The sequence below is a fragment of the Microtus pennsylvanicus genome, chromosome 19, assembly GCF_037038515.1.
Source record: "Microtus pennsylvanicus isolate mMicPen1 chromosome 19, mMicPen1.hap1, whole genome shotgun sequence".
Classification (NCBI taxonomy): Eukaryota; Metazoa; Chordata; class Mammalia; order Rodentia; family Cricetidae; genus Microtus; species Microtus pennsylvanicus.
Window position 1 is genome coordinate 32,587,704 of NC_134597.1, and position 144,179 is coordinate 32,731,882.

General features: G+C 43.1%; 1 protein-coding gene, 1 long non-coding RNA gene and 1 other non-coding gene across 3 annotated transcripts; 1 reads left to right on the forward strand and 2 right to left on the reverse strand.

The window, feature by feature from the left end:
* Positions 1-492: 492 nt before the first annotated feature.
* Kdm7a (lysine demethylase 7A) lies at positions 493-65,388 on the reverse strand. The gene is made up of 20 exons (XM_075953865.1): positions 65,049-65,388; positions 43,166-43,251; positions 35,667-35,784; positions 33,469-33,629; positions 31,128-31,269; positions 30,592-30,778; positions 29,331-29,493; positions 25,869-25,956; positions 24,265-24,371; positions 19,118-19,209; positions 16,035-16,124; positions 14,437-14,646; positions 12,641-12,753; positions 12,302-12,453; positions 11,053-11,150; positions 10,436-10,584; positions 10,095-10,303; positions 8,688-8,773; positions 7,535-7,808; positions 493-6,839 (listed from the first exon to the last, which is right to left on the reverse strand). The coding sequence occupies exons 1-20, from the start codon at positions 65,240-65,242 to the stop codon at positions 6,745-6,747; spliced, it is 2,814 nt and encodes a 937-aa protein (XP_075809980.1). The 5' UTR covers positions 65,243-65,388; the 3' UTR covers positions 493-6,744.
* A 709-nt stretch (positions 65,389-66,097) lies between these two features.
* LOC142838134 (uncharacterized) lies at positions 66,098-81,786 on the forward strand. Its single transcript, XR_012908513.1, has 3 exons — positions 66,098-66,454; positions 71,531-71,731; positions 81,716-81,786. It is a non-coding gene; the product is annotated as an uncharacterized LOC142838134 (long non-coding RNA).
* Positions 81,787-129,057: 47,271 nt separating this feature from the next.
* LOC142838534 (U6 spliceosomal RNA) lies at positions 129,058-129,167 on the reverse strand. The gene has a single exon (XR_012908588.1). It is a non-coding gene; the product is annotated as a U6 spliceosomal RNA (small nuclear RNA).
* Positions 129,168-144,179: the final 15,012 nt, after the last annotated feature.

The following is a 144,179-nucleotide window of genomic DNA, read 5'->3' on the forward strand; positions in this document are numbered from 1 at the left end:
TGCCCAAGGATCAGAAAAGTAAAACAGCCATACTGGCCTGCCTTACAGACCAGGTTGCAATGACACACACCTTTAATCCTAGTTTGCCGTAGAAAGCAGGCAGTAGTGGTGCACACCCTTAATCCCAGAGCTACAAAGAATTATAGAGGGACAAGACAGCTCCCAACACAGTCTCATTCTGAGATTCCTGGAAGCAGGATCGCCATTTTGGACTGAGGTAGGGGTAAGAGCCAGTGTCTGGCTGCTGCTTTTCTGACCTTCAGGTTGAACCCCAATTTCTGTCTGAGTTTTTATGGACTGTGCTTCCCACTCACATCTGTCTCCACTCTGCCGTCTCATCTTAACAACCACTCGAGTCTTTCTTCACTCTTCCCCAGCAATACCTCTGTTAAGACATCAGTTTTCATATTTAGATCCTCAGAAATAGTAAGAACATAACAGTTTTCCACATTCTAGTACTTGAGATTCAGAAAAAGGAACAGAAAGTCAGAATTGGATATAGAATTCAGATTTTTTTCTTTCAGAGACACATTTTATACAACTTTCAACATTTATACTTTTAAACAAAATGAGCAAAAAATACACTGAGTGCTAAAAAAACAAAACAGAAGTAATACAATTTTAATTTCAATATTTAAAAATACACAAATTAGGAAGTAAGAATTCTAAGTACAACTTTAAGCAAGTCACTTGTCTTCCCCTATAATAATATAAGCTACTTAAAGACTTACAAATTCAGAGTAAAACAGAAACAAAATAAATACTGTACACTTTCCCTGCCTGCAGGCAAAAGATGGGAAATACTGTTCTGAATAAAAACAAATGCTCTTAAAGCTTCGGCATCCCACTCCCAGCCACACCCCATTCCATTGCCACACAGTGTGTTTCTGTAGCCAAAGGACACACGCACACACTGACTGCCTACACACAAAGGAGACACTACTCTGCACACAGCCCAAACAAGAAGACTAACAGTCACCAGGGACCATGGACATAAAAACCAATAAGTCAAGTCAGGCTAGCAAAACATTACTACAAAACTAGTAAGTACCATAGCCAACAATTGTCCTGTTTTCAAATTTCACAGAGTTAAAACCCCTAAAACCAATACTACCCCTCCCCATTGCCACCCTCCAACACCCTAAAAGAAAACTTGCTGAAACACTGGTAAAGTTAGATGCTTCACAATAAATGTGAAAATTCATACTATATAATCTCTTAAAATGAACCTTTTCATCCTTTCCACAGCGTGAAACTGTTATGGCTTAATTATATTAAAAGTAGAAAAGTCTTTCCCAGAGGAAATACAGTCTGCAAAGATGCACATGCATTTCCTATCAGTGCTATGTCATACTTAACAACTGCATGACTTGCCTGTGTAGTCAAGAGCTGTTTGTGGAAAAACTGAGGTTACAGCATTTGATTCAGTCTAACCATAAACTGTAAGGCCCTTAGTTTGGTTTAGGATTCTTTTGCAAGATAAAATAACCTTGGGGTTCACTTAGCAAGTTACACCTCAGGTCCCTGACTATATTGTGTAAGTATATGCATGCTTTGTGAAAATGTTACTTATGAATCTTAAGAGGAAAAAAGTTATTATAGGCAAGGAATCAACTCTACAGTTAATGTTGGCATTTCTTATCAAACAAAATCCACCAAAGAAATATAAGCATATGTCTTGGTTATTTTATTCCTGCAAAATAGTATATTTTCTAGCACTTATGATAATTGTTTTGGTAAAAAATATGGAGGGAAAATAGCTGATTATTGTGAATAGAAACAAAAAATACTATTGAAGACAAACCTATTCTGATTAAGTTACACTTATGACTGCTTTCTGTAATGAAAAAAAAGTGAATCTAGAGTATCTTGCATAGGTAAACTACTTGGAGGTCAAGGGCTACGTGGTAGCCAGGGTTTCATTAATGAATAGTGCAGAGCAGGTAAAGTTGTTGGAAGAATCATTGGATAAATCTTTAAACAAAAAGTCTAATGTCACAGTTAAGACAAAGCCTTAAGAAACTAGAAGGGCACCAAGGGTGATGGGGGAATCTAAGGGCTTCCTTCTCCAGTGAGTGTTGTTTGCTTCTCCCCAGTAAAGAGGGGAGACTTACTACAGAAGAATAAAACCGTGGTAGTGAAGATATGCCAGCTGCTTTGGAAATACACATTTGCTTTTTAAAAATCTTTTAAAAATGTTTATATAAAGGGTATCAAATATTTGTTTCACTTATGGCATGAAAGCAAAATAAGGGAAGGATTAGCAGTAAGGCTAGAGAATGAAGGTCAATTATGCTGAACAGCAATTTAGGGAGTATACTAATTATTGTTTCTGTCTAGCTCCAAGAACACATATGCACAGCAGCTACAGAACAACCCAAACCAGGGTCTGTGTAAAGTAGCAGAAATCTGCAGGCAAATCTCTGTCCTATCTCAGTTATATTGGTCACCATCAATGACTAGCTTTCCCTAGACAAAAGATACGATGCTTAATTTTTTGAGATTGCATTAAATAAAAGTCGAGGGTACCAGTAACAGTCTGAAGGCTGTAGCTCCTCTTGTTCTCTTTGTGGTGCTAGGGATAAAACCCAGGGCCTTTTACATATGAAAGGCAAGACCTTCTCTCTTACATAGGAAGCAATTAGTTTAATACATAATCGGAAACGAGAATTTTTGAAACAGATTTGCATTTCTTATTTCTCCATGTGAAAACTGAAAATGCACACTTGCTATGATCCTTCTTTCTAACAGCAGTATACTAGGCCATACCATGATTCCTACCAGCTCTCGGGGAAGTGTCTCACCATTGCAGAGCATCTTCTGAAGCAAGCCAACACTCATTGTTGTTGAACACATCCAGCTGAGCCACCTTTCTACACTACTCTCTAGGCTATTAGCACCTAACCCAGAGTTGTCTTGGCAGAGTTCTTTTTCCTAGTCACCTTATGTTTTCCCTAGTCCCATGGATAGCTGCTAACTTATTTTAAATTCATCACCTTTTTTATCGTTTGTACCTGAAGGGTTTGCCAAATCTGGAGAACAGTACCATACTAATTCCTCCTTGAGAAAACCCTAAAGCTAGCTTTTCTGTTGTGCTAGGTAATCATCACTGACTTTGATGAAAGCGCTCACTTCAAGCGTAAAATCTGATTCTAATTCAGCACCTTGTTAGGAATTTTTCGGGTTTTTAGGTAGCATGCTCTGGGCATATATTAGATATCAAGTAAATATAATGAACAGAAGCAGTTTTCATTTACAGATTTCTCTAAAGATGCACCCATCAGCAGTTGTAACTCATTAACTAACTGATGTAATAGCTGAAGAATGTTGGTCTTCACTGAGTATCATTAAGCATTTTTATCCAAACTTACAAATAAGAAAACTAGGACTTAGAAATAAAATTCAGGGTTGCTCGGTAGACATAAATGGCAGAATACAGACCGAAATGCAGGTCTTTCGATTCCTTCCAAGCTACACCATACCCTTACATTACCAACAAAAATAACTAACTTGTGGAATTTTTCTTAAATGTTAAAGAACAGAGACCATTTTTTAAAAACACTTCCACTTCTATAGTGGAACATCTCAGTTGAAACTAATGAAGTTAAACTGTTTTGCTCTGTTCTCCTTACAAATGGGTCATCTTCTGCTTAGGTCTGCTTAGAAGTGAAAACTGCTGCTGACGTGCTGGAGAAGACACTCCTTCACAGGCAGACAAAAACAAACTGATTCCTCTACAGTGCTAACTAGGTCTGGGCACACAGTAGATGTCTCATAAATACCTACTGATCTCATTTGAATAAATACAGTAAAATACATTTAAAAAGGAATTAACTAGGATTAGTAACACAGAGAATAGTATTCAACTAGTATTTAAGTATTAAGCTAAGTATTTGACTAGCCATAGAGATGAACTTACCTCCTCTGAGTTTGTGGTTTCAGTAGATGGTTCATTTTTATGTGCTTCAAAAATGAACTGTATTTATGAATTTCAATGTATTCCAAAGATCCTGAACTACTAAGCTGCCAGTTTTGTATTCTTAATCATTTACCAGTATTGGAGAGCATAATATTATATAATATTGTGAATTACAGTACAGTAGATTCCAGGTTAAGGGTCACTTAGTTGAATTAAAACAGGATCACTACTGCTATTAAAGCTGCACATATTAGATCATTAGTTCTCAATTTTACACACTTGGCTTATAAGTAACTAAACGCTATCACTGCTGTCTTCTTACTTAAGCTGTGATATACTGCTTATAGATGAGACTACCTATTACCATAGAGCCCAGATCCCAGCAGTAATCACACTTCAAGTCCTGCCATTTCTATGAGATAAAAGGACACATCACAGTTGGGGAACTATAGAAGAGGTTTCACTAGAAAAGTCACTGGCTGTGTGGCTGAAATTTTTCAACTCAGAAAAAGATATATGGATTCTTTATTAGAGACTTGCTAAAAGTTTTGTGATTTAGTCAGTTATGGGTTTTAAATGATCAAAAATGAATTCACAGTACTGTTATTTAAAAATTTGAAATAGTGGCAACCCAAAATTAGTGTTTTATTAGCCTAAAGACCCAGAGTGGATACTGGCCACAATTTTAATTCATAAAAATAAATTGTTTTAATTTTTATGATCAAAAAATAGTTAAAATACTTAAGAGTTGTAAAAAAAATTCCAACCCATTATAACTGGAAAAAGAAATCATCCTTTTTATTTCTTACCCCAAATAAAAAATGTATGCCCTAACAATAAAACAGAAAACAAAGATATTACAGTGATATACTGTGAGAAGGCGAGGGACCAGTCAATCCAGAGTTTGGTATCTTGAGAACAACCTCAGCTGGACTGCATTCTCCTCTCTACTAGTTATGGCATAGTGCAGGCAGGGGCTAGGGAGGCTCCTACAGATACTAACAATTTCATAAAAATCCTTCTTCCTGACACCCAAAATAAGAGCGAAACTTTTGTCCAGACAATCTGGAACAAAAAGATCAACTCATAACTTCTTTATCCCATGAAATATTGTAAAAGACAGAGTAAGAAATATTTCTCTTTGGAAATATATGCTTCGAATGCAACTATGAAAGATAATGGTACATAATTCTTTCCTTACAACTTAATGCTTAGTGCAGAAGGAAATGTCTAGCTACCTTGCTGAGTGAAAAAGACAAATCCATTATACAGCCATACTTCTCCATAAAAATAAATCTCACATTATTTGCCTATATTGTCTTTATAGGAATTTGTAAAATACGATACTATCAGACCCCCAGTATTAATTTATCTTTATACCACGAGGGAAAATAGGGAGACTAAAAACTATTACAAGCAACTGAAAACTTGCACTTAGTAAAAGTTGTACATAAAAGAGATAAATGATTATTTTAACTAAAATTCAACCAGACACTTAAACCTCCATATGCTACTAGCCAAGACAGATGGAAGAAACTGCAAAAAGCACCCATTTTTCTCCAAATCTGTATTGAAATAATTCTTCAGAAAATTAAAAAGTAAAACACACATACACACACACCCCATTCCAACATGCTTGCTTCTATACAACTTAATATAGTATAATCTTATTGTATTACGGCTTTTATGCAGATTTGAACATCCTAAATCAAATTATATTTCTAAAAAATTATGTCTAGTTAATAAAAGCATGGGAAGATATAACCTGTGTTAGATGTTGGCTCTTCCAACACCAGCAGTATGAAGAAGGCCCTCTGTAATTATAAAGGTTTTTGGAAAAACTACGAACATGACATTTTAACCAAACTTATACTTTCCCCATAGGAAAAAGATATTAAAGCTGTTCTCTTTGGGACCCAGATATCATCAGGAGAAATGAAAATGAAACAAGCCTGTTTCTTTACATGTAGAAGAAAACCACAATGTCAAAAGAAACGAGAAATGGGGACTCTTTTATGTGGTTCTTAAATATTGGCTATGAAGGTGTTTCCCTGCAAAGAGAAGAGTCTTGGGTCATCTCAATATGTTGCGGGGGAGGGTGCAGTGGGTAGGTGGGGGGTGTAAGGGAATCAACCTGGATAACAGTATGCACCTTGGATGTTAGCAAAAGCGAAGCTAATAGCTTATAAAAAACACATGAAATATATAAAATAAAATGATTTCATATACATCTTAATTTAAAATAATTAATGCATCAAATCCCTGTTTAAGACTTTAACCTGAATATCAAATTTAAGAGTCCAGACTAGCTACTGTTACTGTGGCTCTTCCCACACGTAACACACACACTATCAAAAATAATTTAAAAACCTTCACATTCTTAAATCTAAATTAGTGAGATATTTCTCCAGAAATCTTCCAAATAAATAGCTTTAAAAAAGAAAGAATTTAAAAGCTGTTAACTTTAAAAAAAAAAATCTGTTAAATAAATTATTGATAATTCTTTATCCTACTACTGAAAATAAATCAAGACACTACCAACAACAAACTTAAATTCAAGCCCTGACAAGAGACCCCTTTCCAGTTCAAGGCCTCTTTTTAAGGTTCTACCCTCCTTCTTCCTCTCCCGACCAGGTCCAAAGGGTTATTGCTGAGTGGGTGTGGCACAGTGAAGATGCAGCATCAGGTCCATTCTGTTCTTCAGGCAGTATTCTTACTGTACACACAAGCTGCTCCAGGCAGGGGACGGTGGACGGTGGAAACGCCAGGCTTCCACATCCCAAGACTGGCCTCCAGAAGGAAGAGTGACTGCAAGAGCAGCTTTGTCACACAAAGAAACGTGCATGGCCATTTCTGTTCAATTTAAGGATTTTCCCAAGACGTTGTTTGGCTGTTGCCATTCCTTTTTTTGGACGTTTACCTATAAAACACCAGCAACAATGTTAATACTCTCAAAAAGTATGTTTGGCATATAATACCTGGAAGACTTAAAAGGGAGTGCTTCACAGAAGTTTGTTGCATGTTCCAAAAGTAGTCACATCTCTGGACTTCATATCTTAAAAATCTTTCCATGCTGGGTGGTGGTAGTGTACACCTTTCTTGGGAGGCAGAGGCCAGTGGACTGTGAGTTCAAAGAAACCCTATCTCACAAAAAATCAAACAAACAAACAAAACCTTCCATATTATCACACAAAATAGAAAGGCATTGTCCTCCTAAACTATGCTTCAGCAACAAAGCACACTACAACTTAATGCATTCCCCAGGAACCACTGCCCTTCTGTGCCTCAGGTCATGCTCTCTCCTGTTTTCATAGCTATTTCTTCTGTCGCTTGTCTCTTAACTCAGCCTAGTAAACCCATTCTTTTTAAGGCCCTACTTCCTCCTGAGCCTCAGAAAGCCACTGCTGTCCCCTAAGATTGGCTTAAGTATCCTCTCATTGTTACTATAGTAGCTCATGCCCACTGCTATTATGCTACTGTTCATAATGGAAGAGATGATGAGTATACAGCAGCAATTCTCAACCCTTGGGTCACAACCCCTTTGGGAGTCAAACGGCCCTTTCACCTTTATACACAGTCACAAAGATACCTAACCTGCTAATGTACAAAAGTTACCTTTTGTTGCCTGGTTGCTGATAGGTGGTGGGTTTGATGCAGGTCTCTTGGTGGGGTGAAGGGGCACTGAAAAAGAAGTTTCACCAATAGGCCTTTCTGGACTTAGACTGCCATTAGCTATTTGGCATGGCCCTGAAACCAAGCTGGGATTCAGCATGTACTTTCCATTTTGAATGCTTGAGTTACTGCTGTCCACACAATGCCTGCTTTGTGCCTTCTGACTGATTTCTGAAGAGATTTCCTTTTTGATGTATTTCTGGCTTCTACTTAAGTCCTAAAGAAGGAGAGAAAGGAATGTAGTTACATTTTTCAAGTTTCAGATAAATGAGGTATTTTGCTCTTTGCATTACCAAGATCAATAAAGATGAGGAAATGAATTACTCAATTTTGTTTTTTTTCCTTCTATATTATGTTTCATAGATATAAAGAGAGTGTGTGTGTGTGTGCACACATGTGCAATGCCTGTCCATACATCAGGATGCTTGTGTGGGGGCCAGAGAACAACTTGTGGGAATTGTTTCTCTCCTTCCATCATTGTGGGTACCAGGTATCAAGGTCAGCCCATCAGTCTCAGTGGCAAGTGCTCTTAATCAGTGCTTGACAGTACCTACCCTTCATGGTGGTCAGCTCAGTCCATAAGAGACTTAAAGGTTTGGAAGATTAGTTCTTACTTATTACTTGAGTTTTGAAGTTCATTAGGTCAAGATCAAACAAGAAGTTCTGCCTTCTATCCCAGAATTGGGAGGAAAACTGAAACAGAAGCAATGAACCCACAGTTTCCTTGGCTCATCATGGTTCTCAATGCAGTGTGCTATCTTTTAGAGTTCTCTTTCCACCATGTAGGTCCCAGGAATACACAAGCCATTAGGCCTACTAGCAGGCACCTTGAGCAGCTGAACCTTCTTGCTGGCTCCCATTTCAAACACAGCTAGTATAGGTTCATCTCTACTATCTTTGCTAGAAAAATTCCAATATCCAGGCCTAAAATAATTAGGCCAATTTGTAAGGATTTCCTTAAGTCCTGAAATTAACTGAGGTCATGAGTGACATCAAAAGAGAAAGGAACTGAACAGACACATGAAGTTTTACACAGAAAGCAAAAACAATATTGAACATCCTAAATCTCTTCTTTATATTTCCATTTGAAAAATACCTGAGGATTAAATCTGGAAGTCCTATCAAACTGTTTAGTCCAGGAAGAAGTCCTCAAATCTTGATCTGCAGTCTTGTCATGGTATCCTAGAAAGTAGTTTAGATTAAGTTATCTTTGCACAAACTTATCTTAAAACTAACCCAGTACTCACAACTGAAAGCAAATGTATGCTGACATTTCATTTATATATTAACTATTTATTCACATACCTTTTCTTTTACTAGACTCCTTAAAACAAACAAAAATCCCACAGTTAGCAACTCTCAACCAAACTTGCTATTTCTTTCAATTTTCTTCAAACTGTCTTTATATGACAGGCTTTGTGCTAGATGCTAGAAGACCTACAGTCAAGCACTATGGCCATATATTGTTGATGTGATGCAAACCAAATGCAATACACGTCTCTAAAATGACATATTTTCCATCAGGACAATGGTATATATTTCCCTGTATTAAGGGACCAAACAGATTATAGGAAGGCAAAATGGAGCAGAGAATGGCAGGCAAACACAGATTTAAATTTGAGTTCTTCCAAATACCAATGCAACTTTAGACAAGCTATTAAGGCATTCCAAAGTTCAGTTTGCTCTTATACACTATGCAAAGATTTGGGGATCAAGTGATCCTGGGTTCAAATTCCAACAGATTTGAATAATACCTGTGTGAAGTGTGTAAAATTAAATTAACCTTATCAAATCATATTTCCTTTTCATATAAAATGGAGGTCAAGGTCCTGGTGCATAGATGACCCTATTTATTTGGGACTGAACACAATTGCTACATGTCCTTTTCTCAATCCTAAGATTTTGGGGAAATAATGTTTTTCTCTCTGAAAGCACAGGGGAGAAACACTAGGTGGCATTACTGACACGCTGTTTCTGTTACTTCCTTTTCAAAGAGTCTGAGAAAGCAGTCTCAGCCAGTAAGAAACTATGCAAAACTCATTTCTCTTCTCCTAAAAGGAAAATGGACTGATTCTGCAGACCAATTAGAACATTTCCACTCTGGGAGCTCTTACAGTTGGTGACAGGAAAACAAGACTATCTTTGCAAGAAGACAGAAGTACGCCTGTGGACACAATTCTCAGCCCCGTGTTGTTTACATTTTTAGTTTTAACATTTGAATTACATTTTAATTGATTGTTGTGTGGAGGTCAGGCAACAACTTGTAGGAACTGTTTCTCTCTTTCGACTATGTGTCCTGGGGATTGGCAGCAAGCCCACTGAGGCACCTTGCTGACCCACATTTTGAGTGCTTATGCTTGCATCTTACATGACTATATAAAAAAGCATTTCTTAATGGTAAACAGCCCTTATTCATATAATCTCTAACCTCAACTAGGATCAAAGCACTATTAAACTGGGAGTCATATATTACTTTTTAGAGACTGATATTTGTGTTTCTTACCAAATTCTACCGGTTTATCACAGCGATACAGCTGCCTAAGCTCAGGGTTACTGCTGTGGCAGCTGCTGGGATCCTGGAGAGAGTTCTTCTCACCGCTGCAGTCTGTGCTTTGTATCTGCCTCTGTAAACACGTGGAGTAGTGCAACCCTGCCATAGACAGCATGCCCTGAATAGCTTCTTCCTCTGTGCTCGTCGAGGTAGGACATTCCCTAAGGAGCAGGTGATCCAAAACATAACAGTGTATTTCTTCTGATTAAATATTCAGTAAAACATAAAACTAAAGGTGTTTTCACAGCATTTACATCACAATACAAAACAATTACTACCATCCACAAGCCTACCTTTTAAATGGAATTTCATTTCTAGATGGCTTCTGGCCCTTTTGAAGGAGGTTCCTCACTATATTGGATTCCTCCTTAAAGTTTGATGTTATTTCATGTTTCTTTTCATCACCTGAACTTTCAGAATCTTCAGTGGCAAAATTAATTTTCTGAAATAATAAATCATTAAATGGAAACAAAGCTAAAAAGAAATTGACCAAGACTGTACAAACTAATTGAAATTTATGTTTAGAAGTTAGAATATGAATTATAAAATTACTTCTTTGTTTCACATCAAAACCTAAAACTTTCTAGTAACTATAGTAACTTACTAACGGAATACAAAATACACAGTTACACATTTTAAGGTAAAATAAAATATAACCTGTGAGAACATAAACCACACAAGAGCTCAGTGTAAGCAGATGAATCTCTGCCTCCACCCTTACCAGAACCCAACAAAAATTGCTTATGAATGTGACCGGGCACATGATGGTGTATACACACAGTAAGACTATGGGAGACTATGTGCTGCATAGCCCAGAGATAAGCTTTGGGAAATCTGTTATCAACCTTCTTCTACATGGGTGTTCAACATCCCACCAAATGACACATAAAGCTTGGGGTTCTGAGCATACCAGTGCAGTGCAATCAGGTCCAGAGTCTTCTGAATCAGAAACATCAGAATATTCTGATGTTCTATTCCTGAGTTCTGATTTCACACTTGTAAAAATTCCTGAAGAAGAATTTGTAAAGAAAAGAAAGGACAAGAATCAGTCGTTCAAACTTTGGGGCAAGGAGAAAAGATGATCTCTAAAGTCCACCCAGTTTCAAGATGTCTTTCCATCTCCCACAGTATCTCCCCTTTCTCACTGCTTTTCTTTTCCCATCTTTTCCTCTCTAACTGACCAAGATATACACTGATTGAAGTATATCCTTAAAATATCTGTGATATTTCTTTCCAGGAAAAATAAAAAAAAAGCTTTAAAACTAAAATGAACTACAAGCTGCTTCTGACTTTCCCTTGGTTTTCTTTAGAGAACAAAAAGGCATCTCTCAAAGCTCACTGCATTCACGGACTGTGGGTTCAAGTAGTTTATAATCTGGGCCTTTCTCTTCCACAATACTGCTGCATAGCAACTGTCCCATCAGTTCTCAGTGATACACTGTCTTGCCCTGACATGTGAACAAAGACAGTTACCAACCACAGAGGACCAGACTTATTGGGAACTAGTGGAAACAGATATTCAAAATGAATTCAATAGTATTCATTATGCAGAACACTCGTTAAAAAATACTGTTTTTAATTACTTTTTAAACAAAAAGGTATATGCTGTTCTTGAAAACTGTCTGGGAATTAAGATTTACTCAAAGAAAAACTTCAAGGAGAAGATGATATTACTACAGTGTCTAATATTCCTATTATCACTTCACTTGATGATAACCAATTAACATATCAGTAGGAGCTGCCTGTCAACAGTCAATCAAATAGCACCACACTACTTGGATTCCCACTAGCTGCAGATCACCCAACCAGATGTCTCTTAATTATGAGAACCAAAGACATGTTAGCAAAAGCCATATGTGAAATGAAGTTAAACTTGAAACTCACTTTGGGGAGTAGAAGCCATAAAGTATATGAGCTTTTTAAAGACAGGGAAGCTATCTGGGTCTTGCTGACCATCACATACTCCTTCACTGGTAATCTGCCCCTGACTACCACACCTTATTTGGCATTCATATTCAGCACTTTGATGATCGATGACCTATTTAAAAATACTTCAGATTTTCCAACAGTGTTATGAATGCAAATGTTTTCAATCCTACAACAATTCAAACACCAGTGAGTTGCCCATTATCACATTAGTGGAAGAATGAAAAACATACTGTTTAGTGGTTTTGGAGATCCTTCACTTTCTGCCCCCTCTCTTCCTGAGCTCTCTGTCTTTATGTTTGCCTTCTTTGTTGGTCTCTTGTCTTCTTCATTTTCACTATCTGCTGTATAAAGACTCCGATCTGCAAACAGCTGTCTCTCATCTCTATACCATAGAAGGAAAAATTGCATCAGAAATAGCATAAGGCTCTGTGTTCCCTTCCCCTCCATTCATTCAGACACAGTAGAGAATTGAGACCCTTTCACCTAATACAATTGGCTGTCCAATAATGTAGAGTGATTAAGTGAGATTCACTAAAAATTAATCTGGTAGTTTGATCTACTTTACGTACTTAATTATTCTTCCATTTGTAAGCAGTAATCGTAGATCATTCTCTTTTGCTCTCCATTCAGGTACTGTAGAAGATGGCTGGAGATGTTTGTTGAATTTTCCATTCAGTATGTCCTTAAAAGTACAAAGCACAACTGATTTACTCTCCACCTTCAGAAAGTCCTGACCAACTGAAAAGACTGCATACTGCTCCTCCTTCTATGGTCTTGCCTTGTAGAGGGATGGGCAGCCGTCTAGATTTGGAGAGATCTCAATGACCCAGAGTCTAGAGTTCCTCATTCCAACACATACAAATTGCTTATCTTTCAGTAGAACCATTAGCAATAAAATAATTTTCTAATATAAGACGTAAAATCTGCATACAGAAAATCCAAACACAGGCCTTTCTTACTGGAATCAAATGGCTTTAGGCCAAGTATCACTTTTTTCTTGATGAAGCCCAGCTGTGGGGCTCTCTCACTCACCCTAACCTGGACTGTCTACTTCCACAAGGCACAAGAGCCATCATTTATTAAAAGACATGATAGGAGCTGTTTTCTTTTTAACATGTAAAAGATTCTCTTTGAGATCTTCTTCTCCTCATTAATAGAACTTATTATAAGCTTTTCAAAATAACTATGGGTTATTTTGTATCTCAAAACAGCATAATAGTATCAAATATAAGAACATATAAAATTATAATGACTATGTAACTTCTTTTAGTATTTTAAAGTCAGCAATAGCTCTATTTTATATTACCTATGTCAATCCATAAGATATAAAATTAAGGGTGATATAGATTTTATCACAAACTCAGTAGCTTGATTTATTGAGGTGCCACTACCCCACACTCTTCCTGATTTTGTCCAGTACACCAGGACTTCAACTTAAATAGATTTATTCTTTGTTTTTTTTTTTATTGCACTATACATTTTTCTCTGCTCCCCCCTCCCCCCCTCCCCTTCTACCCTTTCCTGTGACCCCCACGCCAATTTTGATAGTTGGACTGGTTCTATCGGCTCTGTGTTTGTCCAACTTACTGTACTGCCTGGCAATACTAATTCAAAGCTGTGTTTTCACTTGATTTCCTTTTTTTTTTTTTTTCTTTTTTTGAGACAGGGTTTCTCTGCAGCTTTGGAGCCTGATCTGGAACTAGCTCTTGTAGACCAGTCTGGCCTCGAACTTGAGTGCTGGGATTAAAGGCGTGCGCCACCACTGCTAGGCCTTCATTTGACTTCTTTTATTAGTTAAGTATAAATTCAAACATCAACACCTGGAAGGCACTAAGCAAAGTAGCCAGCCTCTACTTCCTTGCTACCCTTGTTCTGGGCCCCCCAAAATACTTAGCATTGGAAACATGTATTTTGTTGCTCCAGTTTGTTTGAGAAAGGGTTTCACTGCGTAGCCTTAACTTGCAGTAATCCCCTTGCCTCAGATTCCCAAATGCTAGGATTATAGGAATGGGCCATCATGCCCAGCCTTAAATTATATCATTTTAATCTATGTCTCTATCTTCTAACTTAAATTTTGATAAAACCTACATGGGGGTAGGGACTCAAGTTTGTTTGCTCTGGCATCTTTTTCAGAAGCCAGAAAAATAAGATATTTGGATAAATGCTTTTTAATTTTATTTATTGAATAATGAACATGTCAGCAAATGAATGAACTCTAGGTATCTTAACACCACACCACTGACTAGAAAAACGAGACTCATGGCCTCCCACAGACAAATATTAGCCTCTATAAATGCACAGTAGAAACTAGCCGAATTGCTGTATGTACTATCCAAACACTTTTTGGATCCTGATATATACTTGCCTCCTCCCACGGACACATCTCTAATCTTCTGAGGACTTCCCTTGTATGGAGCTCAAGGATATCTAGGTTAGAAGGAGTTCTGACATGATGATCTCGAAGTTTCCTCATCTTTCGCCGGGAGTGATATGGTGAAGATGCTTCATTTGAAGGCCGTGAAACTGGACACACAGTAGGAATTCCCTGAGATTTAATTGGTTTGCCATTTTCTTCCTATAAAAATCAAATTCAGAGTACGTTTTATGGCAAGGCTCCTGTACATATACCTAACTAAGCAATTAACCATAAAAATACTTAAACAAACACATCCTATTCAATCATTTAAGAGGAAGTTAAATCAAGTCCTCAGCTTTCCTGAGCTTTTTATTCCCTTCTCCTTCATATACTTTGTGAACAATACATTTCCTTATTTTATCTGAAGATTTGGGGTGAGGGGAGCTGATTCAGCTTCCCAAGTGCTAAGATTACAAGCATGTACCACACCACCACACTAAACTTTCATCTTAAATTTGTAATATTAAATTGGAGTTGACATTTTCAGAAATGATACTTGTGTTACTAAACTATCAATTTGGTTTTACTGTGCATGAAACACATATATGCACATATATGTCACAGATAATAGGTCATATATTTTATATATATTTGATAAGACTTTTGATAGAAAACTCATTTACATGCCATTACTATCACAAAAATAAATTTTTGCTACATCTGAAAATACATGAAATAGTCTATCCATTGACAGTAAAACCCAGCATAGTGATCTTCCTTAGAGGTTTAGAGATTTTAGTTCAGTAGTAGAGGGAACTTGCCTAACAAGCACAAGGCCCTGGTTCAGTCCCTGGTACCAAGAACAAAAAGACATGATTGATATTTCTTAGATGTATACTACTTTCCATTCTTGACATCCTGTTGTGCACCTAGCCTGTTACTGCTGAATCATGTCTCCAGCTCCTCTTCCCTTTCTACAGTCCTAATGTAAGATTAGGATTTATGTAAATTAATAAGTGTAAATGTAAATTACCTAATATAATCTACCAGGTGGCCTCCATTCCACCGGTAAATTTCCTCTTATTTCAAACTAAACACTAAACAAGCAAGTTAGTTTCCAGAAGAACTATTTTAATGAAAACCCCCGTTTTTCTATACTGACATCAGCTCTTAAAAATGAAAACATTTCACCTCATATATGGGCTTTCATCAAAGGCACTGACTTCTCAAATTGCTCCAGTATTTTTGGTCAAGGGAGTCCCTGATATTCTTTCGAACCCAGCCTCACTCCCCTTACTGTTTTATCCCTTCCTCTAACTACTTCACTTACAGTCATCTCCAGGTAAACATCATACTGTGACTTTTGCTTTAATTTTTGGAGGAACTTAGGGAATTTACAGTAACTGGAACTATTGCTTTGCTATTTTATTATGCAACACTTTATATTTTTCTGTAAGACATTAGAAGCCTATAATCTGTAACGCTAACTCAGCTCATTGTATTCTTTCACCAGTGTGAAAGTGCTTTCAATATTTACAGCATGGTGACAGATCCATGTGCCTCTCAAGGCAGATAGCAAGCAGACACATTTAATGATAACTTCTTACCTCTATTGCTCGAATTACTTTAGAAAGTTCCTTAATAAGATGTCCAGGTCTAACATTGTCTGGAATTTCAAAGGCATGTTCAGATACAAGCTGTATTTGGAGTAATAAAGATAAGAAAACCAAAGTCACTTATTAAAATTTAAAGCCCAACTTATTCCATAAAGTTCTCTATATTTTAAAGACCTGCTGATAATGTTAAGCCATTCTCAAGAGTTTATGTACTTGGTAGATGGTCACCTAAGAAGATCCACATATCAAATAAAATCCTCTTATTTGTCTCACAGTGAATCTTATTTTATAATGCATTCTACACCTCAAATCCCACTGTGATCCTAAGTACAACTATTAATAAAGAAATTAAGCCTAACATTTAATTCAAAATGCATAAGGATTTTTGTAGGGAACATTGGGCATTAAGTAATCCCTGTTTTTCATGGAAAGTATACTTTGAATAAATTTGAGTTAAAAGTTTAACAGTCAAAAGCAAATGAAAAAAATACCATTAACAGGAACAAGAAATAAATTAGTAAGTGAGCATATCTACTAACTACAAACTAGTACTATTATTTTTATGTCTATTTACAAATTATTTCTCTCCGTATCTAAGGACATTTGATATTTAGACACAAACTAGTTTCATTTTTGCTTTATTACTGAATTGTTTTTAGTATAACTTGCAGAAATTAGTTAGCAACAATAACGTGCAATAGTGTTAATTCTGTATTCTGATACTGTTAAGTGAACTTGGTAAGCACGAACTTACCCTCATTATCAGGGTGACATGGATACTTCAAGCTGGATATTCCTCATCTGAGATACTTAGGATTAGTCATGTTTTAGATATGGGGGAACTTCAGATTTCAGATTGGAGATGCTCAACCTTTTACAGGTTATGATGAGTATTGCCATCATAACTGAGACACTGACCTTATGTAATATATCCACAATGAAACAGCTTACTACTAGCAGAGATGAGATTTGATTCTGAATATCTGACTCCAGAACCCAAAATTTTAACCAGTATACTGAACTGCCTCTTATCTTTGAACAAAATTACTAAAAATGTAGAAATGTTTTGAAACACACTTTACTTACAATGCCTAATAATACTTGTAATAAAAACTAACTATGTAAAGAAATCATGTAAGATGTTTTTAGGATCAATTCTAATCTAGGGCTATTAAAACCAAAATCCCAAGCAAGATACAGGGATTTTATTTTCAAAACGTTCTCAAGGCAATGCTAACACACATCTGAAGCACCCATCCAAAGCCTCTACCAGGAGACAAAGACACACAATTTCTACAGTTTACATTCAATCATGCTACACAGCTGTTAACTTGCTTATGCTTTTCCTCCTCACACACATGATAAAATCTGACAGTGGAAGGCATGTTTTTAACTTTCCTTTATGTTTCTATGGCACCTTGCCCTAATGGATTTGTAGCACTAATCCTAAATTAAAATCCTAAAAATGAAATTTCCTGGAGTATAGGCTAGTACTTATTGTTTCCCAGTATTTCCTTTTAAAAATGTATATTATTATTATTATTATTATTGAGAGAGAGAGAGAGAGAGAGAGAGAGAGAGAGAGAGAGAGAGAGAGAGAGAGACAGACAGACAGACAGACAGACAGACAGACAGAGACAGGGACATGAACTTTGTGGAGTTTCCTTTGACCTTTACATTGGTCCCCTGTTCTCAGGCTTACACAGAAGGTGCTTTATAGACATTAAGTTTCTCATTGGCTCTCCTCATTTCCCTTAACAGCAAGAATTTTTTTTTTTTTTTTTTTTTTTTTTTTTTTTGGTTTTTCGAGACAGGGTTTCTCTGTGGCTTTGGAGCCTGTCCTGGAACTAGCTCTGTAGACCAGGCTGGTCTCGAACTCACAGAGATCCGCCTGCCTCTGCCTCCCGAGTGCTGGGATTAAAGGCGTGCGCCACCACCGCCCGGCCAAGAATTTTATTTTAAATGGATAGCAAGCAAATCTGGAAATCACCAGCACATATATTTATCAATCATATTATTTAAGATCATGTGTGAAGCTCCATTGAGTTGAAATAAGAGTTCAAAAGCTTAGTGAAGAAAACATACATACATTATACACATTAGTTTTAAGCCTAAGTACGTAAGAACATGCTACAGAAGCAGAAGGGAAGTAAAAGTAAACACTTAACTCCAAATGCAGATTTGGATGAACTCTCAGAAAAAGCCTGGGATAACTGAAAACTATTCTTGCCCCTTCCTTTCTTTCATTGTTTTATAAACCTACTAGTGGCAAAGAGCAGGACTTTTTATCCTAGCCTCACAAGTTCTTACTGTGCAACAATCCTTTTCTACACTATGGATATGAATATGTCAGCTAATAAAAAAGTAATTGGGCAGGAAGTTAGGCAGGAAAGTCAAACTGAGAAAGATGGGAAGAATAAGGGCAGTCAAGAGAGACACCAGCTAGCTGCTGAGCAAGCAGGACATGTAAAAATGAGGTAACAAACCATGATAACCCTAACCATAAGTCACGTGGCAAAGCACAGATAGAAATATGGGTTAACTTTAAACGTAACAGTTAGTTAGCCTGAGCTATCAGCCAAACGTTTATGATTCATATTCAGCCTCTGAGTCAGTTATTTGGGACTGGGTGGTCAGGACAGGAAACGTCCGTCTCCAAGTGCTCTTGGGAAAGTTACTTAAATGGGGACACCGCAGCACCCAGACCTCACACAGCAACTCTAAAAGACTAAATGAGGTCACACATGTAAAGACAAAGCACAGTGCTTGACATGCTAAGAGCTCAACCTGGCTTGCTACTCTATCAGCCTGCTTGTTTCTTAGACTCATAAATATACTTGCATTTTGCTTTTTCAAAAATAAAGAAAACCAAAGCTCTTTATTCTCTAACCAGAATCAATACATCTGTGTATAGTATGACAGAGAGTACAAACTGTATATAAAATACAATTTCATTCCTTTTACAACTAGCATGTGAATGCTGCCCACAATAAAAGGACCATTTTCATGATTGCCACAAAAAAAAAAAAAACCAACCAACCAACAAACAAACAAACCCAGCAAAAACAACTTACTTCTTTTTTCATCCATACTTTTAAAGCAGTATGCAGTGCTTTCACTCCCTGTACTAAGTAGGTTTGAGGCTGGAACCCATCTTCTTTCAGTTCTGTTGGGATGAAGCAAGGGAGGGAAGGAAATGTCCTAAAGTTTATAAAAGGATATTTCGAGTATGAAACTTAACAGTACCCAAAACAAGACAGGAAATAATCAATTTAAAAGGCAAGAAAGAAAAAGAAATTGAACTACATTAAATGTAATGACACTAAATGCTTTTTTAAACAAATAAAAATACAGAAAAGTTTAAAATAAAACAGTATGAAAACGATGTTAAGTTTTGAAAATAAAGTTGAGATAGCTATAGTAATATGTCATCATTAATAAAGCATCATTTCAACACGTTCAAAAATTCAATTCACATTTAAAATTAAAATAGGAAAACATTTAAAATTTCAAGCCTGAAATATAAAAAAAAGAAAAAACAACAAAATACAATAAGCAATTTCACAATTACAGTCAGATATTTCTAACAAAAATAGTAAACATAGAGTAGACTGAAAAAATAGGTAGTCAGATAATTCAATTCAAGCAATATAAAATTTGGTTAAATAGTCATAAATAGGATACTGCACCTAGAAATTGCAAAGTGCACATTTTTTTCAGACATACTCATTACATTTACAAAAATCATCTGCACTGCAGGGACCATAACGAGGCCTCAACAAATCCCAATGATCTTAATCACTTAGATGCTCAAAAGTGCAATTAAGCTAGAAATCAACACCAAAGATAACAGCAACAGGTAACAAATGATTAGGAATTTTAAATTACAGGCGCTAAGAAACATATAAACTAAAAAAAATTTTAAAAATCGTTGGGGCCAGAGAGATAGCCTAGCAGTTAAGTGCACTTGTTACTCTTACAGGACTGGGGTTCAATTCTCAGTACCACATCAGATGACTCAGAACTACCTCTAACTCCAGCAACAAGGGATCTGATGCCCTTTTCTGGCTTCTGAAGACACATGTGTGCATATACACACATTCAGACATAAAGACACACATGTATGGCAGACCCACACCCTTCCCACACCAAAATAAGTAGATAAAACATAATTTTAAAGGCCCATAAGGATAGTATCAGTTTGAAATTATATGAAATTTACAAATAGATGGGTGATGAAACTAAAGAAAAGGATTATTGCAGAAGTGAAGACAGTAGTTAACTACAGAAGAGGAGGCAGATGGAACTTAATTATACTGTAGGGGTGGTACCAAGATTTTCTTGGATGAATGTCTATGATGATGGCCAACATATATACATCTATGTACCTAGTTTAAAGAAGGCTGTTACTCAGGTAATTGCTACTCAAGTTAAAAAAAAAAACTTAATTGATGCTTTGAAAAATGCCTGCTTAGCTGGACAGTGGTGGCGCATGCCTTTAATCCCAGCACTTGGGAGACAGAGTCAGACAGATCTCTCTGAATTTAAGGACAGTCTGGTTTATAGAGCTAATTCCAGGACAGTTACAGTGACACAGAGAAATCCTGCATCAAAAATCAAAACAATCAAACAAACAAAAAAAATCCTGTTTCAGGACTGAGATTGTAGCTTAGTGGTAGAACATTTGCCTCGTACACAAGGTCCTGGGTTTGTCCCTACCACTACTATTAGGCTGAGCCATATGGAGTTGCCATTGCCAGTATTTGACCATACTGAAATATGGAAACAACTTTACATGACTCCACCGTGGGAATAATATTATAAAATAGTATGCTATATTTATAAAAGCACTAAAATGCAAAGTACCTAGGAATAAATCTATCAAGATATGCAAGTGCAAAGTTTACAAAACTTCAAAAGACATTAAAGAAGACAAGACTCAGACGCTCCATGATCATTCTTCAGTAAACTCAGTGGTGATCAGGTGTGGTGATACATGCTTTTAATTCCAGCACTGGGAAGGCAGAGTCAAGCTAATCTCTTGAGTTTGAGCCAGCCTAGTCTACACAGTGAGTTCTGGGTCAGACTCACCCTGTCTAAAAAAGTAAGAAAAGGGAAAGGAAAAAAAAAACAACAACTCAATAATGAATGTCATAGACCTCAGTATTTCTGAACCTTTTTTTACATGAGGTGATAAAATACTAGTTATTTCTAAGAGTAAATTGGTGCTACAATTTAATGAGCAACAATATTTCATATTTCAGATAAACTTCTATTTTGTTCTAAAAGGCTTCTAGGCTTCCGAGTAGAAAGGAAGTGTGGGGATGGGAGAAGACAGAAACGGAATGAATATGAAGTAGTAGAGCTTCATCTAGCTAACGGGATGATAGAAACTTTATGTCCTTGAGTCAGAGTTAGAGAAAAGAGGCAAGAAAAAGAACTACCAACCAAATGTAGAACTTTAGATTTCTTAACTGGAGAGTTCAGGAATTAAATTTTATTTCTAAAACAAAGACACAGCTACTTTTACAAGTGTGATGGAGGAAGGTCATTGGCTAATAAAGGAACTGCCTTGGCCCATTTCATTGGTTAGAAGATAGGTGGGAGGAGTAGACAGAACAAAATGCTGGGAGGAAGAGGAAGTGAGCTCAGACCTGACAGCTCTCCTCTCGGGAGCAGACGCCTCAGGAGAGACGCCATGCTCCTGGCTCCTGGGCAGACACACGCGACGAAGCTCTGAACTAGAATCTTCCCGGTAAGACCGGTGCTCACAGATTGTTAGAGATGGGTTGATTGAGATATCAAAATTAGCCAGTAAGGGCTAGAGCTAAGGGCCAAGCAGTGATTAAAAGAATACAGTGTCTGTGTAATTATTTCAGGGCAAAAGCTAGCCGAGCAGGCGGCTGGGGTGTTGGGGACGCAGCCACGCCGCCGCTCCTATTACTACACAAGTGTATAATACATGCTCCTGCTGTTCTAGACTTGAACTTGGAGACTATGTTCAAGGGAAAAATCAACAACAAGAACCTGGTCACTGAGAAATGGGCGCAATTCACAGCCATCCCTTTAGCCAAGAATAATACTCAATAAAGTCAGAGATTCACACTAAAGACTCACTTCTAGAGCACAGGTTGTTCCTGTACGGTCTTCCTCATCTGAGGGACCCTAACCTATTATACACATACTCCTAAAACTGCCACAGCCTCTCTCCTGACACAAGGACTCACTGTTCTCACCTTTCCATTTGAAGTAAGGTGGTGTCTTTATAATGGTTTCATTCTTTTTCATCATTTTGTATGTGTGCAAGCTGAGAGGACAAACACAGAATTGGTTCCCTCCTTTCAACTCCTATGTGATTCAGTGTTCAAATTTAGGTGGTCAAGCTTAGAGCAAGCACCTTAACACTGAGCTATCTTGCTGCCCCCCCCCCCTTTTTAAACTTTGGAAGGAAATGACCCCAGACTTTTACTGCGCGCGCGTGTGTGTGTGTACACATACACAATACTACAAATTACCTTTAGTTTGTTATTTTTCATTCCAGCTTTTCTTCTTATATAACTTAAATATATAAAGAAATAAATGTCTAGATTTTAGACCACTGTACATCTATCTGAGAGCTAACTGTAACAATATTATCATTTGGGACTAGAGATGGTAAAACAGTTTAATAGCACTTGCTGTTGTTGCAGAGGACCCAGATTTATTTCCTATTACCCACAGGGAGGCTGTGGTGGTGTGAATGAAAGTGACTCCCATAGGCTGCTGATAGGGAGTGATACTATTAAGAGGTGTGGCCTTGTTGGAGGAAGTGTACCTTTGGGGGTGGACTTGAAGGTTTCAGAAGCAAGCCAGGCTCAGGGTCTCTCTCTTCCTACTACCTATAGACCCAGAACTTTCAGCTACCTTTCCAGCCCCATGTCTGTCTGTATGCCTTCACGCTTTCCACCATAACAATAATAGACTAAATCTCTAAAAACTGTAAGCCAGCCCCAATTTAATGTTTGTTGTCCTCATAAGAGTTGCTGGTGGTCATGATGTCTCTTCACAGCAGTAGAAACCCTAAGATAGTGGCCCATAACTACCTGTAACTCCTGTAAGTTCTGAGCAATCTCATGTCCGCTTCTCTTACCAGGTGCACACATACATAGAGACAAACACTCATATACATAAAATTTAAAAAAAATATTTAAAGAGTATCACTACATACCTCAGCTGGCCTAGGACTCATTATGTACACCAGGCTGACGTCAACTAAGAGGTGTCTGCCTACCTCTGCCTTGTGAGTACTGAGGTTAAAGGCATGTATCACCATGCCCATCCCACACCACTCTAAACTTTTAAGCAGGTATTTCAGAACAAGTGTTAGGTAGTAGTCTGTCTGTGACACAAGCTACATTTTTGAGAATAAGACAGTATGGGTGTGTGTGTGTGTATGTGTGTGCGTGCATGCGTGCGTGCGCGCAGGCCATTCACTCTTATTAAATGAAATGACTGTTTTTCAGTATTTGGGTACCTGATTTCTAAGAATAAGGAGGGGATCGCTATAGACCAGATACTCTAACTCAGTGGTTCTCAACCTCAGGATCATGATTTCCTTTGGGGTCACATACTCGATACCTACATTATGAGTCATAACAGCAAAATTACAGTTATGAAGTAGCAATGAAATAATTTTATGGTTGGGGGTCTCCACAGCATGAGGAACTAACTGTATTAAAGAGTCATAGCAGGTTGAGAACCACTGCTCTAACTGCTAAAAATATTCTTAGCAGGGGAAAGAAATACATACTTTTTTAAAGAGGGGAAGCCAGACTGGAGAGATGGCTCAAAAAGTTAAGAGCATCTACTGTTCTTGCAGAGGACCTGAGTTCCCAGCACTGTGCTCACATGGACAACTCCCAACATACATTCACATAATTAAAAATAAAATAATTTTAAAAGTGAGGGTGACAGGGCTGGAGAGATGGCTCAGAGGTTAAGAGCACTGGCTGCTCTTCCAGAGGTCCTGAGTTCAATTCCCAGCAACCACATGGTGGCTCACATCACTTGTAATGAGATCTGGTGCCCTCTTCTGGTGTGCAGGCGAACATGCAGTAAAACACTGTATACATAATAAATAAATAAATCTTTAAAAAAAAAAAGTGAGGGTGAAATCTAGCAAAGGGTCCCTGAAGGAATTTGCAAACGCACATCTTATCACACAACAGAGTGTACAAATTACCTTTCAGGGTTTCCAGCAAACTTTTGGCTACAAACCAGCATATGGCTTCAAAGAAAGGGAATTTGAAAAGATCTGGTGTTTTTAGTCTTTTCTCCATCTCATAACACCTAAATGAATAAAATTTGAAGAACAGTTAATATTAATATTAGCATTTCGAAGTTAAATAAAGGTACTCAACTGAAAATAAACAGGCCATGATATATATGTTTCCTTAACAACACTACCTTTTGATAACACTGAACTGTGATCTTATGCAAGTTCTGGTCCTGACCTTAATAAATTTGCTAGTCTACTTAAGAATTACATTGGGTACTGTAAAAGAACACTTCTTGGGATTTGTATCCTAATTTTAACAAAAAAGGATCTTATGAGGGTTCCACTAATAAAATAGTAGACCAGTTCCATATGTTGAACAACACTACCAACACCCATGAATGTTCTCTTTAGGCTCTACAGAGCATTCCAGATCAATACTTGACACCAGTCAAGGTATAAAGAGAGGGACCACAGTTTGCACAATATTGGTCTTCTGTCAGAGTCCTAACAACACATGTAGAAGAGGCCATCTCTTTTCCAGAAATAGCTAAGGTACAAAAAGATTAAAACTTATATCTGGCAGGCACACAACCTCCCATAGCCCTATGCTCTGTAAGAATCACCACCTCCTTTTCTATTATTATAATTATTATTGTTATTATTTTGGATTTTTCAAGACAGGGTTTCTCCGTAGCTTTTGGTTTCTGTCCTGGAACTAGCTCTTGCAGACCAGGCTGGCCTCGAACTCACAGAGATCCGCCTGACCACCTCCTTTTCTAACTGCAAGGACGAAGCATCTAGGGCTCCCATGCACACGCAGAGTTACAAAAGTCATCACATTTGGAGGAATACCAATGATACTCGGCCTCCCAAAAGGCATTTCCCTTTTCTCAGTCCTCATGCAGGGTCCATCAGGAAGCAGACCCGTGATGTGACTGACCCTAATCCTTTCTAGGTACAGTAAAAGAACAAAGCTGGAAAAGGCCAGATATCACCAAAAGGGGAAGAACTGCCCTACAACAAAATTCAAAAGCATTCTGATAGCAATCCTGACTCAAGGATTTTTCCAGCCCCAAAGGTTATACCCGAATCTAATTAATTTAACTCATATTCACATTTACAGACTAAAAAAGGCATAAACATTTTATAAAAATTTGGTATGCAGGAGGTATCATCAGATTGAACAAGTTATCTATTTTACTTTAGATTTGAAAAGACCCTCCAAATAACCTTTTAAAAATATTTTTTGTTAAAAAAGTTCCCATTCCTAGCCAGGTAGAAGTAGCACACACCTTGAATCCCAGCTCTCAGGAGGCAAAGACAGGCAGATCTCTGAGTTTGAGGTTAGCCTGGTCTACAAGATGAGTTCCAGGACCAGCCAGAGCTGTTACACAGAGAAACTGTCTCCCAAAAAACAAACAAACAAATACCTAATCCTAATCATTCATTCCTCAAGGCCTATCTTCACAGGATCTCAAAAAAAAAATGTGGTTTTTTTTTTATAGGAAACAAGCAAAAATGTTACAATTAAGAACAAAAGATCCTTTCAATATTAGTGACACACAAACCTGAGCTGCATGCCAATGTTGAGATTGTGTAGAAAGTTACCCCCAAAAGCCATACAGTCCTGAGAAGTGAGCACAGCATGAATCCACCCTGAAACACACAAATCAACAATGGTTCAGTTTCTAAACTAAACAGATGTTATTCTACCTGTGAAATAAGTAACTTATATACCAATATCAATTTACTTCATACACCAGCACTAAAGAAGTTATGCTATTACAATTGATTGACTCATCCACTTGAGTATTTATTTAAAGCGTATCATATGCTAAAGCTTTTTGATGAGCCTGAGGGGGTAAAGTGAGGATTTGGGATAGTGACCACCAATACTTCTTTTGTTTTATTTTGTTTTAAAATAAACACCTTACAATGAAAAATTTTATTCTGAGAGCAGTCAAATCTGGTTTGAATTAGGAAATAACATTTTCCATTAATGAATATAAGATTGGGTGAAGCCGGGTAGTGGTGGTGCATACCTTTAATCCCAGCACTCTGGAGGCAGAGCCAGGCGGAGAGTTTGAGGTCATCCTGGTCTACAAAGTGAGTTCCAGGACAGCTAAGGCTGTTACACAGAGAAACCCTATTTGGGGGTGGGGGGTGTGGGGGGGGAGATTGGTTGAGGAATCTGCTTCCCTGGTGTCACCATGAAGGAAGTCCCCTGGAAGGAATACGGGAATACTCAGGGAAAGATTGGGAACACAATGTGACAGCCTGCTCCAGCAGAAGAAAAGGCAGATCACCCACATTTAAATGGGTGGAAATTGGGCCTATGAACATTAAATGCTGCTGATTAAATGTTTTATTTCCATTACAGTGTTTGCAAAACGAGAGACAGTTCTAACAGAGGATGTCTAACTTTTTAAATGTTAGCAGACTGAATGAAAAGCCATAAAAATATAAGTTCTGCTGGGCATTCATATAGGTAACAAAGCATGTTCAATAAAAACCAGGACTAGAAACTAAAACTCCATTATTTAAACAATGTACTTATACATGGTTTTTATAAACATTTCCATTTAGTGTACTACTGTGTATATTAAAGAAAACTAGAGCAAAGTTTGTTTAGAAAGTTGCTAATCATCTTGGGGAAAATCCCATTGCTTAGAGCAGTCCTCAACCTAGCACCATCAGCAAGCAACCTGTTAGAGATGCAAATTCTCATGCCCATCCTGCACCTACTGAATGAGAGCCTGAAGAGAGAGGCCCAGAAGCCTGTAGTTTACCAAGCCCTCCTGGTCATCCCCATGCTCCATGAAGCTGGACAGGCCCCAAATTACACCAATGCTGATGAATTTCAGCTGTCCCTGGCTCACACGTACTGATCCGCAGACTCATGACTCTTAACACTGCTGTGAATACACGCACATAGAAAAACCGCATTTCTTCATTACACACTCCAGTAGGTCACCAACTTAACTTTATAAAAAGCTTAATCTATGAATTTTAATTTGATTTTTAAAAGGATACAACAGAAATATTATACTAAATAGCAATAGAAGAGTTAAAGGCAGCCTTTCAAAAGTCAGACATAAATCTTAATACTTCTAGATAATGATTCATTAATTTACTCAAGCTTAATTATTCTACATCAGAGGCAAAGCAGAAAAGCAGAACATGTAAAAACAGCTCTGTAAATTGTATAACCATCAGGTCACCCAAGCCCAGAGAGGATAGCCTGCATATTCATTTACACTGCCAACCAATGTATTAATGCTTATGCTTGAGATATACAGTACAGAGAAGTTTGGTAGTCCTCAAAGAATTAAGTATCGTTAAGTAATGCAACACAGCAATTCTATTCGGTACATACTCCAAAGAAATCAAATGAAAACATGCCTCTACATAAAAGTTTGTACAACTGTTCAAAACAGCACTATTCATAAAATCACAAAGTGGAAAGGACCCAAATGTCCATCAACTAATGAATGGGTAAGTAAACTATTGTATATCCTGCAAAGGAGCATTGTTAGGTGAAAAAGATTCAGCACTCAGGTGTGCTGTGGTGTAGATGAGTCAAGTGAATGTGGAATGTAAAAGAAATTACTCACAGCTGGGGATGACAGCACATGCCTACAATCTTATCACTTAGGAGGCAAGTTTTAGCTACACAGTGACTTACAGGCCAGCCTGGGCTATGAGATCCTGCCTTTATCAAAAACCCAAAAAACAGAAGGGAAGAGAGAAAAATACACAGAGGGAAGTGGCTAGACACAAAAGGAAACATATTAAGTGTCAAAATAGGCAAATGCATAGAAAGCATATTAGTCGCTGCCAATGGGTCAAGGAAGTGGGATGGCAGTGTCTGCTAAAAGGTATGGCATTTCTTTTGGACATAATGGAATGACTCTCCACTTAGATGGCAGTGGTGGTTGTCTGATCATACTAATCTATTAAAAACCATGAACTTGTACCATTTAATAGGATGGTGATCAAGTCCTCTAAGGAACAATTGAGTCCTTAGTCCTTCTTAGGTAAGGCCCTCAAGGCTGTTCTATTTAACACATATGTTAAAGTTGGTTCTAATTACAAGTTGACTCCAAGTGACTCACTATCAACTAATCTAGACCAGCAGGTTCTTCAGTGATAGGGTCCTAAATTGGAGGTGGCCAGGAAATGAGAAGGTAAAGAAAACAGAAAAGGTGAGGTTAGGAGATCTTGTACAAGCTATGTCTTATGCTAAGCAAGCTTATCAAAAAGTACAGCAAGTCACCAAAAACTATCATACAGCAGAAAAAAGTCAGTGGAAAGGTAAACAATATTGCAAAAGGGTATCTCAAGAGCTTTATAGACAGAACACACGACAGCCTTTTAAGGTGGCAAGAATTGGGTTCTCAGGATCTGAACCAGCTACCCAAAAGTCTCAGTCCCAGGCTACTACTGGCTCTGTCAAACATGTTCCTGGTTTTAGAGAAGGGACTGTTCTCCATTCATTAGGGCCTCAGGGAAAGCCTCCCAAGACCCTAGCCCCAGTTCCTGGTTTTATTTTATATGTTTATTTACTTAGCCTGCATGCCTGCACACACACCAGCAGAGGGCACCAGATCTCATTATAAATGGTTATGAGCTACCATGTGGTTGCTGGGAACTGAACTCAGGACCTCTGGAAGAGCAGCCAGTGCTCTTAACCTCTGAGCCATCTCTCCAGCCCCTATTTTTATGTATGTATGTATGTATGTATGTATGTATGTATTTTTGGTTTTTTTGAGACAGGGTTTCTCTGTAGCTTTGGTGCCTATCCTGGAACTAGCTCTTGTAGACCAGGCTGGCCTCCAACTCACAGAGATCTGCCTGCTTCTGCCTCCGGGAGTGCTGGGATTAAAGGCATGCGCCACCACTACCCAGCGTGTTCCTGGTTTTAGACAAGGAACTGTGTCATTTTCCATTCATCAAGGCCTCAGGGAAAGCCTTGCATCAGCCCAGCCTTCAACAATCAACCGTGAAGTAGGGATGAGATAAAACCTTACCTGTAGGAACAAATAAGGTATGTCCCTGCTTTACCACACATTTGTAGCATTTATCTACTTTATCTCCAAAGAACACCTCGCTCTGGGTCACAGATGAGCTCCACGATTCGTAGAGTGCCAAATTTTCATTAGTTGGCTTTATCAAATAAAAAATCTTCTCACCCTAGAAGGAAGTAACCATACTACTTTGAAAAAGAAAACCCATTCTCAGCATGGCCTACATTGGTACAATTTCCCAATAAAAGCATCTAAACAAAACTTATGAGATTTTGTTTAGGTTGAAAAATGTCACATATTTGATCAATCCTCTAATTAGCAAGTTCACAGGCACTAAAACTTCTATCTCCAACCGACAGAGTCAATAAAAGCCCTATCAAAAAAAGTACTGCAAGAGAGAAGATAAAGAAGCACAAACAGAAGTAAATTATGTTAGCAGGCTCTCTGGGTCATAGCATAATCATCTCTCAAACTTCATCTTTAGAACCATAAAGATCTTATGGGTAACTGATAGGTAGGTTTTTATTGAATTAAAAACTTGTAAATAAACTTCCTTTAGTGAACTTTTGGCATCTTCAGAGAACAAGACCATATCTCAAGGACAGCATCAACTCTAGTCCTGAGAACTGCATTGGCGCAGGAATCTAAATCAGAACAGGTTCTTGGCCAAGCAACATGTAATTCAATGGTGACGGAATATTTTTTTTTAATATTCTTAAATTGTGTTATGTCTCCAGTGTAGGAGTTATTAGCTACATGTAATATAACGAGTATGAATGAACTCAATTTTTATTTAGACTAAATTTTAATTATTTAAATCTAGCCACATAAGGCTAATGTTTATTAGGCAATGCAGTTCTAGATAAAGTAGAACAAATAAAAACTTTACTTTATAGAAATTTGTGATTTATACAACTTGTCTTCTCATTTTCATCTTAAGGCCAGAAGCAATTATCACTATAATTTTGCTCCTTCTTAGTCATTTGGTTCAGAAATTAATGTGAATTAACTAAGAAGAGGAAAACAAAAAGAGACAAAAGGCTAACAGAAATCAACCTAAAATATAGAAGTAAAGAAGGAATCTAAAATTAAACCTGAAATTAAAAAAAGGAAAAGAAAAAAGAAAGCACCAAGGCATAAAATGTTTAAGCAGCAGAAAAATATTTAAATGTTTTACAAATGTTACACAGAACAAATGAATGTCCTACCAGAAAAATAAGGCATGCTTTCATTAATAAGAAAGTAAGAAAGACCCTATTCTTACCCAGAGGACATGGTACCAGACAGAAGTCCCACCAAAGTCAATGTGGAAATCTGTATAGCTATCTTGAACTCCCATTAAGCAGTATTTCTGGACAAAAGGCTTAGGGAAGACTGAATCATCTGGCCAGTAATTTTCCACCCAGGAAAGTTTTCTGGCTATATCAGGGACCTCCACCAATTCAGACATCCTTAAAAAAGAAAAAAAAATAATAAATAAATAAATATATATATATGTATGTATACACACATACCAATGTAATACAAATTAAAGACTTCTTAAAACTGTCCTTCCCATGCCAACCCAAACAAAGCAATGAAATGGATTAACAATACTTACACATTCAAAATACATTTTATATCATTATTATCACTATTACTATTATTATTATCATTGAGACATGGTCTCACTGTAATAACTCACACTGCTTCCAATGGATAGCTATAAAAGTCACAATTGTTTATTAAAATAAACATCATCATCAAACTACACTTAGCTAAAATTGAGACTGCTAAGGCAAACTGTCCAGAGATACTCACTTTGTATCTGAAAATTCAAGGCTGATCACATTTAACACTTTTGGTCTGTTAGGATTCATGAAGTATTGAACATAGTTGTGAAGTGTCATTTTGCTGTCTGCCTGCCTTGCCACATCAATGACATCTATTACTTTGTCACCACCTGCAGAGAAAAATTACAGTCTTATTGTTAACTAAGTAGATACTCTAAACAAAAATACTAAAATTCATATTTGTTTATTTTGATAACTAAGCCAACTATAAAACTGCATAGAAGGGGTGCTGGAGAGATGGCTCAGTGGTTAAGAGCATTGCCTGCTCTTCCAAAGGTCCTGAGTTTAATTCCCGGCAACCAAATGATGGTTCACAACCATCTGTAATGAGTCTGGTGCCCTCTTCTGGCCTGCAGACATACACACAGACAGAATATTGTATGCATAATAAATATTTTTAAAAAACTGCATAGAATTAACATCAATTGTAAAAACAAACAATTTACTAATAAGCCTTTTAATGATTTCTTGTGGGTAGCTCATAATAAAAAAATACATTAAATTGGGATATGAAAATTGTTTACTGTTTCCTGGGTTTCAATTTCTTTATACTGGGAATAGTAAAAACCCAGAGACTGATACTGAGGTTCAAGCTGAAGATCAGATAAGCAAACCAGCCAGCCACTGGCTCTTACCTCTACCTCAGACTGAAATGGGCGGTCCTGCCTACAGGAATCCTCAGACCTGTCTCCTCCTGTCTTATATTCCTCTCTAGTGCTAGGACTAAAGGCAGGTACCACCACCACCTGGTGTTTATGGCTAACTAGTGTGGCTGCTGGGATTAAAGGTGTGCACCACTACTGCCTGGCCTGTATGGCTGACTAGCATGGCTGCTTTGCATTCTGATCTTCAGGCAAGCTTTATTTATTAAAACACAAATAACATACTACTATATTCCTCATGCATAAAAGAGAAGATTGGCTCTTCCCTTTAATTTCTATAATGCTTAAGAGTCTAAATCTGTTGCTTTAAAAAAAGGAAGGCACTGAGGAATTATTAAACATGTCATCAGAACAAATAATTTTTGTTCCATTAGTAGTGTCTTCTAATATTCACCTTGAAGAACAGTGGTCATCAAGCAAAAGCCAATTCATGTTAGTGCAGTCTGAGTACTCAGGTTCTAGGTTGTAATTACCTTGCGGTTTTCTCTGTAAAACCACAAGGTAAAGCTTGCAGACCTCTGCAGCACCACCCCCTTTACAATAGATTAACAGAATGAGTTAGGATTCAAAATATGGCAACAGCTACCAATCTGAAATAGAAAATTTAAGTGTTCCACTCTTATGCCAATGTAACGTCATATAGGCTAAATAATATTGCTCGATTTCTTTATCTTTATATAAAACATAATATTTCTACTACTGTTACTTTAACTGAAGAGCTTTGCAGTACTAAAAGTTAGTAGATAAAGCAGTTTGAACAACTTTTTCTGTAACTGTTACACTATTTACTTTAAAGGCAATTAGGTTTAAGTTAAATCTAAGTCTTATTCCCTAGTTTATCATATTTAAATTTAGATGAGTGTTTAAGTCAGAGCATTTAACTGGACTTTTCTGAATGCAACAATTAATAAAAATGAATAAAGAGACAAGTTCTTTAATATGACATGCCAAGGTAATAATGTATAGTAGTGGACACATAATTTTGAGACAAGGTAGATTTGGGTTCTGATTCTCAAATAACACCTATCTTTTGTTAGCAAATGGCAAATACATATTGCTAGTTTTATCTATAAACTTTATAATGAGAATAAATGAAAGGAATGAAAATGACAATCTGGCAATCGGTAATTTTTGCCTTAATTCTTACTTTCTTAGGTCTCAAAATCACACCAGTTCAGACATCATTAAATGGCAATACTGGCCGAGTCATTAACATAAATACATGTTTGAACTGAATCTTCTCTTTACAGTTCCTCCTCTACGAGACAGGAGGTCAAGAAGCAGGATCCAGAAGACTAGGCTCAGACTGATCCCTCATTCTGCAGATGCTAGAACCTATCCAGTTTCTCATGTCTTCTCAGAATCTGTGGCAGCAATGACTTTACCTACACAAATATCAAATTTAATAACTAAGAGACTGGTAGGATAAGCTGATAAAATAAGAATAGATAAAATGTTTCATTCTTTTCTGACCATTGTTGGTCTGTGCATTCAACAAAAGCACTACTGAATTTCACTTTTCCTGACCTTTATGAAGCATCCAGCACAAAGAATTGATATACTCCTTTCTATATCAATACTTTTGGGACACTATCATTTATAGTATTTCCATGTTTTTACAAGAATTTAAAGGAACCAATTTCGTACCTACATAACGTTCCACATCCATCACTGAAAAATCAGGTGAAGGGAGCCTGAGTCCAAGGTCCTCTAATCTAGGGACCATAATAGGAACATCAAATCCATGTTTCTCCAGGTATCTTTGTGTCAGCTGACTGCCATGCATCTTTACAATGATTTCATCGGCACTAAGAAAAACGTAAGAGTAAAATGTCATTTTTAATCATAAACTGTTTATAAAAGTCCTGTGGTAATGAGTCAACATGGAGAAAGAATGTATATTTGTATCAGTGGTTCTCAACCTAATTCTCCTCTTTAAATAACTTCAGAACCCCAAAAGTAAAATTCATATTTAAATAATAAAATAATAGATCATATGGGAATGTAAACTATTGCATGCAGTACAATAGTTATGTATTCATATGAAAAGGTACCTATAATATAGATTATAAAAGCAAATTTATATAGTAATACCATTCATAACAAACACAATCACAGTTTTTTCTTTTTTGCTTTTTTGAGACAGGGTTTCTCTATGTAACAGCCCTGGCCTCCCTGGAACTTACTTTGTAGACCAGGCCTGCCTCTGCCTCCCACGTGCTGGGATTAAAGGTGTGTGCCACCACCACCCAGTTTAAAAAACAAAACAAAACAAAAACAAAAAAAACCAACCTCTCTTTTTATTTTTTTTGCTTTTCAAGGCAGGGTTCATAATCACATTTTTAAAGAATTAGACATATATACATTTATAAACATCAATGTTTTGATGTAGAAAAGCTCAAAAGACATTAAGCCTTACAGAGGGAATTATGAAAACCTACTCAATTTATTTTATATACAATGTAAATGATATCAACTATATTTAATTCAATACTTATTATTATTTTACTATAGTTTAAATAATAAAAAGCTTACATAATTAAAAATAGCCCTTTAGCTGGGTGATACTGACACTTGTCTTTAATCCTAGCACGTGGGAGACAAGCAGATCTCTGTAAGTTTGAGGCCAGCTTGGTCTACAAAGTGAGTTCCAGGACAAGACACAAAAAAAACCCTGTCTCTGAAAAAAAAAAAATAATAATAAAAAATAACAAACTCGACATTTGTGATCACTCTAATGTATTCTCTCCTGTGTTTACACTGGCAGAAAAGCGTATAAATTACTAATGATTTGAGGGCTGCAAATCTTGAGAAGTGAAAGCCATTATCTCCTCTCCCTGAAAAATGTCTACCCACAGACATTAATTTGCATAGATTTTTTTTTTGAGAACATAAACCACCTCTGACACCTGTAAATAGGCCCAGACTAAAAATGTAGGGCTAAGCCCCAAATAAATCAAGCACTGTTGAGTAAAAAGGAAAACAAGTAAACTTTCTCTTACAACTTGGAAACTGGTAAATGACAGCTTGAGAACAAGAATCTAATTCAGCAAACATCACGTAGAAACTGTTTCCTGTGCTTTCTATTTTCAGCCAACCTGAGGGAGGCAAATGTGGATGGTTTTTCATCCTGTTTCTGTTTAAGGACTAAAAGGTGGTGAACAGAGCAGAGAAATCTAAAGACTGGGAAAATTTCAGGGCTTTCACTTCAGTATCTGAAAGTAATTCCATAATAGGCTGAACGTGATACTGTGATTTAAATTTAAATTGTGCTTCCTCTCTTTAACAAGCTGAGATAAGATCTTGTGTAAAGCCTATTAAGCATTATCTCTTTAAATAGATGTCAGGCAGTGAGTAGGAAATGACCTGAATTAGCATGATTAAATGTTTTATAATGCTTTTGATTCTCTCTTAGCCTAGACAACTCAAATATACTTGATTATTTTTCAGAATCAAAAATCTCAGTTCTGATGCACCAGAGGCTAGGCAATGGCCCTGCATGCTTCTGGTGGACCCAGGAAACAGGCAGTGATTTGAGAAAAAGAGGTGCAAAACAGGGAAAGTAAGAAGAAAAAAAGAACACAACGACTACATTATCAGAAGTCAGAAATGAAAACTGCTTCAAATGAGTATATTTCAAATTCTGGGGATGAATTATATGGTGACCCAGTATGCATATACAAAACATAAGTACTGATAGTTTTACTTCTTTTATAGAAAACAGTGAAAAGCCAGTTGACACCAATAGCATGGTGGCACCTAAATTTGAAAAGACCACTTTAGGTAATCCCACTTCACTAGCCAATGCTGTTAAATCCTGTTTGAACCAGAACAAGGTTCCATACCTTGGGAAGACTCGAGAACGCAGTTCTTTAACAAAGGCCCTAGTTCCGGCTTGCACAGGTTTGGAGCCATCATCCACTTCTGTGTAGTCATGCCTGTGCCAGTTCCTCCTCTTTTTCACTGAATTTGTAGAAAGTCAGGAAAAGAAAACATTTTTTTTTTTTTTTTGGTAACTGGTAATGCTATATGGACTATCTGCTATAGTTACCTAATAAGAAGTAACAGCTATAGGTATAAGGAAATGCTTGCGTTTTTAATGCATTCCCAGAACACAAATGAAAATTTTACAAAAGCTAATGCTGTAATTATAAATAACTAACTGTGGGTTTTTAAAAGCCTGATCATTTCATTCAAAATAATTTAAAAATTAAATAAAAGAATTAAAAGCATCAAATGAAGTCTTTATTTACTCACATTTAAACATTTCCAATTATGTAAAATCAGTTTATTAAAACACTGAGTCAGTGTTTACTGACTACGATTAACCACATCATCCAAATTATCTCTCAGGATAAGGCATTTTATCACACACCAAAAATCCATCCAAAACCAAACCATCACTCTCTTTTATGTTAGGATTCAGTCTCCAAATACGCACATTTATACTGACACAAAGAACAGAGATCAGTTCACCAAGACAGAACTAAAGCAAGACCAGTGCTGTGAGAAAACAAAAACTTCAAGGTTAGTTCAGATACTAAATTCCTATGGTTCTAAAGCTGGAGGGTGGAGGAGATTATCTTAATTAGTCCTTACAATGAAAATCAATGAAAACATTTAATTCTTAGTTCATCCATCAACTTCCTCTGCAACCTTGGGAAGATCATTTGACACGTCTGGATCCAGATTCCTCAAAGTGAGAATGAAGGAGATGGATTAGTATGATTTTGAAAGTATACCTAACGGACCCTTAACAAAGGGTAAGATGGTCAAAGGAGAAAATGGATACCTCTCTCTTATGTGTCATCATATATGTAGCTCATCTGTGTGATTGCAATGTAAGATTTTACTGTGTTTGTGTGCATGTTCCAGGAAGACTCTGACCATGTAGCACAGCCTAACCTGGAACTCATAATCCTCCTGTTTTTGTTTAGATTATAAATTTCAGTTTCAAAAGAATCCTTTGGAGAGATGGCTCAGAGGTTAAGAGCACTGGCCGCTCTTCTGGAGGAGGCGGGTTCAAGTCCCAGCACCCACATGGCAGTTCACAACTGTCTGTAACTCCAGTTGCAGAGGATACAACACTATCATACAGACAGACATACATGCAAAACACCAATGTACACAAAATAAACAATAAATAAATAAAATAAATCTAAAACTGTTTCTGTTTAGATTATAAGTTTCAGTTTCAAAAGAATCCTTTTTAAAATCTAAAATTCTCAACATTCTAACTCTTTGGTACTGATGTCAGCAACTTACTTAGAAATACATTTTTTTGAATGGTAAAACTGACTGGCAGTGACATAACTATACAGAGAAATGAGGAGTAAAGTGAGTGGTGGAGGATAATAATAGATGTGAACACTTATAGTTACTTCCTGTAAAATTACTTTAACTTTTCCTGTATGTTTGGACATTTCCTCTTTTGTTGTTGTTTCTCTGTAGCTTTGGAGCCTGTCCGGGAACTAACTCTTGTAGTCCAGGCTGGCCTCCAACTCACAGAGATCCGCCTGCCTCTGCCTCCCGAGTGCTGGGATTAAAGGCGTGTGCCACCATCATCCATGGACATTTTCAAAAGAAAATGTTATAGAAAAAAACAACTATGTGATTTCAAGATATTTTATTATTTTTGAGGCAAGGTTTCACGTAACCCAGGCTACATGACCTTAAATTTTGATAATCCAGATACCACTTCCTGGAGTGCTGGGATTATGGGCATAGCAAGCACATAACCATACACAGTTTTATGTAGTGCTGGGAATCAAACTTTGGACTTCATGTATGCTCTACCAAATGAGTTATGCCTTAGCCCAATTTCAAGTTATTTTAAGACCATAACACTAGGTCTCTTTAGAAAACTTGTGAATTACATTTGAATCTTCCTAAGAAATTCCACTAATGTATCCCTTGTGTATTATTTTTTTCTCATTTGAAACTATTCATACAGTAGCTAGAGATGGCTCAGCCAATAAGAACACTTGTTGCTCTTGCAGAACACTAGAATCAAGTTCCCACCATCTAAATCACGTGGATCTCCGATGACCTCTTCTGGCCCCCTAAGGTACCCACACAGGTGCAAACACATATACAGAAACACAAACACATAAAAATAAAAACAAACCTTTAAAGCCAGTCCTATAGTTCAAGGACATCCTAGTGTAGGTTTTCCTCTATTATATAGATATAACTTATTTCCATCTGGTATCATATGTTTTTATATTATTTTCTTGTTTTATGGGCATTTTCTCCGTATTAAGTAATCAGAAGCAATTTAAAAGCAGACAACAATTTTAAGGTGTAGATGTGTCATGATATAATTATTTTGATTCTTAAGCACAGTGGTGGTTTGAATGAGAATGGTTCCCAGAGAAAATATCTTTGAATACTTGGTTTCTATTTTGACTGTTTGGGAAGAATTCAAAAGTGTGGTCTTGTTGAAAGAGCTGTGCCACTGGGAGGCAAGCTTCGAAATTCCACAAGACTGTAATTCCCAGTGCACATGTTCTCTCTGCCTCATGGTTGTTCGTCCCAATGTGAGCTCTCAGCTGTTCCTTTGCTCCACCATCATGGACTCTAACCCTTTTAAACTATAAGGCAAACTAAATACTTTCTTCCTAAGCCGCCTTAGACACGCTGTTTCATTGCATTTGCAGGAAAGTAACTAAGACAAGCGCTTCGTTTGTTCTCAGTCTTTCTCCATGACACTATAATTAACAACCATGAACATAAACCTGTTTCTGTGATTAACTCAAGACACATTTGCAGAAATGCTAGAAGACAGTGTGCTGATTTGACTAAGAATGGCCTCCAGAGGATCATATATTTGAATACTTGGTCCCCAGTTGGTGGCTGTTTGGGCTGGATTAGGAGGTGTGGTTTTCTTGCAGGAGGGATGACACTGGTTTCAAGCCTCCCACCATTCCCAGTACACTATCTCTGCTTCCTGCTAAGGAATATAGACTGAGTTCAGCTGCCTTTCCAGCCACCTGCTGTCATGACTTCACTCCGCCATAGTAAATGCTAACTCTTGGAACCATAAACCTGATTAAACTCCTTCTTTTGTAAGCTGCCTTGGTCGTGGAATTTTATCACAGCACAGAAAAACTTATACAAACAGCACTATTTTAAAGATATGTGTTATATATACTGCAAATACATACTGTCTCAAGAAAAGTGGGAGTAATTCACGTTTCTATCATACAGGTAGCCTAGCTCAAGGCTCTGTGTTAATAGGCATTATCATTTAAAAAGCAAAACAACAACAAAAAAGCTGTCCATTTGCGAAGTGAACTATGATGTTGCTTCCCTCCCTCTCCCCTGCCCCCAGACAGAGTCTCTCTACACTGTACTGGCTTTCCTGGAACTTACTACAGAGACCAGACTAGTCTTGAACTCACAGATATCAACCTGCCTCTGCCTCCCAAGTGCTGGGATTAAAGACATGTGCCACCAGACCCAGTCAGATGTTCCATTTATTTATTTAAATTTTTGCAGAGCACATTAATCAGTAAAGTATACTCTCTGATGTGATAGCTATGGCTCCAAACTACAGCTCTGATGAATAACTACATAATATTTAATTAGATACTTTCTCTTATATCTCATATAACATTGTTGCACATATTGAAGGGGATAATATAGGTCAAGTATTTACTCACTATAGAATCTGGCATATAATAACCTACCAAAACACTGTAACTTCCTCTAATGTGCTGACCTAAAGATTAAGAGAAACATGCAACTGTCCTATTTGACCAAAAAGTTTGAAACATAAAATCATCCACTACAACAGCTGACTAAACTTTTCTTTTTTTTTTAAAGATTTATTTATTTATTATATATACAATGTTCTGCCTGAATATACACCTGCAGGCCAGAGAGGACACCAAATCTCATTACAGATGGTTGTAAGCCACTATGTGGTTCCTGGGAATTGGACTTAGGACCTCTGGAAGAGCAGCCAGTGCTCTTAACAGCTGTGTCATCTCTCCAGCCCAGCCCCCTTTTTAATTTTTCTTAAGAGAAAGCCAGTGAAGGGATAGTTTAAGTAGTGGTCACAGGGGAGAAAATGTCTGCTTTGGTTGCATGTGCCTGAGGAACACACAGAATATATATTCAAATGTTGAGCAGCTTTCTGCTTTTTAAAATAGGCTCTTAATTCCCAACCACAGAGTATAGTATAATGAACCTTATTAATTGGGAATTGTAATATCTCGATTATATCTACATTAAAGACATCTGGGATATTCTGACAGGAACAGAAAACCCTGTGTTATCAAGAAACACTTAATAGCAAAGGGAAAGGAATCAAAAGGGATTACCCAATTGAAGCAGATGTTGAAGTATGAGGGAAGGTAAGCCTTAAGTCAAGACAAAACAGATTACTGCATCTTGGGCATCTCCCCTCTGAGTAGTCAGAGTTGGATGCTTGCCCAGAAGACAGCCAATCCCTGGCATGAAGTTCTTCAAAGAGAAGAGGGACTTGAAGGGTCAAGTAGTAGGCAAGTTTCTCTCTGAAGCATCGTTATTCAAAGTGTAGGTTACAATCCATTACAGTCTGTGTAATCAGTTTAGCAAGTGTGTTAAGATTTTTAAAAGATGACATCATATGGAAAAAATAGAATGTATCCCCCCTTCAAGTAGTACTTCCTCTTAGTAACTCTATTTCATACAAATAAAATTTAAATCATTTCATTTGGGGAATAAATATTTTGCACCAAAACCGATATAAAATTTAGTTGTTTCAACTGAAATAATAATACTGTACTATTTACTGCTTCCGTATTCTTGGCCAAAACTTACTTAACTTATATACAACATAAACCAAGCAAGATTCATGTAACAATTTTACCAGGTGTCTTAATTTTAAGTTTTATACTATATAATATGAAAACAGGTAACTACATTTGACATAAACTATTCTTATGCAATACTATAGCTTAAATTCCTAAATCTCTTATAAATTATAAGAATTATTAATATTTCTAATAAATGATCAGTCTAATTGTTACTAAGTCTTTTTTGCATGTTATTTTCATATAACAAAGTTTCTACTTAGAAGAGTACAAAGGGGCAAAACTTCATATTCAAAACAAGAGAGGCTATATATTACCTACATACCACCCACAGTTTATCAAATCACCCTCAGTCAAAAGTCCTTTTTTTTTTAAGTGAATTTATTTACTTTATGCTCATTGGTATTTTTCCTTCATGTATGTCTGTGTGAGGGTGTCAGATCCACTGGAACTGGAGCTACAGAGCTGTGAGCTGCCATGTGGGTGCTGGGAATTGAACCCTGGGCCTTTGGAAGAGCATACAGGGCTCTTAACCACTAGGCCATTGGTGCAGGAGAATTGTCTGTATTCTGTCAATATGTTTTTGTGGTGCGGGAGAATTGTCTATATTCTGTCAATCATGTTTTGAATAAACTCTGATTGGCCAGGCAGGAAGTATAGTCGGGTCAACCAGATAGGAAGTAGAGGCAGAGCGATGAGAATAGAAGAATTCTGGGAAGCAGGAAGCTTCCTCCCTAGTCCTTCCCAGAATACTGAAGAAGCAGGATGTGATCTGCCCCTCTGAAAAAGGTACTGAGCCATGTGACTAACATAGATAAGGATAATGGATTAATATAAGTTAAAAGAGCTAATAAGAAGCCTGAGCTAATGGGCCAGTTTATAATCTTTTTTTTTTTTATAAGATTCTTTTTTTTTTTTTAAATTTTTTTATGGATAAAAGGAGGATAAAGAAAAGAAAAAAAAAACAAATTTCCACCTCCTCCCACCAGCCTCCCATTTCCCTCCCCCTCCTCCCACTCTTCTCCCCCTCCTCCCACCCCTCTCCCCTTCCCCCCACTCCTCTCCCCCTCCCTTTCCAGTCCAAAGAGCTGTCAGGGTTCCCTGCCCTGTGGTACGTCCTAGGTCCTCCCCCCTCCATCCATATCTAGGAAGGTGACCATCCAGACTGGCTAGGCTCCCACCAAACCAGCACATTGCGTAGGATCAAAACCGCGTGCCATTGTCCAGTTTATAATCTTATGGAGACCTCTGTGTGATTTTCTTTGGGGCTTGCTGGCTGTGGGGTACCAGGCGGGACAGAAATCCCAACAAGCTGGCCCTCATGTTACAGGCCATCTCCCTAGCCCCGCAAAGGTTCCTTCTTGTTTTGTTTTGTATGTTTTTGAGCCGGGTCGCACTATGTAACCCTAGCTGGTCTGTTATGTAAACTAGGCAGTCCTTGTCTGCCTCTACCTCCTGAGTGCTGGAAAGGGAAGCTGGAAGGACAGGCTTTGATTATTTGGGTGCTGGAGCTTTTGTCTTCAATGGCTGAGCTATCTCTCCGGCCCTTTCTAGTTTAAAAATAAAGTCTATGGTTTCCCTTTAATTTTATGAACACAAAAATTATAGTTTGCAGTCAAAATTTTTTAAATAAATAGCTATATTCCAAAGCCATTTAAATATGACATCTTAATTTAGTTTTTGGAAGTATCTGTAAAAGATGAATGCTGTTTTGTTTCTAATGCTGGTCTACTCCAGACTAGTGAAAGAAAAGGATTCCAGCCTCCACCTTGTCCTCTCTGAAAAGGACTGCCATCAGAGACTTGCTCTGACCTTATCCTCATCTCTATCTTCCCATGGATATCAGGGGTGGGGAAAAAGAAGTTTTAAGCAGATATTCTTTGACGATCAAATTCATAATGCATGCAATATTTTACCTATCAATACCCTGATTTTTTCCTAAATATACAATGTACATCTGCCCATGAGAGTCTAATCTTAACTCTGCATACTGCTTCAATACAACATGATTTTATCAGTCGCAATAGGTTTACAGAATCAGGCAAGCTATTCTTTGCCATGGTTTGTAAATTGCAAGGTTTTTGTTTTTGAAAGATGTACTTAAAATTTGAGGGCTCTCCATGAACAATTAAAAACGTATTTTCTCTTCCTTATTCCTGTGACATATTTAATAATTCAAACAAAGGCTTATTACACCTGGAAATCCAGCACTCAGGAGGCAGAGGCAGGGGGATCTGTGAGTTCAAGGCCAGCCCGGTCTACAGAGTGAGTTTCAAGACAGCTACACAGGATACATAGAGAAACCCTGTCTCGAGAAACAAAACAAAACCAACTAAAAGAAAGGAATTTGGGGCCAGTGTGGGCTATCTAACCAGACTGCCTCATATTGTTAATTACTATTTTCAGACAAAAAAATATTTCAGTGAAATCTTTCCTACAGTTCTTGGTAAGCATTGTGATATTTACTAGAGTATCATAAAAATACCATCATATACATGCTAAGTTTCAAATATTTAATTTTTACTTAAGCATCTAGTACTTACTCAAGGAAGAACCATGCAGAAGTGCACAGTTGGGGCAGTGATATAAGTCAATGTCAACAGCATGATGTTCTTCTACACCAACACAGCTAAGATAAAGACAAAAACAAAACATGAATGGAAACACGTTACTTAATTATAAAGAAATGTTTGGACTTGAAGTGAAAAATGTACAATAACTCAAATAGCAAATTTAAAACACACACAAGAATAAATTTTATTATCCTCTCCCTCCATACATTTGCTAATAATTGTGGGTGAGAATATATCCAAATGAACATGAAGTTATTCACTACTAACAGCAGTGGAAACACCAAAAATAATGTAATTATAAGCATGAAACCCTCAAGCACTATGAAAATGTCATCTGTTCTGAAATTATTGTCAATAAGATAAGTCAAAGGTAAGTCATAATGAAATTCTGGACATTATTTTCATTTTTTATGTACTACACAGTGTAATTTGTGGGTTGTAGAATTTGCAAACAGAAATGTATATCCTTAAGTGAATGTGTTTGAAAAAGGAAGACGCATTATTGAGCAAAGCATATACAACTCAAGATGTTACCCAGAATATCAAAACAAACCCTTAGCAAACAAGTACCATCAAAATTTTAGTTTCATTCTTCACAGAACTAGAAAAGGCAATCCTAAAATCATGTGAAAATATAAAAATAATTCTAAACTGAAAAGCAATGCTGGAAATATCGAGATGCCTACTATCAACTTACACTACCTAGCCACGGTGACAGAAACAGCGTGATATCCCAGAAAAACAAGTGGTGCTAGGCAAACAGAATGGAAACTCGGTGCCTCTCTCTCTTCCAGAGTAAGAATCACTTCAAAACGGACAAAGATCTAAGTAAAGACTTCAAAATTTGAAACTGTTGGAGGGAAAAATATGCAAAGCACTGGAACTAGGCACAAGCAAGGACTTTCTGAAAAAGGCTTCTAATAGCACAGAAAGTAATCCCTAGATCTGGCAAATGTTTCTGCATGGAAGTGAAAAGGAAACAAGGCTCAGCAATTAAGACCACTTGATGCTCTTTCAGAACACCTGCAATTGATTCCCAACAGAAATAAATTTTTTTCTAAAGATAAATAAATCTTTTTTTGTTTTGTTTTATTTTTCGAGACAGGGTCTCTCTGTAGCTTCTGAGCCTGTCCTGGAACTAGCTCACAGAGATCTGCCTGCCTCTGCCTTCTGAGTGCCTAGATTAAAGGTGTGCACCACCACCGCCCAGTTCATAAATAAATCTTTAAAAAATTCTTCTGAAAATCACTAATAAAATTCAATTTAATCCAAGCAATGTGGAATCTCACAAGATGATTCTAAAACTGATGTCAAAATTTTAAGAAGCCAAGAATATACAAGATAGTCAGATATTCTTAGAAAAAAAAAAGTTCTACTACATATGAAAATTTATTTTAAAGGCCACTCAGAACACATGTCAATGCTCCCAAAATGCAGAGCCATATTTTACATAGGACACTTATGCATAACATAGGAGGGTCACTAAAGACTTTTCAATGAAAGGTTCTACTGAGATACATTTCATTTAGTCATATAAAAAAAAAAGAAAAAAGCTTACAATTGTTGATGCAATGTAAAAATCTATTAGTAATTACCAGGCACAGCAGTACACACCTTTAATCTCTGGACTTGGGAGACAAAGGCAGGTGAATTTCTGTGAGTTTGAGGTCAGCCTGGTCTATGTAATAAGACCCCATCTCAATAAAAGGGAAGGGGATTTAAATGAGATTATAAACCTAAGTACAAACAAAAGGAAAAAGCACAAAAATGTATACAGCATAATACCGAAAATATGACTTTGTGGTAGAAAGCTTATCTTAAAGCACAGACGCACCCACAAGGGGAGAAACAGCCATGTTAAAGTAATTTCTGTGCATTAAACTACAACTTATGATAAAGGGCAAAATAAGTCAAGAGTAAGGACATGTCAATGTAGATACTCAAAGAAATTATACCATACCCAAAATATAATGAACTCTATAAATCACTAAGAAGCAATATTATTTCCATAATATTCTACTATACCAGCTAAAAAATACCAAGTGTAAAGATATTAAATGTTGAAGAATATTTAATACTTAAATAAATTACTAGCAGAAGTGTAATTAAATACAATTTTAGAGAACAAAACACATGCAATGTACACCAGAATACCTTACCTATATGCAAATGGATATCTATTTATAACAGCGTATCAAAAAATATAGTATATTCTCATAAGAGAATTCCATACAGAAATAAATATTCAATGAAGAACTACAGTCCTACACAATGAACAAATAAATTCCACAAATTAGAAGGTTAGAGAGATGGCTCAGCACTTAATAAGATAATGTGTATTATTAAGATAATAACTTAATGTGTATTGCTCTTACAGAGGACCCCAATTCAGCTCACAGCACCCATGATAGGTCACAAGTGCCTGTAACTTCAACTCCAGAGAATCTAATGTCCTTTTCCAGCCTCTATGGGCACTGCATAAACCCACATTCAGACACACATAATTTTTTTGTAATTCTAAAAATTAACCCATTAAGTTTAAAAAGAGAAAAACAAATAGAAAAAGACACAGGTGTCATGGCACACACCTGCTATCCCAGCATTAAGAGGATCACCAGCTCAAGGACAACTTGGGTTATGTAGTGAAACTGTTTTAAGAAAAAGAAAAATTAAGATATAAAAAAAAAAAGAAAGAAAGAAAGAAAGAAAGAAAGAAAGAAAGAAAGGTAGGTGGCTGGGCATGGTGGTACACACCTTTAATCCCAGCAGTCAAGTGGCAGAGCTAAGTGGGTCTCAGAGTTCAAGGCCAGTGTGGAAAACAGAACAAATTCCAGGAGAGCCAAAGCTGTGAGGGCCCAGGCTGAAGGCCTGTTCCACCTTGACTAAAGGTCAAAATGAGGCTACAAACTAGAAACCCTGACCTATGGTCACTTGGTATTTTGGACATTGAGATGGCCAGAGAGGTAGATCCACTCCACCTTGACCTCAGGTCAGAGAATTGAAGCCCATTCCTGCTCCTTCATTTTAAAACAAGAAATTTGACATAAGGAGTGGCTGCCTACAGGATACTTTGTCTAGGGTGTATTCACCACATATCCTGCCCAAAACATCAAATGCTTTACTCAGGAAATAATGGCTTGATGTCTCAGGTATTGAAGCAAGTAACTGTTCTGGTTGTCCTCTGTGAAATGTTAAGGTAGTCTTTTGCCCCACCCCCACCCCCGCTGCCTTGTACTGGTATATAAAAACACATGAAAATTAAATGTCAGCAAATTCAGTATTCGTTGAGTTGCCCTCGCAGTACTATTCTATGTCTCTGTGTTTCTTTCATATCTCTGTTTTCTCCTACCTAAAGTTTCTAACTCACACGCCACTACCCTGGAACATATGAACACATAGTAGTTGGATCACGACAGAAGTCATCCCCAATGTTTAACTAACAACACAAAGCTACACAAAAAACCCTGTCTTGCAGGGAGGGAAAAATGGGGGAAGCTGAAGAGCTGGCTCTGCAGTTAAAAGCACCTGTTGTTCTTTGAGAAGATCCAGGTTCAGTTCCCAGCACCCAAATAATAGCTCAGTCCCAAGAGATCCAATGTCTTCTTCTGACCTCTCTGGGCAGCTGGCATGTATGTGGTATGCATGAACACATGCAGGTAAATCCTAGAGCTTAAATTCAACTGTGAGAGCAGAGCATAATGGTACACATCTCTACTCCCAACACTTAGAGGCAGAAGGATTGTCAAAAGTTCTAGGCTAGCCTGGTCTCTACAGCAAGTCCCACTATCTTACCTGTCTTACTCACATACACATACACACACATACACGCTGGTAGACATAAAAGATCACTGTAAATAAATGATATGTATGTGAGTTATCTCTGCATTCAATGCAAGAGCTCAAAGCCAGATTACCTGGATTCTGAAAATGAGGTTCATTAAGTATAGATCCTCTCTCCCTTTCTCCCATCCCCTGCCACTGTTTTTTTCTTCTTCTTTTTCTTTTTTTTTTTTTCAATACAGGGTTTCTCTGTGTAACCGCCCTGACTCCCACAACACTCCAGGAAAAAGAGGCAGCAGGAATATTCCAACTAGTTAAAGACATTTAAGGAAAAGCATGACTACTAATTCTCAAAGACCCATGAGTCTCTAATTCTCCAGCTTCTAATTCTCACCAGCACCTCACCTCATCTGTCTGCTTTACTCAAGTGCCAGTGAGCCAGTGTGGCGATGCACTAACACTAGCATTAACACAGCTGAAGGGAGGATCAAGATCATCCTCGATACACAGTGAGTGCAAGGTCTCAAAAAAAAAAAGCACAAAATAAATTAATATATATTAAAACATAAAATAAAATATAATGCCAGTGATGCCTTCTACTTTTGGCCAATTCTCATCACCTAACACACCTAAAATGATTTAGAAACTTCAACACTTAGCAAAAATTCGGTAAATCAAAAATAGTCAATTTGGGTGTTGGAGAAACAGCCGGGGTTAATAGCACTAGCTGCTCTTGCTGAGGACCCAGGTTTGGCCCCCAGCATCCACACGGAGGCTTACAACTATCTGTAACTTCAGTTCTAGGGAATCTGACACCCTTTTCCTCTGTGGGCACCCACAAATGTAAACAGTACACTTCATGGGGCTGGAGAGATGGCTCAGAGGTTAAGAGCACTGGCTGCTCTTCCAGAGGTCCTGAGTTCAATTCCCAGCAACCATATGGTGGCTCACAACCATCTGTACTGAGATCTGGGGCCCTCTTCTGGCGTGCGGGCATACATTGAGGCAGTACACTTTCATACAGGCAGGCAAAAACTAATACATCTAAGATAAATGAGAATATCTTTAAAATAGTAAATTTGGTAAGTGAATAAATCGGGAAAGGCCCATTTAAATTAATCATACAAAATATAACCTTAAAATTAAAATGTAATGTTTCTTAACCAACACACTTTTCCATCAAGCCTAGTCTACCTACTCCACCCTCCTCACTGCTCAGTGAGAGAAGCCCACACTCTCTAAGAGACGGTAAGAGAAAGACAGCAGGACGCCTGTGACTGCTCTGGAAGCAAAGTTTTAAGGCTGTTTTAAATCTGGCACAAAACCTTTTAGTCTCTTCTCTATTTCTCTTCTTAAACTTCCCTTCCCATAACAACAGTTTTCCTAACAGCAGAGAATTCACTGTCTACCAGACCATTGTGTGTGTGGGGGGGTCGTCTTGTGGGGTGACAATGTGACCTTTGCTGAATAGTTTCCATCAATGAACAATTTCACTGCCATTTGGTGAGTGGGCTGATGACAACTTTAGCGCTTTCTATTGTCTTATCTTCTGAAACTGCTGCTTAGTTGGCTTTTAGGCAGTGGGGAAGGGCACTTGATGTGAACAGAACTGAATTAACGACTAACCACGATCCACCAGGATCTGGCAAACATTCCCCCCTCTTGGCCAATGCACCCATTTACATTCTCTAACTGAACCACTACCGTGGATTCCAGACTGTACTCTTTTTCAAATTCTCTCTTCATTCATCACCAACCAGCCTTACCTTAGCTCACCTTCAAAACCCAGAGCAAATTCTTCCTCCTGAACAGAACATCTATCACATGAGCATCAAAAGAACAGTCTTCCACATTTTCCGACTCATTTTCCATTCATTCAAGACCAAGCTATTTCCTAAATTCAGTTCCCAAGACTTTCCTCAGTACTATGTCCACAATGATCCCAGGAACATTTGTTATTAATTAGTCACAGATTCTATCCAAAAGCCAAAGTTGTAATAGTTTTTAAAACTTCACTCACTCAATTTGATACTAAAGGCAATAATTTGTATAAAAACAAGGATCCTTCTACGTAAATAATTGATGCTTTCATCTTTCTTCAGATGATAGAGGTTGTGGTAGAGAAATTTACAATTTTAATTTTTTAGTTCAGTACAAGTTTTCACTTGGATATCAAAGGTTCAACAGCCCTGGGGCTGAAGAGATGGGTCAGTTCCCAGCATCCACATCCCATGGCTAGCAACCACATGTAACTCCAGTTCTAAGGAATCCAATGTCTTTTGGCCCTGTGATGGCTATTCCTGGTTGTTAACTACATCTAGATTAACTAAAATCCAAGTGGCCATGTATACCTATGAGGATTTTTTTTTCTTAATTAAATAATTTGAAGTGGGAAGATCATTTTTAACCCAGACCTTTTGGGATGGGAAGATACTTTTAACCTGGGCCATACCTTCTGCTGGCAGCTTTTATAAAGAACATGGAAAAAGGAAGTTTGCCTGCTTGCTCTCTCACTAAAAACTCTGTTCTTTCACTGGCATTACAGCCTACTTCTTTGAGATTCTGGCATATACTAAAACCAACCAAAATATCCAGCATTGTGGACTGAACAACTACTGGATTCTTGGACATTCCATTAATAGACAACTATTGTTGGACTAGCTGGACCATATAGCCTGTAAACCATTTTAATAAATATCCTTTAGGTAGGTAGGTAGGTAGGTAGGTAGGTAGGTAGGTAGGTAGGTAGGAAGGAAGGAAGGAAGGAAGGAAGGAAGGAAGGAAGGAAGGAAGGAAGGAAGGACTGAGTTATCCTGCACCCCTAAAGCCCCCACACTAACATCAACAGAAGAAAAGAAATGATCAATCAACTCCACATTATAGAAGATCCTTTACAGCCGGGCGGTGGTGGCGCACGCCTTTAATCCCAGCACTCGGGAGGCAGAGGCAGGCGGATCTCTGTGAGTTCGAGACCAGCCTGGTCTACAGAGCTAGTTCCAGGACAGGCTCCAAAGCCACAGAGAAACCCTGTCTCGAAAAAACCAAAAAAAAAAAAAAGAAGATCCTTTACAGTTTCATCTTATTTCAATTCTGGAATCAGGTTAGGTCTTAGGACAGTTATGGGCATACTGCAAACTAAATTCCCGTTTCACAATTTCTCAGAATATGAAACACTTTTCTACCTTTAACAGCTGGGTTCATGTTTCCAAGTGTCCCACAACTTCCCAACTAGTTACAACCATTTTCACTAATGAAGGTGAAAAACAAAAGACAATATAAAAGGGAATGACAAAGAAAATGAAAGAAAATGTGTGGGGGTGAAAAACCAACAAATGAATTTTGATATCAAATATTCTCTTAAAAGCTGAAAATACTGCTGACACAATAATACTGATATTATTCTATGATGAGTATGTGAGAATAGGATGATTCACATGTTGATACCTTAACTATTTGCTTGTTGAGCATAAAGAATGTGCTGGCTGTGTCTGTATGGCACTGAGTGCAGACCAACCAATACAACTGGCAATGGAGCCTATGAATACACTATTCTCTATGAAGGTAATAATACCCATGAGAATGCTCCAGAGGAGGAAACATTTCCAAAGTAGCCACAAAGTTCTACTGGTTTTCACAGCCCTGTCGTCTTCCCACTAGTCATTCTACCCCTCAAGCTAATAATCCTCCCTCTGCTTTAACCATGGTCACAGTGAATGGAAAGGATAATTAAGTCATTAACAGAGATATGAATATAAGAATCTCTTACATGTTGGTATTACAGTGCAAGAAATGTTTTGTAGAGCAGATTTGTTATATAATTTACCACCTGTCCTCTGCCATCTTCTGTCTAACCCATCCCTACACACACCTCCTGCAATAACAGAAAGTAAGCAGCAACAGAGCCTGAAGGCTGAAAAACCTTGTTCATAACTGATTCCGCCACAAGATGCCTCTTTCATGCTGCTGATTTCATACATTTTAGTATGTTTTGGTTTTAATTTTTGGTTTTATGTAACTGAGATAAGATATGCCCTGAACTCCTGATTCTACATTTATCAAATTCTATCGGGGATGGTAAGCAGGTGTCTATAAGCTCAACTTCATTATGTGTTTTAAAATATAATTTATTTAAAGATTTTACATGTATGGGTTTTGTCTACATGGGTACATATGCATCATGTGTGTGCAATGCCTAAAATCCAAAAGAGGGCACTGGATTCCCTAGAACTGGAGTTAGACAGTTGTGAGCAGTAGGAACCAAACCCAAGTCCTCTGAAGGAGCAGTAAGTGCTCTTAACTTCTGAGTTATCTCTCTAGCCCAATTTCCATTTTTTCCTTGTGTGTGGTGTACAAGCCTGTAGAGACCAGAATAGCGTTATAGTAGTACATTATTTGTGTTCTAATAAATAAAACTTGTCTGAAGATCAATGCAAAGCAGCCAGACTAGTGAGCCATACAGGCCAGGCAGTGGTAGCACACACCTTTAATTCCAGCGGCCACACTAGTTAGCCATAGGGCAATGGTGGTGTACAACTTTAACCCCAGCACTAGAGAGGACTATAAGGTAGGATGAGACAGGAACTCGCTCTCGATCAGTCTAAAGATTTCATAGAGGTAAGAGCTCTCTAGTGGCTCAGCTGCTTTGCTTTTTTGATCTTTAGGTTGAACCCCAATATCTGCCTCTGGGTTTTTATTACTCGTGCTACATAGGGTGTCAAATTCCCTGGAGTTGGAGTTACTAATGATTATAGCCACCTTGGGTCCCCTGTAAAAATAGCAAGTGCTCTTCACCTCTGAGCCCCTTAATCATGTTTTGTTGTTGTTGGTTTTGTTTGTTTGGTTTTTTTTTGAGACAGGGTTTCTCTGCGTAGCCCTTAATGTCCTGGAACTTTTTAAACCAGGATGGCCTTCGAACTCACTGATATCCACCTGCCTCTGCCTCCCAAGTACTGGGATTAAAGGCGTGTGCCACTACTGTCCGGCCTCGATCGTGTATTTTTGACTGACAGTTTCCACCTAATCACTAGCAAGAGAAAAAATGTAAAAGTTTGTATAAATCTAGAAATTTACAAAATGCTTGATGACTACAGTTCCTTGTGAAATTCAAGATTTAGGGAATTAACATTCAACTAAAACAAAACTGTTTCTAACTGCTATAACACTCACACTGTGCCTCCTAATGCCCATAACCCATTAGAGTCCCCTGTGGATCTTTTCCAATTGCCACTAGGCAGCCTTTCCAAGGAAGACGTTCTATAGGAGACAAGAGATCTCTAAGAAAAGAAACAAAATCAGGTGCAGTCCTACTACGTCCCCACACCTGTGTGTGTGGAAGGATCTGCATAACTGATAGCAGTTCTGAAATATCTAGAAGAGAAAATTGGGTGGATGTAGAATGAAGGAGAGGGAGAACTACTTCTCACTAAGACAGCCTTCTGAACTAAAATTTGCACTGTACACTGCTTATTTAAAGAAGGAGAAGAAGGGGTGGGGAGATAAGTATGTAAAGTGCTTAACATGCAAGCATGAGGACTGGAGGTAGACACCACCACCCCAAGAACCCAGGTTTACAAAAAAAGCTAGGCACCATGGCACACACTGTAATTCCAGTGCTGAGGGGTGGAGACAGCAACCCTAGGGCTCACTGACCAGCCAGTCTAGTTGAACTGGCAAGTTCCGGTGAGAGAGCCTGCCTTAAAAAATAAGAAAAGGAAAGGTTGAGAATAATACCCAACATCAACATCAGGCACAAACACACACACACAGACATACGCGAACATGTATTCACACATACATACAGAAAACCACATTCCTAAGCCCCACCTTCAATCTACAGGGGACAGTTAATTGGTAGGCCAATAATCTTTATTCTTAACAAGGTCCCCAGGTGATTCTTTTGCAGCCAGTTTGGCAGGGAATGGCACTGGGGGGACTATTAATCTAAAACCCTACCAGAGTGGTTAGTACAATGTCGATTCACAACCACTTTCTATGAAAACTGTAACTATAATTACTTTAGGCTCCATACAGCTAACATTTTTCATATATAATTCAGCATTCCCTACTCAGATCTATCTACACAGGTCCCACAGTCAATCTCTACCAAATATGTATCAACTGAAACAAACCAGGCATGCTAAATAGATTAGGAGGTGCTAGGCTGGACCACCATCCTAGATCAAGTTTAAAAAAATGCACTGAGCTGGGTATGATAGTACACACCTGGAGAGATGGCTTAATAAGAGCATGCTGCTCTCTCCACATTCACTTCTCAGCACCCACGTTGGACTGTTTACAACCACCTGGAACTCCAACTCCAGAGAAACCTCACCCCCTCTCTTGGCCTCCTTGAGCACATACATACATATATAACATACAGATACAGAAACATACATATATCCATTTAATAAATAAGTCTCTTTTAAGATTAACATTTAGGCTAGTTAATACTAAAATTCACATAGAAAACTAAATCTGTAAGGAACAGTCAGAAAAACATTGAAGACAAAGAACTATGAGGACAAGTTTGGCCTTAGCAGTCTTTAAAGCATACTATTAAAAGCCCTTATAATTTAAACAGTTTTTTTGCTGGTCCAGAAACAAACAGAACAGTGGAATAGAATGTATAGAAAAAGAATCAAGGGGCTGGGAAGATGGCTCAATGGTTAAGAGCACTGGCTGCTCTTCCAGAGGTCCTGAGTTCAATTCCCAGCAACCACATGGTGGCTCACAACCATCTGTAATGAGATCTAGCACCCACTTCTGGCGTGCGGGCATACATGGAGGCAGAATGTTGTATACACAATAAATAAATCTAATAGAAAAAGAAAGAAAGAAAAGAAAAAGAATCAACCATACATGAAATTTCCAGCCATATACATTGACTGGCAAGGATTTGGGCATTTCAAACCACTGAGGTCATTATGAACTTTCTAGAAGATTTATCTATTTGTATATTATTTATTTGTTTTATGGGTATGTGTGAGTGTGTGTGTATGTATGTATGTATGTATGTATGTATATTTACCACATGCATGCCTGGTATCCATAGAGGCCAGGAGAGGGCATTAGATCTCCTGGAATTACAGGCAGTTGTAAGATGCCACAGTGGGGGCTGGGAACTAAACGCTAGTCCTCTGCAAGAAAGGCGAGTACTCTTATTTACTGGACCCATGTCTCCAGCCCCAATATGGATTTCTTAAAGCTTTGTTTTCATTATTTTTAATTATTATTTGTAGGTGTGAGTGTGCATGTGAATACAGGTGCCTGTGGGGCCCAGAGGTTTAGAATTCCTGGAGCCAAAATTATACTGGTTGTGAGCTGCTTGACATGGGGCCTTGGAACAGAGCTTGGGCCCTCTGGAGCAGCAAGTGATCTTAAGAGCTGAGCCATCTCTCTCCCCTCCCAATATGGAGTTTTAAATTAACAATGCCAGGACACATTTAGAAAAAAATTAAATTATAGTATAATTTTATACTACTGATACCAAATATGCTTGGGGCACACCACAGACTTATTTTTTATTAAAAAAGAAAATCTGAATGCTTAAAAAATTAGAAAAAAAAAAGTAAAAATTCTTTAACCTTGGATAGAAAATGGATAACTCAAACTCCAGAGCCAATTAAAAGAAAAGATTGTAACTACATAACCTAAACCTATGGTTTCAGAGCTCAAAAATCACCATAACAAAGCACCAGACAGCTGAACACAGGAAGAGGCTATTCGTAACTGCCACACAGGACTAATACCCCTAACATACCGAGAGATTTTAAAAACAGGCAGAGGCCAGGCATGGAAGCACATAGTTGTACTCTTGTAGTCAGGATGATCTCAGTTCAAAGTCACTCTGGGCTAAATAGAGTTTTAAACTAGTCTGGGCTACACAGTGAGATCCATACCCAATACTGATGATCACTAGGAAGGAGTGAAGTAGTACTAATAAACAATGGATGCATTACTTTCTTGGGGCTAGGAGTGATGGTAGTGGTAGTATAGTACTAGGGATTGAACTCAGAGCCCACCTTAGTCCCTTTAAAAATTTTGTTGTTGTTTTGAGAGGAATCTGACTCAGTTGCTCAGACTGGCCTTCACCTTGATCCTGCTTCTGCCTCCCAAGTAGCTGGGATTATAGCTGTGACTCCACTTACCATTACTGACAATCTAACTAAAGAAATATCTCCAACAACATAAAAATACACATATACACCAGGCTGTTACTGCAGTAGTGTTAAAAAAACATTGTAAACAACTCAAATGCCCACGTATAACAAAGAAGTAGAAAAAGAACCAAATGATCCATATAAAAGAGTTACGTGGTCACAGAGATTTAAAAGATAAAAAAGAAATCCCCTTCAAACTAAACATGGAAACTTACACAGCAAAGAAAAGAAAAAGAAGCAAAGAATGAATGAATGAAAGAAAAAAAGCCAAAGAACAAAAAAACATGCATAGTATGTGTAAGACTCTGGTTTTGATTCCAAGCATGGAAAAAATAAAATGAAACAGGGCTGTTAAGGTGACTCAAAAGCCTGACCACCTGAGTTCAATCTCTGGAACCCACATAGTGGAAGGAAGAGAACCAATTCCACAAGTTGTCAGATCTCTGCAGGCATGCTCACACACACCAGGGCTGGACATGATGCCCATTGGTAGACAACGGGTTTTGAATTTCTGAAGCCCTGGGTTCAATCCTCATCAGAAGCATGCATGAATACAAGAAAGCACATCCTACACATCACATGCAAAAAAGATAAACCAGGGTTAGTGATACAGCTCAGTTAAATGAATGCTTGCCTGGTATGTGCAAAGCCCTGGGTTCAATCTCCAGCACCAGCGGGGCGGTGGTGGCGCACGCCTTTAATCCCAGCACTCGGGAGGCAGAGGCAGGCGGATCTCTGTGAGTTCGAGGCCAGCCTGGACTACAAGAGCTAGTTCCAGGACAGGAACCAAAAGCTACAGAGAAACCCTGTCTCGAAAAACAAAAAAAACAAAACAAAACAAAAAACAAAGATCAATCTCTAGCACCACCTAAACCAGGTGTGGTGCAGGTGGAGTTAGGAAGAACAAAAGTTCAAAGCCATCTTCAGCTACATAGTAAGTGTGAGGTCAAACTAGGACACATGAAACCTTCTCTTTAAAAAAAAATGAGGTTGAATTTGTGGCTCATCAGTTAATAACACTTGATACTCTTGCAGAAGACATGAGTTCAGTTCCCAACACCCACATAATAGCTCACAACTGTTAACTCCAGTTCAGGGTAGAGGGAGCCACAATGTTCCTTCTGGCCTCCAAGGGACCAGGCACGCACATATATACACATAGGCAAACACTCATACATATCATATACATAAAGTGTTAAAAAAAACCTTTATAACCAATTTTAATATCCTAGGGCTGGGAGTGATAGCATATACACATTGGAGGGTTGGGGTGGAGCTTAATATGTATCCTTGGCTGGGATTGAACTAAGAGATCCACCTGTCTCATTTTCCCAAGTTGAGATCAGAGATGGATCTCCATGATTTCAAGGCCAGCCTGGACTACACAGTGAGATCCTGTCTCAAAGGAAAACACGAAGTGACTTCTTACAAGGGTGGCTAGGGAAGGATTAGAAAGGAGAAAGAAATGAAAGAGTTAGCAATATTTCTGAGTTTATCTCTCATATAACTCTGACTTCTCAGGACCTTTTAGTAATGTTTTACATGGGGCTGGAGAGATGGCTCAACAGTTAAGAAGACAGGCTGTTATCCCCAGAGGTCCTGAGTTCAATTCCCAGCAACCACATAATGGCTTACAACCGTCTATAATGAGATCTGGTGTCCCCTTCTGACATGCAGGCATACATGCAGACAGAACACTGTATACATAATAAATTTAAAAAATCTTTAAAAAATTTACATGCCTAAAAAAACAAAAATAAAGCTATACAATATTTTTTACTGCATGCTGTGAAGCTAAAGGCAACTATATAAAAAAAAATGCAATCTAGCAAATATCTCACAGAGAAATCCTGTCTCAAAATACACACACACACAAAGTTGCAGATAAGAGCTGAGCTTCCAGGGCTGGAGAGATGACTCAGAGGTTAAGAGCATTGCCTGCTCTTCCAAAGGTCCCGAGTTCAATTCCCAGCAACCACATGGTGGCTCACAACCATCTGTAATGGGGTCTGGTGCCCTCTTCTGGCCTGCAGGCATACACACAGACAGAATATTGTATACATAATAAATAAATATTTTTTTTAAAAAAAAGAGCTGAGCTTCCCACTATTAGACAAAAAAATTAAGACTGGAATAGGAAAAATACTAAAAAGAGTCCTGTGCTGTTAGTCTATAAGGTACCACCCTGAAAACTTGTGATCTTTATTGTATATAGGCAGGTATAGAAATAGAGGTTCACATATATGGATGATGTTGTATTTCCTAGTTATGTCCACGAGAAAGCCTAGACATACTGTCAAGTTTACAGCCAAACAGGCCTTGATTTCTAAACATTATTCTCCATAAAAAAGGGACCAGCGTACTGGGCATGGTGGCACTCACCTTTACTTCCTGCATGGGGAAGCAGAGGCAGGCTGTCACAAAATACTAAAAATAAGAAAATTTTAAAAAGGGGGGGGCAGGGGAAACCAGGGATCACACAGAAACAGAAAAATCATAAATCAGCATTAAATCACACTATATTGGATATAGAAGGTGAGCTATCCTTAATAGAAAAGTAACGATGACTACAGAAATAAAAGGCAGTGTCTATAAAGAACTAAAGCCTAACAGCCAGACTGCAGAGCAGCACCCACCAGCTGTTCAAAAACTGTGCAAACAACCCAAGTTTCTGTGCCTGAAATTACCAAAGCTCTTGTTGGCAGACTCCTATACACCTGTTCCGCTCTGTCTCAAGTCCTCCACTTCACTTCAAAAAGAAAAGGAGCAGAAAACTCAATTTAACCCTAGAACACTGGAGACAAAAGAATAAACAAGCAGAAGTCAGCCCCACACTAATAGTTAGAACAAACCCAATAGGGTTAACGAGAAAAGTCTATCTATCTCCCTTATGACTAAGCTGTCCTATCAAGGAAAGGAGTTGCCCTGGCACTCAGGAGGCTACAGCAGGAAGATCATGACAAGCACAGCAACACCTTGTCCCACTCCCACCCAAAATGAAGTAAAAAAATCAAAAAGTAGCCAAAAAGTCCAGTAATTTGGCTTTTGTCCTCTTATGGGGAGATAAACGCTCACTTAGGTTTATATTAAACCAAGATTTCATCTTTAAGATAGTGCCTACAAAACAATTTTTAAAAAGGATTCCAATCCCTATTTTGTGAGGGAGGAGGCACTTAGGGAGTAGAAGCTTAGACAGAGTCTAATGTGGCCAGGCTAGCCTTGAATTTAATGCCTGGGGATAGAATTACAGGTGTAAGCCACCACTCCCTACTTTTTTGTTGTTGTTGTTCTTTTTTTTGGGGGGGGGGAGGTGGGGGGAGACAGGGTCTCATTAAGTAGCCTGCAACCAGGCTGACCTTGAACCCACAGAAATTCACTTACCTCTGGCAACTCCTATTTAAAAAAAAATTAAAAGCTAAATATTCTCCAACAAGAAATTCATTTATAACAACTAAAAGCAGAGTTAAATGAGGAAAGCTTCCAATATTTTGTTATAGTCTGTCCTCAATTCACTTACAATTTTAACATACTTCACTTAAAAATCTTTTTTATTTTTTAAATTTTATTTATATGTATGTGTGTGTGTCTGTCTATCTGTGTGTCTGCACGCAAGTGTGTAGGGATGCCCAGAAGCCAAACCCTTGGAGCTAGAGTTATTAGACAGCTGTAAGCCATACAACACAGCTGCTAGGAACCTAACGTGTCTCCTTCAAGAGCATGTGCTCTTTACCACTAGAGCCATCTCTTAGCATAATCTTTTCTTAAAAGAATCAAGAAAGGGGCTGGAAAAATGGCTCAGAGATTAACAGCAGTGACTGCTCTTTCCAGAGGTCCTGAGTTCAATTCCCAGAAACCACATGGTGGCTCACAACCATCTATGAGGTCTGGTGACCTCTTCTAGGCCAAACACTGCACACATAATAAATAAATAAATAAATAAATAAATAAATAAATAAATAAATAAATAAACAAACAAACAAACAAACGAGTGAATGAATGAATGACAAGCAAGTAAGTGAAAGAAAGAATCTAGTGGTGCGGGCATACATTTAGGCAGAACACTGTACACATGGGTGGATGGGTGGGTATGTGGATGGACAGAAGGAAGAGAGAGAGAGAGAAATGCAAGAATCAAGAAAGTAAGATGCCTACAGGTATCTCCCTCTGGAATGTGTATTCCATCACCAGCAGAGACAAACCTGGACTATCTATAGCCACAGAGACAACCTAGGACTTCTAGTGACCCAGAGCTATGTGAGATCAGATACTATTTCACCTTGTTGTTATACAATCGTGGGAAGGTAATTTAACTCTCTATCCCTTGGATTCCTAAAGCACAAAATGGGGACAATAATAACACTTATCCAAGGTGTGAGAATTAGATGTGTTAAAGGTCTACTGTAATCAAACTGCGCATAGGACTGATTAAAACATCCAATATGTTTCTGGTGAATTCCTGAGGCTCTGTATAACATGAGAATTGCTCATTCAACCATATTACCCAATAAAATTCTTCTATTCCCATGTACAAAGTTCTCCATTCAACATCAAGGAGAAAAATAATCTAAGACATTTATTATAATATAATAATAATAAAAGACAAAAATAAGACGTAGGAGGCTAAGGCAGGAAAATCACAAGTTCAAGGTTTGTCTAGGTTACCAAAAAAAAAAAAAAAAAATTCAGGGCTAGCCCAGGCAACTTAGTGAGACCCTGTCTCAAAAAGTAAAGAGGGCTGGGGATATAGATTGTGGTAAAGACTTGCCTCACATGGCCAAGGCCTTAGGTTCAGTCCCCTGTCTCTGTCTCTGTCTCTGTCTCTCTCTCTCTCTCACACACACACACACACCACTCATATATTACTCAAACTGACTCAACCATGCTACTTATTATTACAAGAGCCTTAGTAGTCTCCCTAGCTTTACCTTCACCCACCTCCAGTCTATTCTGATGTACAAGCAGAATGATTCTCTTCCAGAGCAGGGAATCAAATGCAGGGATCCTCAGACATGCCCAAGACCAAGAATAATCCTTATAAAAGGTTGTCAACTCCTTGATACCTCAATCCAAAGCAAACCATCTGTTTAAAAGTAAAATCAAAGCCAGGCAGTAGTGGTGCACACCTTTAATCCCAATGCTCAGGAGACAGAGGCAGCTGGCTCTCTGTTGAGTTCAAGGCCAGGCTGGTCTACAGAAGGAGTTTCAGGACTTCAGGACAGTTAGGGCTACACAGGGAAACCATGTATCAAAAAAACAAAACAAACAAAAACAAAAGTAAAATTCAAAGTACTAGACCTGCCTACAAAACCAGACAGTGATCTCTTCTACTCTCCAAATGGGTATTCTGACTCTTCCTAGATTTCCACAGGGTCCACACTCAGGATATTGGATTTCCTTTCCCTCTGAATTAGCACTTTGTCAGCATCATGGACACAGGCTTTCCACAAGCACACCACAGGGAAGCAGCATTACCAACAACCTGAATGTTATTTGTCACCTGCCAAACTGGACAATTCTTAACTTTAAAAACATTTTGTTGTACTTTTTTTGTTTGAGGACAGAATTTCACTATTTGCCCTGAATGGACTGGAACTTGATATGTAGACCCAGTTGGCCTACAACACACAGAGCTCTGCCTGCCTGTGCCTCTCAAGTGCTGGGATTAAAAGCAGAATTTATTTCATTTCTACCTTTTTATGTTCAACTCTTTATCTGTGAGTTTCGTCCATGTTGCTGCATGAACCAATAGTGTATTCTTTTTATTGCTGAAGTGTTACTCTACTTTATGAATATATCAAATTCATGCAATCTACTGTTAATATTTGGGTTGTTTTAGTTTGAGGACAGTTAAAAACCATTTTTTTGTGTATTATTTTTTGGTGAGGATTTTTTTTTTTTTTTTTTTTTTTTTTGGTTTTTCGAGACAGGGTTTCTCTGTAGCTTTGGAGCCTGTCCTGGAACTAGCTCTTGTAGATCAGGCTGGTCTCGAACTCACAGAGATCCGCCTGCCTCTGCCTCCCAAGTGCTGGGATTAAAGGCGTGTGCCACCACCGCCTGGTGGTGCGGATTTTATCTTTTTGTTTTGTTTTTAGACAGTTTCATTAAGTAGACTGGACTAGACTCAAATTTGTGTTCCCCTATTATCCATTATGCCCAAGGCCTTTTTAAATAATATTCACTTATATACAAATTGCCAAAGTTGTTTGTTTGATAAAGAAAGTAACACTTTATATTGTCAAAGACACAGGGAACTAAAGCGGGCACTGGTGAAGAAAAAACTGAGCAACATTTCAGAATATAACCTGGCAAAGACATGTCAAACGAAAAACAACTGTGCCTTCTAACATCAATTGTTTCAAGGAATTTCTTACTGAATACCTAGCATAAGCCAGGCTGTCTATTTGAGTTAATCTAAGGAAACAGAAATATTCACAAAATTTTGGTTAAAAGGGTATAAATCGTATCACCATTAATAAATGCAAGTAGTAAAACAAAGTAATAACAGGAAAATTACTTTCAAATGTTATGATTCTGTGAAATTAAACACTACATGGCAAAAAAAATACTATACAGCCACTAAAAAAATTTCCAAATAGCATTAAAAATATGACAAAAAGTACACACTAGTTAAAAATGTAACAATACATAAAGCAAAATCCAATTTTGTTTTTAAAAAGTCATATCCCAAACATTAAGTACTAGTTATCCATGAAAGATAGGGACTCTCTCTATTTCTCTATACTTTTTAATTTCCTGTAATACACTGCTCCTGTAAAATCTAAAGAATATGTGATTATAAAGATATATAAGCGTTTAATTCTAAACAAGACACAACATTCTGGTACTACTGAACCAGAACAATGGTGTAGTTTTTCACGGGATGCTTTCAAAGCACTATTAAAGTCATGGAGCAGCCCCAGGAGGACTTCCATCAGGACTGGAGGAAGAGCTCTTTAAGTTTGAAAAAAATTCCCTAGGAAAACCCTGCCCATCTATCTCTCAGCTCACTGACCCCAGGGTATCTATTATACATTACAGCCTGTTAGTTAAGCATCCTTTTATTCTTTCCCTTGCAAAAAGGCTTGGGCAGGCTAAGGGATGGGAACTCCTGAACCAAGGATGCACCAAAGCTCAACGGTCTCAACCTGAGAGGAAGCTGTTCTAGTCGCCCTGCAGCCTAGCTGCATCAAGGAAGGCCCTTTCTTCTTTGTCAGAAGAAATAAAGACAACTTTTGGGGTCCCCAGACAATAGATATGCCTGGTAAAAGCTGCTTGCCATGCAAGCCTGACAGTCTGAGTCCCACCCCTAGAACACACACATCATAACATACAATAATAACACATTTTAAAAGAAAAAAAAATTAGAAAGAAATCATCCATGTAAAGACTCTTTATCTTCCCCCCTCTGCAGATGGACCATTTTTGGAAACCTGAGGGTTCTTTAGGGACCAATTCTCATGTACGAAAATGCTCATACATAAGTAACACTTTACTGTGTTTAAAAATGACTCACTAGAATAAATATCAATCATAGGAAAGGCAAATAGATTCTAAATTATCAGTATTTAAAAATTAGACTTACTAAAGAGATACCACTTTTATGAGATGTGGCAGTATGAATAACTTTTTTAGTTAGCCATGTGAACCACTTCAACATCTTAAAAGATTAGTACTCAAGAAGACCTTGGGCTCACCTGAGTCACCTCCACAGATGAGATTCCACATACCTGAGACAATGAGAGGATACTTGCCCTCTTTATTGCCTCTTCAACTCCTGTTTGCAAACTGGTACTTAAATGTGTAACATAAATGGTTGTTAGGAAACACCTTAGGTTTATCATGCTCTAGCATTAAGACACCTAATTTAAGACCAAAAAGTGCAGCTGGACATGGTGGTACATGGTTTTAGTCCCAGCATTTAGGAGGCAGAAGCAGGCAGATCTCCAAGTTGGAGGCCTGATCTATGATGCTTCCAGAATAGCCAGGTCTATACAGAAACTCACTGTCTTAAAAAACTGGTGTGTGGGGGGTGTGTGTGTGAGAGAGCACTTGCACACTTGCAACACAAGCATGAGCACCTGAGGTTGACTCCCCAGCACACACATTACAATAACATTAGCTTTAATAACTTCAAATCTATAACTTATTAAGCTATCAGATCCATGAATTACACAACGGGGCATATTTTACATCAAATCATCCCCTGGAAACTTCAACCTTTCAGAAATTGCAACTAATTCTTTTTAGAATTTAATGTTGGATAGTCTTCTCTGGTTGCCTGAGATTTTGTAGAAGCGGAGAATGTAGGCATAAACAGACTCAGTAAGGTCTGATACCTACAAATTTCACCTTTGTGAATAATCAAAATATAGGAAAACATTTATTAAGTGGCATGACAATACCCTTCACCTTTTGTCAGACTGCTCGAATTTGCCTTTACACAAAAGTGATTACATTACCCTTCTTTTAAAGAGACAGTTTTGTGTGTGCTATCTATTGTTAGGGACACCTAACTTTAAAACTCAGTAAATTTAACTGTACTTGAAAATTAAGTCGAACTCTACCTAGTTAGTCAACACCACTGAAAACCCTGTAACATCAACGGTTTTCTCTTCCCAGACCAGTAGAGGGAGACTAACGCATCTGGCCTGGTGGTGCAATGTTTCTGTAAAATTGGGGAGGGGGAGCGGGGGCTGTATTTAAATGCCCTGCTGTCAATCAAAGGATACTTCCTACAACCACAGTCACCATATCAGCGATAACTCCCAAGCGGGCTGTTGTCAAGATACAGCATCCTACGGCGCCCAGAAAACCTGCCTCACCTAAAGGTGACCGCAGGCTTTGCCACAACACCCAAATAAGGACTTTGGGAGCCCAACCCCAACTAGTTTCTTTGTTTAAATGCCTGCGAATCCCTCCCACGCCGGAGTCAAGAGGCTGTGGCGCCGCCCTTTATTAGCCTCACACTTTGATTACAAAACACACGAGTCGGCGGCCTGGCTGCGGAGGCGGCCCGAGCTCTCCGAAACGTCAAACCGCGGCGCGGCGGCGGCGTCCGAGGGCAGCGTCCGCCACCGCACCGCCCCAAAGTTGGTTGGCCCCGGCGCCCGGGCCACCGCTGCGGGCCGTCCCGGTGTCGCCGGAGACCGCACTCAGTATAAAGTTTGAGGTGCGACGCCACGGCGACGCCGGGGAGGGTCTGCGGCGACGTGCCCCGACCCGGGTCGCCCGCCCCCCCGGCCGCAGGGGGGTGTGTTGCGGGCTGGGCCGGCGGCCAGGCAAACTGCGCCGTGACGGGGCCCCGCACCTCGCGAGGAGAGAGTGCCTCCTCATCTGTTGCTCTGTTTACTCGCCGCCCCGCGCCGTCGTACCGCCGCCCCGTCCCGCCACCCGAGGAAGTTTGATAAAGAGAGAAGGGGGCGCGACGGGACCCGCGGCGGGGACGACGCGCGGCCGGGCAGAGCGGCGGCCGCCCGGAAGCGGAGCAGGCGCGGCGGCCGGCGAGGGCAGGCGCGGGGCGGCGGGAGCCCGGGATACTGCGTCCGGCCGCAGCCAGGGCAGTGGGGGGCGACGAGCTGCGGGCCTGCCTGCGCTCCGCCGTCACCAGAGCCGCGCCGCCCGCCGCGTCCCCTCGCCCGGGCTTCCCCTGCCAACTTCTCCGCCGGCCCCTTTGTTCCTGTTTGTTGTGGCGACTCTTCGCCCGGGCCGGCCGAGTCCACCGGCTCCGCTCCGCAGCCTGCCCGGCAGGCGGGGGCCCCCCGCTCTCGCCTCCGCCCGGCCCGGGGGCTCAGCGCCCGGGTTTCGGGACGTGGGGCGCGACGCGGCGGCCCAGCCCGAGCGAGGCACAGGAGGCGGCGGAGGAGGCTGGCCGGTGGCCGCGGGCGACGGCGGCGGGGCTGAGGGGGTTTATTTACCTGCCGTGGAACCAGTCCTTGCAGACATCGCACTCGATCATGAAGCGGTTCACGTCGTACGGCTGCCGGCACACACAGTACACGGGCGGAGGCGGAGGGGGCGCCGAGGCCCGACCCGGAGCCGACACCGACCCCGCTGCCGCGGCGGCTCCAGCTGCTGCTCCCGCGGCCACCGCCGCCGCCGCTCCGGCCATCTTTAAAAAACACACACACGCTCGCTCGCTCCTCCGCTCGCCGACTGGAGCGAGCGCAGCCGCCAGCCAGCGCCGCCTCCTGCAGCAGCCGGAGCAGCAGCCCCGGCGGCAGCGGCGGCGGCGGCAGCGGCGGCGGCGGCGCCTTAGTGCGCGCGCGCGAGCAAGGTCGCGGCGCAGGGGCGGGGGCGGCGCGCGCGACGCGCGAGGCCCGGCCGCCTCCTTCCGGCGCTCGGCGCGGGGCTGTGCGTCTCGCGCACGTTCTCAGCCGCGGCGCGCGCTCCCGGCTCCTTCCGCGGCGACACCGGCCGAAGGGCTGGCGGGTCGCGGAGGAGGAGGAAGGGGAGACGGCGTGAGGACACGCGCGACGGCCAGGGCGGGCGCGCGGCTCGGGGACGGAGGACGGCGGCGGGAGCGTGCGTGGAGCGGGGTTCGCTGTCGCTGAGAGAAAGCCCGGGCTGGGGGCGGCGGGGGGCGAGGGGGGCGCAGTTCCTGCCGCGTGAAGACGGGGAGATGCGGTGGTTCTGGTCCGAGGCGGAGAAGCGAGGAAGTTTCAGCCCTCCAGGGTCGCCTCGCCTCACGTCAGTTAGCAGCCGCCCACTGAGGATGCCACCCCCGTCTTGCGTGGGCCCCAGCCGGGGTGACACGTCAGGCAGTTGTGCCTCCCAAAGTGGAGGAATGCCTTGTGAGACGCACTCAAACTTCCGAGAGCGTCGCGCTCAGATTCCCAGGGAACGACTCGGAAATCAGGGTGTTGATTGGAGCTGCCGTGAGGAGGAAGAGCGTTGGCTCCGGGAGGAATTCCGTTAGTATCTGTCGCCAAGGGGTGGGCGGGGGGGGGGGGGGGACAGTCTTGAAACGGTTGGTGAGAGGAATGAAGAACCGGCGGTTTTTATAAATAACGAGGCTTGGCTGTGACTGCTCTGCTCTGCTAATTGGGAAGGTGGGGAGAACATGTGAACCCTCTTTTCCCTGGGAAAAAGAGATGCTTTAAAAAAAAAAAGTCGTTGAAGTCTTCGGTGCACGACAGGCTGTCACCGATTTTCAGTGAAAGATGAAGCCAAATTAACTGTCAAGTGATAAACTGAAGAATAAAAGCATCTAATAAATGGCGAAAAATGAACAGTAGAAAGAATGTTAAGGATTATCACATGGAGTGTTGGAAGCTGAATTTCTGTGAACATTTGTATCAGGGAGAGCAATAGAACTCCCTAGGTAAGTTTTGTTTGGAAAATGGGCAGACAGCAGTCGACTCACTGTCCCCAAGCAGTAAATGTCCTTGGTCTAGTCTAGCCCCCTCCCCCCTTTTTTTTCCAAGTAGAGGAAAACGAGTAACTTACTACAGTATCAGAACTGGAACTAAACTTGTTTCTTCTTTCTATACCGAGTCCTTTCTGTTATGCACTACTGTTTCTCACATCACAGGAAAAGAAAATCATACTTCACACAAACTCAATGAATTTGAATGTGACTTTAGCATATGTATCATTGACCAATTCCCCAAAGATCTGATAAAAAAAAAATATGGCAAATGATGCCTTCCTTAATCACCTCACTGAGGCAAAAGGAAAAGAAAGAGGGAGAGAGGATGAAGAAATATAAAAAGAATGAATTTAATGTGTTCTGTAGCGTTTGCATGAGGTCAAAGGACAATACAACCAGTGAGTGAAAGGCCAAGGCAGCCAGAGTTGTCTGCTAAAACCAGAGGCATCCGTGCAGAAAGCAGCCATGTGCAGTGTTCTCTGAGGGCACACCTGGCTTAGGGAGAGTTAACACTTGGTGATGTCAGCGTGTTGGTTCAGTAGGTAATTATAGTAAGCAAAATGAGAGCCCAGTTTCTCCTTGTTGAAAAAGAGAGTTACATATATGTAAGAAGAAATCTAGAAAACCTTTCTGGTAGGCTAGTAATAACGGGATCAGTCTCTATTTGTATGTTAATACTCTGTCCCTTGAGAGGATCTGTGAGCAGTAAAACAGTCCAGAGTTTGGCTTCTAAATACAATTCCCCATTTTTATTAGCAAAATGGTTGGTTCCAAGACTGGAGGAGAAAAAAAAAATACAAGATGAACTTGGAGCCTTAGTTGTGTCAGATAAAAGAATTTAAGCAAAAACTCCCAGGTGTACTGGTGCACGCCTTTAATCCCATCACACGGGAGGCAGAGGCAGGCAGATCTCTGAGTTCAAGGACAGCCAAGGCTACACAAACCCTGTCTCAAAAATAAAATGAAAAAGCATAAACTAATAAAGCGTGTCAAAAGGATATAGACCAACTTGCATTTCTTGGACTTTATTGAAAATAAATGAGCTTCATGTGAGAGATTGCACACGTCCTGTGGGACATGTGTGTACGCACTTGTGGAAGACAACTTTCCAGAGTCTGTTCTCTTTCCACTGTTCATCTGCATGTGGGGCAAACTCGGGTCCTCAGGCTTGCGTGGCAAGCACCAGCTGAGCCGACTCTGGCCCAGAGCTTCATTTCCTTGCTGTTAATGATAACGTACTACAGCCCATCAAATAACATATGAAATCGCACAGATATAAAATGTATGTTTGATAGGGATTGTAACAATTTCAAATAAATCCCCACAAAACTCTTAGTAATTACAAAGGGAGGGCACTTGACTAGCATGTCTAAGAGCCACAGCTAAAACATGTAGCAGAGAAAACTAGATAACTTTATGATTCTGAGAAGCCCAGTAGACAATACCTGAGACACCATCTTAGTCATCTGATCAAGTGCCACCAATATTGTGGCAAATGGACATTTCATTCCACTTAATAGACTTTATTAAGAAGAGCTTTATTTAGTAAACCTCTGTATTTGTGTTTGGTCTGCTGGTTGAGTTTGAAAATGAAAATGGTTTTACGGGCACATGAGAAAAATCAGGCTTAAGAACACTATAAGGATAAAAATCTTTTTAAAAGTGGGGGAGATAATAAGGTGCGCACACAAATGTTAATGCTGAGGAAAAAGGGATGCAGGGTAGAACTCTGGATAATGCCAACATTTTAGTGGCAGCCTCCAGACATAGCAATTACGTACATGGGTTTGGATTCTGCACCCTCCTATCTCTATGACAACTTATGCACAAGTTTTAGGTTTTTTTTTATTTTAATGAGAATGATAAGAATATCTGCCTCAGCTTAGGATTCATTAAATGAGATAACCAACTGCTGAGAACAGCTTAGCTCCTAATAAGCCATATAGCTGTTAACTGTAATTAGCCATAATTGTTTGGTTATTAATAGTATTAGAGAGGACAATAAAGAGCAGCTAGAAAATTGTCTCAAATTAGAGTTTGAATTTTTAAAAATATGGATGGCAGAATTGCTCAGTGGGTAAAGACGCTTGCCACCAAGTCTGACAATCTTGAGTTCTGTCCCCAAGACCTACATGGTAGGAGAGAACCAACTCCTGCAAGTTGTCCTCTGATCTATGCACACCTATCATGGCATGTGTGTGCACACAGACACACAATTTAAAAAGAGAAAGACACCTGCCTCCACACAGGTGTGAGAGTTGTAGTGAGGTTCCCTCTGTCTAGGTCATGGATGCTGCGGTCCTGGCAGTACACCTCTGAGCTGCGCATATGTTTAGTGCTCATCCCCAGAAGCTGCATTTCTCCAGCGTAGCAATTCTGTTTCTAGTACTGCTGGCACTTTCCTGTCTCCATAAATGTGTCTGTTAGTTTCTTTGGGAAAAAAAAATATGCTTTAGACTTTAAGCTACTGTCATGCATTAATTGATAGTGATTTCTTGAGTTTTTAATATTTTTTAGATTTATGTGCATGAAAGTTTTGCTTTCATGTATGTATTGTGTACCGCATGCATACCTGATGCCTGTGGAGGTTAGAAGGGTGTCAGATCTCCCAGACCTGGAATTACAGATGATTATAAACCACCACATGGTACTGGGAACTGAACCTGGGTCCTCTGCAAGAGCAACAAATGATCTTAATCACTAAACCATCTTTTTAGCCTCATGATTTGTTTTTTATAGCACTTTCTATTACTTGATCCTCACAGTGGCTCATTGTATTAACCCAAGAGACAGAAAATATCCTCACACCCGGAAGACTGGGAAGTTTTAATTTTATGAGATGAAGGGAAACAGATAAAGTCTGGTAAAGCAAAGGACTGCATCATGGGTGCTGGAAAAGTAGGAAAACAGAGTCACAGCGAAAAAAGACCCAGTATGCAAAACTAGCAGCTTTGTTAATAGGGTGGTTGACTTTGCTTCTAATCCAGGAGCTAGGGAAATTCTACACTGACGGTCCATTGTAGGTTATTAAAGGACCAGCTGGTGATGGCATATGCCTTTAATCCCAGCTCGGGAGGCAGGCACAGGTGGATATCTTTGAGTTCAAGGCTGGCCTTGATTTCCAGGAAAACCAGAGCTACACAGAGAGACCCTGTCTGGAAAAAACAAGACAACAACAAAGATATTATAATTGAAGGAGTCAGTGAAATTGCTAATGAGTGAAGGCACTTGCTGCCAAGCCTGACACCCTGAGTTCAGTTCCCAAGATCCATGTGGTTGAAAGAGAGAACTAACTCCTGAAAGTTGTCCTCCGACCTCCACATATGCAGTGTGGCTGCATGTGCCTCATCAACCACCCACCTCCCTGCACCCCACATACACTATATAAATAAATGTAAATTTTTTATTCCTCATTTCTGTCTTATCAATCGTTTTGCCCATGGATAGCTCATTTATGCTCTAATAAATCTGTAAGTCCGATTAAATTGAGAGTCTTGTCTCAATTTTATTGCCTCAGATTTATTCCTTTATAGTTATGAATTAGGACATTAGCATTAAATCTGGAGGGGTTTGAAACCTTTTGTTTTCTAATTACATATAAGTTGTAAAAGATGGAGCTGGGTCAATGGCTCCATTGGCAACGTGCTTATCATGCAAGCCTGGGAACCTGAACTCAATCCCTGCACCTAAGTAAAAAAGTCAGGTACGAAGCTCAGCACTGGAGAGATGGAGATGCTGGCCAGCCAGGCTAGCCACATCAGGTCCAGGGTTAGTGAAAGACTGTCTCCAAAACTAAGGTAGGAAGTTGTTGAGGCAGACGCCCAGGGCCAGTCTCTGACCTCTACCCGCAAAGACACACATACATGCACATAGAAAAACAGTTTTTTGAGACAGGATATATAGCTCTGACTTGCCTCTGCTTCTGCCTGTCCTGTGCACTGAGATCAAAGGCATGCACCAGCACACAGGGCAAAAGCTGTAAACTGTCACTCAGTACATTGCCTCACAGTGTAGCAGACAGAAATCAGAATTTCCAGTTATCTTTTTTTTATTAAGTATTTCAAAAACAGTCATATAACCAGGTTTAATATTCAGGACTTGTTAAGGTTAAAAAATTTATCTCCATATGTTTGATAGATAAGTTGTTTTTTTTTTTTTTTTGAGATTTCACTATGTAGCCCTGGCTGGCCTGGAATTAAGTATGTAGACCAGGTTGGCCTCATTTAGGGATCTATCTGCCTCTGTCTCCCAAGTGCTGGTGTTAAAATCACAACCGCACCTAAAGATTCTTTTAAGCAAAAGCACTAAAAAGTGACTTTAGCTCATGTAATGAAAGAAGGTTGACTTACTGAGAGCTCACTATACTTGGCACCCGGAGTTATAGCTCAGTGGTAGAACACCTGAATGGTGAGGCTCTGAGTTCAGTCCTCAGCAACCCACCCCTGCAAAAATAAAATAAGATTTTACAACGCCATGAAGAAACGGAAAGAACTATAAAAAATAGCTCTTGCTTTTAAGAACATGATAAGTCACAGGAGTGAAGAAGCCCTAAGAGAGGAGTTAATGAGTTCCTCCAAATCCAAGACTGTCACTTAGAGAAAGGGACATTCAGTCAAGGACAGATTCAGAATTGTGGCACACACGTGTATGAAAGGTGTTAGGAAGATTAAAGCCAGGATGAACTTGGCCTTGCCAAAAATAAGGACAACTGAAAGCACCCTTTATATTTAGTACAAAAAGGGAACATGTAGTCACAAATCCATGGGGCAGATGATGTAATATGGATGTATGATAAAGCAAAATTGTTCAACCTCTTTTGCTTTTGTCACCCTTATCCAGGGGTATCTTTAAGCTGAGAAATCTACAAGAAAAAGAATGGACAAGAAACAGAGAATTGATTTGACCCGTTTCTTTATAGGAGGATTGGATTGGGTGACCTAGAAAAGTTCCCTAATTGAATCTAAACTGGTTTTATTTGTCTCTTTGTTTGGGTTTTTTTTTTTTTTTGCATGTGTGTGTGTGTGTAAGTGCATGTGTGCCATGTGTACCACAGGAGCAGCTTATGAAGGCTAGAAGAGGGCATCATGACCCCTAGGACTGGAGCTGCAGGTGATTGTGATCCACCACATGGGTCCTCCTCTTCAAGAGCAGCAAGTGCTCTTAACTGCTGAGTCACAGTCCTAGGCTGTGTTTCTTAAGGCTTCAAAGAGAAACATTCAAAGTCTGAAGGTAGGTAGACATGACGCTAGAGAAGGGCTGATGTAGGAGGAAGAAACTTCACTATCCAAGAGAAATAGAAAACCTAATGGGAGCAACACAAAGAAAGCTGTTGTCAGTGAAACCAGAGGCAAGTGAGCAGAGACTAGAGTAGAGCAGGTCTTGTGTGCTAGGAGCTCTTCCAGGGGCTAGTACCAGAACATACAACATGTTATCCCTTTGATCTCTAGATCCTTCATGTGAGTAGCCTCTGGCTCTTCTAAACGTGGCAAGTAAGACTTGACTTGCCTGCAGGTACATTCCTAGTGACAGGAGCAGGTGAGATTTGTCTGTAGGTCTGCATTATGTCACTCCACCTCTCTCATCCATATGCTGAAGAGGGCACAGCCACGTAGAATCCAGGGGATAATAAACTCAAGAGTCTGATGTGCTCACTGGCTTCAAGAACCTCTAAGCAGATAGGACCTTCCATGATAATCCTCCCTGGGTAAGAAGATGGAAGGACAAAGGAACTAAGATTTGGGGGAAACAAGTAAGTGTAGTGCTCCAATTTGTGGTGATGGTCTCACAGAATGTGCCTAAAACTATGCATTAGTGTGTGCAGTTTATTATATCTCAGTCGTATTTCAGGAAACTCAGCTGGTGTGGGCACGGCATGGTGGCACAGTAAGCAAGCCTATTAACCTCAGTTCAGTCCCTGGGATAGAATCAAAGGGAGGAGAGAATCATTTCCCACAGAGCTGTCCTCTGCCCTTCACCGGTGCACTGTAGTACCTGGGCACACACACATGCACACTGATAACAGCAATAAGAAGTAATGCAAATTTAAAAACAGAACAAAGTAGGTTGGCTCTGAATTCTCCACCATGCTGCCTTATCTTTCTGGAGTTATAATTGTATAGCAGCAACATGCCCAGATACTTGGTTGTGTTGTCTTTGAAACAGATTTGTGTAGCTAGTGTAGCTAGCCTCAAAGTTGCTGTGTAACCAAGGACGGCCTTGCTAACCATCCAGTCTCCACCTCCCAAGTGCTAAGATTATAGGCATGTGCCACCGACCCAAGCCCTTTGCTTTTGGTGTTTGAAACAGTAATGTATGTGCTCTAACCGCTATCTAGGAAAACTATTTTAAAAATGAAGTAGAGGCTCTGACATAGTGGTACATGATTTTAACCTCAGTTCTCTGGAAGAAATGATCGGCAGATCTCTGTGAGTCTGCGACCAGCCTGATCTACACAGCAAGTTCAAGAACAGCAGAGTGGCTACATAGTGTGATTCTGTCTCAATAATAATAATAATATAATAAAGCCAAGTGGAAGTGGTGCATGCCTTTAATCCCAGCACTTGGGAGGAAGAGATAGCCTGCTCTACAGCGTGAGTTCCAGGCTAGCCAAAGATTTATAATGAGACCTTGTCTCAAAACAAACAAACAAATCTAAGTAAAATGAATAAACAAACTGACGGTACATTGTTAGTGACAAAGTAACCAGGCCTAGTGGCAGAAGCTTTTACTCCCATGTACTGAAGAGGATAAGGCAGGTGGATAACAAATTCAGGGCTTGACTAGGGCACAGAGTGAGTTGAAGGCCAACCTGAACAATTTAGTAAGGTACTGTTTCAAAACAAAAACTAAGAACAGACTGAGGACACAGCTCAGTGCAAGGGAGTGCTTGCCTGGCACGCATGAGGCCCTAGGTTTGTTTATTCAATCCCTAGTACTTTAAGAAGAAGAAGACAGTTAGGTACTATGCCTAAACTATCTTGAATATGCCAAAATAATGATCTATTCACAGGGACTGGGACCCAGGGGCAGGAATCTGAAGTACAATTCAAGGAAGGGTGATTTATGCTGCACTACTTAAATACTTCCTGCTAAGATTCATGAGCCTGGGAGAATAGAAAAGACAAACCCCAGGGCAAGAGCTGAGCACAGGCCCAGAGAACAACCTGTTAGATCTGACAGGAAGACGGGCTGCTAGGGAGATGACGGTCTCTGAAAAGAAAACAAAGAGATCGAAAGGTCATTGGAAATGCTCCTTTAACACTAGAAAGAAGACACAGGTATGAGATGAGTGTGTCTCATGCTCATCTGGGTATTTTGGAGCATGGGGTGGGGCGTTCATGAATAAACACTTAGAAAACTATGCAAGTAGGGAAATAAGTCTGCCTTAACTTCAGAGCGGTTGGAGCCAGAAGAGGAAGGAAGCAATCATAGCACGCTGCGAGCTTTGTATACATCTCACTTAAACTCTGGCTATTTATTTAAACCAAAATGAAATAACCATTCTCAAAAGATGGCCTGGGCAGTGGTGGCCCACGCCTTTAATCCCAGCACTCGGAAGGCTGGATATCTCTTGAGTTTGAGGCCAGTCTGGAAACTTGAGTTCCAGGACAGCCAGGACTACACAGAGAAACCCTGTCTCAAAAAACAAAATCAAAAAAACGTAAAGAGGCTCATCCAAGAAAGCTACTTGCCACAAAGCCGAATATCCCAAGTTGGATTCCAGAGACCCATATAGTGGAAGGAGAACCCTAGTCCCCAAAGTTATTCTCTGATCACACAGGTACTGTGACAGGCATATGCTCGCTCTCGCTCTCTCTCTCTCTCTCTCTCTCTCTCTCTCTCAAAAGAAATCTCAAAAAATTTTCAAGATGGATAGAGAACAAGAAGGAGATAGAATAAAGGAGTTAAGTCTTCAGTACCAGGAAGTCAACAGCTAATGTCCAAATTGTTTTTTTTAAAAAAAAGCTATATATAAGTTTTTATTTAGGAATGTGTCAACAGAAAAATGACTAAACAGTCAAAATAGCTGGCAGTAGTGGATGGGTCTAACGACATTCAGTGATGAAGGGAGGGTGGACGTCATGTTACTAACACAGTCTGCTTTCGTCATTAGGAAATTAGGAACTATCTCATATGGCTTGATATCCATGATGATTAATTTTCATTCCCAACTCGATCAAATTAAGAAGCATATCAGGGAGGTGGCTCTGTGGATGGCTACTCTAGCATGAGGACCTGGATTCAGATCCTGAACTCACGTGAAATTGGGCATGGTAGCACACAGCTCTAATCTTCACACATAAACAAGATAAATTCTTTTAAGATGTAGACGCCTAGGGAATTAGCAAAACATGTACCTACCAGTGGGTATATCAGTAAGAGGGTCTCCAGAACTGTTTAACTGAGGAGGGAACATGGGCCCCACTCTCCCAGTCACTATCCCAGACTGAATAAAAGAGGAGATGGAGAAAAGCCTGCTGAGGACCAGCATCCCTTTTCTCTGCCCTGATCTGTCCACAGCTGAGAGCCACTCCCAGCACCAGGCTTTCCTCAAGGTAAGAGACTCAAGCAGTGAGTTGAAATAAAACCCTACTCCCGCATGCTGTTTCTTTTTCTTTTTTTAAAGCAGGAATCGGTTACATCAAGGAGAAGAGTAGCCATTACAATGCATGCTTTATATCTTTATGTTCTCATGATAAAACTGCTCCTTGAAAAAAAAGCATTTAGGACTTGATGTTTTAATAAAGAAAAGAGGAATTCTCACCAAAATTCATTGCGACTCTTCCTAAAAAGGCCCCAGAGGCCTCAGAGGAACCAGGAATACTAGCCACCAGGCACCCTGCCAACTGCCATAGAACCCAGGGCGCGGGGTGGGGGTGGGGGTTGCAGGGGCAGGTGGGGGTGGGGTGGCATCAGTGAGTCTGCCTGAGCAGGAGCCCCAGACTGCTGAGCTCCACACTCAGTGTCCGTGGGTCTAGGGTGGGGCGGGGAATTGACACGGCCCAGTTCCCGGTCATGCTGATACTGGTCTGCAGCCACAATGAGCAATGAGCTCTTGGTTGAAGGTAGGATTGCTCTCTAAAGAAACCCAGCAATTTGCTTAAGGGGTACCAGGCCCTGGGGGAGGTTGAGAGGGGGGCAGCTTGACTGAGCTAAGACAACTCAGGCCTCCACAGCAGACACAGAGAGAGGAAAAGCAAAAGACAAGAATGCTGACACACTAAGGCTCCAGTCTTCCAGATTAGTGCCCTCTTTCTCAGGAATTGAGTTCCCCAACTGACTGGTCTCTGTCTGCACACTGAAACAGACAGGAAGATGACTGTAAATACCCCTTGCTTGCTTCCTTAAACACCCACAATGGGGGTGTCAGTTTAGAGAACCATGACAGACTGCCAGAAAAAAACTAACCCAGCACATAGTCACACCCCCAAACTTCTGTGAAGACACACACAAAAGGCACCAGAGGAAAATCAATAATGTTCTAAAGGACTAACATGAAAAACCAACACAAACCTCCTGGAAAAACTTGTCTCATGCTGGGTGTGGTAGCTCAGGTCTTTAATCCCAGCACTGGGAAAGCAGAGGCAGGCTGACTTCTGAGTTCAGGCCAACCGGGGTCTGCACTGTGAACTAGTCAAGGATGCATAGCAAGAGAGTCTGCCTGAAAACAACAAAAACAAACCAAAAAAGAAAGCCAGGTGGTGGTTGCATGCCTTTAATCCCAGCCCTCGGGAGGCAGAGACAGGTATATTTCCTTAATTCTAATGAATAGTCTCAGAGAAACCTGGGAACAAATTTCCAGCAACATGTGGAAAAGGCACTTACTCCTCAGCTCCTTCGTAGATCCTTCCTCCAAGGCGCTGGGGAACCGAAAGTATGGTGGCCAAACATTCTGCTTGTAAGCCGGGAGTGAGTTCCCTAGAGAATGAACAGAGTGCTCTAGGTCGAGAGCTTGTTTAGCATGAACAAAGGCCAGATTGAATCCCCAGAACTGCCTACACCAAGTGCAAGGACTCAAGCCTGTAATCCCAGCACTGTGGTGCGAAGGCAGGAATATCCGACAGTCAAGGTCAACCTTGGCTGTGTAGATTGGACTAAAATAATCCCATCTCAAAACAAATAAGTAAAATGGTGATTTGGAAGAGAAAAACTTAAAATGTTTTGCAGAGCATAATGCCAAAGTGGAAGAAATGGAAAGATAAACTGTGACATGGAGGGGCAGGGCTGAAGAGACGGCTCAGTAGTTAAGAGCGCTGGTTGTTCTTCCACAGGGCCTGGGTTCCATTCTCAGCACCCACATGGAAGCTCCCAGCCATCTGTGGCTCCAGTTGCAAGCAATCTAGTACCCTCTTCTGGCCTCCACGGGCACACATGTGCTGCACAGACACACATGCAGACATAAAATTTCTGAATTTTTTTTAAATTGAGACATAGAAAATAAAGGCCAGAATGATCGAGATCCTACAAGGAAAGCAAATAGGAAGAGGAGTGAGACGGGGATCAATGGAACAGGAATATGGGCTGGGGAGACAGCTCAGAGGATGTAGTGCCTGTTGCACAAGCACAAGGACTTGAGTTTGGATTCCCAGTATCCAAGTTAAAAAGGTACACACACACATACACACACACACACACACACACTTATATGTATAAGAACATAAATACATATATAAAGAAACAAGGTACCTAGTAAAAAGGTCTAATGGTAAATAAGTCCCTAAGATTAAGCATAAAATGAGTAATTTTACTATGAATGGGTCTTCTATATGTTTATTGAGACCGTGGCTAGATTAAAAACTCAAGACTATAAAGACAAACCATAGAGGGCCAGTGAGATGACTTGGCAGGTGAAAGGTGCTTCAACAAGCCTGCCAGCCTGAGTGGTCTGATCTCTTTGATCTCCAGCACTTGATACACATGCATACCTGAAGGCACTCCTTTCACACTCATAAAATAAATCTTTAAAAAGAAAAAAAAAACAATTTTCAGAAATGTGTAAGGACTCCCAGAAAGAAAGAAGCATGCAGTTTCTGGAAGCAGCGGCACAAAACCAGGCATGGTAATCCCAGCACCTGGGAGGGGAAGTAGTCAGCATTGGCTACAGAGAGAGCTGAGGCCAGCCTGAGCTACCTGAGACCGTGTGTGTGTGTGTGTGTGTGTGTGTGTGTGTGTGTGAGAGAGAGAGAGAGGGGGGGGGGGAGATAAATGGAATCTGAGAATGACCAAGAAAGGCAGATAAAGAGAAAACAGGGGCTTGAGTGTGGTGGCTCTTATGAGAGCGCTGTGGAGGCTGAGGGGACCGTGGGGGCAGGATTATCACTACTGCCATGCCCTGTCCTCGGGCTTTTTTCTAGGAGTTATAGATGCAGTGGTTAAGTAAACTGAACTTGGAGCTCTCTGTGGCTCTATCCTTTAGCGGGATATGGGTGGGAGGGGCTTACAGTAAGCAATCTAAATGTGCAGGAGATGTTCTGCATGCAAACATTGCCAGTGAAGCAGGAGTCTATCACTGAATGTGCAGGAGATGCTCTGCATGCAAACATTGCCAGTGAAGCAGGAGTCTAACACTGAATGTGCAGGAGATGCTCTGCATGCAAACATTGCCAGTGAAGCAGGAGTCTATCACTGAATGTGCAGGAGATGCTCTGCATGCAAACATTGCCAGTGAAGCAGGAGTCTAACACTGTGCAGGAGATGCTCTGCATGCAAACATTGCCAGTGAAGCAGGAGTCTAACACTGAATGTGCAGGAGATGCTCTGCGTGCAAACATTGCCAGTGAAGCAGGAGTCTATCACTGAATGTGCAGGAGATGCTCTCATGCAAACATTGCCAGTGAAGCAGGAATCTATCACTGAATGTGCAGGAGATGCTCTGCATGCAAACATTGCCAGTGAAGCAGGAGTCTATCACTGTGCAGGAGATGCTCTGCATGCAAACATTGCCAGTGAAGCAGGAATCTATCACTGAATGTGCAGGAGATGCTCTGCATGCAAACATTGCCAGTGAAGCAGGAGTCTATCACTGTGCAGGAGATGCTCTCATGCAAACATTGCCAGTGAAGCAGGAGTCTATCACTGAATGTGCAGGAGATGCTCTGCATGCAAACATTGCCAGTGAAGCAGGAGTCTAACACTGAATGTGCAGGAGATGCTCTCATGCAAACATTGCCAGGGAAGCAGGAGTCTAACACTGAATGTGCAGGAGATGCTCTGCATGCAAACATTGCCAGTGAAGCAGGAGTCTAACACTGTGCAGGAGATGCTCTCATGCAAACATTGCCAGGGAAGCAGGAGTCTATCACAGTGCTACCAAAAGCCCCCAGACTTCACCAGATCGCCAGTCAGACTGCCACTCCTGGCCAGGGACATTGACAAAGTAGGAATCACTGCTGACCTCTGTGGCACACACTTATAATCCAGCACTGGTGAGAAAGAGCTGGGAAGATGGGGACTTCCTGGTCGTCGTGGTTAAACGATGAAGGCAAGCCTGGGCTCCACTGTTACCAGTGGTGGTGTTGGGAGCACAGAAAGGGTGATTTTCTTTTTTCTTTATTTGTTAAAAATATATTTTAAAGTTCTCTCTCTCTCTCTCGTGTGTGTGTGTGTGTGTGTGTGTGTGTGCACGCAAGTGCCATACTATAGTGGAGACAAGAGATAACTTACAGGAGTCTCTCCTTCCATCATGTGGGCCTGGGGACCAAGCTTAGGTCCTCAGGCTTGTTAGCAGGAGCCTCTACCCACTGAATCTCACCAGTGTTTTTGAACAGTGTTCGTCTGTGTTTATTGTCTGCTTGTTTGTTTCATTTTGGGAATATTATTGAAAGTAATTTTGTCATATATAAAATAATTTTTTGAGTATCTACTTGGAGCTGGGGAAGCAACTCACTTGGTAGCATGCTTGTGAGGGCGTTTCTCTGTTTTGATTGCTATATTAAGGCATATAATCATTTTTCTACTGTGCCTATCCAGTCCCATAATGAATCTGATTTTAATCATATGCACACCCAGTTATGAACAGGCCTAATATCCAGTTATGCTTTACGATGCATGCACCCAAAACCAGTTCAGTCTGGTTTAGCCTTTCCACTCTTTGTACCAGGAAACATTGAGAATATATTTGAATAGAAACTGTCTAAATTTGTTAGGGTTATAGAAACTTATCCCATTGTTCAGAGAGGGTGTGCTCAGAGGTTGACCAAGTGCCGGGTGCATTGTTCAGAAAGGAGTGTGTGCACCATGTGCAGCTAAAGGAGCCGGACTGCCAAGCGCATTATTAGAAGAATGAGGTGTGCATAAACCAATCCAAGCAGAGTCCAGATTACTAAATATTCCCTGTGCTCACCTACTTCAACCCGAGACCCTGTCTCAATCTCATTTGAATGTTTAAGTAGATCATAATTTAAGTTCTGGGAGTTCTAGATGATTTGTTTATATGTTTGATTTTGGCACCTCTGGAGATCAAGGCCAGGGAAGGAAGAAGGAAGGGGAGAGGAGGGGAGGGGAGGGAAGTAGAGAGGAGAAAAGAAAAAGAAGTATCAGATTAAGTAACAAAAGCATGTACCAGTTTAGAAAGATAAAGGAAGTCACTTGGGGAGCCAGCAAGACACTTGCCATCCACCCCGACAACCTCAGTTCTAGCTTCAGAGCCCCAACCGTGGGAGAGAGGTGACTCCTGCAAGTTGTCCTCGGACCATGACACATGCACATATACGCGCACACACACAAACACAAATATTTTTTAAGTCAAATTTTGTTGGCTACATACTTTTTTGTTGAATTTTCACATGGCAGATTTGCATACCTTTTGTGGGGCCAGGGGTTTTGCTATGATGTCCAGTCTGGTATCAAACGCACCCTTTTCCTATCCCAGCCTCCCAGTTAGGTGGGAGAAATACTACTTTTTATGGGGAATGGCAAGGTAATTCAGTCCTTATACTATGCTTGATTTTTTTAAAAAAATTATTATTTATAACTTAGAAAAGTTTCAATTCCACGAATCATTAGCAGTAACATTATATAAATATTTATGATTATTGTTAAATTTGGAAATGGCTCTACTTAGCTGTTTCATATCTTCATATCTGAGCGGTAAGATTCCAAGGAAATCCCAATTTTCTTCTGGGAGAGCTAATTGTGATTGCTCGGAACTAAAGGCATAATATAACCAGCGCCGTGCTATCATTTCTCGCGGTCTTTATTGCTGTCATCATTAAACAGGCTTCCTAATGTGCTCATGTGACTCACTCTTCTCTGACTGAGGTATCAAAAGTTTAAAGTTATCCTTTATTTCCTTTTTTTATTTTTAACAGTGTGTGTGTGTGTGTGTGTGTGTGTGTGTGTGTGTGTGTGTTCAAAAGACAGAAACTTGTGAGAATCGTTTTTTGTTTGTTTCATCCACCATGTAGGTCCTGGAGATGGAACTCAGAGCATCAGCCTCGGCTGTAAAGTGCCTTTACCCAACAAGCCATCTTGCCAGTCCATATTTACATACATATGTCTGTGTGTCTTTTTGGACAGGGTTTCAGTGTTTAGTCGAGCTGGCCTTGAACTTGCTATTCTCCTGCTTCAGGTCCCAAGTGCCGGGACTGCAGGAACGCACCACCATGCTTCACTTAAACACACTCAAAGCTGACAGATAGAAGCAGCTTTCATCTATATGCAAATTCAGATTCTATAATGTCTCGCTGTTTATACTGAGATGCTCAAAGCATTTTCTAAATTACAGTCAAAATAATATATTCAAGGACTAAGGATGTAGGTCATTTGGAGGTATTTCCTAGCGTGTACAAGACTCTGGATTTGGTCTCTAGCACCACGTAAACTGGGCATGGCGGTGTGTGCCTATAATCTTGCCACTCAGTAGGTAGATGCAGAAGGAGTTCAGTCATCCCCCAACTACATGGTCCATTTGAGGCCATCCTGGACTGTTTGAGATGCTATCCAACCCTCCCCCCAAAAAACATATTTAAATTTTTTAAAAATAGCCACTCCCTTTGGTAGCAGGCTACCACCAATGAACGATATCCGTCTTCTGGAGTTCACACCCTTCTTTAAACCCTTCCTCTTAAGGGAAGCCCCAATGACTTCCAAATGACTCTAAACCAAAACGCTACAGCAGAAATGATGGGACACCACTTCTCACATCCGGGCATGGAAAGCCTGGAGCTTCCATCTTGCTTCCCCTTGCTTCCCCCTTCATTTCTTCATTGGCAGAGACTTACTGCTACGTCATGAGCTGCGTCACGGGACAGCCTGCCTGACAGTGAGGAACTGAGGGACTCCAGCCAGCAGTCAATGAGGAACTGAGGTCTCCAATCCAGCAACCCAAGAGGAACGGAACCCTGCCAACGAGCAATTGCGTGAGTTTGGGAAGGAACTTGATCCCTCACCGTATTGAGGCAACTCCAGACAAGCCTAGCTGGGACCCAGCTCAACCAAATGATGGAGTAATTTACAATGTGGCAATAAGTAACTAATATACCATTAAGGGCCGGATGGTGGCCAGCACACGCCTTTAATCCCAGCACTCGGGAGGCAGAGGCAGGTGGATCTCTGTGAGTTCGAGGCCAGCCTGGTCTACAAAAGCTAGTTCCAGGACAGGCTCCAAAGCTACAGAGAAACCCTGTCTCGAAAAACCAAATATATATAATCAAGAATTTTAATATAAAGGCATGAATAATTTTAACTTTGAACCATCCTCAATTACCAAATTCAGTCTATTCAGACAAGAACTTCTATTTGACTAGACATTCATAAAAATAAAATTCTCTGTGTTTAAAGTTACCTGAAAATTGAAAGAATTTATTACAAATTAGTTTCAAGTTTCCTATTTTTAAAAACCTTGTTTCACTGGGTATGGTGGCACATGTCTTTAATCCCAGCACTAGCACTAAGTAGGCAGAGGCAGGCAGATCTCTGTGAGTTCGAGGCCAGCCTGGTCTACACGGCAAGTTCCAGAGCAGCCAGGACTAGGTAGAGACACCTTGTCTCGAAACAACAACAAAAACTTGTTTCTCTTTCATGGTTCACATAATTCACTCCAAGTCACTCACTCTTGCCCTATACATTTATTTCATCAAATAGAAGAAATCATCAAAACAGGAAGTAAGAGAAACTGGTCTCTACTGCAGCAGTACTCCACAGCAAATTCGATTTTGTTTCTATTTAGTATGTATGCTACAGCACATATGTAGAGGTCAGAGGAAAACTTTGCGGAGCTGGTCCTCTCCTTCCGTTATGTGGCTTCTGTGGATGTAGCTCCTGTCACCTGTCTTGCACAGTAAGCATTTTTGTCATTTTGTTGTTATTTATATAGTTCTTTACTTTATGTATATGTGTGCCTATGTGTATGTATATATACTATGTGCATGCAGGAGCCTGTGGAGTTCTGAAAAAGTGCCAGCTCCCCTGGAACCAGAGTTCCAGATGGTTCTGAGCTGCCATATGGAAGATGGTAACCCAACCCAGGCCCTCTGCAAGAGCAGCAAGCTAACCACTAAGCCCTCTCGCCAGCCCGTGATCCAGCTTTTTTACTTAACAAGTTGTCTTGATGACTCCAGATTTCACCAAATTCATGAAACACAGTGGTTAAAATTATCGAGAGTTTGGGGAGGCAATTATTAAACACTATCATTTAAAATTTTTAAATTACGGGTTTATAGCTGGGTGGTGGTGGCACACTCCTTTAATCCCAGCACTCGGGAGGCAGAGGCAGGCAGATCTATGTGAGTTAGAGGCCAGCCTGGTCTACACAGCTATTTCTAGGATAGACTCCAAAGCTACACAGGGAAACCCTGTCTCGAAACCCCCTCCCCCAAAAAATACATTCTTATAATTAAGTTATGTAAAAGATGCAAACACTTCCAAGTCACTTCCCTGTCTTTTACTATACTAGCTCTTTAGGTTTATTTACTTCTCTTCTAGAATGGGGATGCTACAGAATGGTGAGTAGCCCTTCCTACCCTCGGTCCTGATATCACAACAACAGTTTGGAATAGTGCATGGCAGAACTATTCACATCACGGGAATTGGCAAGATTGGCAAACCTGATATTAAATATGCATTAGTTGTCTCTGTTGTCTGCCCTGTGATAAAACACTGATCAAAAGCAACTTGAAGAGGAAAGCATTTTATGAAGGGACGTCAAGGCAGGAACTCAAGGCCGGAGTAAAGCAGAGGTCATGGAAGAACGCCGCCTATGGCTTGCTCCCTCAGCTCGCTCTTTTATAACATCCACAATCAAATGTCCACGGGTGGTACCACCCACAGCAGGCTAGACCCTCCCACCTCAATCAGTATCCAAGAACATCTCCCAAAGGCCATGATAGAGGTTCCCACGCTTATGTCAAGCTGACAACTAACCAACACACTTGTCTACCCCCACCTGGTAGCCATTACTGCTCTGGGACAGCTAACAATAGCATAACTATGGACAGATCTGCCTGCAGACCATAGAAATGTGTAACCCAAAACCCAAACAAAATGACAGTTGATCCAGATGTCCTCGGCTGGAGGTCAACAGAGTCTTTCGTTACTCATATCTCATTCATCCGTGGGCTAGGTGTTGTGGAAAGGGAGGCAGAACGGAGTTTCACACAATTTCTATTCAAATGTGTTTTGGAACAGTTTCTTTTTACATTTTATTTAGAGAGAGAGCATATGTATATGCATGCACACATGAGTCATGGTTTGTGGGTAGAGGTCAGAGGACAACCTGTGGGAACCCGTTTTCTCCTTCTAACATATGGGTCCCAGGGATCTCACATCCTCAGGCCTGGTGGCAGACACCTTCACCTGCTGATCCATACCTCCAGTCTAGAAACAATTTTAAGTGGCACAATGTAAACACATTGCTAGGCTCCACCGAAGGCACTAGGAGGTGACCCGGGAAATCTAGGGCCCTGACAACTAGATTTCTCTTACTTCATAGTACATCTCTCCCTGTTCTGGAACTTCATGAGCTTCTACTGACCCCTCTGTGGTCAGAAGTGAGGACACAATGAGGTGGGAGAGAGCTTGTGCTAGACACACTTCTCTGTGTTCACATGGGTGGGCTCTCAGCGTACACATGCAGGAGGACTTTGCCTTTCCCCCTCCATTCTTCCTTGTGTTCCTATGTGAACAGAACTGCCCCTATGGCTTCTCTTTCTCACCCTGAGAGGCCCTCATCCTTCGTAGAGACTATACCCTCAGTCTCTTGTCTTAACATTAATTTCTAAAATTTTTTTATCTTATGTGCATTAGTGTTATGCTTGCACATATGTATACGTGAGGATGTCAAATCTCCTGGAACTGGGGTTACAGACAGTTGTGATTGGCCATGTAGGTGTTGGAAATTGAACCCATACCCTCTGGAAGAGCAGTCAGTGCTCTTAACCTCTGGGCCATCTCTCTAGCCCAAAGTTTTTGCTTGTTTGCCTGCTTGCTTTGCTTTGTTTTAGTACTAGGAAAGAACCTGTTTTATTTATCAAGAAAGTAAGCATAGGCTGGGCGGTGGTGGAACATGCCTTTAATCTCAGCACCCGGGGAGGAAGAGGCAGTCAGATCTCTGATTTCCAGGCCAGCCTAGTCTACAGAGTGAGCTCCAGGACAGTCAGGGATACACAGAGAAATTCTGTCTCAAAAAGAAAACAGAGGAAGAAGAGGAGGCGAATATGGCGTGAGTATTTGGACAGCCATCATTCTTCGACAAAACGGCGCTGTGACAACTCATCCAGAATAACGATCAGGATCAGCAGCATATATTTAGAATCTGTAGAGAGGCTAAGTTCAAGTCAAAGTGACAATACTGTCCAGAAGTGGCATTATCCTCTCCCAAAAGGATGTTCCAAAACCCAGTGCATTCAAAGGGAACTCAGTTGGCCAAGGACCACATCCGAACAGAAGCTGGAAAACTACTATACATATATGTGAGCACTGGGTAAGCTGGGTGCGTGTGTGTGTGTATATGTGTGTGTGTGTGTGTGTGTGTGTGTGTGTGTGTGTGTGTGTGTGTGTACGGTGCTTGGGTTTGCATGTGCATACGGAGGCCAGAGATCAGATATATACCTTGATTACTCTCCACCTTATGTTTTGAGACGAGGTCTCTCACGGAAGCTGCAGTGAAACACACACATAGATGTCTACCCCCGTGCTGGGATTATAGAGGCGTGCCACCATACCTGGCTGAACCTATGTCCTCATGCTTACACAGCTATCTCTCCAGTCCCCAGATAAGGTTTGTTTTTAAGTTACATTTGTTTATGTATATGTGTATACATGTGTGTGTGTGTGGGTGTGTGTGTACATGCATGTATGTGACATGGTGCTCAGGTAGAGGTCTGGGAACAACTTGCAAGAGTCAGTCTCAGCCAGGCAGTGGTGGCACACGCCTTTAATCCCAGCACTTGGGAGGCAGAGGCAGGCGAATCCCTGTGAGTTCGAGGCCAGCTTGGTCTACAGAGCTAGTTCCAGGACAGCTAGGACTATTACACAGGGAAACCCTGTTTAAAAAGAAAAGAGTCAGTTTCTCCTCGCACCTTGGGTTCTACAGACCAGGCTTAGATCACCAGGCTTAGCAGAAGTGCCTTTGCCCACTTAGCTGTCTTACTGCAAGGTCATTTTTTTTTTTTTTAGTAAGATGATGTCCAGACCCGTGTCTAAAACTAGTCTTAATAGCTCTAGCCAATATTTTCCTTAAACAATGTCAGAACGAACTGTCATTCAAGAGCTACTGCATAACCTAGGGCTATTGTTAAGTACTTTAACTTTAAATTCTTATCTGGAAAAGATCTGACATGATTGAAAGATAAAACAAAAACAAAAATTCCCTAAGATCCAAGATTTGAAATTAAAGAAAAAAAACCCTTCAGATCTCAACATGAAATGATCCAAAATAGGCAATATAATTTTCACGTCTTTTGGAAAAATACTGAGTCATATTGCCCACCCACATCTTGCAGAAACAACAGAAATTCAATGATTTGAGCAAGACACACTCTGTCATTGTCTGAAGCAAACACTTGAGTCATTCCGGAAAATTAGGAGCCAAGTCTCTTCAGTGACAAAAGTTTAGATCCTGTGTCCCGAGGACAATTTTGCAATGAGTTCCTTTCAGTCCCAAAGGTATGTTTTTCTTGTACCACAGATACCTCGGAGCCAGATAGTGTCCCCTTTCACGAGGACAACAACTGTCATGTGTTGAACAGACTATGGTGAATGGGCTGTGTCATTCATTCAAGCACAGCACAGCTAAAAGTCTGACCGGCAGCGATTAGGACTCCATCAACAGTCCTCAGGGAGCAGGCCCAATAGCCCAGGACAAAGGATGGGAAAGGCTCCTACAGGCCCAGCAACCCGCAGGACAGATGGGGGCCACACCTCCTTGCTCTGGCAGCTCCCCTCCTCCTGCAGCCGGGCCTCCTTTCTGTTCCCCCACAGCAGCAGCCTAGCCCTCCTCTCCGATTGTTCTTTTCTGCCCTCCTGATCCCAGGAGCTCCTTTCTTTCTTCCTGCAGGCTGCTGGGGGGGGGGGGGGGGCGCCTGTACATCATTGCTTAGCTGTGTCTGGTGGCAGAAACAGCTCCCTTCATGGTCGCCCTGTGGAAAAGAAATTCTAAAGAAGCCATCCCCGAGCCGGTCAGCCCGAAAGGAGCAGACTTGGCTCTCTCTTTTCTTCCGTGAGGAGCCCTGGGACCTCCGTTTTTCCCCCTCTCCTTTGCTCTCCAACCCCGGTGTTGTAATTTGCCTCATGTGGATGACTCCCAGAATGTTGCCAATTGCCTCCTGGCTACTAAACGAGGCCCACTCTCAGGCCCCAGACAGCAGTGACACCCACTCTCTTGAATACTTGGTTGATGGGCATAGTACCCCCTCATTGTCTCCGCATTTATCACAGCCCAGTCAGCCAGGCCTTTTCTCTTCATCCCCTTCAGCTGACGTCTTTTCTGACTCCTCCCCAGACGGGAACCTCTTTGACCTGCCAATTAAGCTGGCCTAAGCATGTGTGTCTACCTATAGAAAATGCTCACCCCCACCCCCACCCTCATCTCTCTGTCGCTTAAAGTCTCTTAAAGGAAAACTCAAACGCCAGCTCCTCCTAAAACCCTAATGGATTCTTCAACAGGGAGCTCTAATGGTGCCTTTCAGTTGTTTCTCACCTTACCTGACCAACTGGATTGTCCTTGGCCCTCCTGGATAGAGACCTCTGAGCTCTATCTCCAGCCCCAGGCACATAATCGTTCAGATCTGACCCTGTGCTTGTCATTTAATCCGGGTCATTTTTGTATATCTTTAATGTCTGTATCTATCAAGTTCTTTCTTTCCTTCACTTTTGAGCATATGAAGTATATTTACTATATAAATTTACTTTATTAATTCTGGGTATGATTCTACTGATTTTTTTTTCTCCTCAATATGGGTCATAATTTTTTGTGTGAGTGTGTGTGTTTCTTTGCCCGGTAATCATTTTTGTTAGGAGGCTAGACACTGTGGCTTTTACCTTGCTGACTGTTAGGACTCAGTGTTTCTTTTATTATTTTTATACTTTGTTCTGAGATGCGGTTAAGTTACTTAAAAGTAGTTTGAAATCCTTTGAAGCTTGTTTTTATGCTTTATTTATTTATTTAAAAAAACTGTTATTTTATGTGTGTGTGTGTGGGGGGGGTTACCTGCATGTTTGTCTGTGCACCATGTTCATGCCTTGTGCCTGCAGTGTGCAGAAAAGGGTGGTAGCCCCCGGAAACTGGAGTTGCCATGTGGGTGCTAGGAATCCAAACTCTTGAAGAGCAGTGCTCTTGACCTCTGAGCCATTCTTCCAGCCCCTGACTTTTTGTTTAGCAGGCTCAGAATAGCTTTATTTACTACAGAGGAACTACAGCCCCAGCCCTGACATGCTGCCATTTTAAGGCCCCTACTCAGTGGCCACACTTCCTCTCAGGCAGACAAAAGCAAAAACTGAACCAGTTCCAGTTCCCAGCTCTGGGGCTGGTTCTTCCTCTTTTGCAATGATTTTCACCAGACTTTGGATATTTCCAGGACTTTCACAGGAAGCGTCAAGGGAAGCCCTCCATAGGTGACGTGATCTTCAGAACGCTCACACAAGTGCACGCACGCGAGCACACACAGCCTCATTCCTACACGCATGAGGCTTTCCATTATTCAACTCTAGCGTTCCAGCCCACATTCCAGCATGCCTCAAATCTCCAAATTCTGGAGGCAGAGGCAGGCAGATCTCTGTGAGTTCGAGGACAGCCTAGTCTATAAAGCGAGTCCCAGGACAGCCATGACTGTTACACAAAGAAATCCTGTCTCGAAAAACCAAGTGCGTATGTATGTGTGTGTGACAGCTAGAGAGATGGCTCAGCGGTAAAGAGCACTGACTGCTCCTTCAGAGGATGCGGGTTTGATTCCCAGCACCTACAAGGCAGCTCGCAACTGTCTATAACTTCAATTCCAGGGGAGCCGACACCCTCACAGACATACCTGCAGACAAAGAACCAATGCACATGAAATTAGAGAAAAAAAACATGAAGGGGAAAAATGTTTTAGAATGGAAGGAAAATCCGGCCAATGCATCTTTCATGATGTGATGAACGAGTGTTCTAGTTCATTCTGTGCAGTGATACTAGGATGGGACGGTGAGATGGCTGAGCAGGTGAACATCTTTCATGATGTGATGAACGAGTGTTCTAGTTCATTCTGTGCAGTGATACCAGGATGGGACGGTGAGATGGCTGAGCAGGTGAACATCTTTCATGATGTGATGAACGAGTGTTCTAGTTCATTCTGTGCAGTGATACTAGGATGGGACGGTGAGATGGCTGAGCAGGTGAACACTAGCAGGAAGCAGGAAAGGAACGCCTTCACATGTATGGCATGGTACACGTACGCCCACATTCATACACACATACAGACACAGATCAGTGGGTAAATTTAAATTTAGAGATAAATTTTTATTTTTCTAATTTTAAAATTAATATACTTATTACAGAAAATAACTACAGAGAGTTTATACAGCCCTCAGCAATCTGCTGTGCAATATTCCTCTCTTTATGAAAACACGCATAGAAATGCATTTATTATTATTATTACTTCCTGAACGTAGGCTGGTTTTTTTGGTTTGGTTTCATAATTTTTTTCTATTTATTTGCTGGTTTGTTTGTATTTTGACACAGGATCTCACCTTGAAGCCCTGGCTGTCCTGGAACTCACTATGTAGACCAGGCTGGCTTCCAACTCAATAGAGATTCCCCAGCCTTGTTTTGTTTCTTTAAGATAGAGCTGAACTCACTACGTAGCCAAGAATGAGCTTGAACTTCTTATCCTCCTGTCGTTTCCCAAAAGTTCTCAGATTCTAGGCATACGCTACCACACACAATTTAGAAGTGCTGGGAATCAAACCCAAGGCTGTCTGCACGCGAGGCAAACACTACCAACTGAGCTACCTCCCTAGCCCACGTCTGTTCTGTGATTAGCATATACCAAATGGGTTTAGTTTGGCATTTCCATGGCTCTTTTGTTATTGTTGAGCCTCCTCAATCCCCTTCTACTCCCAGCAATCCTTTTTCCACTTTGATGCCACCTTAATTCTTGAACATTTATTTATTTTATGAAGTGTATGAATGATTTTCCTGCATGCGTGTGCACTGTGTGTGTGACCAATGCCGTGGAGGTCAGAAGATGCAGCCATATCCCTTCAGTCACATAAAACTGGGGTTACAAGCCGGGCAATGGTGGCGCACGCCTTTAATCTCAGCACTCGGGAGGCGGAGGCAGGTGGATCTCTGTGAGTTCGAGGCCAGCCTGGTCTACAAGAGCTAGTTCCAGGACAGGAACCAAAAAGCTACGGAGAAACCCTGTCTCGAAAATCCAAAAAAATAAACAAAACAAAAAAAAAAAACTGGGGTTACAGACAGTTGTGAGGCACCGTGTTGATGTTAGGACCCAAACCTAGGTCCTCTGCCCTAACAGCAAACGCTCTTAACCACTGAGCCATCTCTCCTGTCCCCTAGGTCACATTAAACAGACACGTAGTGAATCACACTGCACTGGCGCGGACTGAGTTAGGAACCACATAAAAATTCTCAGAGGATTCCCTTTCCTCTTATGTGGGAAGCCAGAGCCACTTAGCAGGTAGAGGGAGCAATTCGCAGCTGGTCTTTAAGAAGTTCCTTAAGGAGTTTGGACAGCCAGAGCCTGAGGTGTAAGCTCAGACCTGACTGGTTTCTGAGGAGTATGCTGTCCTGAGTTGGTAGGCCATAAGGCCTCTGGGAATTCCCATAGTAAGATGACCGGCAGGCTGGGGAAGGAACCTGGTCACACCCCACTGACTCTGGCAGGAGAAGGGGATGGTCTGAGGGGTTGTCCGAGCCCACCTCCCTGATGCCGTCATACCCATCATGGTTGGGACGGAGGCATTGACAGAAGTCCTCAGCCTCACTAGTAAAATGCCAAGTGCTCCTTCCTCGCTCTGTGCCCACTCACCCGGATGTATGGATACCGTGAGAGGATAATGACTAACTAGTAATAGAAGATTTCTGAGAGGCCAGATCTTTTTCTGGAAAGTTCTGTGCCTCCATGATGAATTCGCCTTAGCAAAACATTTTGGAAGCGCTGCTCACATGGGGACCTGAAAAAAAAAAGTAGCGGCTGCCTGTGTAGTAGAAGTGGGCAGGGAATGGAAGAAAGTTCAAGAGTTAACTGAGCAGAAATAGAGGACACTGACTTGTGACAAAAAGCAATGATTCTCTGAAAAGTATAAGAAAGAGAGAAAGGCTCTGTGAGTTCGAGACCAGCCTGGTCTACAGAGCTAGTTCCAGGACAGGCTCCAAAAGCCACAGAGAAACCCTGTCTCGAAAAAAAAGAAAAAGAAAAAAAAGAAAGAGAGAAAGGGTAGGAAAGAGAGAGAGGGAAGGGCAGAGGGGGACCAGACTGGAGGGGAAGGAATGAATGAGAGGACATCATAACCTTCTGCAGTAAGCACCAACGGCCCTAGGGCTGGAAGGACACAGCCAAGCAGCTCAAATCAAACAGGTTCAGCCAAAGACTGGAGAAAACCTTAAATGGATAAAGCATTCTTACTGACAGAGCAAAGTCCGTCACTTCCTGCATGTCTCTTCTCAGTCATGGAAAGCAGCCAGGATGCTCCAGTGCACAGACTTGGGGTCTTCAAGACCAGAGTTTGCATCCCAACCCTGACAACTGACTTCAGTCTGACCTTGAACAGGCAAGGTGGGAGCAGCTCAACATCCTAAAGCTGGGGGCGTAGCTCAGTTGGTGGTATGGTTGCCGTCTATTCCCAAAGCCCTCAGTTTGATTCCCCAGGGCCACGTCAACCAGACGTGGTAGCACACACCTGTAATCTCGATACTTGGCAGGGAGAGGCAAGAGAATCAGAAGTTCGAGCTCACCCTTGGCTACATCGTGAGTCCCAGGCTATCATGGGCTAAAATGAAGATACTGTGGTTGGAGTCCATGTGTCTAGCATGTGCCAGGCCCTGGGTTCCATCCCGGCAACACTCTCTCAAACACACTGATGATATGGTGATTGTACTGGGTGGGCACAAGCTATAGAGCTATCAGAGGAAGAAGCCAGAGCTGAGGAAATGCCTCCGTGAGATCCAGCTGGAAGGCATTTTCTCCATTTAGTGATCAGTGGGGGAGGGTGTTGGCCATGGTGGGTGGTGCCATCCTGGGCTGGCAGTCCTGGGTTCTATAAGAAGGTGGGCTGAGCTAAGCCAGGGGAAGCAATCCCTTAAGCAGCTCCCCTCCATGGTCTCTGCATCAGCTCCTCCCCCGGGATCCTGTCCTGTTTGAGTTCCTATCCTGACCTCCTTCAGTGATGATCAGCAATGCTCAAGTGTAAGCCAAATAAACCCTTCCCTCCCAACTTGCTCTTTGGTCACGGTGTTTCATTGCAGCAATAAAAACCCTAACTAAGAGCTGATGATGAAACAATCATTTCTTGGGGGGAAAGAGAACATAAAGACTCCATTAAAAAAAAAAGGAATGTATTTCATGAGACATGTAGTAAGTGCCTTTATTTAGTATTATTAGGTATTGAACTCAGGACCTAGCTGCATGCAGACAAGTGCTTTTTATTTTGAGACAGTGTCACGAAGTTGCCTAGGAAGTCCTAAACTTATAATTCTCCTGAGCTCCCAAGTGGCTCAGATTACTGGCCTGTGCCACCAGTCCCAGCTGGAAAATACCGGTTAGCAGCTAAAGCAGTGGGTCTCAGCCTTCTAATGCTGTGGCCCTTTAATACAGTTCCCCATGTTATGGTGACCTCAACCGTAACATTATTTTCATTGCCACTTCATAACGGTCATCTGGCCACTGTTATGAATCACAAACCTTTGGTTTTCTATGTGGTCTTAGGTGACCCTTGTGAAAGGGTCTTTAGACCCCCAAAGGGGTCTTGACCCACAGTCAAGACCTAAACAATGACATCTTGAATTTTGCATGCAAATGGATGGAAATAGAGAACACTATCCTGAGCAAGGTAACCCAGACCCAAAAAGATGAATATGGCTCAGTTGGTACAGGTGTTTTCTACCAAGTCTGACACTTGAATTCGAGCCTAGGAATTAGACCGTGGAGGGAGAGAACTAGAGAACTCCAGTAGGTTGTCCTTTGGCTCTCATTTGTGAGCCTTGGCACACACTTACTAAACACACACACGCACACACACGCACGCGCACGAGAGAGAGAGAGAGAGAGAGAGAGAGAGAGAGAGAGAGAGAGAGAGAGAGAGAGAGATTGGGGCTGGAGAGATGGTTCATCAGTTAAGACCCTGTACTGCTCTTCTAAAGGACCCCAGCTGGGTACCCAGCCCCCATGTGGAGCTGCTAATAGCCACCGACAACTCCAACACCACTGGCCTCTCTCCAGCCCCCATGTGGAGCTGCTAATAGCCACCGACAACTCCAACACCACTGGCCTCTCTGGACACCTGCACTCCTGTGTACCTACCCATACACAGACGTACAGAAGCACACGTAATTACAAATAATAAAATCAATCTTAAAAGAGACTACAACTCAGACAAAATAAGAGCTGGGAGATGAAGTCGGTCTCACAGAACAACAACAAGGGTCACTGTGCCCTTCCCCTGAGGTGTCCTCATTGTACTAGATACAGAAAGTTCTGGTTTCTAGGGGGAAGAAGCCGAGAATTGGATGAACCCAGATTCACAGAGAACATTCTTTTCTTCTTGTCTAATCAGCCTTGTTTTGTGCGCTGTCACTAGCACAAATCTCTCCTTTTTCGCTTCATTTTTATCACTCTGAAGGAGTTTAAAAGAATAAAGTTTTGTCCCAATTAAAATTAACTGCAAAAAAAAAATGAACTGCCCTATCTTTCTCGTGCTAGATTATTTCTGAAACAAAACGTATCATTTTCTTCTTCACTCAACAAGCATTTGTGAAGCACCTCCAGTATGTCAGGCATTTGGGGGACACAAGGACACATAGTCCTGCCCTTGAGGAGGTTTTTTGTTTTGTTTTTAAGATTTATATATTGAGTTTGCAGTGTTATGTCTGCATGTGCATCTGCAGGCAAGAAGAAGGCACCAGACCTTACTACAGATGGTTGTGAGCCACCATGTGGGTGCTGGGAGTTGAACTCAGGACCTCTGGAAGAGCAGCCAGTGTTCTTAACCGCTGAGCCATCTCTCCAGCCCCCCCCTCCCCTTAGAAGGTTTTTCAGAGAGGTGGTGGGCCAGGTAAAGAGGCTTACGCCTAGAATTCTAGTACTTGGGAGGCTGCAGCAGAGGGTTAGTGACTTCAAAGCCAGCAGAGACTATATAGCAAGTTCCAGACAACCCTAGGCTACACAGTGAGACCCTGCTGAGTAGATGAGCAGACGGGGCAGGAGGAACAAGAGAAGGAGCACTGGGAGGAGGAAATGGCTCCGTGGGTAAAGTGCTTGCCATGCAAGCATGAGGACCCAAGTGTGGATTCTCAGCAACCACACAAAAGCTGGGCCCGTCTGTGCACATTGCTAACCCTAGTGCTAGGACAGAGAAAGGAAAGGGGTGAGAGCTTCCTGGGCAGCCAGTCTCACGGAAACGGTGAGCTTCGCGTCCAGTGAGAGACTTTCTCTCAAAAATGAAATGGAGAACAGTAGAGAGAGACTTCAGACATTGACCTCTGTCCTGCACCTATACATGCACACGTGACCACGCCCATATGTATACTTGTACAGAGAGAGACAGACAGACAGACAGACACAGAGAGAGAGAAAGACAGAGAGAGAGGACAAGAAGGAGAGGGAGGAGGGAGCAGCAGGCGGTGATGGTAGGAAGAGGTACAGGAGTGGTACCCAGCTGTAGAGAGGAGGGTGCTGGGGTACAGTGCCCATCCATGGAGAGGAAGCTAATTCTTCCCAGTAGTAGTGAGTCGGAACATCTGGGATCATCCCTCAGTCACGTTTTCTGCACAGACCATCATTTTTCACATTCTATAAGACTTGAAGCCTCTAAGATGGCTTAGACGGTAATAGCACTGGCTGCTCTCCCAGAGGACCCGGGTTCAAGTCTCAGCAGCCACATGACAGCTCACAACTGAAACTCCAGTTCCAGGAGATCTGACACTCTCACACAGACATACATACAGGCAAAACACCAATGCACATAAAATAATAATAATAAATTATTTAAACCAGGAGCCACTACTTACAAAAACCTCACCAAATCATGGTGGAAATATTTTCACAAACTTGAGATTATATCTCCATGTTATCTGATAAGAACCATGAATGGAAGCCCTTCGCCAGCCCTCCAGAAAGTCACTCCGCACTTGCTGAAGGTCTGCATGTTGCCTGGGCAGCTAGAATGATGTGATTTTATTTTTCTTCCTTCCTTCTTTCCTTCTTTCCTTCCTTCCTTCCTTTTTTGGTGTGTGTGTGTGTGTGTGTGTGTATCGCGCGCGTGCGTATTCACACAGGTACAAACTGGGATTGCACATACACAGGCCAGAAGTCAGCCTTGGGTATCCTGGCTCAGGACACCAGTCATCTTAATTTTTGAGATAGGGTCCCCTCAGTGGCTTGGAACTCACCAACTGGCTTGGCAGTGAACTGGCTGGTGAGCCCCTTCTAGCTTTGCAATTCCAAGTGACAACATATCACCAAACCTAGATCTTAATATGCTGTGGTGGTCTGATTAATAATGGCCCCATAGGCTCATATTTGAATGCTTAGTCACCAGAGAGAGGAACTGTGTGAGAGGATTAGAAGGATCAGGAGGTGTGGACTTGCTGGAAAAGTGTGTCACTGGGGTGGAGGTCTTTGAGGTTTCAAGAGCCCAGGCCAGGCTCTATCTCTCTATTTTTTTCCCCACTGTCTGCAAATCAGGATGTAGAAGATGCTGCTTCTCCAGCACCATGGCCGCCTACATGCCACCATGCTCCCCACCGTGATGATAATGGACTGACCTCTGAAACTGTAAGCCAGCCCCCAGTGCTTTCTTTTATGAGTTGCTGTGGTCATGGTGTCTCTTCACAGCAAGAGAACACTAAGACACCTGTTCTGGAGTTCAAGCCCAGGCCCTTAAGCTCAGTATACATTTATTATACAGTGATCATGTTGCCAACGGAGCTGTCTCCCCAGCTTGTGTGATTTGATTTTTATTTTACTGTTATTATTGTTAGTGTGCATGTGTGAGGGGGATGTACATACTTGCCATGGCGGAGGTCAGAGGACAATTTTGTGGACTTGGCTCTCCTTCCATCTTCTTGGGGTTCCAGGCATTGAATTCAGGTTGTCAGGCTTGTTGTCACCTGCTGAGACATCTTACTGGCCCTTGGGGTTCTGGGGGTGTGGATGGATCTTTTGTTTGTTTTTTGAGACAGGGGCTTACTATGGAGTTCTGGCTGTCTTGGCACTCACTCAGTAGACCAGGGCGGCTTTGAACTCACAGAGCTCTGCTTCCTGCATGCTACCACATCCCATACGACCTCTTCTTGAGGATGACATCACCCAAGTGGCCTTTTAGGGGCTAACAAAGTATTAAAACAAAGAGCTTAGTTCCGATAAAGCAGGCTCTGTCACAGGAAGGGCGTTGAGCGGAGGTTGGGGCTACATATGTACTCAGGATTACAGAGCAGGAAGTTGGTGAAGAGAGAGAGAGGACAAGAGGCAGGCCCCTCACTCTCAAGGCTCATCACCCTCCTTGAACTCCTGAAGCACTCATAATCCACCACATCTTGTCCCCAGATTTAGGGACAACAGACTCTGAGACAGAGACTGGCTGTCTGGAAATGCCCCTTGCTGTCCTGATAGCAGGTAGCAGGTGGGGCCAGTGGGAGGAGCCTCAGTTGGCCTTAGGGGGATTCAAAACTGTAAAGGCCCCTCAGAACTGTTCCAAGTGGGAGGGGAAAAGGGCCTGTACCCATCTGCTGACCAAACATGGGATGTCCTGGAGAAAAGAGATAACCTGTATCAAGGGCACAATTCCTGGAAGACTCAGCTAAGAGCCATCGCCCACCCAAGCTCCTAACATCTAGGGAGCCAAGCACCCAGAAGACCCCACCAGACAAGTATGCTTACATACTACAGGATCAGCCACTGTCTGTTCTTCTCATGTTTCATGTTAGCAAATAAACCCACTGAGGCAGAGATTTGAATTTCCAACCTCTTAGTGGCTCCCCCTTAAAAGCTCGGGGTGTAGTCTGCATTTCCTAGCCAGGCAGCCAGCATACCAACGGGGAGGACTCCAGGTGTGGCAGCATGTACCTGTAATCTGAGCACATGAGAAACTGAGGCAGGAGTCACAAGCTCAAGGCTAGTTTGGGTGAGTTCAAGAACAGCCTATGCTTCTTGTCATCAGACTTGGTGTCAAGCACCTTTATGTCCCGAGTTACCTTGCTGGCCCCTTCCATAGATTGTTGGAAATTCAAATTTAGTTGGACGTCTTGAATTCTGGATGCTACTTCCTTGGCGGGGAAAAGGCACCCCTTACTAAACTGTCTTAAATAAACACACTCTTTCCTACTGGTGAGCTGCCGGCATCACGAGCGGAGATGGAGAAGATGGCTCCCTGCCCTGGAGTCCCCCTCTTTCTGCCGTGTGACAGCTGAGAGCAAGTGTCTCTTAAACCCCAACTCCCTACTGACCCAGAAACGTCATTGCAGCAGCTGTGGGGGTGATGTGACAGACATGCAAATCCCGTCACACACACCCTCTCCACCAGCCCCACACAACGAAAACTCCTGGTGGGGGACAGTTTCTAGTCTTGCAAGCTCTCCAAGACCCTAGGCGCGCAGGTTTGAACAACCTGACTTTGGAAATGGGGTGAGCTGGTGGGCAGTGGGAGGATAGCTCCAGCCAGAGTCACCAAAGAAGAGACACAGGCACAGACGGAAAGACTGTCAGAGGCCAGGGTGTTCCTCAGAGACACACCCTGATGGGGGGGGCAGGGAAAGAAGCCAGATGGGCTCTCATGGCCAGCACTTGAGATCCTAAGATGAGGTGTGAGGATATGCGTTGAGGGGGCACTGCCATCCCTCCAGACTCTGGCTGTCCTCTCCTTATTTTAGTTGAAGGAAGGTGCAGCCCCTTGCATTCTGGGAAAAACAACCTTGAGCCCAAACTACCCATGTGTGGAAAGGAGAGGTGAACCAGTCTGGGGCTTGGAAAAGTAGGGCCTGTGAGGGCAGGCCTGGGGCATGGGGAAGGACTGGGGCATGGCTGGCTGGATGAGGAATAAGGATGGGGGTAAGGACCTGGGAATGTCAAGGGGCTGGCTAGACAAGAACCTGGAGGACTGAAGACCCAGGGGGAGGGGTGCTAGGGAGATGGGGCTGAAAGAATGAGAGTCTGGGGGGCTGAGGACCTGGGGGACATAGGCATGGGCAGGGTGAGGGGCTACGAGCAAGGCCAACCACAGGCTGCAGACAGCTCTGGACAAAGATGGAGGTGGCTCCCCAGTTACAAGACAATCTTTCAATTTCTTCACTTGCCCATACAACTGAAACCCACAATTCCTGATGGAAAATTCTAGAGCCAGTTATAGGAGGGCAGATAGGCTGATACAAAAATAAGCAAATGGCCCCAATGTGTATGACTGACGTGTTTTTGGGGCTCCATGAGCTGCTTACCTGAAGGAACACACCGTGGAGACTGAGGGAGAACTCGCCATGAAGATGACAGAAATATGGAGCAAAAAGCGGGAAGGAGGAAAGGGCACGAGGAAACGAGGGCAGGGTATATAAGGCTCTAGGAGCTGAAGGTGGAGGCAGTGTGGACAGGGAGACAACAGACAGACTTCCAGATTAAAGAATATCGTTATGTTAAATGGAATAAAGAGAGTGGTGACCTCAGGGCAAGATTCCACCCAGCTAAACTTCCAACTTATGAAAAAGAATTGAAGAAAAGCTTAGAGTGGGGTATAGTGATACATGCCTTTAATCCCAGAATTCTGGAGGCAGAGGCAGGCAGAGAGTCTACAGATTCAATTTCAGGCAGTGAAGGTAACCATCAAAACCAGAAAGCTGGTGAAGATATAATTGAATGAGGAGGCCATGTTCCAGCCCCAGCAAACAGCAGAACCTGTTCTGCTTCAGCCACATGGTTCTGGCTTTAGAATCAAGATAGAAGAAAAGCATTATGGAATCTCCCTCCATGGCTAAGAAAAGCCACTGAGACCAAGCATGTGTCGGGGGTGTCCCTAAATGGAGACCTAGAAAGACCATTGTGTAAAGCTGGGAAGTTGAAGCCTGGATTGCCTTGGAGACCCCAAAATGTTGCAGATGCCAGAGCTGTGGGATATCTACCACGGAAAGCTGCTAACAGGGAGTGAAACCAGCCCAAGAGAAAGAAGTGTGTTGCAGTCAACAAAGCTGAAAGGAGCTGGAGATCTGAAGAGCGTTAGACATGAGGATGTAGAGTTTGGAGTTGGCCCAGCTGGTTTTTGGTCCAGTATTTCCTCACTATGCTCTCTTCCCTACATCTTGGAATGGTAATGCATATCCTGTGCCATTATGTGTTGGAAAGATGTGATCTACTTTTTGATTTTGATTTTACAGATTGTTACAGTTAAGAGATTGCATGAATCTTAGAAGATACTTTGGACTTTGGACTTTTACAGGGTTGAAACTGTTATAGACTATGGGGACTTTTAAAGTGGGCGTTAATGCATTTTTGCATTATGATATGGCCACAAGCCTCTAATGGCCAGGGAGTGGAATACAGTGGTTTGAAAGAAAATGGCTCCCATAGGCTCACAAAGAATGGTGGCACTATTAGTGGCCTTGCTGGAGTAGATGTATCTTTGTTGGAGAAAATGCGTCACTGAAGCCTTTGATGTCTTGGATGCTCAAGTCAGGCTCATGGCTCACAGTCTCTTCCTGCTGCCTTTGGATCCGGATGTAGAACTCTCAGCTACCTCTCCAGCACCGTGTCTGCCTGTGTGCCACCATGCTTCCCACTGTGATGACAACGGACTAAACTTCTGACGTGTAAGCAGCCCCAGTTAACTGTTTCCCTTTAGAAGAGTTGCCATGGTCATGGAGTCTTTTCACAGCAACAGAAACCCTAACAAAGACAGGCACTTTAAATCCATAAGACACAACCATTTATGATACTACAGGAAAAGAGTACCCCTGGGCATGCTGGGCTGGCTTCTTTCTTTCTTTCTTTCTTTCTTTCTTTCTTTCTTTCTTTTTTTTTTTTTTTTTTTTTTTTTTTTGGTTTTTTGAGACAGGGTTTCTCTGTGGTTTTGGAGCCTGTCCTGGAACTTGCTCTTGTAGACCAGGCTGGCCTCCATCTCACAGAGATCCTCCTGCCTCTGCCTCCCGAGTGCTGGGATTAAAGGCGTGCACCACCACCGCCCGGCTGGGCTGGCTTCTTTCACCATCACATGCAGGCCTTCAACCTAGTATTCTGTCTGCACCTGCCCCCCAAACCCTGCCCCAGCCACTTCTCTCTCTCCTTTGAGACAAGGTCTTACTATCTAACCCTGGCTGGCCTGGACTCAGAGATCTGCCTGCCTCAGCTTTCCATGAGATGGGATTAAGGGTTTGCACCACCCTGCCTTGACTGTTCCTTTCTCTAATTTATCTCCTGCTCCTCTCCATGGGCACCGAGCTGGCACCAGCCCACCAGCGATAGAGGCTCCACAGCTGGACTATGGGAACTTCTGAGTCCCAGGTTTCTTACTGCTGGCATCTGGAGTGGGCTTCCCAGACCTCTAGGTTAGGGTCCTGCCAGGAAGCCGTCAAGGGCTTTCCACTTGGCTGACAGTGCCTGAAATCACTGCCCAGATGTTCCTTCCCCCTAATTCTTGCTACCAGCAGGAAACAAAGTCCAGCACACTGAGCAGTCTGTGCCCATCTACAACCATGTGTGACGAATGGCTTCCCTTCCCTGTTACATAACCGCCTAGTTCTGACTGCCAGTATGCCCGCTCTGACTTACTTTCAACTACGCATCCTCTGAGTAAGATCAAGACAGAAAACACGAGTTAATTAAGTTCCATTTTAGTCATTTCCTGCCTTCTCAGGAAACAACTCTAGAGATGTCTTGCTGGTTCCTCAGCTTTCCTGTGCAGTCCTCTCTTCTCCCCAGAGCTACAGAGCAGTGGGGTGTCCCCAACCAGTTCCCTCTGAGCTAGAGTGTCCCCTAAACTGGGTGCAACTGGGAAAGATCACCTTCTGTTTAGTACTAAAATAGCTTAGGCTTCTGTTTTGTTTAACACAGGGTCTCTTGTACCCCGCCTTGGCTGTCCTTCAATTCACTACAAAGCAGCTGATGATGACCTTGAACTTTTGACCCCCCCTTCCTAGGATTCCAAGGCTGTTCCACCCTGCTGAGTTTTAGACCTTGCTAGGGATTGAACCCAGGGTCTCAAGCCTCCAAAGCAGAGCAAGCATTCCCCAACTGAGCTGCAGTCACAGCTCCGGAATATTTAGTCTTGATGATTTTTTTTTTTTTTTTTAACTATCAGAGGTAGAAATCCTGGCTAGGAAACTGAAGAATGCATGGCAGTGCTCCTGTACTGACCTTCATCTCCCGGAACAGAAAGAGTTTGTTTCACTTTTCTACGATCATGGCCAATCCTTCCAGTATCCCTTTGGGTGTCTGACCCTTGATCTGATCTCTACAAACTTCGTCTTAGACAGTGTGTTATGCAGGATGAATAGGATGGATCTAATAGAGAAAGCATCAGGTTCTAAATCTTACTATAATACCCTTAATCTCTCCTCCTCCACTCTTCCGCCTTCCAAGCTCGCTCTCTCTCTCTCTCTCTCTCTCTCTCTCTCTCTCTCTCTCTCTCTCTCATCGTTCTGTAGTGAGATGTGTATGTGAATTCAGGTGTACACTGAGGCCAGAAAAGGAGCTGGAGCCTCTGGGGCTGAAGTCAAGGGTGGTTGTGGCCGCCTGGTGTGAGTGTTGGGAATTAAACTTGGGTCTTCTATAAGAACAGTTCAAACTCTTAACTGCTGAGCCATCACTCCAGCTCTGGCCTCTTTTCAATTCGTGTCTTATCTTGCCTTTCAGAGTCAATGACCTCTGGTGCTGGACTTGCCACCAGGCTGTGACTAAAGCTGTCCCAACTCTATGCCTGCCTATCCCGCCTATGTGACCCACACGAGATCCCAGGCTCTCCCAGGCCTGGTGCTGAGTCCTGCCCCAAGACCCTCAGCTGCCTTCCCCACAACACTGACAACATGCAGAGTCCGGCCATCTGGCCCTCATAAAATGTCCCAGGCTGTGTGCCAAGTTGCACTGTAGATTGTGTGGCCCTTGGTTCCCTAGGAAACCAGAGGGTGGACTGGCTGCCAAGTTACTGGAGGATTTTGGTCGTGTGTTTGGCCACCTGGGCAGAAGCCTGGCCTCCTTATCTGGCATGTCTCCCTCCTAAGCCTGGAAACCCAACCCTATCTGAGTCACCTAGGCTGTGAAAAACTTGTTCCTGTGAAGCCTTAGCCCTTCTGGGTCACAGGCACCTCGGCTATCTGATCATGTTCGGCCTTTAATTTTTCTTTAATAGTCTTCCTGCTGTTGCTCTTGGGTCCGGCAGGCCTGGGAGAGCTGCGCTCTAAACCGGTCACTGTGTCCTCACAACCTAAGTCTCTGACTCACCAGAATCTTGGCAACCTCTTCCAGATCAACAACACCCTGCGGTTCTATCAAAGTCCGGCTTTCACTCGCTGCTGCTCTCTCACCTTCTTCAACAAATATTTGTGGAGCGTGTTTGGGAGCCATAACGCGTCAGCTGGTTCCCAACCAGGAATGTGCAAGCTCGGCCCGGCCGAAAGAGGTCACAGCTCAAGTGGAAGGCACCAAAGTAAATAATTTGTTTCCAAGTGTGAAGGGCCAAGTAGGCAAGTTCAAGGTTCCAGGGGAACACTTGGGGAGGATATGTGAACCGTGCCCCGGCAGGGTTCAGGAAACGCCACCTGTGGCGGGTAATAGGAAGGGTGAGGTACAGATACAAATTAGCACCAAGAGTTGTCAGTGGTTGCGGCAGGGACAGAGTCCACGCAGGGAAAACCCAATGTGAAGAAGAACTGAGGTGGAACCCATAAACAAGGACACGATGAACTGTGGAGAGGTGGGCGGGGCCTGCCACAAAGAGGGAATCGCTGGGCTCTAAGCCACTGAGAAGTTCCACGAACAGTTGCCTCACCTACCTGCTCTGTTCTCCGTGGGGAGTTCTACACCCCAGGAAACTCATTCTGTCTGATGACGGAGACTGACTCAGAGGGACGGGCACCAGCAGCAGGGAATGGTAGTGGCGGGGGTCCAAGGAGATGCTAATGCCTGAAGCAAGGGAGTGGGGGAAATTAGGGATGTGAAATAATAGGTCCAGGTGCAGATCTTACCAGGAAGTTCAAGTGGAAAAGTCTGGGTTGAGCCGGCCGGTGGTGGCGCACGCCTTTAATCCCAGCACTCGGGAGGCAGAGGCAGGCGGATCTCTGTGAGTTCAAGACCAGCCTGGTCTACAAGAGCTAGTTCCAGGACAGGCTCCAAAACCACAGAGAAACCCTGTCTCTAAAAACAAACAAACAAAAAAAAAGTCTGGGTTGATGGACAGCCTGGAGCACACTGGTGTCGAGAGCTGTCATCCGGAACAGGGTTAGGACGGCAAGTTTATAGTGGGCGGGGCAAGACCTTGAATGGAAGGGCAGTATTAACCGGCAATGGGTCATCCTCTAAGGGATGGAAATGGAAATAGGTCCCAGAGGCACCAGGGAAACCAAGGCTGATGCTGCAGCCCAGGGAACATTAGCATTAAGAGACAGAGATTTGGCCAGGGGAAATATGGCAGTATTTCCCTGCTGCACAAACAGGAGGACCCGAGTTCAGATTCCTAGCACCCATGAGCAAGAGCCAGGTTGGTTTCAGGAGGCTGTAACCCTGGCACGGGGGAACTGTAGACAGGGAGATCCCTGGAGTTTTCTGGCCACCCAGCCATCCTAGCCAATCAGTGAGTGTTCGGTTCGGCGAGAGAACCTGTCTCAAAACGTAAAATGGAAAACAATTGAGGAACACACACTACATGCCAACCTTTGGCCTCCGTGTGCATATATGCACACACAGGTGTGTATTTCGCATATGCAGCAAAGCTCCTTAAAAAGAGACAGAGCTTCGCAGAACCTCAGTGTGCCCCCCATTCGTGACCAGTTCATCCTAAAGAAAGAAGCAGCCCCACAGCGGAGCAAGCTGGCAGACACCATTCCTGAACCATGAAAGCCAAACTCGACAGGAAGGGGCAGGGGACATCAAGTGTCTCCTGGTAGGGTTCTGAAGCCATACAGCATTTCCTCCCCAAGTGTATGATCTGAACCTCATCCTGGGAGCAATATACAAACCCATACGGAAGGACAAGCCCTAAATTACTGTCCTGTACTCTTCCAAACACCAAGGCCACGAAGGACAGATGTGCGGATTTCAGCACGTGGTCCTAGATGCGACTCTGAACCAGAGAAGGAAGAGCAAAGACAAACAGCAAAACTGTTTTCTCTTCTTGCTAGAACTGTATCACAATCATTGGTAAACACTGAAATAAAGCTTATTGCTTAAACCACAGTACTTTATCAGTGCTGTTTCTCTCAATGAGGTCATTATACTAAGTTAAAAAAATGCACTTTTGAGGGAATACAAATTAAAGTTTTGGGGGCATAAGAAAATTAAATCTGGAACCAGGGAGCTGCATAGGTGGATAAAGGCACCTGCCATCAAGGATGACAGCCTGGGTTCCATTCTGGAATCTTCATGGTGGGGATTCATGACTCCTGAAGCCTGTTCTCTGACCTTCATTCATGTGCCACAGTGCATATTCTCCCCCCCACACACACATAAGTAAGTAAATAAGCTCATAATAAAAATATATAAAAGTGCACCATGGTGTGTAAGCACACAAATAACAGATTTCATATATATATATAAACATAATCTGTTATTATGTCTATAATTTATTGTCTACTTTTCATTAAAAAACCTGCATGATAGGAAGGTGGTGAGAAAGCAGACTTGACAAATGTTGACATTTCCAGACTCCAAGGATAGAAATACTGAAATTCTTTCTAGCATTTTCCCCAGTTTTCTATATGTCTATAATTATTTTTGAGGTGTGTATTATATCTTAAATATTTACTAAGCGGATTGAAAAACAACTTGTCAGCTGTTTCTTTAAGAATTTCAGCAGGGCAGTGGTGGCGCACGCCTTTAATCCCAACACTTGGGAGGCAGAGGCAGGCGGATCTCTGTGAGTTCGAAGCCAGCCAAGTCTACAAGAGCTAGTTCCAGGACAGGAACCAAAAGCCACAGAGAAGCCCTGTTTTGGAAAACACACACACACACACACACACATTTTTTTAAATCTCTTTTTAAAATGTTAAAAAAGAAGCAGTAGGGCTAGAGAAATGACTCAGTGGTTAAGAGCATTGACTGTTCTTCCAGAGAACCCAGGCTTAATTCCCAGTACCCACATGGTACCCTACAACTCTCTGTAATCCCAGTTCCAGGGGACCTGTTACCTATGGCAAAATACCAATACACATAAAAATACTTTTAAAAAAAGGGGGGGGGAGCAGTAACCTAGAAGGCAACAGAAAGACAGGCCCAGAGGCGAGAGGGGAGTCAGACCTGGGTGTGAGGATGACTACAGGGACAGGGTATCCCAAGAAGTCACAGCCTCCAACCTGTCACCCAAGACAACAGACACGGTCATGGGTGAGCCACCCTAGAACGCATCCTCCCTGTCCTTGCAGAGAGATCACAGAAGAAGACAGACATGGGTGAGCTACCCTAGAGTGCATCCTCCCTGTCCTTGCAGAGAGATCACAGAAGAAGACAGACATGGGTGAGCTACCCTAGAGTGCATCCTCCTTGTCCTTGCAGAGAGATCACAGAAGAAGACAGACATGGGTGAGCTACCCTAGAGTGCATCCTCCCTGTCCTTCTGAGGGAGGGGACTAGAACATCCTTTGAATCCACTGCTACACAGAAGAGCCGGCTTCAGACGTGAGCTGCTGTGCAGGTGTGTCAGGCCGGTAGGGTGTGTCCAGGGAGGCTCCCCTGCCTGAGTCTCCTTAGGTATGAATTAGAGGCGCTGAGTTTACATCTGATATGATGCAAATCAGACAGCTCAGCAACCCAGGGGTGACTCAGAAATGAGGACATCATCCCTAGTTTAGAGGGAAAACCGAAAGTTTAAAGACGCACACCTGCCCACATGCCCTCTGAGGTGCAGGTCCACAGATCACGGGATGACTTACGTGGGCTTACTCTTGTACACTGATCTTCGCTATGTTACAGGATGAACCAGGCACAGTCGGCCCACATGTGAACTAAAATTGCTTACTGGGGTTGCCTGTGACCACAGTGGGAGTGGTTGTGGTCTGAGACTCGGCACAGCCCAGTTCACAGTTCCTCACAGGTGGGTGAAGAGGAGAGGCCACTGCGGAACGGAGACAACTTGGTCAAGGTTCTTAGTTATGAAGAGGGAAGTCATCTGCCTAGAGGTGAAAGGGAACTTACTTTGAGACAGCGAAGACATCAAAATCCGAGGCTGAAGAAATGGGGAACAGTGAAGTGGAGAAGATTCAATACATAGGGATCCATTAACGTCAATGGGGTCTGGCTACCTCTTTTCTCTTGCCCATTGCCAAGAACACCAACCCACCCTAACCTACCCTAGCTTCCTGTCCACCCCTTCCCTCACCATCATTTGACCTCCAGGATCCAAAATGTGTCTGGCTTTGTTTCAGAGACAGAATGCTAACAATTATACTTACTTTATTTTTGAGACAGGATCTCATGTATCCCTGGCTGGTCTCAGACTTGTCATGTAGCCAAGAATAACCTTGATCTTCTTCTGATCTTCCTACCTGTCCAGGCATGTGCCACCATGCCTGGTATATGCAATGCTGGGGCTCAGACCCAGAGCTTTGTGCAAGCTAAGCAAACACTACCAACTGAGCTATGTCTCCAGCCCCAATTTTATTTTGAGCCTCAAGAATAAATTGACTGGGGCTGGAGAGATGGCTCAGAGGTTAAGGGCACTGGCTGCAGTTCCAGAGGTCCTGAGTTCAATTCCCAGGACCACATGGTGGCTCACAACCGTTGGTAATGAGATCTGGCATTCTTTTCTGGCCTGCAGGCACATATGCAGGTAGAACACTATACATGATAAATAAATCTTAAAAATATATATATAAGAATAAATTGACTGAATCACTAAGATTCAACATCTCTTAACCTTCTATATGGCATAGGATGCCATGACAAATGGGTAAAATATTGTTTTTTATTATTGTTGTTGTATACATGTGCACGCTGTGTGTGTGGGGGGGTATGTGCCATGGCACAAGTGTGGAGGTCAGAGGACAACTTTGTGCAGTGGCTTCTCTTCTTCCACCTTGACATGGGTTCAAACTCCCAGCAGCAAACCTGTACAGCAAGCATCTTTCTCCACGGAACCATCTCATGGACCCTGAAGGTAATGCTTACTCAAAGTTGCTGTAACACTGGCACTTGGGTGGTAGAGGGAGAAGATCAGAAGTTCAAGGTCAGACAAGGCTACAAAACAGCCTGGGACCAACCTCAACTCCAGGAGACCCTGCCTCAAGAAAATGGGGCTGGGGACCACTGAGCCTGTGTACCTGGTTTCATGTAATTCTCACAGCAACCCTCAGAAGAGGCATTCTGATTCCTGTTTCATAGATGAGGAAGCTGGGGCTCAGAGTAGTACCAGGTAAGTCGCAAACAGGGAAACCTGTCCTCCGGCCTTTTTCTCTGCAGGTATGCCCAACCCACTGCACATGCTCCCAGACCCCTATGAATGGAGATCAAAGTGAAGTCACAAACTTATTTAAAATATTACAAGGGATGGGCAGATAACTGTCAGCATCCACATTAAAAACAAACAAAACAGCCCCCCCCCACACACACACAGTACCTGGCAATAATCGCAGTGCTGGGAAGGTGGGGATGGATGGGTCCCTAGCAGGGATAGAGGTGACAATGACCAGACTGTTTAGCCTAACTTGTGGGCTTCAGGTTCATTGAGAAACTGCCTCAAAAAAATAAAGTTGAGAGCAATTGATAAGCACATCTGGTCTCCACATGCTTGGTGTTTGCATTTGTGTGTACACACACACACACACACACACACACACAAACTCTAAGAGATTGGGGGGGTTGTTTTTGGAAATCGCCAGTTTATTATAAAAGGGTGGCATGCAGATTATTTCCAAGAAACATTTCAGAACTTTAGTGGAACAGGTAGCTTCATATGAGGGATTTCTATTGTGATTGCAGTCTACCTACTTCCTGTCAGGCGCCGGCCTCGACAAAAATACCTTTCTCCAGAGTGGAGGCATGGGAATTTAGAAATATAGTAAAGAATATGAAGACGTGAACAAAAATAATAAAGTGCAGAAACTTGGAGGATAATATCAGGAGGGAATTTCAGTGAGAACTGAAAATTTGTCCACGTTTTATTTTCCAACATCTTCACACATCCTTGACTTCAAAAGGTAGGAGTAGAACAAAAGGCTGCATTAACACACAAATTGAAAGGCTTGGGCTACGTTCACTGCTGGTGAACCCTAGACCCCAAACAGTCTGTAGGTAAACCACTCCCTGGGTGGAATCCCAAGTTATTTCTATAAAGGGAACTAGAACTTAGTTGGATCCTAAGATTTTGGTTTTAGGTAAGAGCCAACTACTTCCCTATTCCAGGAGCAGGAGGTCCGGCGACTAGCCACACCTATTGAGGAGAAAGTCTTGAGAGAGCAGAACTCTGATTTACAACTAGGTGGGGCCTTTGTTAGAAGCACAATAACCTTGAATGAACTAGAAACAAGTCCCAGACTCTCCGACCTTTGGCCCCTTTGGGCCTCTACGACTTCCCAAGAATACTGCACTCTCTAGATAAGTAATCCCCGTGGGCTAGACCAGCCTTGCTGCCTCCTCCTCCTCCACCTCCTGGAAGAAGAGCACGTTCTCCCAGTTTCCCCGAAAACTTGTCGACTTTCTCCACCCAGCCTTGATCCTGAAGCTACTACTGTTACCTGCGGTACTTTTCCTTGATACTTCTCTGGAAGCATAACACCCTGTTTGTTTACAGTTTTAGATTTGCACCAACCCTCCATCAAAGAGCAGAAGGGTCTCCCTAACGATTGTCTTGCTAGGGCCTTACCGCAGGAACTGGGATGAAACTCTGGTCCATAGGGCAAGATGAGAGCCTCAGGCTGACCTCAGGACACAGGAAAAGGCATGTTGGGGTTTGTTTTTGCTTTCTGGGGTGGGTGTGCAATATTTGGAAACTGATTGCACAGTTCTCTAGTGTGAACTTTGTAGATGACAACAACATCGTCGCTGTGATGCCAAAAAGCTGGTCCCCTCCTGGGCCTTGGGGGATATATTCTAATGAGACGGCTGAATTATGCAAGTCTGACCAAGCATTCGCCAGCCGCCTACCTGGATTTTTCACAATTTTAGAAGTGTGTCCCTTTGTCCCAGGAATGATGAACCTACATAACCTGCCCAACTCGCTTCTCCCGAAACCCAGAGCCTCCCACAGCCGTTCCAGCACGCTGGCCAGTTCTCCCAGCGGCACTCAACACCTGTGTCTCCTCTCCCTTCTCAACCTGCCCTCTGCCATAAACCAAGTCTCCCAGGGGCTGGGCTTGCGCTTCCCTTCCCCTAGCCAAGATCCATATATACCTCAGCCATTTTGGCTGTCCAGCTCTCTTGGTCTCTCGGCCAGAACAAACTCTCTAAGTCGGCTGCACCTCTCTTGTTCTCCCTCCCGTCTCTCCTCTCATTTTCTGGTTTAGTGTGCTGGCTGTGTTCAGCCTAGGCTCTTCCCTCTGTCTGATTCCTCCCCAATGCTGACAATAAAGTCTCCATACCTTAGGAGTAGCCGTGTGCTCCTCCTTTTCAGTTTTCTTCATTCACATATAATTTTACTTAAAAAATTCTTATTTATTTTACATAAAGAATTAAATCACGCCTGAATATTTGAATCAGGGAGCTCCAGAACATATTCAACATTTTCAGAATCAGAAGCCGGGCGGTGGTGGCGAACGCCTTTAATCCCAGCACTTGGGAGGCAGAGGCAGGCGGATCTCTGTGAGTTCGAGGCCAGCCTGGTCTACAAGAGCTAGTTCCAGGACAGGCTCCAAAACCACAGAGAAACCCTGTCTCGAAAAAAAAAAATTTCAGAATCAATTGATATTTTCATTTTATAATAATTAATGAGCAAAACGATGCTTTATATAAACACAAAGCAAAAAATGGCAGGACTAGAGAGATGGCTTAGGAATTAAGAGCACTGGCTGTTCTTCCAGAGGACTTGGGTTCCATCCTCAGTGTTCATATAGCAGCTCACAAATCTTTGAAACTCCAATTTCAAGGAATCCGATGCCCTCTTCTGGCCTTCATGACACCAGGCATATGTGTGGTACACAGACACACATTCAGGCAAAACATTTATACATGTAAAATAAATTAATATTTAAACATTTTAAAAGGCAGAACTATGCTTCAGGCCATTTCAGAAAATGTTAGAAATTCTGTCCTCATCATAAACCAAAATCCATAATCCATTTAACTATTTTTTATGACTCTCAAGTCTAAAAGCCAGCTTTTTTGTTTTGGTTATGTTTGTGTTTTTCAAGACAAGGGTTCTCTGCGTAGTCTTGGCTGTCCTGGAACTCATTCTGTAGACCAGGCTAGCTTCAAACTCAGAGATATGTCTGTCTCTGCCTCCCAAAGGCAGGGATTAAAGGCGTGCACAACCACATCTGACTGAAACCCAACATTCTGACATACACAACACAAAATATACGATATTACAGGAGTGACGGTAGGACAGCAGGAAAATACTGAGAGTTCTCGTTTCCCGTATTAGACCATTTTGTTCCTATAAGAGCAGAAATCTATGTTCAGTAAAAATACTACACTCACACCGTAATTTCCTGTTTTGCTGAGATATGATCTCATGTATTCTAATAAGGCCTCTGCCTTACTACGTAGCCCAGGATGGCCTCGAATTTCCGATCCTTCTGTCGGCTCCTCTTGTGGACGGAGATTACAGATATGTATCATGCCCAACTTTATACACGCCGGAGATCAAATCCAGGGCTCTGTGTGTACTAGGAAAACAGTCTACCCACAGTGCTATACCACACAATAGTCTTGAATCTAAGCAGAGATGTTTTGGTTAGTGACCGTTGTATTATGTGATCCGAGAGCATGCACAGTGCACAGTGCTAAGCACCAGGACTGCAGTGAGGGAGGGCCCTAGGATGTAGCAAGGGTGTGATCGTTGCCTTAATTTTCAACAAATTCTTCATGACTTTCCATGTCTCAAGATGTAACCCCATATGGGTTGGCAACTCTCAGTTTAAGAATCTCAGCTTTAAACCAGGAAGTGGTGGCGCAGGCCTTTAATCCCAGCACTGGGGAGGAAGAGCGGATCTCTGAGTTCAAGGCCAGCCTGGTCTACAGAGCGAGTTCTGGGACGTCCAGGGCTACAAAGAGAAACTCTGTCTCTAATAAACAAACAAAAGGAAACTGGACTCTAAAGTCCTCATCCACCGCCAGCCCCTAAGTGTGGACTGAGCTACACCCCACCTTGCTAAGTCAATCAGACATCCTTTCTATAAGGGTAGGATCAGAATTGCTGCTTCTACAGCTGTTCACAACCAGATACATAACCCTGGACCTGTGATGAAGGAAGTAATCATCCATTGGTGGTGACCAGGGTCTATGTGTACCAACATCATGAGCAAGAATTGCCTATCAAAGATCCAGATAAAAGGATATGGGGGTGGGGTGCCAGAAAACTAACTCCTCTTCTACCATGTGGGAGGTAATGTCCCAAACAGAAAATCTGTGGGTGTGGTGGTATTTTGGAGACTGAGGCAGAAGGATTGAAAAATCAATTCCCTCCTAGGCAACTTAGTGAGACACGGTCTAAAAACAGAAAGCAGAAGGGAAAGGCAGGGCTGTAGCTCAGCAATAGAGAACTTGCAAGTCACTGCAGGCCCGAGGTTTAATTTCCAGCATTGCAATAAAAATGAAAACAAAATCAAGAATTTAATATTAGCATATTATTAGCATAGTAATATTAGCTTATTATTTAGAAAAATAATAGCACATACTAGAAAAAAGCGACAGAGTTGAGAAGCCTAATTTTTTATGCTGTTATGTATTTAGTCTATTTCATTTTCTAAATTAGGTATACATATACCTTTCCATTAGAAAAGTCATTTTACACGGAACTCATCATCTTAGCCTCCATAGGGCAATGTTTCTAAAATGTCAAGCCCCTCTCCCAGTCAGAACCTTCCTCAGAGTGTGGTCCCTGTGTAGTGCATGGACAGTCTACCATAACCCAGTCCCAAAGCTGGCTGGTTCTAGGACCAGAACCCAGCATCCAGGATCCTAGAGTCATCAGACAGGCGGCCTCTGTGCTGTGAAGGTGAATCTGTTAGGGGCTCTCTGTCTGCTACTGAGGTCTGCTGTCAACCTTCAACTGTTCATGCATACACATCCCTGTCTGTCTGCTTTCACGTTCACATGGCCTTCTCCCCGCACAACCCCTCTGTGCCGTCTGGGCTCGAACGTCTTGTCTTCTTTTTGTAAGGAAACCAGTCATAAAGGATTAGGGACCCAACCAGCTCCATCTGGTATGACCTCATCTTTTTTTTTTTTTTTGGTTTTTCGAGACAGGGTTTCTCTGTGGTTTTGGAGCCTGTCCTGGAACTAGCTCTTGTAGACCAGGCTGGTCTCGAACTCACAAAGATCCGCCTGCCTCTGCCTCCCAAGTGCTGGGATTAAAGGCGTGCACCACCACCGGCCGGCGACGTCATCTTAACTAGTCACATCTGCGATGATCTAAATTCCAAAGCACATTTGAAGAGGTTAGGACTTCAGTACATGAAGACACAATCAACACATAACACTGTGTAAAGTGTGATTCATCAGCCAGGTGGGGTGTTGCAGGAATTTAATCCCAGCACGGGGCAAGCAGAAGTCCGAGGAGCAGACGTTCAATGCCGTCCTTGGCTGGATATTGAGTTCAAAGCCAGCTTGAGTTATATGGACACACTCTGGGAGGAGGGAGCAGAGGAGCCTAGCACAGTGGCACCTGCCTTTAATCCCAGGACTCAGGAGGCAGACAGGTAGGGCGCTGAATTTGTGGCTAGCCTGGTCTTTACGGGGAGACTCTTCGTTGCTTCTCAGGCTGCTGTGATAAATACCACGACCAGCAGCAGCTCGGGGAGGAAAGGGTTGATTTAGATTGTACTTCCAGGAAAGAAGCATTCCACCACTGAGAAAAGTCAGGGCCGAGTTCCAGCAGTAACTGAAGCAGAAACTACCTTTCTTTATTTCAAGATTTTTTTTTTTATTTCTTAATTATGTGTGCATGTGCCAGAGAAGTACAGGTGTCCAAGGAGGTCAAAGGCATCAGATTTCCCCTGGAGCCAGAGTTATAGGCAGGCGTGAATCACCCGAGATATGGGTGCTGGAAATTGAACTTGGGCCCTCAGCGAGAACAGTACACAGTGTAACCCCTGAGACATCTCTTCAGTCTCAAAGCCACCTTTCTTATACAGGCCAGGCTCACCTGCCTAGAGATGGTACTGCCCACACTGGGCTGGGCCTCCTACATCAATTAGCAGGAAGGCAGCTCAGTCTCCCAGTCCTCCTCCCGCGATTCCTACAGTTCACCTGCCCTTGGCCACACTGTCCCTCACTCTGATCATTTTTTCATTTTTTTTCCAGCTTTAACATTTCCAGAAGACATACTCTCTACTCCAAAGAAACATTGTTTAGGGGGGAAAAAAGTTTTAAAGCTAGGCATGGTGGCACATGCCTTTAATTCCAACACTCAGGAGGAAGAGGCAGGTGGATCCCTGAGTTCGAAGCCAACCTGGTCTACAGAGTGAGTTCCAGGACAGCCATGGCTACACAGAGAAACCCTGTCTCAAAACAAAACAAAAATTTAGTAAATAACGTTGAAATGTGAAGACAAAGTCAGTTACACTATCTGTGTCAGTAAAAACAAACCCAAAACCATTCCACTCCGACTCACGGACACCCAAGCGGCCTGCAGAGAACTGAACAGCTTGCCTCTGATAATATTCTCCAGTGGGCAGGAAAGAACAGACAGAGTCTAAGAGCCTATCTCCATGGGAAGGCATTGTAAAGAGCATCTAGGAGCATCTTGTTCGGAATTCCATCTCCAGCACCAGGTGGAGACTCCCCAACCAGAGAAAAGCCAAGCCCTAATCCCCTGCTACCAGTGGACTGACTTTGGTAAGGCTTTCCTTGGCTGTAAAGAGAACATTTCAGCTTCTGCTTGCAATAATAAAAGTGACACACCAGGGCCGGAGAGGGAACTCAGCGGTTACGAGCCCTTGTTCTTGCAGATCAAGGTTTGGTCCCCAGCACCGATGTGATAGCATAACCATCTTTATTTTTTTTTTTTATTTTTTTTGGTTTTTCGAGACAGGGTTTCTCTATAGCTTTGGAGCCTGTCCTGGAACTAGCTCTTGTAGACCAGGCTGGCCTCGAACTCACAGAGATCCGCCTGCCTCTGCCTCCCGAGTGCTGGGATTAAAGGCGTGCGCCACCACCGCCCGGCTATAACCATCTTTAACCTGGTTCAGGAGATCAGCAGGAATGCACCTGGTGCTCATACATGCATACAGGCAATATATACATTTATATAAATAAAGCAAAATAAATATAAAATATTTTTTAAATGATGCAACAGCCAAATGTGCACAAAGTGTGTCCCAGGTCCTGATGTAAACATTTTGTATGATTGGATTCATTTAATGAGCCCAATTAATATTCAGTGAAGAAGAAGTGCAAGGAGTCAGTGGTTTCTCCTCCATAAAGTGAGGACAAGTAACCTCATGGTTACTCTGAGGATTAAATACAATAGCGTAGGCAGAACTCTTCAGCCTGAAGTTTTCCATTGTAATTTCCTGGACACAAAGAAATTAGTACATTTGGAAAATAAGTACTGAGCTAATGAAATAAAAAAAAGGAAATGGAAAACTCTGAGACGCTTTCGGGTATCTCTCTCTTCCTCTTTGACATGTCCATCATGGTGGCGGTGAACTTGAAGGGATGATTGATCTATTGGTCCTGGTAGCTAATCTCTAATAAGCCTGGCTGAAGTCACCGCCACATCAAAGGGGCCACAGAGACAACAGACTAGTGAAGTCAGGAGAACCCAAATCCTGCCTACACTTCAAAGAGAGCTGCTCTCCCCGAGGTTGTTACCGGCATCCCTTTCAAGGAGAATAAACAGCACAGCCCAGGGAAGGCCCAGCACGATGCAGCACACCAAACCTGGGCATCCTGAGCACCGTGCCCTACACACAACACCTAAAATCTCTCTCCAGAGAAACTCCAATCCCTACCACATTCTTAACACCTGCTTCTCACGACCAAGCAGCCGAAAAAAAGCACCTAGAATGGAACAGCTGTGGTGGGTCAGGCCTATTGTCCCAGCACTTGGAAGAATGAGACAGGAGGATTACCATGAGTTCAAGACCATCCTGGGCTCCACAGCAAGTGCCAAGCGAGCCAGTGGGGTATATAGCAAGACCCAGTCTAAAAAAACAAACATCTAGCATTGAGCAGGTGGTACCGCCCTGCAAACACACTTCGTGGGCAGCCCTCTTCTTCCTGGGCGTCAAGCCTTCAGTCTGTTTGAAAACCACAAACAGAAATAAACATTTCTCCATATTTTGGCTGGAGTTGGGATGATGGAGACCGCCTAGAGGTCTAGAAGGGAGATCTGCTTTCTTCTGAGCAGGTGCTCTGGACCCAGCCTTTGAATTAGCCACTGTGTGCCCTTGGCGTTTTCGGTGGTGGACCCACAAATCAACAACAGACTGTCTCCACTTATTTAAGGCCCAGTGTTTAATGAGAGGGGTGCAAACAGACTGGGGTTGGGGGTGTTCCTGGGCCTTCTCTAATAGCCCAGGAAGCAGCAGCAGAGTGGATAGACCCTACTGTGGGTATCGGGTTCCGGGAGGAATTCCTCCATCCAGCGAATCCTTCTCCCAGATCCTTGCGCATCTCGCCCCCCATCCCACTCCTGCGCGTTCACACCTCTCTGCGCACCCCCACCCCGCGCGCGCGCGTTCACACTCCAGGTCTCCTAGCAGCCCAGCCTTCGGCCGCTGTCCTTACCCCCCACCCCACCATCAACAGCGCGTGCCCCGCACCCCCACTGGGAGCAGGGAAACGTGCGGCACGTGCGCTGCGCGGTGATTGGCAGCTGCGGACCTGCGGCTCCGCGCCTCCACCCCGCTTCGGGGAAGGGGCGTCCTGAGCTGCCGCTGGTCCACCAAGCCAGCTTTTCTCTGTTCTGAACCTAGGAACAATGACATCTTGATGGGACCAAGGGAGGAGGGAACTGGGCCAGTGCTCCTGAGTCCCGGAATCGCCTGAGCTTGCTTTAATGGGGGCGTGGATACTGTTTTTGAGGGGGTGGAAATACTTTCTATAAGTGCTGAGAATGTATTTTCCACAGTTTTGCCTGGAGCCCAGGGTAATTTAACCCCAGTATCTTGAGAGACCGAGCCAAGAATACCCTCCCAACCCCGGACTCTTCGATAGGCTTAAAGGAGTTAGGAAAGAGCCTGAGAAAATGACAAAGGAGCAGCTCCTGTGCGTCGTCGCTAGGGAGAGATGCTCCGCCTCATACAGGACCAGAAAGATGTCCATGAAAGGACCGCGTTGCCTGCACAGGGAAAGCGTCCCAGAGGAGGCGACTTGACAGAGGTGGTAGGGACCGAGCCTGAAGACTTGGCAGAAGCATAGCTGCCACCCTCAAGGAGTCCCTGAGAAGAAACAGCCTCCCGTGGGCTGCCCCAGAGTATGAGGGCACTGTGATCCTCGGACAAGCAGTAGCTCCCGGAACCCAGCGGCACCAAGTCAGGCGCAGTAGCAACCTGCCTTCTGTAAGGGACTGACATCAGAAGCCTGGAGACCGACCAAGAGCCTTCCCTTGGAGACTCCTTGCAAAACCCGGGGATAGGTGTGTATGACGTCCCAGCATGTTCCTGGTGTCTGTGATTTGGATCAGAGCGCGGGTCTCTGACCTCTGCCACACAGCGGCTAGTGGAGGAAAAGGAAGGAGGCCAGGTTGTGCTATGTCCTGTGTCCCTTTTTCCTGCCGCACGTTTAGTGCTTTATTGTTTCCAGTTGCTATCCATTGAATTATTTCATTCAGCTGTATCACTATAACCCACGGGGGCAGGTATGAGTAGGCACATGGGAGCTGTGGTAAGTCTATCCACACACCCAGTTAGTGCTAGTTTGGAGCTGGAGTGCAGGTGTCCTGACTGGAAATGCAGAGCGATTTACATCAAGAGACCACGCCTAGTTAGGAGCCTCACAAGTGCGATGAAGGAATGGGTTCCTCGCTCCCTCGGTCTTGCCCCTTCGATTTGTCTCAGTGGAACAGGAGCTGGTTCTGCTGCTCACCTGTGTGGGAAGATGATCCCATGACCCACTGCCAGGAGAGCCAGTAAAGGGAAAAGACTGGAGAGCATGAGGGTGGGCTTCCTCTGAGCTCCTCCCCTAACATGCGCTTCAGGCCAATCTGGGACCTGGGGTCCCCTCTGGCTTCTCTCATATTGGTCCTTTGTAGGTCTGCCCCTTAGCTACCGCGATTCCTGCTCTGAAAGAACAAAATCCCCCAACCCTGACTGTTCATAGGACTGTCTGTTGTGTGGTGTTTTCGCTCTTACTCTTTTGGCTTTTTGAGGCGCCCGCCACCCAGCTCCCAAGTAAATCACACACGGAGGCTTATTCTTTCTTATAATTACCTGGTCTTTGCTTTTCTTGTTTCTTGCCAGCTTTTCTTGGCTTAATTAACCCGTCTACCTTTTCGCTCTGGGCTTTTATCTTTTTTACTTCTGTATATCTTGCTTTCCTTCTTAGTCCGGGACTGGGTGACTGAGTGGCTGGCCCCTGATGCCCTCCTCCCCTTGTTCTTCTATCTTCCTCCTCCTCTTTCTCATTTCTCTTCTATTTATTCTCTCTGCCAGCCCTGCCTATCCTTGTTCCTGCCTTGTTATTGGCTGTTCAGCTCCTTATTAAACCATCGGGTGTTTTAGACAGGCAAAGGATCACAGCTTCACAGAGTTAAACAAATGCAGCATAAACCAAAATCACACACCTTAAAATAACTGTTCCCCAACAGCTGTTACATCGGGGATTTGTCAGTCAGAGACACTGAGTGTCTCTACCACAGTATCCGAAATCTCTAAGCTTTCATAAAGACTTTGACAAAGAGGTGATGCTTAATAATTCTCAAGACAGGGCTAGGAAGATAGCTCAGTGGTTAAGAGCACTGGCAGCTCTTCCAGAGGACCCAGGTTCAATACCCAGCACCCACAGGGCCGCTCACAACAGTCTGTAACTCTAATTCCAAGGGATCCAACACCCTCATACAGACATACATGCAGGCAAAACACCATTGCACATGAAATAAAAATAAATTTAGAAATAAAAAAATAATTCTCAAGACTTTGTGTTCTGCACAGTCCCCCATTGGGCAATGTACATATCAACCTATGTATCTGAGATTCCAGAAGTCTTGTTATTATTTCTCTAATGAAGAATCTAAAAGACATCACAGAGTGTAACACATAAACTGAAAGAGCTACAAACTTCCCTAGGCGGTGTAATTGTTTTCCTCTCTTGAGACAGCATCTCACTACGCCCCTCCCACCTCAGCCTCTCTAGTAGGTGTGGGGCTACGCCACAGGTGTGTGCCACAGACGCTGGCTTAGGGAACATAATCTTTCTTTGTTTGAGACAGGGTTCCTCTGTGTATCCCTGGCTGTCCAGGAACTTGATCTGTAGACCAGGCTGGCCTTGAACTCAGAGATTCTCTTGCCTCTGCCTCAAAAGTGTCAAGATTAAAGGCGAGTGCACCACGACCACCTGGCATAGGCAACATCATTATGAATCTCTGGTAGTGTCATGGCCACATGTTGGGGTGACATCTGTCACAGTCACACATTAGGGTGCTATCTGTTGGGGTCCAGCCTCTATTGTATCTGTCTGCTCCACCTAACATTTCTAATCCACATGCTCCTATCCTGGAATGTATGAGTTCATCGAGGCTGGACGCCAACAGATGTTGCTTGGCTATAACCCTGTAGCCCATGGCAGCCTGGAACTTATGACCTAGTCAAGAATGGTCTCGAACTCCTGACCTCCTTGCTTCGTCTGTGATAAAATCCAATGACCAAGGCAACTTAAGGAAGAGTGTCTTCTGGCCTATGGTTTCAGGAGGATAGAATACACAATGATGGTGGAGCCATAGCAAATAGCTAACTGGAATTGGGGCAAGGCTATATACTCTCGAAGTCCTCCCCAGTGACATACTTCCTCCAGCATAGTCACACCTTCTAAAGGTTCCATGACCAAATAGCACCCCCAGCTGAGGACCAAATGTCCAAATATCTGAACCTATGGGGGCATTACTCAGCTGAACCACTACATGCCCCACCTCCCAAGTGCTGATATGTGCTACAGGTGTGTGCCCTCACGACCTGCCCATCATTATATATTTGATCTGTCACTGCCTAAATCATCAGTAACTGTCATATGACTGTGCCCCTGAAGTGACTTACAGGAGCAGCTAGGTTTGGAACCCACCGACACAGTATACCTTTGTTTGTTTGGTTGGTTTTCTTTTGTTTTTAGAGATGCCCTTTTTCTGTGTTCCTCTGGCTGTTCTGCAAATCACTTTGTAGTCCAGGCTGACCTCGAACTCAAAGAGATCTGACTGCCTCTGCCTCCTGAGTGCTGGGATTAAAGGTGTGCGCCATCATGTCCTGCATGACTTCTATCTTAAAAAGCTGATATAACTTAAGGTTAAAGATGGAAGAAGCCTCCTGGGCAGCTGAAGAACCTGTTATTCAGATGTTCCCTGTGCTTAAGAATATACAAAAAATGCTCCATTCCTAGGAGAGCCCAAAAGTGAACTAAAGACAGCCACAGGGACTTCCTGTGCTGTGTGATCTAAGTGCTAACGAACTGAGACTGGGTGTGGGCTTAAATCTATTTTCATCAAAATAAATCTAATTATGGGTGGTCATGAGGCATGCCTTTAATCCCTGCATTTAGAAGGCAGAGGCAGGTGGAATTCTGTGAATTCAAAGACATCCTGGTCTACAGCTCTTCTCCCCTTCTCCCTTCCCCCTCCATAACCCACTGAATAAATATCCAACCTCACTCTGCATGGGGTCTACCCATGTCTCTGTCTCTTGCCTACCCACCACATGTCTCCCTGCCCTGGACCAGCCATGGCTTGGGGATCTGCAGCCATCCCTGCCTGGAACTGGCTGCTCTCAGGGCCTGCTGCCTGCCACCACATGGCCCGCTGCCACTGCTTGGAGACCTGCAGCATTTCTGCTGCCTGCCAGTGCTGGGGATCCTGCAGCATTTTTAATTTTTCCATTACACCAGTAAGGAAAAATGTGATATCACATTCATAATTTTAATACTAATTATGTATTAAAATGATATTTTGGATCTATTACTTTAAATGAAACACATTTTAAACAATTAACTGTAATTGGACATTTCTCTCCCACCCATCAATTCCCAATAAAGCCACTCAGAGGCTTAATATTACTTACAAATGTTTGGCTGATAGCTCAGGCTTATTACTAGCTAACTCTTACATTTAAATTAACTCATTTCTATTAAACTATGAATTACCACGTGGCTACTGGCTTTATCTGTCCTCTAGCATGTCTAGTTATCTGGGCAGCTGGTTGGCACCTCCCATGACTCTCTCTGCATCTGGCTGGTGACCCTCTGACTCTACCCTTCTCCTTCCTGTCATCCTTAGTTTGATCACCCTGCCTGTACTTTCTGACTGGCTACTGGCTGATCAGCACTTTATCAAACCAATTCAAGTGACAAAATTTTTTTTTTTGAGACAGGGTTTCTCTGTGGTTTTGGAGCCTGTCCTGGAACTAGCTCTTATAGACCAGGCTGGCCTCGAACTCACAGAGATCCGCCTGCCTCTGCCTCCTCAGTGCTGGGATTAAAGGCGTGCGCCACCACCGCCCGGCTAAGTGACAAATCTTTACAGAGTACAAGAGGATTATTCCACAGCAATTAACCTCAACTGTTGCTTTGCTTGTTTTAATATTGCCAGCAGAGCATCTTAACTTCCTCACAGGGCTTCTGGGTACTTCATGGTCTTGATGAAGGAGGTAGGTGTATCTGGGGGACAGGGTTGAAGTTCGTCCATCTGTGTCCTTGAAGTTTGTGCACTTCACGGCTGTCTATAAATAAAAAACAAAGATAAAAACCAAAGCAGGATGGAGATGGTTCTGTGGTTAAGAGTACTTGCTGCTCTTGCAGAATTCAAGTCCCAAAATCCACAACAAGCAGTTCACAACCACCCATGACTCCAGCTCCAGGAGATCTGATACCCTTCTTCTGACCTCTGCGGGTACCCACATACACATGTGCAAACATACCTACTTAGATATACAATCATATACATAAACAAAACTAAACATTTTGATAAGTAAATAAAGGGCATCTTGATACATTGAAAGAAAAGGTTAAGAAAAGAAAAAGGAAATGAAAAATAGCACGGTGATGGTCACAGTTGCAATCCCACCATTCTGGAAGCTGAGGCAGGAAGATTGCTATGAGTTCCAAACTAATCTCTCAACTACAGCCTGATAACTTGTCTCAAACAAAAAAAACAAAATGAAACCCAGGGCTGGAGGGATGGCTTAGTGAGCACTGACTGCTCTTCCAGAGGATCTGAGTTTGATTCCCATCACCCACTTGGTGGCTTACAATTGCCTATAATTCCAGTTCCAGGGGATTTTAGGCCTCTGGCCTCACACATCCTCGGGCACTGTTCTCACAAACACATACACCCCCCACACACACACACTTGAAAATAATAAAAGTAAACAAAAAAATTTAAGCTGAAAAGGGGGTCAGCAGCACTGTCAAGATGACCCAGCATGTAAAAACGCCATCAGGCTTGACAGCCTGAGTTTGGTCCCCAGGACCTGCATAATAGGAGAGAAACAACTCTTTCAATGACATTCACACAGATGCCATGGATCCAAGCCCCCCCCCCCAAATAATATATGAACATAATTTACTTCACACATACACAAATCCAGGTTCCATGGAAGTGTATGCCCGTAGGGTAGCTAAGGCTAGGCGCGGACCAGCTGGAAGGCAAAGGGGTGATACCAAGGGCCCTGTAACCAGGGTTGTGGGAGACTTCCTGCTCCCTGGATCAGTTTCGCTCACCCTGTTGGCTTGGCTTCTCCTGCTGTTCTGATCTGTCAAATACTAACTCTGCAAGGAGTTATTGCTCCATTGTTCCTGTGTTCTGAACAGTCTGACTTTTCTGCATGTTGCAGTTAGGGACTTTCCTCCTGACCATTAGAACATGGTTAGGTTGCCTAGTAAGTTGCCTAGTTAGCTACCTGTATACACAAGGGGAATTTCCTCCCTTCCCTTACCCTATATTTACCTGGATTATCCCCTTGAGTAAATGAGACTTGATCAGAATCTGTCTTGCCTCCATCTCTTGTGTCTCTTGTCCCATGATCACTGTTTTACTTACTGAGGTTCAGAAGACAAAGCAGGCTCCTGTGTTTCTATTCCTCTTAACTGTACTTCACTTTATGCGTGCCTCTCTGAACAGCATTCTTTACTTAACCCCCCCCCTTGCTCGAGCCCCACGTTGGGCGCCACTTTGCCCTGGCCCACAGGTAAGTCAACGGAGACCCTAAAGGGGGAGGGAGAATGGGATGGGACATCCAGGTTTTATTATTAAGATCAATTAGACCCCATACTACAGTATGAGGGAGGCGCCATTACAATGAACAAATACATTGTGGAGAGACAGAAGAGAGAGGAAGAACTGGAGACACTGGAGACACAATGGAGATGCCAGGTGAGAGAGAAGGCTGAGGCTGGCATGCTACCATTGCCCAGCAGGGATGGTGGCATGTATGGCAGCCTGGAGCTTGTGCAGATGCTGCCTGGCTGCGGCACCCCCAGCTCTGGGCAACGATGTAGGCCCAAGGTAAGGAAAGTTTTCCTTTCTGGATTGGACCTCCTCGAAGGACCACCATTGTCTGAGATGCCACCAGTGGCCTTATTTATGTCTGTGGTCCATGCTGCTGCCCCAATGCTGGTGGCCATATCAGAGGAGCAGCAGGGGGCAAATGAAGTTTGAGATGTCAGCCCACCAGGAGGTGAATCCTTGATGGGTCAATCTCAAATAGGCAAGCCTCCGAGACCACAGACCCCAGAAGGTTTTTTTGCTTCTGCAGGGCCCTCACGTGTGTACTGGTCCTGTCTTTCTCTGGTATCTGGCATGGTGTGATGGGGCGTGGAGAGATCCCTACTACCTGTAATGTAGCATGTTTATCTCATGGAAACATCCCTTCTATTGGGCATTTTTACCCGTGGACTATTATGGAGATGATTTCTTCCTAAGTTGTACTGTCTAGTTGATAATAATAATGTTAGTTTAAATAGAGTTTTGATGATGAAATAAAACGAGAAGTTTCGCACAGCTCGAACACATAAGTTTCTATTGGGGAGCCTGGGTATGAATGTACGTGGGTTCTTGGGATAATTTGTTCTTCGCCTGTAATACGTAAAATGTGTAATCATGTTAAGGGATATGGAAAACATGCTTTTTTTTTTACTAGTATTCATTGTAATCATTTGCTTGAAAAAATGGAACGTAACTGCATTGTAATTTTTATATTGCCTGAAAGATTTTGCTGGGGTATTTAAGCTGTAAGGGGAAAAAAGAGAAAGAAGGAGAAGGAAAACATCAAGAATGAGAAAATTAGAAGGAAATCATTAAGAGAGTTAGAAGGAAAATATCAAAAGAGACAGAAGGGAGATTTCTGAACAGAGGTAAGAATAGAGAATGGGCCAGGCAATGGTGGTGCACGCTTTTAATCCCAGCACTCTGGAGGCAGAAGCAGGTGGATCTCTGTGAGTTTGAGGACAGACTGGTCTACAAGAGCTAGTTCCAGGACAGGCTCCAAAGCTACAGAGAAATCCTGTCTCAAAAAATAAATAAATAAATATAAAAAAAAGAGAATGGAAATACAAAGGAAAAATACAGAAAAGGTCTGAAGAAAACCATCAAGAGAGTATGTGTCTTTTCCCTTAACCCCTCCCCTCAGATGAAAAAGTCATATACATAACTCTGTGGATTCCCTTTGAGCCCTGTGCTGCTGGATTATGTGGGAGTGTCATATATCAATCTGTCAATTTCATTGGTTAATTAATAAAGAAACTGCTTGGCCTGATAGGTTAGAACATAGGTGGGTGGAGTAAACAGAAGAGAATGCTGGGAGGAAGAGGAAGTGAGGCAGTCGTCATGCCTCTCCTCTCCAGGGCAGACGCGATGAAGCTCCAGCCCAAGATGGACATAGGCTAGAATCTCCCTGGTAAGTCACCACCTTGTGGTGCTGCACACATTAATAGAAATGGGCCAGGCAGTGTTTGTATGCATACAGTGTGTGTGTTGTTATTTCGGGTATAAGCTAACCAGGCGGCTGGGAGCTGGGTGGCAGGAACACAGCCCGCAGCTCCTACAGCAGCCGGAGGCTGCCTGATGATGCTTTAGTGACGTCTTCCAGGTTTGCTACTTTGTGGAGCCATACTACTGTGAGCAGCCTGTGTAGCCACCTGAGGCCATGTTGAGACCCATGGCCATGCGGCCATGAGGGCCGTGAGTGGGTCAGGGGTCCTGATATGGTCAAAGTCATGTTGATGTCTGCAGCCTGTGCTACCAGCAAGGCAATGAGAATGCCTTAGGGCTCGGGAGAGCTGCCCTGCCTCTCATCAGCATTGGCAGTGGCATGCACATGGGAGAGCAGGTCCTGTCCCTCTCTGGCAGCTACAGGTGGCCCTGATGGTGACTTGAGTGCAGGAGAGCCAGTCCCAGTCCACGCATGGGGAGGATGCCATAGGCAAGGGAGAGCCGGCCCCAAGAGTGGGTGCTGGAGAGCTGGTCCCTCCCCTCACTAGCCCACAGCACACTGAGGCAGGAGATAACAGTCATGCGAGAGCTCACATGGACCCTCTCAGACTCTCCCCACTTGATGGCTTCTGGCATGGATATAGGAGAGAAACACTCATCCTTCCTTGAGGTAGGGGGCCTACGCTACCCCAAGTGGCCACCAGGAATTTGACCATACTCCCGTAAGTATATTTTCTTCTTTCTTCCTTTTTTTTTCTTTTGGTTTTTCGAGACAGGGTTTCTCTGTAGCTTTGGAGCCTGTCCTGGAACTCCCTTTGTAGACCAGGCTGGACTCAAACTCACAGAGATCCGCCTGCCTCTGCCTCCCGAGTGCTGGGATTAAAGGCGTGCGCCACCACCGCCCGGCTATTTTTTTCTTTCTTTTCATTTTTCTTTTTCCCTTGAGGAGGGAGGTCACAGGGGAGGGGTGGCAGGCCTGAGAAGACTAGGAGGTAAGCACGATGGGGGGCTGGGGATGTAGCTTAGTTGGTAGAGTGCTGGCCCAGCATGTACAAAGCCGTGGGTTCAGTCCTCAAGTAGGAATGTAACTTCCAACAGCAGCACTCAGGAAGTGGAGTTGGGAGAATCAATACAATGTCATCCTTGGCTACATAGTAGTTCAAGGCCAGGCTGGGCTCCATAAAACCTAGAGTAGGAGAGGGAGCGATAGGAAGAAGGGGGAAAGAGGGAGAGAGAGAAGGATTGTGAACGCAGGCATGTGTCAAAACCTATTCTGTCTGGACAGATACAGGCCGACACAGAGAAACATCTGTTGGTAAGGAGTCAGCATCTCAGTTCAGGCTTCATGAGCTCACTTACCGTCCTGAGCTAGAACCACTTACACACTCTGCTTACAGTTCCAGGGAGTTAGGTCAGGGGAGTAATACAGAAATGTGTCTCCGTGGGTGGCCTGCTCGTAGACCTCATCACCCTAAACCGAGGTCAGGCTGGAGGCTTCAGCTGTCGCCAGAACCCTAATGACTCAGTGAGGGATGAGGATGCTGGGGCTATGGGATGTGTTCTTTGAGGCCGCTGACAGGGACAGGGCTTCTGTTCACAGCGCTTTCTGTTGGTCCTCAGGAGCGTTCTGAGCAGGGCAGGACAGGTGACCAGGCTGCCTCTAAGGTCTGAGCGGTCTGGAAGGTTGTCTTAGATCATCCTCATAGATGAAAGCTGGGCTCTCCCAGTGTGGTTCTCCTTAGACCGGCTGCAGTGAATTGCTAGAAATTTCAAACACCGGTCTTGTGGGAATCTGACAATGTGGGTTCCCACTGGGACCGCAAAGGTTGCCCCGTAATAGCTAGCAGTATTGATTTTGATTATGTATTATGTGTTTACTCATTTCATTCTTAAAACAACCCTGGAAGTTTGACACCATCTGTTTGATAGATGACAAAACCAGGGCACAGAGAATAAGTCTTTTAGGTCCCACAAGGGATCCAAGATTCAAACACACATCCACTGACTCTAGGACATACTTTGGCACTTCTCCCTTGAGCTAGGGTTGAAGTTGCGGCAACACTGCCAGGGAACACTTCATCCCCCCCCCCCCCACACACACACACCCTCTGGGCCGTGTATGACTGTGGTGGACGCAGATCTGCTGTGGCTCTGTGTGGGTAGAACAAGTCTGCCCAAACCCAGAGGTCCGACTTCTGACCTCTGCCCTACCCAACGCCCAGTGCCATCCTACGGGTAGGCTGCTGTTGCCATCTGTTTCCATGTCCGTGGGAGATGAACTGCCAGGCATGGACTCTAGCAAAGAAAAGGAGACTAGCTGGACAGACGTGTGGTTGTGAAGGCTGGGGTGCCTCTGCAACTGGGGGTCTGTCCCCAAAGAAACAGATTTCACTGACTCAACAGTCGGTTTTCTCTCTAGACCTCCAGCTTCTCTAGGATCTTATGAATGCTATCGAAGAAAGCTACATTTAAGGTTCAAAGGCCAAAGAAAAGAGATGTGGGATTTGGGGACCAGATGAGTTCTAAGTAGACAATGAGCTGGCACACAAACCAGAATCCAAAGAGAACTGAGGACCTGGTGGGTCAAGGAGCATGTCGAACCTGGGGCACCAAGTTTAACCTTCATTTAATATCACTGATGGAGTCTGACAGGCAGGACCCTGAACCTCAAGCTCCCAGGAAAGACTATACGCTTTGCTGGCTTATACAAAGGCACGGTCTGCTAAGTTGCATCTGCTCAGAGAAAGGACCCCAACTCACACCGGGTCCCATGTGCACAGGGGGTCCTGAGCAAACTTCTCCGCCCCCCATCCTATTTTGATATCTTTTCATCTTTTTCCACCGTAAGAGCGCAGGTGAGATCTAGGGGACCCAGAGGTGCTTGGATTCAGCTGTGGCTCTTCCACCCCATCCCCACATAGAGGACAAAAGCGAACGGCCAGCTCCTAAGGTGGCATTTCAGGCTGAATTCTTGTTTTTTTGTTTGTTCTTTGAGCCAGGGTTTCTTTGTGCAGTCCTGGATGTCCCGGAACTCGCTCTGTAGATCAGGCTGGCCTCAAACTCACAGAGATGCCCCTGCCTCGGCCTCCCCAGTGCTGGGACTAAATGGGTCCATGACCACCATATCCTGGCTCACGCTGAATTCTACGCTAGACAAACAATCAAGGCTGGGGAATGCAGGAACCAGAGATTCACCCTTCTCACACACACCCACAAGCTGATAGGGCTCCAGCAAGGAAGGGAAGGGAGGTCAAGTAGGCCAGGGCTGGGTTCAGCTTCCTGCACCCAGGTCTGGAGACTAGCCAGGAGAGCCAAGTACACCCACCCCAAGAGCAGGAAGTGGGAGACCAGCCCACATCAGGGCTCCAACCAAGCCCTTAACAGCTGTTCCCGGGAGACAAGCCAAGCCAGGTCGGGGTGCGGTGAGCCTCCTGCCCCTCCAGGGACAGTTTCATTTAATCCTCCTTCGTGCCTTGTTTACAGAGAAGGAAACGGAACTGCGGAACTGCAAGCACTAAAAACGGACCAGAACCAGGTCAAGGTCACCCAGCTGGTGTGGAGAAATGCTGGCTCAACCTTAGTAGACACAGTGACCTCTGCAGGGGTTCCCTTGGGGACTGCCGGCAGGGCACAGCCAGTCCCTCTCCAGGAACTGCCCTGCCTGAACAGAGATGCCAAGGCAAAGCTGGTCCCTTCTTGGGGCCAAATCCAGATCAGCTGTGTTGCCATGAGAATGAGGTGCAGGGTGCAAAAACCCAGCTTTTGCCTCCTTGCAGACTTACTCCAGCACTCCTGTGGAACGGAGAATGACTTTGCTGTTACTGTTGGTTGTGGTTTTTATTTGTGTTTTTTTCTTGTTTGTTTGTTTATTTATACAGTCCCATACTGTAACCAGGCTAGGATCAAATTCACAGCAGTCCTCCTGCATCAGCCTCCAGAGAACTAGGATTGAGCTACCACACTGCTAAAGCCAAAACTTTTGTCACAATTGCATTTCGGTTCTTTCTTTCTTTAACGTGAAATATGGGTTGGTAATGAGATAGGTCTTTAATCCCAGCAGAGGCAGATGCATCTCCGTGAGTTCTAGGCCAGCCAAGACTCCATAGTGAAAGTTGTTATGGTAAAAATAAAACAGCACCATTCCAGAGTGACTGCTGGGGACAGTGGGCCACAAGGGGCAGCGGGTCCCAGGCAGGGAGCCACGTGGTGGGTGAGAGACAGACCTATTAGGCACGCCATGCAGAGAAAGTGAGTATTTATTTAGTGGGTTATGGAAGGGAAAGGGAAAAGGGGAAGGGGAGAAGGGAAAAGAGCAGAGAGGCAGAGAGAGACAGGGAGAGAAAGAGAAACAGAGAGGGGGGAAGGAGAGAAGTGGGAAGAAGGGAGAGAGGAAGAAGCTGCCTCTTTGGGAGAGAGACTGAAAGGAAGGAGTTCAGGCTGGAAGCAGAAGGAAGATCTGCTTGCCTCAGCAGACAGGGAGGGAGTGGGTGGTGCTTGTCTCTTAAAGGGACAGGACAGACCATTACAAAAATAAATTAATTTTAAAAGTATATTTGTATGTATATATAAAACATGTCAAAAATGTGTGTGTCATCCTTGCACAGAGGCCATGATAATCTTCTATGTATTATTCTAATTTTAGTATATGTGTTGCCAAGTCGAGGATCATTTCATTTCGGCTCCTCCCTCAGCTTCAGCCCATCCTCCCCTTTCTCAGCTTGTGCCGGTCAGTCCATTTCCACAGTCAGCTCTATGCACCCAAATCTCAGCCCTCTGCTTCGCTTTTTGGTCCTCTTTCCTAGAAGTTTCCACGAGCCCCACCTCTGCATACTCCTGCCTGTATTTAACTAGGACAGAATAGTCAAGACTCCACAGGGAGACAAGAAGACCTGTAGGACTGTTATCAACCAGCAGTGCTGCCATCCCTCGTGGGGCCTAGCCAGCCTGGGGGAGAAAAACAAGGAGGTACAGCAGTCCCTGCCGAAGACACTGTAATGATCCTGCTTGCAGCCTGAGTCTCTTCCTTTTCTGTCTCCCTCTCAAAGAGGCAGCTTCCATCTCTCCCTTCTCTTCCTTCTCTCCCTTCTCTCTCTCTCTCTCTCTCTCTCTCTCTCTCTCTCTCTGGTGTGGAACCTGCTAATTATATTTTAAACAAATGCTGATTGGCCAGTAGCCAGGCAGGAAGTATAGGCGGGACAACCAGACAGGAAGTAGAGGTGGGTCAATGAGAACAGAAGAATTCTGGGAAGAGGAAAGCCCATTCCTCTGCAGTTCTGACGGGACCACAGAAGAAGCAAGATGTGTCTGCCCTGCTGAATAAGGTACTGAGCCACATGGCTAACACAGATAAGAATAATGGGCTAAATAAGTTATAAGAGTTAATAAGAAACCTGAGCTAATGGGCCAATCAGTTTATAACTAATGTAGACCTCTGTGTGATTTCTTTGGGACTTAACAATTATAGGAACCAGGCAGCACAAGGACTGGGTAGGACAGAAACTCAGTCAACATCTCTGCTTTTCTCCTCTTCTCCCTTTCCCTTCCATAACCCACTAAATAAATATCCAACCTCACTCTGCATGGTGTGCCTATCTGTCTGTCTCTCGCCCACCATGTGGCTCCCTGCCCAGGACCAACTGCCTTCGGAGATCTGCAGCGTGGTCTCATGGCGTGCCCATCCATCTTTCTCTCCTCATGGTCTCATGTGCCATCTCTGCCTGGGACTGGCTGCTCTGGGACCCACTGTCCTCTGCCTGCCCCCGCACGGGGACCTGAGGCATGGTCTCATAGCCCACTGCCTGCTGCAGCCACTCGGGATCCACAGCATTTTACTTTTACCATTACAGACACCCTGAAGTCAAGGGCAGTGGGACCTGGGCTTCCCACCTTCTGTGTCTTGACTTCTGGTGGCTGGAGATGATTTGCAACATGTGGAGTTGATGCCTAGGTTTTGAGACAGGAAAGCCAAGGACAATTAGTTTCTCACTCCGTAGTCAGGCTAAAGCCTCTAATCAGTTGAGACTCAAGAAATGGCTCAGAGGTTGGGAGCACTGGCTGTTCTTCCAGAGGTCCTGAGTTCAATTCCCAGCAACCACATGGTGGCTCAGAACCATCTGTAATGAGATCTGGTGCCCTTTTCTGCTGTGCAGGCACGCATGCAGGCAGAACACTTATGCTTAATAAAAAAGAAGAAGAAGAAGAAGAAGAAGAAGAAGAAGAAGAAGAAGAAGAAGAAGAAGAAGAAGAAGAACAGAAGAAGAAGAATCCCAGCCCAGACCTGTGAGTGGGTCCGTGTCTTTAATCCCACCACTCCAGAGGCAGGTGGGTCTTGGCCGAGTTTAAGGCCTGCCTGGTCTACAGAGTGAGTTCCAAGACAGGACAGTCAGGGCTACACAGAGAGATCTTGTCTTGAAAACCCAAAACCAAACAAACAAATAACTAAAATCCAGCCCAGGGCAGGAGAAATGGCTACGTAGTCACTTACTGTTTCTGCAGAGAACACAGATTTGGTTCTCAGCACCCACATGACAGTTAACAACCATCTGTTACTCTGGTTCCAGGAGATCCACTGCCCTCTTCTGGCTTCCATGGGTATTGCATGCATATGGCACACATATGTACTAGCAGGTACATATTCATACACATAAGATACAAGTAAACAGACCTTTAAAAATGATTCTAGCCCAGGAGAGAGTTTCAGTGGTTGAGTCTGTACTGCTCTCGCAAGAGGACTATCATTGGGTGGTCCAGAACTGCCTGGGATTTACGCTCCAGGACACCTCTAGCTTCTACATACTCCACACATGTACACAATTAAACATAAACCTTTTCATAAAAAGAGAAATAATTCCAGTCAGGTGATCACGGGGCATGCCTTTAATTCCAGCACTCTGGAGGCAGAGTTCAAGGTCAGCTTAGTCTATAGTGCGAGTTCAAGGATAGCCAGGGCTACACAGACAAACCCTGCCTTGAAAAAAAAATCCATCCTGGTTAAGAATATTTAGTATGTAGGTTACCACCTTCATACTAAAAAAATGAATAAATAAATCTCTTATATAGAAATGTTTTTAGATATAAGTGTTAAGCTAACAATAAACCTGGCCTAGGGCCTGCATGTCTATGACCTCAGGTAGGGCCTTACTCCTCTCCTGGAATTTTTCTGGGTATCCCACATACAAAGCATATTATATTATATTATGCAGATCTGAGTTCCATCACCTGGACTGACATGATGGAAGCTGAGAATCAGTTCCTTCAAGACCACCCCTGACCACCTCATACATGTGCAGAGATACATGCACTAACATATACACACACAGTCAGTCAATCATTTTAAAAACACTATAATTCAGTGACGCATCCTAACTTCTTGCTTTCTTACATCTAGGTTTTGTGTAATCACGCCCCTGCAACCATCCTGAGATCTCTTTTAAGTTTCTTAGCCAACTTCGTCGATAACTTGAGAAACAAATTCTACACGCAGCTATTGTGAAGACAACCGTGGCTCTGCCCTTTGCCCTAAGTGCCCCTCTTCCTATTAGCCCCTTGTGGTGGTGTGAATAGGAATGGCCCCTGTAGACTCTTGGGTCTGCATGCTTGGTCCATAGGGAGTGGTTCTATTTAGAGGTGTGGCCTTGTTGGAAAAAGTGTGCCGCTGTGCGCTGTGCGGGGTGGGCTTCGAGGTCTCATTGTTCAAGTGCAGCCCACTCGGCACACAGTCTACTGCTGCCTGCAGATCCAGACATAGAACTCTTAGCTCCTTCTTCAGCACCGTGTCTGTCTGCATGCTGCCGTGTTGCTCACCATGTTGATAATGGACTAAACCTCTGGAACTGTAAGCCAGTCCCTCATGTGGGAGTCCCCTCCGTATGCTATGAATATGTTTTATTGCCATTGGTTAATGAAGAAGCTGCTTTGGCCAGTGGTTTGGCAGAGTAAAGCCAGGAGAGAAATCCAAACAAAAAGAAAGAGATACAGAGAGAGAATAGGCGGAGTCCAGCAGAAGCCAGCCAACTAGCCGCTGAGGGAGCAGGACATGTAAAAAATGAGGTAACATCGTAGTCATGTGGGGATACATAGACTAATAGAAATGGGTTAATTTAAAACGTAAGAGCTAGCTAAAAATATGCCTGAGCCATTTGCCAAGCAGTGTTCTAATTAATATAGTTTCTGTGTGATTATTCGAGTCTGAGTGGCTAAGAAACAAAGGTGATACTACTAATTCTACTATTCAACATTACTTTATCCATAGTCCTGATCTCGGTAGCCTTTTGACTACTCCAATTACAAGCCCCAGTGAAATGTTTTCCTTTATAAAAGTTGTCATGGTCATGGGGTCACAGCAATAGAAATCCTAAGACACCCCTGTTCTTAAACCTGTTTAAACTGTCTTATAAAGAAGCTGCGGAGATGGTCTGGTGGTTAAGAGCACTCACTGTTCCTGCAGCAGATCAGAGTTCAATACCCACACACAGCTCACAACAGCCTGTAACCTCTAAGAGATCTGACGCCTCCGACTTCTGAGGGCACCTGCACACATAGGCACCTACCCAGAAACACATAATCAAAGAGGAAATAACTCTTTCTGAAAAGTTGCCTTTTTTATGAACTTTGTAAGGTATAGAGGCACGCACCTTTAGGCCAGACAGGGATACATAGTGAGACCCTGTCTCAAAAAACAAACAAACAAATCAGTGCAAATGGTGAGGCTCTAGCTGTGGCTCGGTTGGGGGAGTACTTGCCTAGACTGCACAAAGTCCTGACTTTGAATTCTATACCCCAGAAATAAACCAACTCCAGCTCTGCTTCACGCCGGCTCTGATGGAAGTTCTGTCCTGCTGCGAAGTCAAGGACTGGGCTTTCCCTGTAGCGGTCCAGATAGCAGCTCTGGCTGCTGCAGCTGACAGTTGGTGTGAAGCTGTCTGCAATCCTGCACCACCGCTGACATGGATGGAGTAAATATTACAGGCAGTAAGCCAGTGTGGGGGTCTATGATAACTCTTTTTATCGTTATTATTAGTGTTGTTATTGTTTTGGTTTTTGTGAAAGGGTCTCACTATGCAGCCTTTGGTTGGCCTGGAACTCACTTGGTAGACCAGGCTGACCTCCAACTCATAGAGATCCACCTGTCTCTGCCTCCCGAGTGCTGGGATTAAAGGTGCACGCCACCTCACCCGGCTTTCTTGTTTGTTTATTTTGAGACACTTTTGTATCCCTACACTCACTGCGTAGCTGAGGATGGCCTTGAACTCCTGATCCTCTTGCTTCGCTTCCACATCTGAAGATAAAATTTTTAAAAATGGAAGGAAGAATTGTCTCCTTACTGATAAAGACACTTATACACCCTAAAGCCTCCTCCTCTCCACAGCTGTGTGAAGGTCTCCTTGCTGAGCCTGCGGGCTTCCTGACTTCTCAGGGTAGCTTCCCTCTGCCCATGCCTTTCTGTCCCCCTCCTCCAGGCCACTGCAGCAATCCCAACCTTGACTGCCCCTGCTGTCTGTTTTCCTTGATTCTAATAACTTGTGAGTTCCTTTCTATACCCAGCTTTTAAATTATTTTATCTATGAGACTAAGAGCCTGCAAGGGGAACCTGCTGTTTCCTGGTGACAGAGATATGTGCACACAGCAGTTTCTCCTGGATACCTGTGAATGTACAGTGCTCACTGGAGCAGAGGGTGGTTGTGGGCAGGGCTGGGGCAGGGGGATTATGGCTGCATGGGATTTATATCCACATGGGGCAGAAGGGAAGAAAGGTCCCTTGGCCTGTCCCTGGGAAAGGAATCAGGTCACTATGGAGAGCTGAGGACCACCATGCACAGCCTTGCTTCTGGCTCCAAGGAGTCCAAGCCCCAGTTGAAGACAATTCTTATCAGCTGACACCATTTCCCATGGTCCCCTAGGCTGAGACCTGGGCTGCAGGGACGTCTGCTTCCCCTTAGTGTCACCCCTCCACCACCCGGTGACTCCCTGGAAGGAAGAGCATACACCTCACTCCAGAACTCATTCAGGCAGTTCTCATGGACTTAGGGAGGAAGAAGGAGGGGGGAGTGGGGAACACCAGAGACAGGCGGGGGGGGGGGGGTCCTGGCATGAAGGCTAATGACTAGAAAGCCTGAACCTTGCTGAGACCCTGAGGTCAACGTGGGAAAAGAGCAAACGTCTGTGCTAAGCACCAGGAAACCAGTTGTTGGGGTGAACCTGAACTACAAGAGATCTGACGCTTACCTTGGGGTTCACACCTAGGCTAACAACCATGACTGGAAATTCCTGCTGGGAGCAGGCAGCTCTTTCTGGTTGAGATAATAGTCACTGCCTGTTGAACCTGGGACAGTTTTGGACCCGAAGGTCTTCGCTAGGAGAAGCCTTCTGCCGAAAGGGAGTGTTTGAGCAGATCAGAAGGGAGCCCTTTTCTCCAGTGGTCACAGCCTCCAGCTTGGCCAGTGTCTGGGCTCTCTCAGCACAAAGACTACCTGGGCAAAAGTACAGGTCCAGAGTGGTGATGACCCCCCCAACTCCCTCACCCCACGCTCCTTCTTCCCCTAAGAGGTCGCTCACTCAGACTGCTGGCATTGATAGCGGCATGAAGCTAGGGGGTTTTATTTGTTTGATTATTTGTTTTTATTTTTCAAGGCAGGATTTCTCTGTGTAGCCCTAGCTATCCTTAAACTCACTTTGTAGATGGGACCGGCCTCAAACTCACAGAGATCCGCCTGTCTCTGCCTCCTGAGTGCTGGGATTAACGAGGTGGCCCTGCTAAACTCTCTTTTCAAGGAGGCCTGGACCTTGGCCTTCATCCCATAGGTATGCTCGTCCTAGCATCAACAAAGGCCTTGGACGTGTCACCTCTCTACCCTGGACCTCTGATTGAGTTGGTAGATACCAGTGTTGTTTCACTGATGGAGATCACCAGCATTGGTAATGAAACCCCAGACACCTCAGCAAGAACTCAGGCAGGTTAGAAAGAGTCCGCTGGTCCCTGATGCTGTCTGTCACTAACCGTCTGTCTCCTGCCACTTCACTTGGCTCTTCCTGTCCTTGCATTTGCAGCCCGAGTCCCCTCCTTTGTGGCTATGACCCTGTTGCTGTATAGTTAACAATCTTCCTGTGCAATGGTAAGTTTTTTCCCTAATACTTGGATTTTTTTTAATGAATGAAAATTTAAATCAGTCACTATAGTGCACCTCTGTAATTCTAACACTTTGGAGGCTGAGGCAAGAAAAGCCCAAGTTTGGGGTCAGCCTGGGTTACAAGAGGTTGTCAAAAGCTAAAGTGGGGGGTGGCTTGTGTGTTTTTAATAGTAGGTTAGTTGGCTGAATATGTTGGTGCACATTAACCCCAGAGGCAGAGGCAGGTGGATCACTGTGAGTTCAAGGCCAGCCTGGTCTACACAGTGAGTTCTAGGTCAGTCAAGACAACATAATGAGAACACTCCTCTCAGTAAAAAAAAAAAAATAACTAAAAAAAAAAAAAGTATTTAAAAATAGTAGGTAGCCGGGTGGTGGTGGCGCACGCCTTTAATCCCAGCACTCGGGAGGCAGAGGCAGGCGGATCTCTGTGAGTTCGAGACCAGCCTGGTCTACAGAGCTAGTTCCAGGACAGGCTCCAAAGCCACAGAGAAACCCTGTCTCGAAAAAAACCAAAAAAAAATAAAAAAATAAAAAAAATAAAAATAGTAGGTTAGTTTAAATAAATGAAATCAGAAAGGACTTATAGCCAAAGGGCAGGATGAAGAGGTCATCAGATGGGAAATGACTAACAGAAGACATCAAATGAACCAGAATGATGGGATGGCCCGACAAGTAAAGGCCCCTCCTCTGTCTGAAGAGGTCAGTCCCCCGGGTCTGGTGGTGGAAGGAAGGAACCAGTTCCCACACCTGTCCTCTGACCTTTGAACACAGGCTCCATCCCATGAGCACACAATAGATAAGTGTAACTATAAAAAGGAAAAAAATAGCTTTTAAAAGCGTGGGTTCCTTTCTGTCTCTTGAGGTGGTATCTCGTGTAACACAACAGGGGCTTCTCAAACTCACTTTGTAGCTGAGACTAACCCTCCACCCCTACCCTTGCCCCAAGTACTGGGATTATAGCATGTGACACCATGCCCATCTTTATTTATTCATTTTTAGTTTTTATATTTATTTATTTTGAGACAGGGTTTCTCTGTGTAGCCCTGGCTGTCCTGGAACTCACTTTGTAAACCAGACTGGCTTCAAACTCAACAGAGATCCACCTGCCTCTGTCTCCTGAGTAAAACCATGTGCCACCACCACCCAGCTGTTTGTTTGACTATTTATTTTATCTGTTGTTTTCTTGGGAACCAAGGGTGAGGTTTTGCGTATCTTCCTCTGCATCTTCTTTATTTGCTTCGGTTGCAATTTGTGGCTGAATCCATCGGCAGCCCTCACGGGGTGTCACCGCTACTGCTGGGCCTGCATTTCCCACCTGACACAAACTTTCTTTTTGTTTTTCCAGGAGATAGATATTGCTCCATCTTCTGGGTGGTTATCAGTGTGTATGTTACTGATAACCCCATCATATCTAAACCCGGGAGGCCATCTAGACACCACTTTCTTCTCTCTTGATGGTATCCTAGAGACCTCCAGCCTCCCAGTCCATACTCTTTCGTCTTCCTGCTTGCTGCATTTTGATTTATTTATTCCTTCATCCTCAGGAAATATATCAAACAGTAGTCATGAGAAAAAGACTGCCTGTGAGATAAAAGTTACATTTTCTGATAAAAAGTCTTTGTTTACTTTCACGCTTGTATGCGCTTTAGCTGTGTGCCGATCAGACACACATATCACTACACCATATAAGGACTCTACCCAGTACGGTGGTGTACACCTGAAACCCCATTTGTGAGGTAGAAACAATAGGTCAGGAACTATCTCCTGCTATCCAGCAGTTTGAGACCAGCCTGGGCTACATAAGATCTCGCCTGGGTTGGGGGACACTGGAAAGATGGCTCAGCTGTTAAGAATTCTTGTTGTTCTTCCAGAAGACTAAGGTTTGGAACCCAACACCCAAATCAGAGGCCTCACAACCACTTGTACTCCAGTTCTAGGGGATCCAACACCCTCTTCTGGTCTCTGTGGGCACTTACATGAATGTGAGGCACACACATACACTCAAGTACATGCGTGCATAAACATAAAATAAAATTAATAGGCTATGTGTAGTGGTACATGCTTTTAATGCCAGCTCTCAGAGGCAGAATCTAGTGATCTCTGAGTTAGAGGCATGACTGACATACATAACAAATTCCAGGCCAGCTAGGGCTATATAGTGAGAACTTATCTCAGTAGATACACACACACACACACACACGTTTTAAAAAAAAAACCATCTCTCTCACATAAACACAAAGAACTCTGAAGTTATTCATTCAGGGATGGGATGGGGTATGTATGCATGTGTGCCACGTAGCATGTGTGGAAGTCAGAAGACAGCCCATGTGTAGGTCCTAGGGACTGAACCCAGCTTTGGTGGCAAGCGCCTTCACTACTCTGAGACATCTCACGGTCCCAAAGCATCGGTTTGGCACTATATTCTCGCTCCCAGGGCCACAGTCAGAATAAAGTTGTTCCAGTTCCTGCTCGTCTGTCAGCCCATTACTCATTGTTACACAATTCTGTGCCTTAAGACACTTAAACCCTTTGCTCTAAAAATACATAGCCTTCCTTTAAAAAAACCTCTTCTTGAATTATTATTCTCTGCAATATGACTCTCTGTTTTCCACTCCCCACTCCTCCCTCCCCCCACCTCTCTCTTTCTCTCTCTCCTCCCCCTCTCCGTCTCCCTCTTCCTCTCCCTCTATCTCTATCTCTATCTCTTCCTCTCCCTCTATCTCTATCTCTATCTCTATCTCTATCTCTATCTCTATCTCTATCTCTATCTCTATCTCCAGGATAGTGTCTCACTTCATTGCCCAGAAAGGCAGCCAATTCACGTGATCTTGATCCTTCAGCCTCCTGGGTGTTGAGATTACAGGTCTGAGTTGCCATACTTGTATTCTATTCTTTTTCAATAGTGTGTGTGCATGTATGTGTGCGTGTGCGTGTGCGTGTGTGTGTGTATGCACGTGCCCATGAAAGCCAGAATTGTGTATCAAGTTCCCAGGAACCTGGAGCTGAAGTTATAGGTTGTTATCAGCAGTTCAGTGTGGGAGCTGAGAACTGAACTCAGGTCCTCTATAAGGGCAGCATGCACTCTTAAGAGCTAAGAGCTGAGGGTCCCTCCAGCCCCTCCTATTCTCTCTTAATGGAACTCTATTTGCTCAGTTGGCAAACCTATAAATTTATCATCTTTCTTCATTTTGTGTTTTGTTTGGTTTTTGCTTTTTTCGAAAGATTTTATGTATGTGTGTGTGTGTGTATAGTGTTCTGCCTGCATGTATGCTACATGTATACCTGTGTGTACGTCTGCAGGCCAGAAGAGAGCACTAGATCTCATTAAAGATGGTTATGAGTCACCGTGTGCTTGGTGGATATTGAACTCATGACTTTTGAAGAACAGCCAGTGCTCTTAACCTCTAAGCCATCTCTCCAGCCCCTGGTTTTTGCTTTTTGAAACAATGTCTTACACAGCCCCAGGCTGGCTTGTAGCTTCTTACAGAGTTGAAGCTGGCTTTGAACTCCTGGTCCCACTGCCTCCAGCTCCAGAAAGCTAGAATTACAGGCTTGCTCCCCTCCATCCCATTTCCCCTCTGTTCTGATCTCCCCACTGCCCTAGTATTTGTCTCCCCTTTACTCTCCAGTCACTTGCTCAGTTTCTACCATATCAGCTCAACCTTTCAAGACTTCCTCGACTCTTCATTGAAGAAGCAATAGCCGTGGAGATCCAAGTTCACGTTCAGGGAAGGAGAAGGTGCTGACTTCACTCTCTCTTCTACTGCTTATCTCAGTTGAGGGCTGCTGCCTTACTTCAGGACACACCTGTCCACGGAGAGCCCAACAACTGCCCAGCCCAGGGATAAATACACGTGGCCACCTGTGATCCACTGGGCTCCGCTTTGGGTCCATGTCTCCTTCAGTCCACCCTATGGGGCTGGCCCAAGCCTCCTCAGCCTCCAGCACAGTTTCACTCCCCCTCCATCTGTTCCTGCCTCTTCCCTTGCTATCCAAATTTGGTTTTAGCATCTGCTCTGCTCCTGCCGAGCTCCGCCCGTGACCATCCTACTCTTGGTCTCTGGGACTCTGCAATCTGCCTTTATCTCTCTGAGCATATTTATACTGGGCTTTGTTTCTTAGGATTTCTGGTGCTGCCTTTTTCTGTCTGTTTTCCCTTAGCACCCCACCCCCTTCCTTTAATTGAGACAGGGTCCAATGACTATCGGATTCCCCTACCTCCGCCTCCCAAGTGCCACCATAACCTGCTTTAGTCGGTGCTGGGGATGGAACCCGGGACCTTGTCATGCTAGGCCAGTACTCCGCCAAGTGACTGACACCCCAGGCTCCCCCTTTTATCTCCTTTATTCTTCTCCTTTTTGATTATGTGTATGTGTGGGTGTGCATGTAGTGCAGATGCCCACAGAAGCAAGGAAAGGGGTCAGAGCCCCTGGAGCTGGGTTACAGGCAGTTTGTGTGGGTTCTAGAAACAGAGCTCAGGTCCTCCGCAAGAGCGGCAAGCTCGGAGGCTAGAGAGATGGCTTGGAGTTTACGGCAGTTCCGCTCCTGCAGAAGAGCCAGGTTTGGTTACCAGCACTCATTTGGTGGTTTATAACCACCCATAATTCCCATCTTAGATATTCTGTTCTGATCTCGGGCACCAGGCACACATGGTTCACATACATATGTGCAAGCAAAATATTCATACACATAAAATAAATAAATTGAAGGGGGGGAAAGAGCAATAAATATTCTTAACCACTAAGCCATCTCCGCAGCCCCACAATTCACACAATTTTAAGCCCGATTTCCCAAACTACTTCGGGCCTCTGTGGTTGGTTCTACCTTCTCACTAAAAATAATGGTCTGACCAGAGTATGTGGACTGGGCACACACAGTTCAAACTCAAGCCCCAGCCTTGTTCCCTCTGAGGAAACACCAGTGCCCACACAGGGAAGGCCTCCCTCCCTCCCTGGCCCTCCCCCACAGAACAAACAGGAAGGTCCCAGGGGCCTGTGGTCTTGGGGCTGTCATCCACGCCTCTGATTTCTTCAGACCTTTTCTGAGAACCTAGTTATTGCAACACTGTGCCCAGCACAAGAAAGGGCCTTGCTGTGGTGTGAGGTTTGTGGGTTCCAAACTACATCTAGGTCAGCAAATTCAATTCCACAGCACAGTTCCCAAGTCTAGCTCCTTGCACCTTAAGGGCTGGCTGATTTCACCCTCTAGGCAGGGAATCTTTTGGAAACTTAGAAAACAAGGCCCCTCTGTGGGTGATTAAGGCACCAGACTGCCAGCTAAACCACTGGATGGCACATGTCTCAGCCCAGCATACTACATTCCGCACCAGAGCTCGGGGTACGCGAGGACAATGGCACTCAAACCTTGCAGCAAGACATGTACATATTAGGACAAGGAAAGGTCTAGGTTTGTGGCTCAGGTGCACCTACTGCTTGTGTTTCTCTCCCGTTGTACCTTGACGCCAACACGAGCCAAACCCTTCGTTCTTGGCTCTCTTTCATAAGTGTTTGTGAGAATGGATGGGCTGTGATCTGCCAGCAGCCAGAGAGCCGTGTTCTCATGGGGCTGCCTGCTAAAGTGTTTCCCCAGGTTCAGCTATCCTGGCTACTGCTCGCTGCTAAGAGGAGAACACCTGTTCAGAGAATGGACCCTTCTTCCTCTACTAAACGGATTATGCAGGGAGCAATAAGCGGGATTTTTTTTAATAAGCAGGATTTTATGATCACACTCACATCCACGGATGGAGATGTAGAATAATATAGAAGATGGAGCATAGCAATGTAGAAGATGGAGAAGTAATAGTTACCTATGGTCATCTGCATGAGAACTGTCACCACACAGTAGGCAGAGTGGGTACACACTCAGCATCATGGGGGAACTTCAGGGGTATGCCATGCTGTGTCCATGTGGCAAAGCCTCATACTATATCAGCTTCCTCCCTGATGAGCCCTGACGCATGACTGTTATGCTAAGACCCTTCCCATTCTTTGTAACTGTGTTGGGTTGGTTTAGAAAACAGCAAGCCCAATGGTTTGTCTAATTATAAAAGAAAGAAGAAGAGGAGGAGGAGGAGGAGGAGGAGGAAGAGGAGGAGGAGCAGAGAAGAAGAGGAGGAGGAGAAGAAGAAAGAGTAAATGGTTACACAACAGATGGATGGTCCATCTGGTTTACCTACCACTGCCTTACAGAAGAAGGCAATGTCTTCAGGGCTCACCCCAGTTCAGATGCCGAGTTCCAGAGTGACACCGGCTAAAGCCCCCAGAGACCGAATTATGTTAAAATTCAAAACCAACTTAGCAAACATTTATTTGAGGGCTTTGGAATGCCGTTACGACAACAGGAGTGATTCCTCCCAAGGGCTCACTGATGACAGAGGGAAAACCAGATTTCTAGTGAGTGGTGGGTTTTGGTTTTGTTTTTTGCTTTTGCCTACGAATACCTGTTTACCCTTCTCCTGGTCAGAATATCTGGAGCTCAAATCTCCATTTTGCGCCTTCATTGGACCAAACATCCTAACCCAGTAGTACAGAGATGGGCACATGACCTAATCCAAGCCAGGCTATGACTGAGCATTCTGCTGATGGATATAGGAACTGTGGGGCTAGGGAGATGGCTCAATGGTTAGGACACTTGTTGCTCTTGCAGAGGACCCAGGTTTGTTTCCTGTCACATAACCCATCTCTAACTCCAGTTTCAGGAGACCCATTGCCCTCTTTTGGCCTCCTTAGGCACCAGACAGGTATACGGTACACAAACATACTTGCAAACAAAATAATCATACATGTAAAAACAAGTACGTCTAAAAAAATTTTTTTCACAGATACAGGGACTAGGGGCTTCTCTCAATAAGTTGCTTGTTAGTTAGATGGAGTTTCCTACCATTGTGATTGAAGATTCACGAAGTGGGTGGGAAGTGTCCACTAAATCTAAACTCACCAAGAACTTTAGAATGGGATGGGCTTTGAAAAGAAGATCTTTGTGGCTATGATTAGTCACTGCTCTTCAGATGATGTAACCTAGGCTAGAGACAGGCCCTAAGTCTACATGTCCTTACGAGGAGAGAACACAGACGCAATGATGCAGAGACCACGTGGAGATGAAGGTTGGTGCTTTGTTGTCACAGCCGAGGAACCCAGGGCCACATAAAACTAGGAAAGGACAAGGAAGGGCACTCATAGGACCTGCAGAGGGCTCGTGAGCCTCCTCTTCCAACTTCTCATCTCTGAAACGGAGCGGGCCAGGTGTGGTGGCCCACGCCTCTAATCTCAGTCCTCTGGAGGCAGAAGCAGGCTAATCTATGTGAGTTCACAGAGACCACTGTGGTCTAGCTGTCTACCCAGCAAATTCCAGGTCAGCCATGGCTATTCCATGAGGACCTGTTTCTAAATAAATAAAGGATCCGTGAGTGTGACGTTTTAAACCACCCAGTTTATGAACCTCTGTCATGGCAGACCAAGGACGGCAAATCACTGAGTACGATTTTGGTGCCCATCTGTGTCTGAGGACATCCTGGGCTGGGCACGGCCATGTCAGTACTGAGCAGGTAAGGCCAGGGGACTGCATGTGTGAGGCCACATAGCAAATTCCAGGTCAGGGAGAGCGACACAGCCAGATCCTGTCCTCAATAAACAAGCAGATGGCTTTGTTTGAGCTTCAGAGTAAGGGGACAAGGAGAATGTAGAGACCAGTTCAGCGAGGCCAACATTAGCACCTCATTCAACAGGCTCAGGGTAGAAACCGAGAGCGCTTGTCCAGGATTAGTCTTTAACTTTGTTCTTAGCGACCTTTACCCTGCAGAATTTGCATACTTTACACAATCAAATATATCGAGGCTCTTACGGCTTATGGTTTTTACATTTGAAGACATTCTACTCCCTTGTTTTTAGATCGCGTACTCCACACTCTGGAGTGGGGACTCCGTCTTCGGTGTCTGTCTGCCCTCCTCCTGCTACCTCCCCTCACTGTCAGTGTCCCCTGCCCTTCCAACAGCACCAGACGCAGCACAACACCCAGAGATTTCTGTCCCGAATCTTCTAAGAACTCTGCTGGGATAAGTGGTATTCTGCCTGTGAGGGAAACGTGACCCAGAGACGCTGTATAAATTACCCTTGTGAAGTGTCTCATGGCTCCTAAATGCAAGAACAAGATGTGTTTGTGCCCACTCTTGCCAACTGAGAACACATCACCAGCTCCATCTTAGCAGACTCCATGCCTCTCAGTGCTCACCTTGTGGCTAGAATAGTGTAGTCGTCGGCTCAGCCTCATTAGATTAACCTATTTGTATCTCATAGGATGAATAATTGCAATAACTTTATTGTTCTGCTTTGTAGTTTCGCTATAAAATAAAACTTTATTAATAGCACGGGGCTGATTCTATTCTGAGACGGCTGTAGCCCAGTGGTTCTTGGTCGCGTCTATCCCCACATCCCCACTCTCTCCAAGGTGCATGGTGTCCTCCAGCAGCCGGTTGGTTTCGTCCTCACCACCATAAAACACAGGAGAGTTTGAACTCGGCCACCTCTAGACCCTTCTTCCCATGGTAGAGCCGAGTCTCA

Bases quoted from the DNA above. Each gene is read 5' to 3' on its own strand.
- Kdm7a (XM_075953865.1), bottom strand. From the start codon at position 65,242: ATGGCCGGAGCGGCGGCGGCGGTGGCCGCGGGAGCAGCAGCTGGAGCC. The intron at 33,630-35,666 runs GTATGGAACCTT...CGTTTTTCTTAG, and splicing joins CGTTCTCGAGTCTTCCCAAG to TGCCGATGAAATCATTGTAA. The intron at 24,372-25,868 runs GTTTGTGTGTCA...TTATTCATTTAG, and splicing joins AACATTGGCATGCAGCTCAG to GTGTTATGAGATGGAGAAAA.